The 144179-nt window shown below is 44.2% G+C and overlaps 2 protein-coding genes and 1 long non-coding RNA gene across 4 annotated transcripts; 2 read left to right on the top strand and 1 right to left on the bottom strand.

Moving 5' to 3' along the window:
• The first annotated feature begins 65082 nt into the window (after nucleotides 1-65082).
• Nucleotides 65083-117348, top strand: IL20RA (interleukin 20 receptor subunit alpha). Of its 2 annotated transcripts, none has more exons than XM_025178071.3 (7): nucleotides 65083-65626; nucleotides 93512-93641; nucleotides 95376-95554; nucleotides 98273-98448; nucleotides 102414-102558; nucleotides 103373-103512; nucleotides 106327-117348. In XM_025178071.3, exons 1-7 carry the CDS (start codon nucleotides 65542-65544, stop codon nucleotides 107284-107286), a joined length of 1815 nt encoding a protein of 604 aa, XP_025033856.2. In that variant the 5' UTR covers nucleotides 65083-65541; the 3' UTR covers nucleotides 107287-117348. The 2 variants fall into 2 exon arrangements, with proteins under 2 accessions (XP_025033856.2, XP_006112787.2); XM_006112725.5 differs by having other exon boundaries at nucleotides 65084-65626; nucleotides 93515-93641; nucleotides 106327-117345.
• On the top strand, nucleotides 72157-77306 carry LOC149524685 (uncharacterized). The gene is made up of 2 exons (XR_016349185.1): nucleotides 72157-72436; nucleotides 74386-77306. It is a non-coding gene; the product is annotated as an uncharacterized LOC149524685 (long non-coding RNA).
• A 21697-nt stretch (nucleotides 117349-139045) lies between the features above and the next one.
• On the bottom strand, nucleotides 139046-142870 carry SLC35D3 (solute carrier family 35 member D3). Its single transcript, XM_075924261.2, has 2 exons — nucleotides 142247-142870; nucleotides 139046-140743 (listed from the first exon to the last, which is right to left on the bottom strand). The coding sequence occupies exons 1-2, from the start codon at nucleotides 142680-142682 to the stop codon at nucleotides 139920-139922; spliced, it is 1260 nt and encodes a 419-aa protein (XP_075780376.2). The 5' UTR covers nucleotides 142683-142870; the 3' UTR covers nucleotides 139046-139919.
• Between the last annotated feature and the right edge of the window lie 1309 nt (nucleotides 142871-144179).

The following is a 144179-nucleotide window of genomic DNA, read 5'->3' as shown; positions in this document are numbered from 1 at the left end:
TACACTTTGAGACAGCATTGTTCCTTTCCGTTGAGGTTCCTTGCCAGAGTACAAGACCCTGTACAGCTGTAGTGCTTGATGATACTTTCTCAGATGAATAATAATTCTAAAATGTAATCTGGAGAACAGACTTGTTGATTTTAAGTCATACTCGCTGGTAGAAGCCTCTCTGCATGACTGCAATATAACTGATTGCTTATAAAACATAGCTAGATAGAGTGGTCACTCGAGAGAGAGGTCCCCAACCTGCATGAGTCTCCATACACTGATTCTGAGGTATCTAGGTGCGGAGTCTGTGATAGGATCATGCAATCAGGCTATCGGGAAAGCAGCCTATCTAATAGCAAATACCTATTTGAACCCTGCAGCAAGCAAAGATTATTTCATCCATCTCTCTCCCCCAGCTCCACCCCCCCAATACACCCCAGGCTGTTAAAAATAAGACAAGGCATTCTCCACATTCCCCTCACACACCAGAGCCTTGGGGGGGACCCAGGCTAGTAGATTTTGTGTGCTCCAGCCCTGCAGGAGGATGGAGCATCAGCACGAGCTCCCCAATGCTGGGGGGTTCACTGAGCCTCGGGGGGCTGCATCTAGCCCCAAGGCCTTAGAGCAGGAGTGGGGAACCAATCTCAAAGGAGGCCCACATCCTTTGGGATTGGACTTGAGGTTAAACATTCATTGACATTGAAATAGCACCAAAGACAGTGGGAACAGATCCCCATAGAACTCTAGGCCCCCATGCAAATATATGTTTGATATACAGGCAGTCCCCGGGTTACGTACAAAATAGGGACTGTAGGTTTGTTCTTAAGTTGAATCTGTATGTAAGTTGGAACTGGCATCCAGATTCAGCCGCTGCTGAAACTGATCAGTTTCAACAGTGGCTGAATCTGGACGCCAGTTCTGACTTACATACAGATTCAACTTAAGAACCCCAGGCATCCCCAAGTCAGCTGCTGCTGAAACTGATCAGCGGCTGATTCCAGGAAGCCCGGGGCAGGGGCTTCCTGTAGTCAGCCACTGGTCATTTTCAGCAGCTGCTGACTTGGGGACACCTGGGGCAGAGCAGCTGGGGTGCTGCTGGGTTGGTCCAGTGGCGCCCAGAGCGGCGCTACGGGACCAACCGGCAGCGCCCCAGCTGCTGTACCACAGGCGTCCGGAGCAAAGCCGCGGAGCACGGGGGCAGCGGGACAGCCCAGACGCGCTGTGGCTATCCTGCTGCCCTCGGGCTCCGCGGCTTTGCTCTGCTCTGCTCCCCGTCCCCCAGGTCTGCAGACCAGGGGGAGGGGGAGCGGAGCAGAGCAGAGCAGAGCGGCGGAATGTGCGGCCAGCTGACAGCCCAGACGCGTCTGGGCTGTCAGCTGGCCGCGTGCTCCGCTCTGCTCCCCCCCCCCCCCCGGTCTGCAGATCAGGGGGAGGGGGAGGGGGAGCAGAGCTGAGCACAGCAGAGCGGCGGAACGCGCGGCCAGCTGACAGCCCAGACGCCGCTCTGCTCTACTCTGCTTCTGGGCTGTCAGCTGGCTGCGCGTTCTGCCGCTTTGCTTCCTCTCCCTGGTCTGCTGGAGACCAGGGAGAGGAAGTGCCCCGTTCGTAACTGCGGATCCGACATAAGTCGGATCCGCGTAACTCGGGGACTGCCTGTATATGAAATGTCTGTCTGTTCAAGAACTCATAAACAGTAAATGCTAGAGCCACCACATTTGGTATGCAGCCTCCTCTTATCCTAACTTAAATCAAAGTCAGGGTTTGGTTGTGCCAGGAAAACCAGAAATGCCTAGCATGGGACTGTTTTCCCTAACATGGAAAGGGAGGGGGCAGAGAGAGGACGCACACTATACTGAGCGGCCACTGAGAGCAGCAAGTGCAAGAGACAGATATAGTGTAGAGTGACCACTGGAGCAGTTGCACCAGGCAGGCTGTGGCCAGATGGGGAGAGGGCTTATAGCAAGGTCAGGGATTGGTTGTTCAGGACAATGGGATGTGCCTGGAATGTGATTGTTTCTCATAAAGGAGAAAGGTAGGTCTCTGGTAGCAGGGGGCCATAGAAGGGAACCAGGACAGCTATAACCACTCGTCTCCAGCACCACCCCAGGGCAATGATTTAAATCAGTGTTTCCCAATTTAATCTGGCCACGGAACCCTTTTCATCTTAAAAGAATTTCAAGGAACGCCTAGGATTGCCAGGGTAATTTGGTCAAGCAAAGAAAAAAAACCTAAAGTTGCAAAATAGACTTTGTCTCTTTAAGAAGGGCACCAATTGGGAAACACTGATTTAAATGAAGAAAAACAAAAAATAATTAAGGAGCTGAGCTGTAACAATATAGTTTTTCTGTAGTTATATTGGAAGGCAGGTAGCCATATTGGAAGGCCTAAAACCTTCCTCTGCAGCCAGATTGAAGAGCAGCAGCTATTAGCTGTAAAGCTTGGAGGCACATACTCACATTCCATCTAAACTATATTACAATAGTATCATACCAGGGTTTTAAGGAAATTCCATCCTGATGGCACCAACTATCACCAAACAAAGAAACAGATCTCAAGATGGGCAAAGAAAACTTAGTTTAATAGCAGTTCATCTGGTAAAGGAGCCACTCACCATCTCTCTATTGTTTCTTTTATTATCTCTTCCTCTTATATAATTAATGTTGATGGGTGTAAACCAATGTTAGGACTGGTTAGTTTAAATTTTAGTAGAATGATTGGGTAAGATATACCTGAAAAGATTACTATATACATTGGGGGCAAACAGGAAGGGGGGAGTAACCAAATGAATAAAGGAAAGGGAAAAGGAAAAAAGAAAGGACAGACCTGAAAAGGAACCAACTTCATGACACAGCTCTGAGATCAGAACTGCCAGACCTCAACCCTGTGCCAATGACACTGTGCTGAAACAGGAGTCCCCTAGATGGACCTGAGCCTGACAAGTTCATCTGTTTCATTGGGAGTGGTGAGTACTGTATGCCTGGCTGTGTACATTCTGTTTTTGATAATTAATAAATAGAGATTAAGTAGGATATTACTGTGTAAGGCTCTTTCAGTGGTAAAAAAAATCCTGCAAATGTGCAAGAAGTTACACCTTGAGGCCTAGGAATTGGGTAAAGGTTTGTGTCCCTAAAGTGTGGGAGTGACAAGAAATCCATGGGGGGAACAGAGCAATGCCAGGTAAGAACATAAGAATGGCCATACTGGGTCAGACCAAAGGGCTATCCAGCCCAGTGTGCTGTCTGCCAACAATGGCCAATGCCAGATGCTCCAAGAGGTAGTGAACACAACAAGCAATGATCATGTGATCCCTCTTCTGTCATCCATTTCCAGAGAGACTAAGGACATCATTCCTACCCATCCTGGCTAGTAGCGAGTGATGGACCAGACCGCCATGAATTTATCTAGCTCTTTTTTTGAACCCAGTTAAACATCTTCTTTCACAAAATCCTCTGGCAAGGAGTTCCACAGGTTGACTGCACACTTCATGAAGAAAAACTTCCTTTTGTTTGTTTTAAACCTGCTACCTATTAATTTCATTTGGTGACCCCTAGCTTTTATGAGAATAACTTTTCCTTATTCACTTTTTCCATACCAGTCACGATTGTATAGGCCTCTATCATATATCCCCTCCCCCTGAGTATCCTCTTTTCTAAGATGAAAAGTCCAGTATAGCGATACACATACACCCATACATACACTCTTTGGAGAAAGGATGTGTATGTATGTGCGTATGCATGTGTAGTAGGCTATCTAGGGGGAAAAAATCAATTCCTAAAGTGTTCAGACCTGAGTAGAAAGGGAGTAAGGATTTTTGGATATGGTCCAAATAAGTTGGAAGTATCAGTTTGAAGGGAAAATTGTAGATTTTTTTTTAACATTAAAAATCACATTAGCAGACTAGAAATGAAGAAGTTTGGCCAGCAATAGCTACACTGTAGTATTTCCTAACCAAGATGCACTTCCTTAACTATAAATCAGGGTGGTTTACGGAAGTATGTAACTGGTCTGAGAGAGATGTTTTTATCGTTACCAATCTCGTAATGCCCAGCAAAAAAGGCCAAAACTTCTTCCATTTGTAATCCAAACTTCCTTCCAGTTCCACTCTAAAAAAAAACACCCCCACTTTTACTGGAAAAATGTTTGGCAAGATTGCTGGTGGCATATCCCTCCCCCTCACCTCCTGGCCAAACAACGATAATGATACAGTCCCACATGACACACCCTGTGGTATATGAGGTGGTAAGGCATGCTCAAGCAGGGATATGCACTGACTATGTAGTTCCTGGAACTAACTGAAAGAATTTTGCACACTGTTTTCAGAAGTCCCCCCCAGACATATTGGTAAAATGCTCATTTACTTAGTTCTTGATGTCCCTGCATCGTCTTTCTGCTTTTGCTCTTCAGGATGTTTCCCTCAGACTACGGTCTGGAAGTATAACTGCTGCTTCTTCTCAGCTAGTACTGTAAGTGCAACCCAAGGTTAACTGGCCTGTGTGCTACAGCTCCTTTCTCCTACACCTGGCCTGGGTGTAAAGAGAATGCCCACAACGTCTATGTTTGTGCGGATCCATCCACCCCTACTACTGGCATGCTTGCTGCTCCCCTCTCCACCTCACCCAGATTTTTTAACCTTTGGTATTTCTACAGCATGAATTTAGTTTCTCTCACTTGTTTAAATCTCTACCTCAGAGTGATTCTGAGGAGGGATTTATAAACATCGATAAAATGGCTCCTCATCGCCAAATATCTAAATGAGGTATGTGGGTGGAAGGATGAGATAGCATTACAAAAAATGTTTGGTGTTGCGCCATCCTTTCCTCCTACTGAGAAACCTTTTGGCACAGTTATTTGTATTTTATGGAATATTCATTTCAGACATCTGGGTTGACAAATTGTCCAAACCCCTCTAACTCAGCAATACAACTGAGCATTCTGGTTCTGTGAAATAAATATATTGGCTCTTATGAAGATCAATTTGTATATAATCCTAAGTACTCCTCTAATGTTAAGGACAAAGTCAAGATAGGAATTATAAAGGACACTCTCTATGATTATTATAGTAACACAGAAAGGGAGTTCAGTCACAGTGCAATTCCTCATTGTTTTCACTGCCAGCCAATGTTACGTTACTCAAACAGGGGACTTAAGAATAAGGCTCGGAAAAAAAAAAATCGGATAGTGATACAGCAACAGACCAGATGCTCCAGCTTAATAAATTAGGAGTTTATGCATAGCCAGCTGTACCAAATAAATGCTCTGTTTTTATACTCTGCCATGATCCTTAGTGTTTATCATATGATCTAGCATCTGGTCAGCTCTGTCCACACCTTCCATACATCTATTCTTATGAGACACAGACTTGGGGTTTATTTATGTTCAGAACTTTATCTCTGCTGGGTATTGTTCCTATGGCCTTATGTTATTTTGCATTACAGCTATCATTTCCTTAAAGGTGCATGTAATTATTCCACAGAACAGGAATTCCATAGCAGCGCTATTCATTGCAAATAGATACTTTTCGGGGGGAAGGGGGGAGCTCACGGTGGAACCACTATGCTTTGAACAAAGAAATGCAGCTGTCAACACTGCTTTTTAAAAGTAAGCGTCAGTTTTCCACAAAGAAAGCAGGATACAAGCCAATAATGTTTGTGAACAGTACCAAGAGCAGTACTGTTGTTAATCTCAGCAAAATTACACTGTGGGATGGATCTCAGAGATATTTTGCCTTTTGATTCCTCACAGAAGCAGTTTAATAACTTAATTCCATGAAGAACTGCAATGTCTGACAATTTTGTGAGATCATATTTGGTGGATCTCTTAAAGCCCACCTCCTGGAGACATCTGATTGTCAGAATCAATTATTTCATTAAAAAAATTCTAGCCCTCATGATAGCAGAGAAAAGCTGAAACTGATGACCCCCTGTAAATGCTCCAAAACAGGAGGAGAAAGATAGAGAATTAATATTAATTGTCTAAAAAAAGACAATTAAAATGTCTCATGACGTTTTTGGGACTTTTTTTTTTTTTTGAGCACCTGTGGTTGGCAGCACCACTGCAGAAAATGTGGAAAAGAGGATTTCATGGTATCCATTGCTTGACAACAAAGGGCTTCACCCATGCATATTTATTTTTAAAAATGTAGGAACAGTTCTGACTATAAAGGACAACTGTGTTTACTTCTGTTACCAGGAGGCCTTTTGCATCATGCCAACAATTTCCATGAGTCTACAGTTTACAAGCATTAAATGATTCATACTGCCACTAGATGGTACTGTTGCTTCGACAGTACAAAAGGGGATGTGAATGGGACAACTCTTGGATGTTTCTCCTTCCACTCAGTCTGGTAGTATTAATAAATATTTAACCCTCCGCACCTCACATAAGAGAGAGAGAGAGAGAGAGGTTGTAAGAGCTAAGCAGGGTCTTCCACAAATCTCCCTGTTAATTCTGCATTGTAGAACGGTGCTTCATCTAGAAATTCTTATAATAAAAGATGCCTCAGATTTAACAGGGACACATTATAACTGGTCAAAATAGGACTCAGCTAGCACACTTCAAGTTAGGGCCCTGTATCACACAAGTGATGAAACTATACCACCCTGGGATCACTTTGAAAGACTCCTAAAACCTTAACATAAAATGCACTTACATTGAGTCTAGCCCTGAAAGCTTAACATTCTCACATATCAAATTTAGTTTAGTAATGACATTATCAGGAGGTGCTATCACACAGTCCTCCAAGTTCATTTTCTTAATGTAAGAACAAGTTTTTATTTCTTGGAAGATATGACTGTATAACTGAACACTAAGACCAATACATTAATCTGGGTAGAAAGAGACCCGTGTGCAGCAGGACAATCTGCTCTCTTGCTTGGTCTCTCAGAGTCTATTCTTGAGACACAGATGGTCCCTGAGAACTAGGCACTGGTGTTGGGCTGAGATTCCTGCAAGAAGGAATTGCTGGTATCTGCACCAGGACTTCATGTACATATGTGTAAATAAAGCAAAGTACACTTAGAATGTACCATACTGTGTCACTGATTTCTTCACGGGGAAGCTAGCATGTAAGACCTCCACATAGGCTACTACTCAGTGATAGTGATTTTGGGAGCAGAAGCAACAATATACTTAAAAAATACAGTTTAAAACAAATGTGTTTATACACAATTTTATAGTCTACCAGTTTAATAATATGGGGAATTGGAAAATTAACCAAATAGAATCTCTCCTATATTACACCAGGATAAATATGAAGTTTGCAGTAGTACCTGATCTAAATGGAAGTGTTGAAATAAATTCAATGCTAATCACCTAAACATTAACAAAATGAAAAATAGAAGACAATTTAAACCTGATGTGGACACTTACAGACTATCAGGCAATTTAATTATGAAACAATTATACAAATAAATCAGCCAAAAAGAAGGGTCTTTTTTAAACCGGTCACAATTTGGAACCCGAGAGGTAAGCAAATGTGGTACCTCTCACTCTAATATTTTTGTAATTTCTAAAAACATTTTTATTTTCTTTAAGATGACATTATAAAAACTAGAAGTTAATACACATTAACCAAATCAAAAGGACATAACATGTGGGGCCTTATTTAGAGTACTTCTAGATTTCATCCCTTTTGTCAAAAAAGGAATGTAAATTAGACACTTTGAAATTGCAATGAAGCCGGGGTTTAAATTTCCCATGCTTCATTTTCATAATGGCGGTCACGTTTTTTTTTCAAAAAGGGGGCTTTTCAAAAGAAAAACAGCTGTTTAGACGGGGATCGTTCGAAAATAAAACCTTTTTTTGAAAGATCCCATACTCCTGAAAAAATGAGGAATACAGGATCTTTCGAAAAAGGGTTTTATTTTTGAACAATCCCCGTCTAAACAGCTGTTTTTCTTTCAAAAAGCCCCTTTTCGAAAAAAAACCCCACAGCCGCCATTATGCAAATGAAGCACGTGAAATTTAAATCCTGGGTTCATTTGCAATTTTGAAGTGTCTAATTTACATCCCTTTTTCAAGAAAGGGATGTAGTCTAGACACAGCCTTTTTCTCATAGGCTACGTCTAGACTGGCATGATTTTCCACAAATGCTTTTAACAGAAAAGTTTTTCCGTTAAAAGCATTTGCGGAAAAGAGCGTCTAGATTGGCACTGACGCTTTTCCGCAAAAGAACTTTTTGCGGAAAAGCGTCCGTGCCAATCTAGATGCGGTTTTGCGCAAGAAAGCCCTGATCACCATTTTCACCATCGGGGCTTTTTTGTGCAAAACAGTTTTTAGCTGTCTACACTTGCCCTCTTGCGCAAAAAATTTTTCGGAAAAGGGCTTTTGCCCGAACGGGAACGTCAAAGCGTTTGCGCAAGAAGCACGGATTTTGGACAGTAGAACGTCAGTGCTTTTGCGCAAAATCAAGCAGCCAGTGTAGACAGCTGGCAAGTTTTTGTGCAAAAGCAGCTGCTTTTGCAGAAAAACTTGCCAGTCTAGACGCAGCCATATGGTTTTACTGATTTCAGTAGTCTATACCCGAGATAAACCGCGGCCCTATTAAACCAAATCTGATTTTGTTGGTGTTATTTCAAATTTACAATGCATGAGACCAGAATAAGGTCCTATGTGTTGTCCCAATAATTTGTCACTCTAACTTGTTTATGATCAGTTTTAATGGTTAAATATTCAAAGTAATTTAAAAATTTTCTCTATAGGCTGCTCTATTCATTGCATTCTTGGAATCACTTTACTTCTTTTGTCTCTGAAATTGCTGCTCAGGTTGAATAGCTGTGGCTGGCTGGACAGGTAGGAGTCAGGCATGTGCACCTGAAAGCACAGCGGTATTGTGGCTGGGGGAAATGCTGGTTAACAAAGATTTCTGGTTAACAGAGTGCCAGATAACAACGCTTTCACTGTACTATCATCCCGTTTTGGGACCTGACCCAAAACTCACTGAATTCAGTGCAAAGACTCCCTTAAACTTCAGCAGATTTTGATCTAATCTTTTAATGCCTAAGGAAAAAAAACAGTTTGCTTAGATTCTGGTATAATTCTTCCTAGGTCTCTATACATTGATTATATCAGAATTTTTTTTTCAGTCCTGTCCCTAGGTATCTATCCTTAAGTCACTATATATGCAGGATAAAGAGCTTTAGTACAAAATAGTCTGTATTTGATTTACTTTAAGAAAATATACTATATACAGACAATGGTTCATATCCTGACCATTGACTATAGTGGTCCTAATCCAAATTTACAGCTGCAGGAAAAAAATATCAGCATCTGGCAGCTTGCTGGACAAGCCACATAACCTCTTTGTACCTCAGCTTAAATGTAATATGGGAATACTAAATTTACCTTTTTCATCCACAGAGGTTTCTGAGGTTTAATTCATTTATGTTTATAAGCAGCAGCAATCTTATAGAAAAGCCCAGTATTTATCATATTACTGTATATAGTGGTAATTGTACATAGTGTTCTATCCCTTTGTTGAAGCATTATTTCATAGAATGACATCCTGAGATTTTTAAGCGTCCTTTTCTAGATGTCAACACCATCTCACTGCCTATCTAAATAATGTATTCATTTAGTTCCAGATCCATTTCCCCCATTGAAATCTATCCGAATTTTCCCATTAACTATAAGAGGGAAAGGATCAGACCCTTAGTCGTAGGAGATGGCCATTTTTATTATATGCAGCCAAAGGTTCAACACTTTTGAAATTATATAAAATATCAGAGAATAATTGTAAAAAAGAATACTTGAAACTCCGCAAGAATCCTGGGTTTCTTGGACAAAGGGGGAAGAGACATTTCAGCCGACTTTTACGTTTACAGGTAGTCAGAAGTGGTGACTTCTTTGTCTAGAAATATTCCAAATGGGAAATTCTATTCCAGGAATCTGCAGATTATCCCACGACTATCCCTTAAATAGGACCTCAGTGGTTTATTTTGTTCAATACAAGATGTATGTTTGCTGAGCAAGTTTGTCAATGTAGCTCTAAATGCCATTGATGAAAGTAACAAATTGTCTTCCTCTGTGGAGCTTGTTTCCAAAATAAAGTAAAGGGAGAGAGACTGGGTCTGAATATTCCACATTTGACTTTCCATCTCTTCCTGCATGCATTGCCCTTGAGAGCAGTGAAAAATCAGTTTGTGCAATTAAACTAGTTGCTAAAATATAGTTAAAATGACAGCAAACAAGTTACCACTCAGCTGTACAAAGTGGGAAGTGGGCAATGTAGGGTAGCAGGCAGGTATCTGCAGCTTTTGTGAATGTTTGTGCAAGTTGCAGACTGCACCCACAGTGTCTCCTTGAACACAACTTACACTGCACAGAGCCCTGCCCACCCCTCCATTTTCCACTCAGTGAAGGATTGGCCCTCTGAGCTTTCTATGGGATGGAGCCCAAGGTGGTGTAGATTTCAGTTTGCTTCACTGGGGAGTTCAATTCCATCCCGTGGCAGGGCTGAACCCAAGTTCCTCGTTGCTTTTTCAGGGAATGCATATAGCGCCTAGATTCTTAATGGAAAGCAAGAACCTTTACCAAGAATAATGTTTCTTTCCAGTGTGCAGATATGGAAATCATAATGGCTAAAGAAAACTGACTGCAAGGGTATGATTGAGACTTCATGTGATCTGATACTGGAAACATCAGATCGCCTAGAACTGTGCTGTGTGAGGATGTGTGTGGAATCAACAAATCACTCAGCAGGAGGGGTGGAAAGCCATTGCTTCCATCAGCATCTTGATAGCAAGTGTTGGAGGTTTATTATGGAAAATAGGTCATGTCAGTCACATCTGATCTCATTCTTTCAGGCAGGGGCAACATGGGGAGAGGGCAGGAAGGGTCATGTGCTTTCTCCCCAATGACGGCGGGGGGGGGGGGGGGAGACCAAAGTCTCTTCTCTTCCGGCCACTCTCCCAAGCAACCTCTGGCCATGATGCCTGGGAGAGGAGATGCTTGTCAGGTTGCAGCAACAGAGGGATGGGGCAGCACTAGAGATATTAAGAAACAAGTAATCAACTAATCATGTAGTCCACAGAATTTCTACATTTGCGCGGCCCCTGCCTGCCCAGATGAGATGAGCCCTGCCTGGTCAGTGAGATGAGCCCGCATCTCCCCGAACCCAGACTGGGAATACCAAGCTTACCTAGCTGCTGCGCTCTGCCCACCCAGACTTTAGTCCTCGGATCCTGGTCCAGCTCCAGGCAGTCCCAGTCTCTTCCCTGCCTGCCACGCATGAGCAGAGCTCCTGGCAGAGTGGGGCCAGCCTGGCACATGGGATGGGAAGAGAGCGGAGCTGCGGCTGAGCCGCCCCCAGAACGGCTGGTTCATCCCAGGTCCTTGGGGGTGGGTGGGGTTGAGAATGCAAGTAGAGTAGTTGAGTACTCAGCTGACTACCTGTCACCCGACGGTCAGGGCAGTGAGTCCCTTAAGACCGGCTGAAGTTCTTTTAAATTGTGCTTGGTTCTGTTACAGCAACTGAAGGAGTCAGGTTAAAGCTTAAACAGTTACTATTTATTGTTACAGGGTAAACTTAGTTGTTAAATGCTACTACTGTGTTACAGATAACACAGACACTACAAAGGACAGGACAGAAATTACACTAATAAGTCACTTACAGGTACCATGAAACCTTTTTGGTTCTCTGAGCTCTTATTAAATGCATGCAAAATAGACACATAGCAGGTATATTCTCACCCCTGCGTTCCAGACTTGGCGTGGCCAGCGTCTTTCTCTCAATCCCTCGGGAAGAAGTAGGGCGAGGTTGGGCGTCCCACAGACCTCGGGAGACAATCAATACCTGCCAGCAGGTATAGATGATTGGAGCTCAAATTGGGTGGGCAACTCAACCCTCTTTATACCCCTTGGGTCACATGGGCTTCTTCCTGGTCTCAAGTGGCCAATTAGGAAAAATGGCTTTGAACGCCAAGTTTCCCACGAAGGGTGCAAAGCATAATTTACACCTGGGAAAATGCAGACAATGGGCACCTCTGGTATGTGATGGGCGAAGATTCCTCTCCTGGGACAGTGCAGGCGTGTCAATTACTGGTACTAGCCATCAGGGCGATGGGAGGCCCCGGGTCGTCAGCTAGCCCATTTACTGTCCGGTTTCTGTTTATGGTAGAGTCAGGGACAGGCAGCAAACCTGTGTTCCCAGGGCATCAAAGGCTGACTGCCTTTCTCTTGCTCTCTGGGGGGGGGGGGGGGAAACAAGATGGGGTTCGTGGAAAAACAAGATGGGGTTTTGTGTCTGGCTACATTCCACCCCCTTGACACGCCTCACTATGTCCCAGAACGCAAGATGGCGGTGATGCCAGCACCCTTTGCCCTCCTTGGAGGAAGCTAAAATCGCCCTATCAGCAGGGTCTGATCAGATAATTTGGATCAAGGGATTGATTAGGATCGCTTCCCAATGCCATATACCAGATTTGTGCAGCGGAGGTAGCAGTGTACACAAAACGCCTGACAATACATAGAAGCATGCAGCAAGCAATTACAACAAGTAAAATGGTTACTATAGTATTTACAATAGAGTGAAGGAAGGGAGTTAACGAAAGTCCTAGGTGTTGGGCTAGACAATCTAGCCATGAGGCTTTACATTTTTAGTTACAGCATGTCTTATCCCATACCGTTTGTTGCCACTTCCCTTGCCTCCCCCCTTGATCTCCCCCCAGAGTTATTTAGAGGATTGCGGTAGTCGCTGTCATCGAACCATACCGGTCCCCATCGGAAGATGTCACTTTGTTTCACCAGTCATTTGGGCTGAGAGGGACAAACTCGATTCCCAGTCCAGTAGAGGAGTCAAGTAAGGTGTTCTGGTACAGCAGTAGCAGTTGGGATGAGGAAGAAGACCATGGCGAGTTGGAGTACCATGTCTTATTTCAATAGTCTGTAACTAACAACAGTGGTTGCAAGCACAACAGCAAGCGGTATATATATACAAAAAGTTCATGGTGGTTTCCCGGATTCGCACCAGCACTGGGAGGGATCCATCCCACTGGAGCACTGTTCAGGGATATTGCCTCAGTTTCCTGTAATAAAACATAAGGTTTGCTGGTCTTGGATACAATCCAAGCCTCAGTAATGGTTATTGGTGTTAGCCCAGCATCTGCAGTTGTCCAGACTCCTTTTCCCTTATAGGAGTGCAGTACATGGGTTTGTGTTCCCAAACTGGGGTGTTGGGACCAGGGCTATTAAGTGGTTTAGTCCCATGATCGTAGACAACCCTGTTGTCCATCGGGTTGGGTAAGCAAAACCAATTCTTGAAACAATTTTTACTTCAGTTAAAACATACTCCCACCCTTGCTTACTGGTGGGCGGTGGACCAATATACTCTACTTGCCAGGTTGCCCATAGTATTTTTCTATCTTTTAGCCTGGCAAATCATTGCCTTTCTGTTATATGTTTTCTGAGTTCAGCACATAGGGTGCAAGCTTGTACCAGATCTCTGGCTTGTTTGTGGGTGATAGGCCACCCCCTGGCATGTGCCTGCCGCACCAGCTTATCGCTCTCTGTGTGTCCCAAGGTTTCATGTAGCCAAATGTACAGGCGTTCCCAATCCACCTGGGCAGCAAAAATTTGTACTGCTGCATCTGCTAGGTTATTTAGCTATGCAGTCAGGGTGTTATTCTTTTGGACACATGACTTATGCTTAAGGCATTTTGGGTTGCATACTGGTATATCCATTTCCAATATTCCAATCTCCAAACAGGCTTTCCTATTTCCCAGTTATTATTCTTCCAATTAGTTATCCACTGGGTGGCTCCAGCCCATACAGCATAGGAGTTAGTGTAGATGGTACTGGCCCCTGCCTCACAAGCTAATTGATTGCTGCCAGCTCTGCAAGCTGAGCTGTTCCTTCTATGTTTGTGGACAGGGGTGCAGTGGATGTGTCTGCTGAAACAGCAACAGCCTTCCCTGTCCACTTTCCTTTGAAATAACCAGGCAGCCTGTATTTACATATAATGTTGAATTTAAAAGCAAGCCAAAAGTGTTATTAACTCAGCCTTGAAAGAGACAGTTAAGTTTCAAAGCTTGAATTTCTAAACTAATAATTTGGATTCTAGAAAGTTAAATTTAACCTTAAAAGTTGAATGCCCAACAGAAGCACTAACAAATTTGTGCCTTGTCTGTTTGCAATTTTAAGCAAGAGGACATTATCCAAAACAAAATAAAACTATTTAATTTGAAATTCACAAAATAGAGTTACAATATATATAGCTCATTCCTTTATGCAGTTAACCAATTAAGTTTCAGTAGAATCCTTAATTTTCCTTTGCAGATTTAACAAAGGTGTCCATAGACAAAATGTTTACATTTGATTGTTTCTTTGCCTACATGATTTGCACAGTGCTTAATGAAGAGGCTGCAAAGAAACAAGGTATCATTTTTAAAACAAGATTTCCCTTCACATATTACTACCATTGCTTAATCCCTTCCACACTCCCATGGAGTCCACCTTTTATCTTCACATTCCCTCAAATCACTTGCTTTGTTCTTTCAAAGAAAATGTTTCTTATTCCTAGTAACTTTCTAATGTTTGCTTTACTTTCCTTATTCCTTCAACCATGCCCATATAGGGCTCCAAACTTTTTGCCTTCCCTTTTTTTCACATGCTAAATGACTTTTCCCAATGAGACAGGTTTGTCTACTATTAATTTGGTAAGGAGGGTGAGCTTGTTTACTAAGCCTTATACCTCCTGGTCCTTTTCTTAAACATATTCCTGAGGGAAGAAAAAAAATAAATAAATCTGAGAGGTGCTTTAACTCTCAGCACCCATCCTTAAGGGAATCTAGCTCTGTCTGGGTATTGAGGGACATGCATTTCTACCTCTCCACTTCTGCAGCAGAGGCTTTTACATTTTTCCAGTTCCATGTTTGCATTCTTATTCAGTCAGTTTTGAAGAACACCTCATTACAGGTTTTCCATAGAAGTTAAGCTGCAGCTGTTTCCCTCTTCATTGGAGCCAAGCGTTTACATATTTACAGGTAGTTAGCCACTTTGTCTTTTAGGTCTGAAATTGTATGGACAAGCAGTTAACACTTGATCAGACCAAGGGCTATGCCCGAACCTTTGCAAGATTTTGTTTAAAAGGGGTAACATCTTTACAAATGCCAATTTCTCAGTCTTCTCTCTGCCTTTTTAAAAGACTGCTTACATTTAAACTTTTCCTAGTATACCCAACCTCCTATTGGGACTAAAACAGCAATACCAATACCTCCTTTTTCTTTCTTTCTGGAGGGTTACAATTTGAACTTTCTGATCTCAGCTAGTTTGCTAATCAAACTTAGCTATTACCTGCAAAGCTTCTTTGTGCTGCCTGCTAGGGCATTTGCACCACAAAGGAAATCACAACCTGGTGTGGCTCCTGGAGCTTTCACAGCATTTTAGTCTGTTTGCAGTTTTTTTTTTTTTTTTTTTTTTTTTTTTACTCATTCTATAGTTTACAGGAAAATGTGCAATCTTTGTTTACAACACTACTTAGCCACATTAAACTTTGCATATAGTGTAACTCTTTCTTTATGCTTACAGTTTTCCTGTACTTTCATTAAACAACTTGGACTAAAAGTAAACCAAACCAATTTGTTTTAAACCTACAAACAAACAAGATTACTGGACCTTAAAACTTCATATTATTTACACTATATATATATATCTACACACAGATACACATACATTCTCTCTGAACCTTTCTTACACTATTTTTACATAGCTGTACAACAATTACATTCCCTTTTTATTCAATGGGGTAGTTCAGTTCCAATAGAACCCCCTCCCTTTAGAGTTCTTTTGACCGTCTCTCTCTAATCAAATGTTCAGATTTGAGTCAAATTTGCCTGGGTTATTTACAGACATTCCTTTGGAAAAAGGGCCCATTTTTCCTTCAGAATGACTGTAAAGAAACCACAATTTTCTATCTACACCATTTTAGCATTTGCACAACTGCTCAATTCTCTCCATTCTCTGCAGAGTTTAAATTCTCTGTGTTTTTCTTAAAACACTTTCTTATCTCTAAAATAAAAACTGGCCTTGTTTCAGATATTACTCTTGTATGTTTTAAGGGTTTAGATTCCCAGTACTTACTGCCTTTTTCTTAGTTCTATCACAAGGCTTTCAATCTTATCTGTTACCTGCCTGCTTGTTTGGGCCTGATCCTGTTTTCCATTTCTGCCTGCTTGTCTGGGCCTGATCCTGTTTTCCTTGCTAAATGGAAAGTGGCTCCTTTCCACAGACTCAGGCTTTGTCCCATTCTTTAGCTTGCAGGCAGTTCTATACTTACAGAACTGTACCCACAACTCCTTAGGATTTCCCCAATCCTTTTCTAACATTTCTCTATCCCATTTTGGGTTGCCCCAACCTTTCTGGGCAAACCCTTTCTTTATACCACTAAAATCCATGTCTATCATGACAGGCTTCATGTTGCTGTATGTGAACCAATAGCACAATCCTGCCGACTACGCCAATTCTGTCACCCGACGGTCAGGGCAGTGAGTCCCTTAAGACCGGCTGAAGTTCTTTTAAATTGTGCTTGGTTCTGTTACAGCAACTGAAGGAGTCAGGTTAAAGCTTAAACAGTTACTATTTATTGTTACAGGGTAAACTTAGTTGTTAAATGCTACTACTGTGTTACAGATAACACAGACACTACAAAGGACAGGACAGAAATTACACTAATAAGTCACTTACAGGCACCATGAAACCTTTTTGGTTCTCTGAGCTCTTATTAAATGCATGCAAAATAGACACATAGCAGGTATATTCTCACCCCTGCGTTCCAGACTTGGCGTGGCCAGCGTCTTTCTCTCAATCCCTCGGGAAGAAGTAGGGCGAGGTTGGGCGTCCCACAGACCTCGGGAGACAATCAATACCTGCCAGCAGGTATAGATGATTGGAGCTCAAATTGGGTGGGCAACTCAACCCTCTTTATACCCCTTGGGTCACATGGGCTTCTTCCTGGTCTCAAGTGGCCAATTAGGAAAAATGGCTTTGAACGCCAAGTTTCCCACGAAGGGTGCAAAGCATAATTTACACCTGGGAAAATGCAGACAATGGGCACCTCTGGTATGTGATGGGCGAAGATTCCTCTCCTGGGACAGTGCAGGCGTGTCAATTACTGGTACTAGCCATCAGGGCGATGGGAGGCCCCGGGTCGTCAGCTAGCCCATTTACTGTCCGGTTTCTGTTTATGGTAGAGTCAGGGACAGGCAGCAAACCTGTGTTCCCAGGGCATCAAAGGCTGACTGCCTTTCTCTTGCTCTCTGGGGGGGGGGGGGGGGGGAACAAGATGGGGTTCGTGGAAAAACAAGATGGGGTTTTGTGTCTGGCTACACTACCTGATAAACCTACACTTATCAGGTAGTCGAGTATTCGACTACTCTTACATCCCTAGGCAAGCACAGCAGAACTATCCAGAGTCCCAGACAGCCTCCAACCAATGTGATGTGGAATGGGTTAGTTAAAGTTTTGTGGGATCTGGGCTATGGGTGGCATGGGAAGGAGTCACATGGGGGTGGGAAGGTCACATGGATGTTGCCCAGGTCCACTGATGGATGGGGGGGCAAAAGGAGCAACTGACCCTGGGCCTGGAGAAGGGCCAGGGGTTCCCAGTTGCTCCTGCAACAGTGACTAGAACCCTGAGCCCTTTAAGGTGCTGCTAGAGCACTGTGCCACACACTCTGGGGAGTACTGAGGGCTGGGTCAGAGGTGAGAACGACGCAGTCTGGGTAGACTTGAGGGCTGGCTGACCTGTTTGGTGTCCATGTTTTAAAATGTATGTTGAAAAATTGGCAATGGAGCAGAAAAGTGCACAAAAAAGTGATTTGTGGGCTGGAGAAAATGGCTTACAGTGAGATCCTTGAAGAATTTAATCTGTTTAGCTTATTAATAAGATGATTTAGAGCTAGTTTGATTACAGTGCATAAATACCTTCAGAAGGAGAAAATATGGGTGACTAAAGGGCTCTTTAATTGAGCAAAGAAAGGAAAAAACTACAATCAATGGGTAAATGATGAAGCTAGGCACATTCAAATTAGAAATTAAGCACAATTTTTAACAGGGTTGTTAACCACCGGAACAAATTATCAAAACAAAGAGTAGGCCCTCCGTCTTAGACCAGGACACCTGTCTAGGAGATATGTATTAGCCAAAACACAAGTTATTGGGTTCACTACAAGCATAATTGGATGAAATTTAAGGACCTGTGCTATATAAGAGGCCACACTTGATCTGGGTTTAACCTATTATGCAGCTGTGAATTATTCCCAAAAGCCAAATTCTGCCCTCAGTTAAGAAGTGTGCTGCATAGTAGAATTTGCCTTTAAATTCTCTGCTCCCTGCAGAGCAGGCTGTGAAAGTCAAAATGTGTTTCAAATACCACAGGATACTTAAAAGCAATAGTAAATTGATTAATTTTTGGAAGGAAATCTCAAGCCTGCCAGTCTTTGTAAGATACAAATAAGATCTCTCCCTTTAACTCCACTGAAATAAATTGGATTAGGACATTGGGGGAGGGCAGAAGCAGAAAGTGATTAATATTTTGTTAAAAGTAGGGGTCCTTCTCAGTGAGGACATGCAGCAAAGACGTTCATATGAAATGCTGCTGATTCATCTAGTGGAACAGTGTGAACTAGCTGCCAGAGTTTTATACGTCCACTCAAAGTTGGGAAACATGCACGATTGCTAGATAACCACACTCCATAAACAATACTTGCAAATCAAGGACAAAGTTCAAATGACTGTGCAAAGTGCATCTTACATCCGGGTACATCAAGTCATGTGTCCTTCTGGAGACTCGAAAGCCCCATTGTCTCACTGTGCAGAGGGACACAGGCTGTGCCCAGGGAGCCCACATGGACGAGTCTGGTGCTGTGCTAGGGGCAGTGCCTAAGATTGGCTGGGATCTAAGATCTCAGGTCAATAGTGCACACAGAGTCCCCAGCCTAAGCACCATCTCTTCAACTCCCATTGGCTGGGAACCGTACCCCATGGGAGCAGCGAGAACGGTGCCTGTGGATGAGACCACATGCAGAGCCACCTGATTATGCCTCCACATTAAGCACTGCCCAGAGCCTGCACCTCTGAGCCCCTTCTGGGCCCCAACCCCCTTCTACAGCCCTGATCTCCTTCCCACAATCCAAACCCCTCCATCCTAGCCCAGAGCACTCTCCTGCTCCCAACCAGTCATCCTAGCCCTACCCCAGAGTATGCCCCCCAGCCACAGCCCTCACCTTCTTCTGCATCCCAACCTCTTCCACCTAGACCCCCCCCCCGCACCCTGAACTCATTTCTGACCCCAGCCCAGAGCCCGCACCCTCTCCTGTACCCCAGCCCCCAATTCTGTGAGCATTCAGAACACAATTTCCACACAATTTCCATACTGAGATGTAACCATCAGGCCAAACAATCTGCCCACTCTGATCTATGTTGAAGAGCTACAGTGGTGCAGCTGTGCTCTATAACATTTGAAGCTTAGACTTCAAAGAGGTTCAGTGCTAAGAAAGGTGTGACTTGCCTCATTCATCTCATTGAAGTGACTCAACTCTGGAGCCTGATGATAGCCATTCAAACCAAATGATATTTTCTTGATCATTTTAGCTGAAACAGACAGATGTTAAAAAAATATAAAGTATCAATACTCTTCACCACTAGCTAATCCCTGGTGAACTGGTGACTTAAAAAGGTGATGTAAATAGGTTTTGAATGGAGAGAGAGACACACACAGACAGACAGATCTGTAAGGGATAAAACTAGAATTAAAATAGAACGTAATTCAATTGAGGATTAAGAGACATTGATAGACTACGTGAAGAGCATTTAATGTTAGTGACAAAGCTGCTTTTTTAAAATTACAGCAATGATTGATCTACAGCGGTCCCCAACCCTTTGGGGCTGCCGGGCACCCGGGGGTGGAGCCACCCATGCGCCCAGGTCTAGCACCATACATGCACCGTGCGCCAGGGCAGGGGCCGCCCATGCACCGCATGCCCGGAGGCAAGGCCGTCCATGTGCAAGGCGTCCGGAGCCAGCACCGCGCATGTGCAGTGCACTCGGGGCAGGGCCGGCCCTGATCACATGGCGGGCACACATAAATGCCCCAGCGGGCACCATGTCGCTTCTGGGCACCGTGTTGGGGACCACTGATCTGTCAGAATTTGTGCTGCCTTCTAAGCTATACTCAAGATTCATAAACATTAACACTTACATGATGCACTCAGAGAAAACAATAGGATGAAGGAATCACTCAAAATTATGCATATGGGGAAAAATAGAATAATTTCTGCTGCATCTATGGTAGGAGTTGCCATGGTTTTTTTTAGATTCAAGAATACATAAAAAAGGCAAAATCCAATTTGGTGACATGTTCAGCCCCTAGCAGGAAGGATTTCCTACCCCATCCAATGACAGTCCTTCAGCCATGTAAGGAATGGCACTGATAGCACAGCATCTTAAAGAATATTAGTTAAATAATTCTAGATAAAGGGAAATAATAGCTGGGGGGTGACAGCAGTACTCATAGGTCTGAGAATGGCTCTACAAGTACTTCTAGCTTGTTAACCACTTTAATGCTGTATGATCCCGGTTCTGCTGAAATGCTGCACAGAGCCCAGAATCAGCTGGGGAGTTGCCAGCTGACCCCGGGCTCCAAGGCGCTGCCCCTTTGAAATGGGGCATTTCAAAGGGGCAGTGGCGCACAGCTGAGCCGGGGATCAGTGTGCAGCGGCTGCCCCTTTGAAACGACGTCTTGGGGTTTCAAAGCGGCAGTGCCACACAGCTAATCCCCGGCTCAGCTGTGCGAAACTCATGCTTTGAAGTAACTTTTCTCCCCCTCTTCTCTTCCCCCCTCACCTTTGCTGCCTCTATATAATAGGGGCAGCAAGGAGTGGGGGGGAAATCGACTAGTCAACTCACTATCTGATAAGCATTTGCTTAATATCCTGAGTCAACAAAGCAGTGGGAATGTGTCACCAACTAGGTAAACAGACTCAAACTAGTGCTCTAAAAATAGCATGGACACAGCAACATGGGCAGTCATGCAGGCTAGCTACGCAGGTATATACCTGTGGCTTGGGACAGTCAGTACTTAGACATGTAGCCCAAACCATTGCTCATGCTGCTGTGCCATGCTATTTTTAGCATGCTAGCTCAAGCAAAACAGACTCATTTATATATCTGTATAGGGAAGTACATTCTCAGCTTCTGTGTAGACATATTCTCAGTCATGCTGCCTCTCATCAAAAAGCAAGAAATAAAAAAAACAAAAACAAAGCAGTAAATTTAATTTTAGTCATTTTCAAAGCCTTGGAAGCTCATAAAATAGCTCGATGGAGCCAGAAAACCAATACAAACCTCCCTTTCCATTCTCTTATACTTGTGAGAAACATGGGGGCAGATGCAGAACAAACTTTCAGTGGTTTATCTCTATTATGATGTGTACCACTTTCAGTCAGGAAAGCCCTTCTAGTGGGAAGTGGTACTCAAAACAAAAAACAAATGCCTTTGTTATTGCTCGTAATACGCTTCCTCTTCTTCCCTCTCAGCTCTGTAGAAATAACTTCCTCTTGTATTTAACGTGGATCATGCAGATTATAGAAAACTTACATCTTTCATATATAAAATACACACACAGTCACTCTGCTAAGCATCATTTGGTTTTTGTTTTTTTGTTTTTCTGATGGTGAGCTCATCTTCAGGTCTCTGTAACTTAAAAAGCACCTCTCTTTCAACCACAGAAGTTGGCCCAATGTAAAATATTACTTTTCTGTGAAATACCAGGGTGCTCCCAAGGAACCGTAATGGGGCTGTCACCCCTGCCCTCCAATCTTTGGTGCCTTACTGCTTGTAATCTCCAACCTGGACTGCACACAGCTTCCGGTGTGCTTGGTGTGACTGGAGTCAGAACATGCATTTAGGCATCATCTGGGGGAAGTTTATAACTTTATGCATAAAACTGCTACATACATTTTACATTATATTGCTCATCTGCAAGTTATGAGTATTCAAATGATGACTTACAAGGCATACACTGGTACAATGATTACTACAACAGGGTATAGGGCAGGGGTGAGCAAGAGTGTCTCTGCAGGCCAGATCCAACCCACCACACTAGTGGATTTGGCCTGTGGCTGCCCTGCTACTCCCCAGCAAATCAAGACCTGGGGATGGAGGAACGCGCAAAGTCTCCTTCCCCCACTCAGGGGTACACTACACCAGGCAGGGCAGAGGGCAAAGACTTCACATGCTCTCCCCGCCTCCAGACCCTGACTGGCTTGGGGGCAGGAGGAGTGTGCAAAGTCTCCTCTGCAAAGGTGCCTCTAGAAGGAACTGCCAGCTGTTTTTAAAACAGCTGGCAATTCTCTCTAGGTACTGGAGGCGGGAGCAAAGACTTCACACGTTCCCCCACCCCTAAGCCAATCAGGGTTTGTGGTTGGGGGAGCACAAGTAGGGTTGCCAGATGGTTTCAACAAAAATACTGGACACACTTGACATTACATCACAATCCACATTACAGCTTATTTTGAAAATACCGGACATTTGTATTTTCTCATTTATATTTTCTCAATTTGTTTCCCGAACAGAAAGCTCAAATACTGGACTGTCCGGTTCAGAACCGGACACCTGGCAACCCTAAGCACCTGGCAACTCCTGGCCCTGCTCCTTCTGCTCCAAGGCTCCCACCCCTTCCAATTTGTGAAGTGGCCCCCTTTTAGAAATGATTGCCCAGCACTGGCATAGGGTGTGATACAGGGTATGACCATCTGGGTGCATCTCGCCATACTCATCTACCCTGTACCTCTAATATTCTGAGACAAAAAAAAACACATCTACAACTCTACTGCATTCCCAACTGTCCAGAGAGCATTGCAGCTGCAAGTACAGGCAGACTCTTCATTTCCTCTAATCCATGCTAGGGTCTGAACAAGCTACTACTAGCCCCTGGATAGATGCAGCACATTTCTTTTCCTTCACTCCATCTCTATACCAGTGCCAAGCCTAACACATTCCAGTCTTCACCCCATCCCATAGCTACTGACCTGTTTTGCTGTGCTCAACTTAGATTGTGATTTCTTACTGACATTTTTTGGGGGAGGAGGCGGGGGAAGAATCTTGTTGTCCTCAGTTTTCATGAACTAAAATTGAAAATGGATAGAAATTAGCAAGAGTGTGAAAACTGCAGGAAGATCAGATTGAGTACATGGTTTCTCCACTTACTATTTCACACATTCAAACCAGAATCTGAACCCAAACATAATGACATGCATAAGGTCTGATTCCACACATGCACACACTAATAATTTTTCCCCAATCTTTGTGAGTTCACATGTTGAGAATTCCTCATTGCAGTTGAATGACTAGTTTATAATTTTTGGTTCTGGACATCTAACACTCCAGTCATCTGAGGAAGTGAACTGTGACCACAAAAGCTCATGATACCCTCTACATGTTATTAGTCTTTAAAGTGCTACCAGACTATTTCTTGGTGTTTTAAGTTTATTTAGTTTATCACAATAATTTAGGGATATATTTCTGGACTCTGAATCTGTCATAGGATGTGATATATCCATGCACATACCAAGACTCTTAATGAATTTTTATTCCCACTCTTTATGTCTTTGAAGGGGGGGAGGGAATCACAAGAATTTGTTTCAGTGAAAAATTGTTAGACCTTTTTTTCCTGATCAGAAATTATTACACTATGTTTCTCTAGAGAGGTATGTTTTCACACAGTAGAACAGTATATTCTTCCACACATGGGAAAACAAGGCTGGAGACACTAGTCTGATCCAAACCAATAAATTAGAGGTCTGAACAAGCTATTTACTGTAACTAGCAAGAGAATAGCCCAGATGAGCAATATGTAGAATAAGAGTGACACACTGTGGTGAAACAGTAGTACTCCAAATTCTTACTAGTGTCTGTTGTGGAGCAAAAGTGTAGCATTTTATTGCTACTTTAATTATTTACTATCATTCATGTGTTACAAAATCTCAACCATGAATTTGTTTATCTGAAGGTTAGACTCACCAAGTTGGCCCAGATGAGATATTTTGGGGAGGAGGTGGGGATGTTTTGACTTTAGAATCTCTCTGGGATAAGGACAGAGAAGAGACCACAAACAGAAAGAGCTTGTCTTTGTTCCTTCCAGTTTTGAAGGCATTGAAATTGTTCATAATCCCCCTGAAGCAAAACAGCATAACTGATTACATCATTTGGAGCAGATACATGCCAACATCTCAAAACAACAAAAAGTCTGTATCAGTTTTAACCATTGAAAGGCAGAAGAAACTATTCTTCTGACTCTGAACCAGAAGCTGAAAAACTCCACATGCTTTGCTGCCAGTAAGCATGCCTGAGCGTTGCCAAACTCTGGTGTCTTGGTCTGCATCAGACACGAGCCAGAGCTGGGTGTTCTGCTTTTGGAAGAAATAGCTGAATACACTGCAAGGCCTGCCAGTGTGATGATGTATCTTTCCTGGATCTCCTACAGTTCTAGTGTGAAAGTCACATACATCACCCCCCCCACATCCCCCTTCTGTTCTGTAATGTGATTTGTCCTTTTCATGTGTGTTCATTTTTTAAAATTGTATCCTTTGGTATATATGGTTGTGACTGTTTTCTTCCATTATTTGATCTGAGGAAGTGGGTCTGGCCCACGAAAGCTCATCGTCTAATAAACCATCTTGTTAGTCTTTAAAGTGCTACATTGTCCTGCATTTTGCTTCATACATCACCCAGGCCAGAACAGAAAGTCCTTTTCAGAAAGATTCAGGAAAACACATCGGGTGCGTCTAGACTGGCAAGATTTTGCTTTTGCGCAAAAACTTGCCATCTGTCTACACTGGCCACTTGAATTTGCGCAAGAACACTGACTTTGTAATGTACAAAATCAGTGCTTCTTGAGCAAATACTTTCATGCTCCCGCTCGGGAAAAAGCCCTCTTGCGCAAGAATATTTGCACAAGAGGGCCAGTGTAGACAGGGAAGAACTGTTTTGCGCAAAAAAGCCCTGATGGCTAAAATGGCGATTGGAGCTTTCTTGTGCAAAATCGTGTCTAGACTGACCACGGCTGCTTTTTGCGCAAAAGCACTTTTTGCGCAAAAGCATCCATGCCAATCAAGACGCTCTTTTGTGGAAATACTTTTAACGGAAAAACTTTTCCGTTAAAAGTATTTCCGCAAAATCATGCCAGTCTAGACATAGCCATCCGGTTTGATTTTTGACAATTCCAGATCAGATACCAGTTAAGTTTTTTTTTTAAAAATTTTCTGAATTTTCAGCCTCAGCAGTAAGATCGCTAGAAAAAGTTATCAAGCTGATTATATTTCTCCAGTATCTGCAGCTATTGATTAGATTTCTAAGATTGGTTCAAAGCCCCTCTACCTTCAAAGCAAATTATCTTTAAGGCAAATGATAAAATATTCACATACATCCATAGATTTATACTGCTAATTTTCCCTCTAGTACAAGTTGAGAGAGCCTTTTAATTTCTTTCTCCTGACACATCTAAACTTACTGGAAATGGCAAGCAATTCATCCCACCCAGAAGAAACAGTTGGGGAACAAAAGATGACCTAATAATTATGTCTTTCTTTTCCAGCCCGATTTTATCACTAGAGTCATCACACAAACTTAAAGAGGACATTATTGCACAATGACTTGTGGCATTGCAAATATAATGACTTTTCCCATGTGGGTCAACAGGAGAGTTTGAACCCAGGACCTTCAGCATTTGACCAAAAACCTACATTGCTTAGGCCAAAGGAATAACATAAGTATTATCTGGCAGCAAAAGTAGTCTGTTATCTTCCATGTGAATCGATAACTAGAGGGGATGTCACATATCCTATCACTGTGTCAAACATGATCTCCCAAACCACCACCTTGTAAAGTAACATTCCAGAAACTAGTCTATATTTTATACTGTTTAAAGCCAAAGAGAAAGTAATCCCTATAATACAACACTCCCATTAATTTCAGTGGGAATTTTACACACAGAGTAACTGCAAAACTAGGGAAATTCAATCAATCTATATTTACAACGCAGATGAAATAATCAGACAATGAGACATAACAGAAAAGGGAAATGCACAGACTTGGCATACTGATATTATCTTGTTCCTCTAATGCCCTTTGTCTGTTACTAGAACCAGACAAACTGAGTTATTTTTCCCTTTCTGAATACACAAGTCCTGAAGAGCAAATACACAGGGTCTGTTCACTTACAGTAACTACTGATGGTCAAATTCCTCCTTCATTTTCATCCATGAACCTACACTGTCCAAATTTAGCTCTGGGCGTAACTGCAAGAGCCAGTGGACCCGATAACTGAGTTTGTCCTACTGATTTCACAGTTTTGCATGTTCTCAGGTACTTCACTATGTTCTTATCCCTGGAAATGTCTCTTCCAGCTCAGATTTAAGCCCCCATTGGGGAGGAAGGTTGTGCTGATGCTATTTATGCTATACTGCTTCTGTGGTGAAATGATGAATGACACTATCCTGGCTGCCAGATCAATACCTTTCACAAGAAATTCTCTCAGTCATGAAAAAGCCTGCAACAGCAGCAGCAAAATGTCAGCAAAAGTTATCCTTTCCCATTAAGAAAATACTAACATTTATATCATAGTTGATAGGCTTAATAGGGAAGGGTTGATGATTTCAAACTGAAAAGGAAGGTACTAAGAGCCCATATCTGCTAAACCAGCTGAGATAAAACCAGTCCAAGGCTAGGGGATGGGGCAAAATACCCAGATTTTTGCAACTCCCTAATCCTGGTGACAGCAGGCAATAGCCCCAAGGCAAACTAGAGCAGCCTTTAGACCATTCTACCTAACAATTACTTTCAACAACACCAAATCGCCATTTCATTTGAGTTCCAGGCACTTAGCCAGTCCTCCAAGGCAAAGAAATGGTAGTAGCAAAGAAACCACTATGCCAGCCCTTCTCCATCATACTAGGGAAATCCTTACCTAGCAGGTTATGCTGGATTTTAGTCTGTTTAGCATCTCCTGCCAGGAGATTTGGATTATGTGCTAGTGACTCAGCCATTGACTTACTGCATGACTCTGGACAAGGCCCCTAATCTTGGTTTTCCCATCTGTAAAATGGGGGTAATGATTCTTGCCCTATCTGTATAGAGCATGGACAAAAAGTACTACATAAGAGCTAAGTATGGCTGTGAGTTCGCTTGAAACACAGAAGTCCCTGGATGCAGGCACACCAATGGGAAGGGGGAAGAAGAAGGAAAATGGGACAGTTGCCCCAGGCCCCAGCAAGTCAAAAGGGCCCGCAGCTCCTGGCTGCAGGCGCTCCCTCAAGAACAGTGGAGGCCGGAGCCCTGGGCCCTTTACATTGCAGCCGGAGTGCTGCACCACGCACTGGGTAGCTCTGAGGGCTGTCAGGTGAAAGCACGCACTGGGTAGCTCTGAGGGCTGTCAGGTGAAAGCACGCTCTGGGTAGCACTGAGGTCTTGCTACTCCAGCTCTGCCCCTTCTGGGACCAAAAAGCCAGCACTCCCCCCACAAACACATACCCCTTGTCCAGGAGCCCAGCATGTCTGTCAGTCTTCTGCCTCAATGGACTGGCCAAGGCATACAGCAGTGTATTAAAACGGTTGTGCACTGCATACAAAGGAAAAAGGTTACATATTATATTATAAAAGACAAAGCAAAGCAAGCTTGTGAAAATCTCAGTGTCCTTCCAAACATCAGTCTAGAGGCTGAGCTACCTTTATGAATAGGTAATAAAACCAATCAACAAGCCACTCCTCTACACAAGGAGATGGCAGATGCTACGGTAGAGTGTGTTCATGCAACACCTATTTCTCTAATTACAAGTGCACCCACACAAACAGCAAGTACCTGACTGTCAGATTTAGTCATTCAGGAAAGTTGAACAAGGGTAGTTCAAAAGGAAGTATCTGTGCCTCTGGCATGTTGTGTTTTGAAGACTTGCCCAAATCTGCATCTCAGCAAAACCTATACCACACTGATCGCTCTTTATGCTCTGCACATGCATTTTAATGATACCCCACAGCTAGTTTCTCTGCTGCGTGGGGAAGATATTTAATTGGGGGGGGGGGCTGAAATAATTTGCATAGTGCAGGTGCTTAGAGCCATTGAACCCAACTGTTGTAAGTGATGAAAACCCCTTAAGACGTGGGTGTGGCTGCAGGAACATTTAGTAGGAACATACATTTTAGTTGAAAAAATACCCTGGCTTTTTGCTGACATAAGAATACTAATTTGTTTGTACTTCACCAGGCCAGCAAAAATAGGATTTTAACCAGCAGCATCAGTTTTGCACAAAAACTGCAGTTTTAAGCAGTTAAAGATGGGGATTTACATCAGGCTTCCCATACTAACTTCTGAGGGGGAAATGGTAGAGCTAAAATAGGCTCCACAAGGAATCCCGTATTATTTTAAATTTTCTCCAGCGGATGCTGACATTTCTTGTGCCTGGACTGTGGTTTGGGCCAAGAGCTGAAATCACTGGGGTTTTGTCCAAAGCCAAATACACCCCAAGCAGAAGGGAGCAGCAAGCAGGTAGCTTATGGAGAGAGGTGATGAGAGGCCAGCAGAGCAGTGGCAGCATGACAAGCGGCCAGCAGGAGAAATCAGTGAGCAGGCAGACGGTGAATGACCAGCAGAGTGAGTAAGATGCCTCTTCACTCCCCCAACTCGGGGTGGGAAGTAGACTCTGGGGATGCACTTCTGAAATCTGGGTCTGCCCTGACCAAGGGCAACAACTGTGAGTGGGGTACAGAGAAGGCTTGGGCATGTGACGGAGACATTTACACTGCTGGACTTAAGAACCTGAGAGGAAAAGGACATTGCTCAACCTTCTTGGGGTGGGACTTTTACTCATGATTTTGGTTATGAACTCCGTGGTATTTTCCCAAATTAATGCCAAATTACTTCCCTGCCTTTTATTAAAAGTTTCTTTTCTACACTCAGACTCTGTGCTTGAGAGTGAGGAAGCATTGCATCCCAGAGGCACCCAGAGGTGTTGTGAATTTCCCAGGTTACTGGGTGGGGACTCAAGCCAATTCCATATTGGTTGGATGGAGAGGAACCCCTATATATCGAACCTGACCCTGTCTGCTGCTGGCTCCACCTGACAGAAGGGTTACACCTAAAATATCTTTAAAAACCTGGCCCCTTATCACTTTAGCCTGGATAAACTCTGAATATTATTTGAGCTTATTTTGTTGTGTTCTCTTCTATGAGTTCCTTGAAACAACTGATAGTTTATTTAGTTTTATTATGATTTATGATTCAATAAAATTCAGATGTCAAAATAATGAAATGACGTACTCAGAGAAATGATAACTTAGTCCAGTGACTACATCTAACAGACAGCGCTATAATACTGTTACTTACTGGAAAACAAGCAATTTGCTACATTTTTCCGGAACATGATAGGACACTTTCACTCGGCCAGTACAACTCACCGCCAAACTCTCTTTCCTGCAGAAGGATTTAAGAGCATTCCTTTAACTTTGTAGTTCCCCCTTAAGGAAAGCCCACATATAAAATAATCCCATAAAGTTAACAAAAAAAGTTCAGGATTTTTAAAATCTTCATTAACGTGTGTATTTCCTTTAATCACATAAGTGCCATAAGAGCTGAGGTGATTTTTTTCAAAGGCATCTAAGTGACATAGGCACTATAGCCATAAGGGTAGGTCTATCCTACAATTGGATACCTGTGAGTGGCCTGTGCCAGCTGATTTGGACTTCCAGGTCCCTGGCTGAGAGGCAGTTTAACTGTGGTGAAAACTTCAGGGCTCAGGTGCAGACCAAGGTCTGGGACTCTCCTACTTCACAGGGTCCGGGAGCCCAGGCTCCAGCCCAAGGCCAGAGGTCTACACTACAATTAAAAAACCGTTTCCCACTGAGCCCCACAAGCCTGTGTGAGTCAGTGCAGGTGAGCCAGGGGTTTTTAATTTCAGGATAAACATATGCTAAGTTCCATTTTTTAAAGGATTAAGGACCCAGATCCTTAGAAATCAATGGGAGTTAGGTGTGTGTCTACCTTTAACAATCTAAGTCTTAGAAGCCTTAGTCTCACTGAATGTCAATAGGCTACTGAGTCACTCCAGACTTTTAAAGACGATTACCTCTGATCTACAAATTTCTGATCTTAAATATTCATAATTGTACCAAGCAGTATAAACTGAGGAGGCTTAGATGGCTTGGCTTCGTAATTTTATGATTCAATAACATCCAAATATCTCATTTTGCCATCAAAGCGTAATATATTTAAAAAACAAACTAGTTCACAAATACAAATGAATCCTTAGATGCAAGATGCATGTATTGATAAATGGGGAGGCAGAGGCAGATTTCACCTGTGCATGAAGCTCTAAAACATGAACCTAGTCTGATCTGTTCACAACATGGAAAATACAGTATAAAGAAGAGGTTGAGACTTGTAGCTTGAATGAGAGAGAAATACTAGGCAGTAAAAAAATCCAGTTTGGTATGGTATCCTAATCATTTTAAAAACAGAACTGTATCCTATAGTTTGTCTTGAACTCCTATAGGTATCTAAAAAGTGATTACAGCAGCTCTGCAAGCTTCCTTGTAACTGAATCCAGACCTACAGTAACCTTCAGCTTGTCTACATGGGAAAGTTGTACCAATATCACTATCACATGAACTTAAACTAATACAGTTATACTAGTGCAATTCTTATGGTGTGCACACTTATTTAGTGTAAAAGGACCTTTTTTTGATTTAGCTTAAATCACTTTGGAAGCAGTTTTAACTAAACGAACACAAACCATCCTTATTCTGGATTATCTTTACACGGGGAATTATGCCAGTATAATTAGTATACTGCAGGGCTCTCAAACTTCACTGCACTATGACCTCCTTCTGATAACAAAAATTACTACATAACCTCAGGAGTGAAGACCAAAGCCTGAGTCCCACCACTGTGGGCAGGGGAGCCAAAGTCAATGGCCAAAGACTTCAGCCCCAGGCAGGTGGGTTGTAACTAGGGATGTAATTGTGTAGTCAATTAACCAATTAGCAAAGTTTATAGGTTAATGCTAAAGACTACATGCATTTCCCCCACCCCACCCCACCCCACCAGTCATTTTTTTAGCAGGCTGGCCAGCAGCCCGGATTAGTCCTGGCCTGTGATGGGTCTGGGACCTACCCCTGCTGAGTCTCTGCATTTAAAGTCTATTAGGAGCCAAGCAGGCAAGCCACCGGGCTCAGTTCCTGCTTGCATTGGATCCGGGAGCTCAGACTGCCCCCCACTGGACAGGCGCAGGGGCTGATGCCACCCCAGTGTGAGGAAACAGGCAGCCAAAACTGGCTCCCCTCACAGACCATCTCCCACTTGGATACAGAGGCAGCAGCAGCATGGGTGACAGGGGGCTCCTCAGCAATGGGGCTGGAATGCACTGGCTGCCAGCCCCGCCCCCATGTACTACAGAATTGCTGAGTAACTGATAACAATTCATGAGGCTAATTGACTATTCAATTAACCAATATTTAACATCCCTAGTTGTAATGTAAGCCCTGCCATCCAGGGCTGAAGCCCTTGGGTCAGAGTTCATAGACACAGGGGTCAAGCTCTGGCTTCAGCTCTAGGCCCCAACCCAGAGTTTGAGAGCCAATAATATCTTGGTGTAACTGGCAAAACTCTCTCACGTAGCCAAGCTCTGAGCAAAAATCTTTTGTTTGCTTACACAGACATTCCCTGGATGCAGCAGCTATCGGGAAACCTTTTGAGGATGAGACCCATGAGACTATGGATACACTTTGCCTAGTAGGGAAGTGGTGGAAGCACTATTGTTTGGTGGTGACAAAGCCCTGAAGACTATTAAGTAGGGAACCAATAATGAAGTGGCAGGACTATAAGTTGGAAGGGAATGGGCCAATTTTTCTAAGTCAAAATTCAGGCCCATAAAATATTTCAAACATTTTTGTGCACATTCAAGTCAGGTGATTATATATCCAAATGATTGACTAGACACTTAACTAGTTCCTGTCACATGCAGACACCTGATTTGCACACACAATCATGATGGTAACACATGCAAATACATACAGTATGGTTCTGAAACACATTTTTTGCACATGAATCTCAAGTGTGAGTCCTTGAAAACCAGGCCCAATAACTCTTAAAAAAAATTAATGGAGATTGCCTATCTCCTAGAACTGGAAAGGACCTTGAAGGTCATCAAGTCCAGTCCCCTGCCTTCACAGCAGGACCAAGTACCATCCCTGACAATTTCTGCCCCAAATCCCTAAATGGCCTTTGCAAAGATTGAACTCACAACCCCAGTTTAGCAAGCCAATGCTCAAACCACTGAGCTATCCTTCCCCCTTTTTTTCAATCTCTAATTTCCATGGTTCCATAAAATCTGCATGGTGCCATGTTCTTGATAGGAAGTAGGATGAGTGAATATCATATTGGGACCTGTTCCTTCTTCTGTGGAACTCAACAACAGAACTCCCCTCACTGCTATCTGTTGGGCAACTGCTATTTATTGGTAGTGCATGACAAGAGGGGAAATACTCAATGCAATGAAACTGTGCAGAGGCCTGAACTAAGGCAGCTCAGACTGATAAATTATTTGGGCTGTTTGAAAAACCCTGTCAGCATCAACCAACCAGGTATTCTCATATTTCTTAGCCTGACTTGGGATTCTGACAATAGATTATAATGTGATTGTAATTTCTGTAGGTAGGCAGATGGTAAGACAACACACAAAGAATTACAATCATCAGTGTATGATGTCGCTAAGACATGAATTAATGTTTCCAAAGGCATAAAGTCTAGGATTTTATGGAGATGAATTACTTTATGGACCCACACTGCAAACATGTGCTCATCAGAGTTACCAGAACTGCATCAAGCACCTGGCTGATTTGTACCACCTGACCTTCTGGGCCTGACCTGATCAATTCACCAACCCAGCTCCCTCAACATTTATTTCAGCAAGAAATCCCTCAAAACTAATGCTTGCTAGTCCATGTTTTAAAGGGTTAAAAAAATCGTCTAAAAAAATCATATGGCTTGGGAGTTCTGTTTATTGTGCTGTCTCTAAGACTAGATGCAGTGAGGAAGAAAAGCGAATAGGGAGTAATAATTCAGTTCCTTCCAACCAGTCCTTCCATGCAGTTTAGGAGATAGAACAATGTCACCCTGGTGCAGGAAAAGTGGAGATAGGAAGTCAGGGGCAAGTCACAGAAAACTTATTATTATGCTCCAGCAACAAGCTTTTCTATGCACAAGATCAAAAGAATAGCTTTGTTAGAGACAGACAAGCTTTTGATCTTACACAGAAGTTGATCCAATAAAAAAAATTCCTCATCCACCTTCTCTCTGCAAGATGCAGACATTTCTTGCCTAAACAGCTTTACAATCCACACAAAGCAAACATTGGGGAGTGTTGAGGAGGAACTAAGTAAGGGAATGAGCACGATACAGGCAGTCCCCGGGTTACGTACAAGATAGGGACTACAGGTTTGTTCTTAAGTTGAATTTGTACGTAAGTCGGAACTGGCTCCAGATTCAGCCGCTGCTGCTGAAACTGACCAGGGGCTGACTACAGGAAGCCCGAGGCAGAGTTGCTCTGCCCCCAGCTTCCTGGAATCAGCCACTGATCAGTTTCAACAGCGGCTGAATCTGGAGCCTGGGACAGAACAGCTGGGGCGCTGCCGGGTAGGTCCCCCCAGGACCAACCCGGCAGCACCCCAGCTGCTCTACCCCAGGCATCCACAACAAAAGCCTGGTCTGCTGGGGGGGGGGCGCACTAGCTGCGCCCCCCCCCCCAGCAGACCAGGGAGACCCAGAGCAAAGCTGCGGGGGCGGCGGGGTCCCGCGCCTCTGTGGCTTTGCTCCGGGTGTCCCTGGTCCGCTGGGGGGGGGGGGGGGAGTCCCCAGCAGACCAGGGACACCCCAAGCAAAGCTGCAGAGGCGCGGGACTCCGCCACCTCCAAGGCTTTGCTCCGGGTGTCCCTGGTCTGCTCGGGGTGTCCCTGGTCTTCTGGGAGGGGTCCCCAGCAGACCAGAGACACCCTGAGCAAAGCCGCAGAGGCGGGGGTCCCGCACCTCCAAGGCTTTGCTCCGGGTGTCCCTGGTGTGCTCGGGGTGTTCCTGGTCTGCTGGGGACCCCCCCAGCAGACCAGGGACACCCGGAGCAGCTTTTCTCGCCCCGGAGGACGCGGTGGCGGGACCACTGCACGTCTGGGTGGTCCCGTCGCCCGCGAGTTCCGGGGCGAGAAAAGCCCCGTTCGTAATTGCGGAAAGTCGGATCCGCGTAACTTGGGGACTGCCTGTAATTGTATTAGTATTATTATGAGAATTCACATTATTAACAACATATTAGAAGAGCAATGTTACTCCCATAGTTGAGCAGCCTGGCCATGGGAGCATCGCCTGAAAAGCTGAGACACAGAGTAGACAATTGCTATAGCTGCGAGCTGCAAAAACAGAGTGAGGAAAAAAAAAATAGGAGAGATAGATGGATAAGGAGACTGGAAATGGGACATGGGACTTAATTTGAGATGCTGGCTCAAATTCAGGTCCATAATAAATAAAAATGGTCATTGAAATCTGGTGACAGTTTGGCCTATGCAAAGAAACAGGATCTCAGTCCAGCTCCAAATGAAGAGAGGTCCACAGCACAAAGCCACCTCACAGCCAGCACCCTTGGTAACCTTGTCAGCAATTTCAGCCCATGAGCTCCTGGGCTTAACTCACTTCTAACCAGAAGAAAACATCTGTCATGGCTCACTTCCCTATCCTGGCACTTTGAGTATAGATATGGGGCCAGCTAGCAGAATAAACTCTGTAAGAACCTGTCTCTGTAACTCCCAGAGACAAACTTGTCCTGTCTCAGTTTCCCTGAGGCACAAAAAGAAAGATGATTTGTCGCTGCCACCACCAAATGTAAATATAAAATAAACCCTTTTCCAAGGAAGGGATCACTTGGAACCTCCTCTGTGAGGCAAAGCTCTCCCCCCTGCCTCAATCTCTATTTTGCTTGGAGTTGGAAAACAAACAGAGATAATCCACAGAGAACAATGGGGCTCTACTCTCCCCGAGTAACTTAGGCACATAGGTTTAAGGACACAAAAACCAACCAATACCAGTGAACCAAAACAAAAAGAAAAACACTTTTATTATTAAAACAAGACTAGGGTTGCAAGCCTTGTAAATGGCTGGGTGTTAAAAGCCATTGAGTAAAATAGACTCAGGGAGCATCCATGGGCTCTAATTCCTTAGTTACAAAAGAGAAAAACAACTAACTAGCTCAGAAATGATTTCAAACCCTCAAACAAGGAAAACAATAAAACCTGACAGACTATCTAAACTTTTCTCCCCTTACACATTTTAATGAATTCAAGGAGTCTGTTCCTGGGAGAATCCGTCTCTCCTTTTACCTGGGGAAAAACTGCTCTGACCCAAAACAAAGGAAAAGGAAAAAAAACCTCTCAGTTTTAAATTCCTTATCAGCATTTCATTGGCTGAATGCCCAAAGCCCCCTCCCTCAGGTGCATCTCCAGAGTTGCTTAACCCTTTCCTCACTCTCCAGTCAAGTCAAACTCTCCTTTGCAGCTCCTTCAAGACAATATCTCTAGGTGATGAGGGCAGAGACACAGTGTAAGGATGGTGGGTCTCTTGTACATTTCAAAGGCTGAGGCACTGCAGGGAGGGAAGGGCCAGCAGGAGTTCCCTGCTGGTCCCACTCTCCCTGCAGAGCTTCCTTTTGAAATGTACAAGAGCCCGCCATTTTCGCGATCAGGGCTTTTTTGCGGAAAACAACTCTCTGCTGTCTACACTGGCCCTTTTGCACAAAAGTTTTTCGGAAAAAGACTTTTGCCTGAACAGGAGCAGCATAGTATTTCCGCAAAAGCACTGAATCTTACATGAGATCGTCAGTGCTTTTGCGGAAATTCAAGTGGCCAGTGTAGACAGCTAGCAAGTTTTTCTGCAAAAGCAGATGATTTTGCGGAAAAACTTGCCAGTCTAGACACAGCCTTACAGTACTAACTACACAATACAGCACACATGTTCTGAAGAGAAAATGCAAACTGAAAAGCCCTTGAGCTTTTCCCCCTCCATCCTATGCTGATTTCATGATGCAGGGTGTCTCCTCAGAGGCTAGTATACTTCACCTTATCTCCAGGCTACATAGCTATTTGTAGGCAGTCTTGGAAAATATGGCAAGGCATGATTCCCAAGGCAGTGAGATTGTTCAGCATCTCCTTTCATTTCTATGTCAGGGCTTAACACTACTTCCCACAGTCATTTGTGGTAACTTGTTAAGCTCTTCAGCATTGTGTGCACAAAACACAAGGGCTATGTCTACACTGGCGGGTTCTTGCGCCAGAAATATGCAAATGAGGCTAAGCATGGAATACTGCCAAGCCTCATTTGCATGCCTAATGAGCTGCCATTTTTGCAGAAGAGGCTCTTCGCCAGAAGGAGCTGTCTACACTACCCCTTCAGGACTTACCTTCATTTGAAAATCTGGCACCTTTAACCAAGGTTTGAACAAGGATATGAACTAGATGGGTCATTATACGCAACACCTTAATGACATCAAAAACCAAGTATCAGGCACTTACAGCCCACTATTATCCTCATTTAGCAAGAAGACTAATGGATAAGATTTTTTCCTTCTCTTTCCCTCCTGGTTCCCTCTTTTTCTGCTATTTATTTGTACCTCTAGACCCTTTGCTCCATTTATCTGAAGTGGGTTGTGCCCATGAAAGCTCATGACACTATCTACATGTTTTCTTAGTCACTGAAGTGCTGCAAGACCATTCATCTTTTTTTTTCAGTTACAGACTAACACGGCTACCCCTCTGAGACTATTCTTTGGTTAGTCTGTTTTTAACAGTCTCCATAAAAATAGTATTAAGCAATATTGAACACCTTGTATTTCAATGCTTAAGAACAGAACATGGATTTTACTAACTGCCAACTGCCACATCACATATTCATCCTGAATTGAAGATTTAATGCTTTCTATCTTGCTGCCTCACCGTGAAACAGATACATCTTGTCATGTGTTAGATTGTACAGAGCTGAGTGTATAATGTGAGCCTGTAATTTGAATGTAGCTAAGAATTCTGTTAAGTGAATCAGAATACAATCTTATTTACCCCGGCAGTGCAAATAGAAGTAAAATGTAGTGAACACTTTTATCCCTTACATAAGCAGGCTCCCAGTGTACATAAGATATAGAACTGCTGAGCAGGAAAGTGACATTTTTACAGTAACTTTTCATCACATAACTGCTTTTTCAGGTCTAGGTGATTTTAGTAACTCACACACATCCACATAAGTATTTTTTACAAGCTATGAAACAGACATACAAAAGACTCCAAACCACCACATCTGATTTTCTCTCTGCAGGAGTCACCTTTGACAGCAAGATAAATGGACTGGCAGCTGTGTACCTGCTCCAGAGCACCTGCTTGTTTCATTGCCTGATTAATGTTGAACACTATACTTAGTCTAATTTATCACTTGCATGCATTTATAGGTTGCTCAGAACCTAAAGGAAAGTTTATGTGCAGATGCACCCAGACAATAAAACAAATACCATATTGAAAATGACTATAGTTTAATTTCAAAGTGAGTCCCTATGAGACTCATTGCTTAGGGATGCAATGTCTCAGTTTACCATGGTTTTACATTCCCATTACACGTTCACTGGCAGCTGACAAGCAAGATATAACACTGCAGCAAAACAGCCACTGTGGTCCCCTGAGAGAATGACATCCAATTATTAGGTGAATTTCCTAGTTTGTTTGACTATTTTCAAGAGACATAATAAAGAACAGATCTAGGATGCTGATAGAGAGGTGGGAGTTTTGGCCCTAAAGTGTTCCTACCCCTATGAAGATAAAATAAGAGACAGTGGCCATGTAGTCACCCCAAATCTTCATAGTGAACAGTTCACTATTGCTTTCCCCAAACACACATTTCCCCAGGAAAGCAAATCTAACCCAGCTGGAAGTGGGCCCACAGGAGAAAATCAGGGCATCATAAGGCAGGGCTTCTTCCAGCATGCTAAGGACTTCTGCCACTCTCTCAAATTCTGTTAGGCAAGTATATTGTCCTAACTTAAAACAAACAAATGAACAAACCAGTTCCTCCAGTCACCCACCACCACAGACTCTCACTGCCTCGCCTCCCCCCCCAAGGAATTCTCTGGCAGCTCAGCTCTGTCTTAATTTGCCTTACTAAGTTTACAAACCCCACACACTACCAACTCTCCCTCTCGCTAACCCATTATAGCATCAGGTGCACTGTTTAAAAAACAAATTTAGGCCAGCTGACCAGCCACAGTGTACATTGGCCTCACATCCTCTTAAAGGGCCCAAGGGACACAACACTTAGGTTAACTTGTTTAAGAATGACAAAGAGGTGGAACATCTGGTGCTCAGGGCTGATGGGACATTTAAGGAGGTGGGAATTTAGGGATTCTCTTGGAAGCTGAGGCTCCACCCACCTGCAGGGATTGGTCTAACATAAACCCCTGCATGGAGATGCTGTGGAACCCAATCTGTGCACAGCTCGCATAAACTAACTACTCAAAGGTTTCCTATCACTATCCAAATCAGAACTGGGATACACTAAAGATTCTCTTCTGATGTCAAAATGCATGACAGCCATCCCATATTTCATTACTGAACAAATAGAAGATTGGGGTAGGAAGAGTGCCCACCACCATGTAATGATTGCAAGTTTGGCCAGAATTAGAGAAAGGTCCCAAAATCAGTTCATCTCCCCCTGCAGAGCAAGTGGTTTATTAGTCACAAATTAAAATGAAAAAGGATTCCCAAAAATATAACTATCAGAATAAAAATATGTTATTCTTCAGTTAGTCAACCAGTAAATGCTGGATATGTTAATTGCCTGCCTATGGCTCCTCCTAAGAATAATAATAGAAACCAATTTGAATAACAAGCCAGCGGTCTACATTCAGGCAATTCCTGGTTAATCATAATGCAAATATTGTCCCTAACTGGCACATCAGAACTAAGGCCTGCTATGGGATTCTAGAGAGCATACCACCAACTCACTGGCCAGCCATTAGTTTTGAGACTGACCTCCCTTAATGCCAGAATTTCTTCTTCAGTTATGGATTTGTTTGGATTTTATTTCAAAATATTATTTCAACCCAGTTCTTTGAGTGTGGATTTTCACTAATGCTACTTTTGAGTAAGGAAAATTTTACATATTCTTCTAATTGTGTGTGACAATTAAAATATTGAATTATAGGCATACACAAAGCATCAAATTCACCCTGGGACTAAGACTTTGTAGAGCAAATATAAATTAGCGATTTTTTTTTTACAACTAAGACTTAAAACCTTATAAATAATGCTAAGGCTGATAAATATAAGCTCTTAACCACAACACAAGTTATAGTTACAAAGCATAGCAAAAACATTGCATATAGTAGAATTTGCACTGATTGCCTGAACTGCTCACATGATAAAGTGCTCACATGTTATGAAGTGATATCAAGGGAGTCATACAGCCATGTAATTTCCTTTAATGTTGTATAGAATGGTAGTATTTTTAACAATTGTCTTCCTCAGAAAAGTTAAAAAAATAGGAGTCTGGGTAATAACAGATACTTGTACAATACCAACAAAATGTGCTGAGAGATAATATCTGGCTTTATATGCTATTATTTTTCAAGAACTACAATCAGTTCTCCATTAGCACAAAGTGGTTTGTAAAAGCTTGAGTTGAAGAAAAAAACTATCATACTGGAGTTAACCAAACAAGATATAATGTTGGGGTGTTTTGTTTAGCCAAATGCTGTGAGGATTTTTTTCACTCATGGACAACCAGAATAGATTAGAAATTTCTCTTTAGTTATTTTTAATTATACATTCAACTAATCCTTTACTGCTGTGGGAATTCTTTACCACAATGCACACACACAATTCATGTCCCCATGGATTTCTTTGCTCTCCTGTAGCAAAATTACTTTCTGACAGAGAAGTAAAGGGAACCTGAAAAAGCAGTCATGCACTGCTCCCCCAGCCTCTCAGGTGCATTGCTTCAGGCACTTAGAGCAGCTGGTAGAGAGGTAAATCTTTAGGGGTAGGCTGGGGACGATCATGGCCAGTAGCTCCTATCCTGCATTGGACTCAGTTTCTAATGGAGACCACACAAACAAATCCCAAAAGTAGCTAACTTCGTATGCTAAAAAGGGCAATCTGAGTTTTCAACTTTTTGGTTAGATATTAAATGCACTTATCATGACTCAGGGATGAAGGCTGATGAGAGGGGGGTTAAAAAGTGTATTAATGATACTTTAATTGCATATTAATATGGTGTATGTGATCTGTGCAATTTATTCCTAATCTGTAGGTTAAGGGAAAGTGGAGAGAAAAACTTTCTTTGGCTGATCAGAAGATGGGCATATATAACACTTTTTTGCAACAAGGATTTGCTCTAGCCTAGAGCCGGAGTAATTATACTTCCCTACTTAATGAGGCACTTAAGGTATGTTTGTTTTTTCAATTGTAATCAAATCTTAGGAAATTGCCATTTTATTTAAATAACTGCTAGTCCACTATATATTTAAAATATGCTTTAGTGGATGAGTTTAATAATATGTGTGTTCCCCTCTAGCACCAGTATTTCTAACAACACTACAGTTGTGTAAACTGTAATTCCATTATTCCATAAAGCAGCCAGAAGAGGGCACTCCAACAGAGAGAAAGGCAGCTGCTTTTGCTGAGACACAAAGCCTACTAACATTGCAGTGCTTTCCTCCCAAAGGGGTGAGGGAAATTTACGCTAACACATGAAAGCGGTGCTGCTAATTACCATGTTTGACAGCGTCTCTACACTTAAAACAATATTCAGTGCCGACACTACCTATTCCAGGAATGGGCAAAAGATGGCCCATGGGCCACATCTGACCCACCAAATCACTGGATCTGGCCTGCCACCACCCTGAAGCCCATCAGGAGCCTCAGGTAGGCTCCCTGCCTGCCGTGCCCATGAACGCTGCAGGGACCATGTGTGCCTGCCCCCATGATCTCAAAGGTCACATTGGCCCGTGGTGCAGGCAGCACGTGGAGGGCCTCCCCACCAAGGGGCATGGAGAGATGCACATAGCCCCACCGTTGGGCACTTTCAGCAGCATGTGACGCTGTGGCAAGTAGGGAACATGCTCCAGGGTCCGCCTAAGTAAGTGCCTCCCAGCCTGCACTTGACATCCCACCTTCTCCTGCACTCCACCTCCCTGCCCCAGTCACAACTCAAACCCTCTGCACCCAAACCCCCTCCCAGACCCTACACCCCTCGTGCACCCCAATCTCCTGCTTCAGATCACAACCCCTCCTGGACCCTGCACCATCTCTTACACCCCTCCTCCAGGTCAGAATCCTCTCCTTCGCCCTCTGCACCTGCACCCATTCCCCCTCCCAGACCCTGTATCCCCATGCCCTGCCCCAGGTCACAGTCTCCTTCTTTACCCAAATTCCCCCTCTAATAATATCATAGAAGAGTGTAGCCCTTGACCGTTTGAGACGTTATTGGATTCTGGTATGAACATGCAAAATCTTGTTGTGACCATTGTTATACGTTTGCACCAAATCTTGTGCAAAGTTGGCCAAGTAAGATGTCTATAGAAAGCTTATGATTCACTGATTCTGTTTATACTGCTCATGAGCATGTGTCATTTTGTATTTGAAGTTATGAGTGTTGGTGCTCTGCTTTTATTTCAAACGTTTGCTTCTGGGAGACTATCAAAAGGCTTCACCCACCTACTGTAAGAGAGTGGCTAGTTAAGTGACTCACAGTACTTCACTGACAATGGACCTTAAGTGATGCCAATCCACATCTGAGGAACCTGCAGAAGGTAAGCAACGGCTGCTAAGGACTGAGTTATGCATGGACAGTTGACTTACTCATGTGACAAACCTAATTTTGGGAGGTTCTTTCGCACAGTGAGAATAATAGGATTCCTTCCACGTGGGCAAGGTTATGAATAGGGCCTTTGAGGTTCCTCCATTTGTCTTCACTCCAGCTCATCACTGCAGAAGCATCTTTGCTCTAAACTGAGCCTGGAAAGGCTGATGACCCATCCTAATGAAGGATGTATTCCAGAGACTTATAAAACAGCAGATTATTTCATCTTTGTTACAAATCTGCACCCAGAACCTTGTAACTGGCATGTGTAATTAGTTTCCTTGAACAATTTTACTTTCAACCTTTTATTTCTTTATTAATAAACCTTTAGATTTTAGACTCTACAGGATTGGTCCAGCGTGCTCTTTTGGGTAAAATGTGAGATCTAAATTGACCTGGGAATTTGGCTGGTCCTTTGGGATCAGAAGAACCTGTTCAGATTTGGTTAACCTCTCATCTGTGTAAGTTACGGTACTGGTAATGGCACAGGAGAAGCTGGAGTGTCAAGGGGATTGCTTGTGTGACTTCTTGCTGGCTGATGTAGCAAACAGAAGTGCTCTTTGTGAGTGATTTGGTGTGCCTTATAGAGGAGGACTCCCGGTCTGTAAGTAGCCCTGCTTCTAAGACATTTGCCCTGATTTGACCTCTCAGCAGTGCCCCAGAACCTGTTATATTACACAACTTACCAAATTCTATGCTAACAGAAGGGGTTCTCCTATCCCGCATAGATACTTCACCTCTTCAAGAGGCAATAACTAAGGCTGTGTAGACTGTAGCTAAGGCTGTGTAGACAAAGTCTGAGCCACATAAACATGTAACTTCTAGGTTAGTCTGTTGAGTTTGTAAAGCATCTCTTAGACTGAGCCCATGCTGGTCAGACCTGTTTACGTTATTTATTATATTTAAATTTATTTCAGAAAGTGTCTATCCCACAGCTCTAGGGCATGTACAGTAACTAAGTAAACCACAAGGACAAAAACATCCACAAAGTAATGGGCTGATCAGCTGGCATAGCCCCTTTTCATAAAATTGCCCAACCAGAAATAATTGCTTCACCCAATCACTCTCTCCCTCCAACCACACACAACTCAGCCCCCAGTCACAGCCAGCAAAAAGAAATGCAACTTTCAATGCATCCTGGAAATGAATAAATTCAGGGCCTCCCAGACCAAGAATGGCGATGGGATTGTTGATTGCACAGATGTGCTGCTGCTTGTAGTGGTGTTTGGTTTTTGTCGGGGGATTGTTTTGCATTATTGTTTGGAGGGTTTGTTGTTGGTCTGGTTTCTGAGGACTGGGCAAATCGAATCCCATCAGGGATTGGTAGGTTTGCTCTCCTGAAAGAGGCACTGAGACCATTAGCAGTGCATCTTTATGTGCTTTAACAGTGAGAACCACATCACAGATGGGGACTTGAACATTTCCTGGGGCTTTTTGTGCCTCACTGAGTATGATGGGCCCAAGCTCAGTCATGGTTGGTGGCATGATCTATCTTTTCTCTGTCTGGTTGAAGGTTTTCTGTCTCAGTGAGTTCAGCTTGTATTTGGTGTGGTCAGTGGTTGGTTCAGATATATGTTCATGTAGCCTCGGTCGATAGTCACTACCATTTTCAATATAGCTCTGCAGCTGTGATTTTGCAGCTGGGGAGGATGAAGGTGTCATTTTCATTTCCTGTACTGTAGTGGTGTAGTCCTATGAGTGAGGGTGGCAGACAGATTCAAATGAAGTTTTACTACATCTGCCCACGCACAGTCAATTAGTGAATGATGATAGTCTGCTTCAGGGACACCAGAACGGGGGGGTGGAGAGGAGTGAGTGCAGGGCAGGGTCTTCTGGGAAGGAGTTCCAGAGCATCAGTGCCTCAGGGAAAGGGCCAGTGAGAGGGCAGGGTCAGAGTTCAGGCACCAGTGCCCCTTCTCCCCCCCCCCCCCCCCCCGCGCGCACACATTTAACAGGTGCTTCTGCCGATTCTGATTGGCTCAGTCAATGTACAGGGAACGGGCAACTTTGGGCAAAGGCGTTAAGAGCACTAATGACCAGGAACTGAGAGTGTTCCTCTAGCTCAACAGTACAATCCTTACATCAGGCCACTTATTTTTCTAGGGATTACAGGAAACTTGGTGGAGTCACTAGCTGTGCTGGTAGAAGAAAGGCCCAGACCTTCACCTAGATGAAGTGATAATCAAATGAGGAGAATGTGCTGACCACAATTTTCATGTGAGGTGGGTCACAACTAAGAATACTAGCTTCAAGATAAAATGCTGAGAAACAGGGCAGACACACTCCAAAACTGGTGGTTATTCCTCCTTAAGATGTACCAATTCTTACGCAGGAAGTAGTTTGGACCAGGGCAAAAGAAGGTCATTGCACTTGTCCTCTTACTGACTGGATGCCTGAGGGGGTATTTATACCTCATGCAGCCTGGAGGGGCCCTCTTTTTTCAGAATTGAGCTGGCATCAGCCATCTACTCATCCATGAACTTGGCAGCAGGGACAGGTTCCCTTCAGACCCTCTGTGAGCATTATGCAACTTACCGTTCCTTTTGGGGGGAAGGGCTAAAAAGGAAATTTTCTCTACCAATTAGATTGGTTGAGGCACAGTGGAATTTTCACCTTTCCTCAGGAGGTCTAGGATATGGTGCAGCAGAGTAGTTCCCTCTAATTTTTTCCATGTATGTGTGGAATAAATTTTGCTATGTGCACCAAGGCATGTGTGAATGTGCACCATTAATAGAAACACATGTTGCCAGTGCTCTGCTAATTACCTGGGTTGAATCTGTATTGGATGGCCACACAAGTGCTAAACTTATAGGGAACACTGTTAGCTCATATAATGTTGCAGATGCACAGAGCAGGTACGCGGTATGGAAGGGATATGGGTAAGGTAAAATGAATTGGGAAAGGATTTAAAGGAAAGCATCCCTTATGGAAGTGGAGAAAGTGGAACACCTACATCGTGTGCAGCAGGGAGCTAACTGCCTCTGCTTTACCTAGCCCCCCTCTAAGAGCATGTCTACACAGCAGCATTATTTCAGAATAACTGACATTATTTTGAAATAACATAGTGTGCATCTACACTATAAGCCTTTTATTTAGAAATAATAACAACATGGAGGACTTCTTTCTCCAACTCATGGTAACCTTCATTTCATGAGGAATAAGGGAGGTTGAAAGAAGAGTGTTCCTCCTTTGACTTCCTGCTGTGTTGACAGCACCAAAAGCTGAATTAAGCTATTTCAACTTAAGCTACAGAACTGATGCAGGTGAAGTTGCGTAGCTTAATTGGACTTTAGCCCTGCTGTTTAGATGTGCCCTAAAAGAGCTCAGGAAGGGGACTAGGGAGCTCTTAAATCTGGAAAAGCAAGACGTCTATTTATCCCTCCCCTTTATTCATTTCCTGCAAAGGAAAGGCAGTGAGGTCCCAACACATGTAGAAATGATTAAGGAAAGGATGATGTACAATTTGTTGCCATGTACTCCAACGTATTTTAAATGAATAAAGTTGCAGCCTAATTAAACCACAACCATTGCCTCCTATCTTTCTTCCAATGTGCTATGCTGGTATGGCTCTAATGTTCGCTCATTGACTGCACGTCAGTGCTGTTGCTGTACCCAGTTACATCTGTGTTGGCCTGAAGAGATTCCATATGGGTTGCTACACCAGCAAAGTGGCTGTACAAAGTCAGATTGTGAATTATACTTGGTTGGGGGCCAACCATGCAGTTACTAGAAAAAGCTTGAAGCTGCTGGGAGGAGAGGGGTTAGGGACCCTTCCCCCTTGGCAAACACAGAAGTGTTGACTTTCAGAGCATGGTACAAGGCCCAGCTGCTTACTCAGGCAGTGGTGTATTGATGAAAGTTTATTTCTCTTTATAGCTGAGTGTGAGGAAGAGGTTTTAGTTTCCATAGATACTAGTCTAATATATTAATTATTGTTGGAATTATTTATGTATTGTATTTATACATGTAGGTACACAGGCTAAGAGAAAATGCAGTGGAGAAATTTTAAAATATCTTAGAATAATTCAGCCATAGATGCTAGAAGTAAGATAGTGGGGGGCTGTTACATCCCTGGCTTTAAGTGGTTTCCATCATATACAGGGTTAATGGTTTTATTCAATGACTCTCAGCCCCCACACTATACAGATTGTCCCAGCTCCCCTGAATTCAGATATACTTTTCTTTAGACTACAATAAAAAAATAACCCTCCGTTCAGTCCATGGTAAACAACAGCAGGCTCTTTAAAGCTAGAGCAGGAAAATAAACCTGGTATATTCTATGAAATTCAGTGAAATTCTCTTTTAAGAGATCTGTTCCTGTGTTTTCTCTATTCTAGTCTGAGTTCATATACTCAGAAAAAAATTAACATCTAATCCACTTAGTCTGCTGTAACCGTAAGTAAACTCAGAATATATCTATATCCACATATCTGGAATTTTATGATTTCTAAGGTAGGTTTCCAACAGATGACAAAAGTTTCTTGGGTAAACAAGAGGACAAAGGAGCTGTTGTTAAACTGAATCTAACAGAATTTGAAGCACAAACTTTAACTCATATCTAGCACTACCTGAATCATCAATCACATTTCTTGGCCAAGATTGAGAACAATTTTGGTTTTGCCCTATTCAGCTTTCTTTCTGAAATTGCTGAAGGATCTATATTTCAAGAGCAGGTGGAGAAGCTTATTTAAAATCACTGGCATTTAAAATCACATTTTTCCAGGGTGAAGCCCATTGCTGGCTAGAGTCATGCTAGAATGTATTGTCTAAAAGGATGAATCAAACTTATATTCTTCCTCTGAATTTTCCTTAATGTATTTCCTTCTTTCCTCAATATGGTGCTATTGAACTAACTTAATTTTAGCATAAACACTGATGACAACAAAACTAACATATTCAAGCCATCTCTTTCAGAAGGGGACAGTAATAAATGAGCTTACTCTGATGGTGAAAAACGCCAGCATGTGGCAATAAATTCATATTCAAAGGAATATTCTGCTATAGTGAGGGTTAAGATGATCCATCCCATGTCCACTCCATCAAGATCCCTGTGCGTGCAGGGCTGGCTGGGAGGAAGGGCGGCGGGAAGCAGAGCTGGCAGGGGGGACGTGCAGCCACTGGCCGCAGCCAGAGTCCAACAGGCCGTGCCCCCAGCAGGCATTCCCTCTAGTTGCTAGTAGAAGCCAGGTGGGAGCGGGGGGAGTGGCTGGGAGCCGCTCCTCCCGCCTGGCTTCTGCACGCAACCAGAGGCTCCCAGCTGGGAGGCAGGGCCGCGACTGGCGCTGAGAGCCTCTGGTTGTGGGCAAAAGACAGGCGGGGGCAGTGGCTGGGAGTCCTGGCCACTGCCCCTGCCTCACTTGGTTTTTAAATGCGACCACAGGGCTCCCAACGCCAATCGTGGCCCCGCCTCCCAGTCGCTCCCCTGTACCTGCCAGGCTTTTGTCCGGCGCCCAGCTGGAAATTAGAAAATACTGCACCTTGTACATGTCTGGTATTTTCTGAATGTTTCTACCGGACAGAGGGCGCAAAAACTGGACTGTCCAGTAGAAAACCGGACACCTGGCAACCCTAGATATAAGCTACACAATTGACATAGCTTAATTGGCATATCTTATTTCGAGATAAGCCCTGCTATGTAGACGCACCCTTAGAAATTAAAGGAAAAGAGTAGCCCAATGGATATTGGAGTAGTATAGCATCTAGTTCCAAGACCAAAAGAGGCTGGATATCAGAGATGCCGAAGGGGGGCAATCTGTATTGCCCTTGAGGTCCCAACAGGGGCGGATATATGGCAGGGCGAACGGGGCGGCCGCCCCAGACCCCGCCCTTCAGAAAGCCCCGCGCATGCGCCGTGGCAAAGGGGGGCCCTGCGGAATTATGCTGCCCAGGGCCCCGCAAAACGGTCATCTGCCCCTGGGTCCCAATATGATTGGTTAGCAAGGTAATGCCAGACAGTCTTATAGGAGACTATGCTGATATTGAATCTGGGATATGTACGATATGCAGGATTTTTTCTGCTAAGCACAAAAACAAAAATTCTCCACGGTTCTAGTTCAAAAACATAAATCTGACATTCTCAAACGGATCTTTTTAAGCACAAATGAATAAAATGTTGCTGTCCTATCTGATTACTTTTAAAAAGCATAGATTTTGCTGCAGATTTTTTTCTGATTTACAGTATAGTACTGTATTGCCATTCCTGTGTATATTTTTTAAATTAGGCACTAAGATTGCTTTCATGTACTGTTAGGTAAATGTTTAAAAATATAATTAAGAGAGGAGTTTTGCAAAGTTGGCTTACATTTCTGGCATCAAGTTTTCCAGTTGCTTCCAGATTCCTGCATTGTTCTGATTTAAAACATCTGGCTATGTTTAATGCGATTTGAATTAATCTGACCATTTCATTTACATTTCTAATTTAAAGTGTTTCCAGCAGCATGCATAGGTTTTCATCTTCTGAATACATCTTTCCATTTAATGAATTTTATTTGGAAGAAAGTGTGTTATCAACTGTCTTGTAAATTTTTATCTTAATTGCCGGGCATACAAATATACAAAAACCATGGGGGAAGAGTATAGAAGAGGTCATGAAACAAATTCTATTGTGCTTTATTCACTTGGTTAGTTTGTCAACATAAACTTTATCTATAATAATCTCTATTGAGTCTTTATAGTTTATGCTTTTGTTCTTTTTTTTTTTAAGCGCATTCCCATAAAAAGTGACACAAATATTTTTTCACAATTCTGGTACAAACATAAGACCAGATGCTGCATACCTTACTGAGACAAAATTCCCCATAGTAATTTTGCCCAAGTCAAAAGTGCAGAATTACATCATATACACGCTCTAGATATACATAATGTACATACGCTGTTCAATTCGAAACAAAGGGTATAATTCACTTGCAAAAACCAACTTAAACACAGAATTAAGGTTGTTTGGTGGTATGTTGTTGACACGGGGAACTCCATGCTCTATGAAAATTCGCTTATGAATATGAACATGCATAACTCAAAGAAGTTTAGATGAAATTCCTCATGTAACATATCGATTTTAATGTTACTAGATGCAGAAAGTGCATGCTGTATTTTGGTGCTTGTATCATTCCTCTATGTGAAGTTTAGAAGTATGAAATGTGGATCTTTTTACAGTTCTAAATGTGCTAATGAGGGCCATTGCTGATGCTTCTGAAATGTAATGGCTCAGTAATCAAATCAATTATCTGTGAATAGTCTTGTATGTCCTGTAAGCCCAAACTGTGGTTGAGTCTACAAGGACATGTGGCCAGGCCACCTGATGCTGAAACACATTTTGGACCTGATACTTTTCCACTCAAGGTGATAAAAATTTGAACTGAGCACAAAGAATTCCCACTTTGGGCAAAAGAAATATAAGAGGAAGGAAAACAAACAAACAAACAAACAAAAAGGCAGTTGCCAGATGCCAGGATTTCCCCCTCCTCCCCACTTACCACCTAAAAAACATCTAAGACTGAACAGGGGGAAAGATCAGGTCTAAACTAAGAGACTGCTTAGCTTGTGAAAGAGGTGTTTAGATTAACTGTTTAGGGTAAGAATTCACATGTAACAAATCTCTTAGTATATTAGAATTATCTGCTGTTCTTTTGTTTATTTTAACTTAGTAACTTACTTTGATCCGACTGTTTTAACTTGCAACCATTTAAATCCTACTTTTTATACTTAATAAAAACACTTTTGTTTTTTATCAAGCCCCGAGTGCATAATTGTTACTGGGGGGGGGGAGGGGAGGGGGGCAACCACTGTGCATCTCTCTCTTTCATTGATAAAGAGTGTGAGCTTACCTGTTCTCTTTAGATTTAGTCAGATTTATTTGGGGTTTTGGTCCCATTTGGGTTGGTTTCCTGGGTGCTGAGCTCTTATAGGCTGAGCCCTCCCAAAGCTGAACTGGTTCAGAGTCTGTGTTGCTCTGCAAGGGGGGGGGGAGCAGTAACTGTGCTTTGGCTGGGGGACCAGAGGATCTAGCCCAGTAGGATAGGGCCGTGGGAAGCCCCAGAGAACAGAAAGGCACGTGTCTGTGGCATGATCAGCACACCAGTGACCAACCCCAAGGGGATTTCTATGATCCAACCCATCACAGTTGTCTCCTTGCAGAATTTTTAGCTGAATAAAACTCAAACTTCTAAAAACCAGGAAATGCAAATTTAACTCTGCCTCATTCAGCAATACCCCAATAACACACATACCTTTACTCTGACAACACACATACCTTTACTCTGACAACACAGTTCCTAGAATGAATAACATCTTCACCTCCTTGTACATCCCTCTCTCTCTCAGCCACAAGATTCTAGCTAACACTGTTCAAGGACCGAAAGAAAAAACCCACCATTTAGCACACTGACCCAACAGACCCCCACCCAACAACCCTCAGGTGCCTTTCCCTCCCCACACACATACATATCTGCATCCCACCAGACCTGCTTTGACATACCTCACCAGTCATACCCTGACTGCACTGTCTCCTCCAGTCTATGCCCCAATACCATAATTGTATCTAAGCCTCCACGACGTCTCCTTACAGTCTTCATTCCCTGGTATACCAATGTGTCTATTGCTGTTACCCCACCACATCCTCATAACCTGGCTCACGTACAGAGCCAGTGCCTGAAGTGAAAAACAATAAGGACTTCAGTGGAATAGCATTGGGGTGCAAAGTGGGGGTGCATTTGGTTGGATGCATTAGCAGAGATGTGGCATGCAGGCAAGTTGGGTTACATGGCAACTGGCATGCACCGGTGGAGCTGAAGGTACAGGAAAGTTGGGACGGTTGGGGTGCAGGGTGGTTGGGATGCACTGGTAAAGCTGGGGTGTACTGGCAGAGTTGTCAGTGCAGGATGCTGGTGTGCACTGAGCCCCACCTACTCCTATTCCTTCACTCCTTCCCTTCCATGCCTGATTTTTTCTCAAAAACAGACTGATTACATTCCCCCCAAAATAAAACTGTGACCCCAGTCACAAATTATAACAACTTCCAGCCAGGCAGTACAAAACTCTTTTTGTCTTAGGTGGGGGCTTGTTATTAATTTATCCTTAATTAGATCAATTGAAGAGTGAGTTCATCACTGTCAAGCTCAACAAGGTGTGTGATTCATCCAGTCATCAATTCCACTCAGTTTAAGAGTTCAAGAAAGCAAAAGACACCTAGATTGTGGGTGAGTAGGTGTGGTAATTTAGGAATGACTACAAAGTTGGGTCACTACCACTACTTTGTGTCCTCATGAGGCATACCCAATTTCAAAGCAATCTGACTAAGCATGTTGATTTTCCCTTAGGGCACTTAACATACTGCTTGGGTGCTGCCACTGTAGCACTTTAGTGAAGATGCTCCTATACTAATGGGAGAGAGCTCTCATGTAACAGTTAATCCACCTCTCTGAGAGGTAGTAACTATGACAATGGGAAAAACAGGTGAGATCATTGTGACTGACATCACACCTGAGTGCATTTTCACATCCTTGAGCGATCTAGTTATGCCAACACAAGTCTGCAGTGTAGACCTGACCTTAGAAAGGTTGATCTTGAAACAGACATTGTGATGCAACCTTAATCAGAGTGGCACTGCTGCATCACTATAGTTCTTGTACAAGCTGAGGAAGGGTACGGGAAGCTTGCTGCTCTCCCACATTCCTGTGCTCATTCATTAGCATAATCCCCTGATCAGAGTGGTACAGCCCCGGAAGTCATATATAGTAAACTTCCAATAATCCAGCACCTTTAGGACCCAGGGGGTGCCGGATTATCAGAAATTCCGGACTATCAGAAGGGGGGGCTATGACGGATCTGGGGTGGGGTGGGGGGATGCCACCCCAGACCCCTCATAGCCCCCCCTTCCGATAGTCCGGCTCTGCCCCAGGCGTCCCCGATTCAGCCGCTGCTGGTCAGTTTCATCAGCAGCTGAATCTGGATGCCTGGGGCAGAGCAGCTGGGTTGCTGCCAGATTGGTCCCGTAGCACCACCCCTCAGCGCTGCGGAACCAACCCGGCAGCACCCCAGCTGCTCTGCCCCAGGCGTCCCCAAGTCAGCCGCTGCTGAAACTGATCAGCACAGCCTACAGGGCTATTAGCCACTGTTAGCCATTATGGGCTGTGGTCTGGCCACTGTGGAACCTCAGAGGGAGAACAAAACTCTTTGTGTCCCAAGTGAAGAGCTGGGACCAGAAAGGCCATGAGAGGGTGAAGACATTGCTTCCAGGAAGAAGCCCTGGGGTGGAGCAAGCTAAGCAAGACATTATAAAGAGCACTCAGAGAGGCCCCTCTTGGATTTATACCCCTGAAAGGGGTTTTGCTTTGCTTTTATCTGACTGTGTATGGCTTTGGCCAGAGGGCCGAGTCAGCGAAGACCCACCATAGTCAGACAGAGAGAGAATGGCTCTGCCCCGGGCTTCCTGGAATCAGCCACTGGTCAGTTTCAGCAGCAGCTGAATCAGGAAAGCCGGGCGCAGAGCAGCTCCAATTGTCTGGCTGCCCGGAGCACTTCTGGGTTCCCGATGGTGCCGGACCATCAGGAGTTTTACTGTACTCTTTAACACCTGCAGACCGAACTCACTGGGGAGCAGGCTGCATGGTCTGTGGCAGTCTGGCTCTGCACACCCCTTTAGTTAAAGATCTCTGGCTAGCCCTTTACCAAGAGGTAGAAAATTAATGTTTTGTTTCTTCAGCCACCCATACTGACTGCATATCATGAAAGAGTATAACTGCTTTCCCACAGCTATTTAATGAAAGCAAAGGGGTACTTGATAGGCCAGAGGTGGGTAATAAGAAACCTGTGGACTGGACGTGGTTCACCAGGATTAGTCCCTGGCAGGCTACCAGACAGCTTATTTACCTAGGGTTGCCAGATGGTTTCCCAAAAAATACCAAACACACGTGCTAAAAATTTGTAGAGCAAAAAAATAAAATAAAAAAAAACCCTCCTCCCCCTGCACGAGTATGCTTAACACTGAATGCGGACTTTACTATAAACAATCAACAGTCTACATCATATATTGTGACTACATAAACCTCCCAGCATGCAACTAGCTGAGGGCTCCCACCTGGCAACCCTATTGCCAGGCTGAGCTAGCCTCTCAGAGCCTTTATTCAGTTGTGGAGGGGGATTCAAGCCTGGCCCATATTCTGGCCATGACAAGAAGTGGATTATGTGCCTGAAAATCTATGACCAGAAAGTGGAAGGAGCCATACTCTGCCCCCACTCCCAGGCCAGAATGTCTGGCTGGGCTCTGAGCAGAGGGCAGACTGTGATGAAAAGGGTGTTAACAGATTTGCCGAATACTCTGGGGTATGCTCATGTATTATTACTCTTATGGGACTGGAGTGTGGTTAACAATTCTATCAGGCTACATCTAGACTGGCAAGATTAGCGCAAATTCTCTAAACGCAAGAGTATTTGAGTAAGATTGTGTGTATACTGGCGTGTGCCTTGTGCAAAAGCATCCGTGCCAGTGTAGATGCTCTCTTGCGCAAGAAAGCTCCAATGGCCATTTTAGCCATCGGGCTTTCTTGCGCAAGAAATTGATGTTACCTTGCGCAAGAGGACTTATCCCTGAGCGGGAGCGTCAGAGTATTTGCGCAAGAAGCACTGATTTCATACAGTAGAATGTCAGTGTTCTTGCTCAACTACTCGTGGCCATTGTAGACAGGCGGCAAGATTTTGTGCAAAAGCAGCCGCTTTTGCACTAAATCTTGCCAATGTAGACACAGCCTGGCTACGTCTACACTGGCATGATTTTCCGAAAATGCTTTTAACGGAAAAGTTTTCCGTTAAAAGCATTTTCAGAAAAGCGCGTCTAGATTGGCAGGATGCTTTTCCGCAAAAGCACTTTTTGCAGAAAAGCATCCGTGGCCAATCTAGACGCGGTTTTCCACAAAAAAGCCCCGATCGCCATTTTCGCTATCGGGGCTTTTTTGCAGAAAACAGCACTGTGCTGTCTACACTGGCCCTTTTGCGCAAAAGTCTTTTGGAAAAAGACTTTTGCCCGAACGGGAGCAGCATAGTATTTCCGGAAAAGCACTGATGATCTTACATGAGATCGTCAGTGCTTTTCCAGAAATTCAAGTGGCCAGTGTAGACAGCTGGCAAGTTTTTCCGCAAAAGCAGATGATTTTGCGGAAAAACTTGCCAATCTAGACACAGCCCCTCAGTGTGCTGTTTGTGCTTACTTTTGCTCTCATATGGAGCTGAATTCTCCCTGCTGCCAGTTCCCCCTCCCATGGGAGCTCTCCTTCAGACACTAGGTTCCTCAGGATGGGGTTCTTTCCACCTTAGTAACACACACAGACACTCACATCCACTAACAGAGCATGCCTGAAAGGACTGGGTAATCAGCACTCACTAGCTGACCCCTCATATGTCTCTGGATTCAGCAGGCTGGGTTTAACAGCAATGCCACACTGCATCCTCATAACCTTTGGACTCAGTGGGCTGGATTAAACAGCACTTTAAGCGGCCATCCTCATAAGCCCCCAGGTTCAGCACCCCCTATCCGCACTTTCACACCACAATCATTCACTGGTAAACCACACAATGAGCAAACCCCACAGGATTTTGGGCACCACAGGGATCTTTAGCTTGGGTACAAGAAGCGGTGTTGCAGAGCGAATGGGGAAGCCAACACAACACCCCTTGAGGAAGAGTGAGTGAAAGAGAAAGAAAGAGAGAGAAGCAACCAGCTTAACAATAAAAGTTATTTATTTCTGGGTAGTGACAGGAAGCAAAACACACAAAACAGTTACAATATTAAATCTAAATTGAAACTGATTACAAATGTTAGGGCTAGCTAACCATATAACAGATTACATAAGGCAGAGTCAGGTGACTTGGGGAGAGAGAGAGAGCGCGAGCGAGAGACCTCACCACTCCATGGAGCTTGCACTGATTGGAATTCCCAGATGATGATGGTAGCCAGAGGTCTAGAGGGCAGGAGACAAGCAGAGCAGAGTCCCCAGCATGATCAGACAGGAAATGAAGACTCAATGGAACTGATGCAGTTTAAATCCAGGAATCATAACAGTTTTTCTTGGGCAAGGGTAGGAGTTTTTATAGGGATAGAATAGTTCAAAGAGAACACTGGATTTGTTTATGGGTAACAATAGAGACTGATCACACCTGGTTATGGGTGATGTTCCTTGAAGGAGCTCACAAAGCAATTAGGCAGTTTCAGTATTTTGGATGTCAATAGGGTCTATTACTAGAATTGGTCTCATAATGACTAATTTGGGTGTGAGCAGGGCTGGGTTCATTAGCATCTGGAGCAGAGATTTCCCATCAGTCAGTGCATCTTTGCTTTTGGTATCCCATAGTTCAGTGCGGTTCCTGCTTTGGAAGAACTGGTCTCCATTCTGTATACTAATGGAGATGACTCTCTGTTCTATCTTCCATGCAGATCAGGCTAGGGTATTTCCTTAATTGTATCACCCTTGTCTGAAGCAGTGTAGGCGGGTCTTCCCCGGCCTTTTCATTGCTTTGTCTTTGATTCTAGCAGAGGCCTGGGGGAGGGGGATGGTTTTCCATGAGTGTCACTCCCTGACTCCACAAGAGCACAGGGCTGGTAGGTAATAAGTGGTGAAGTAATTTACACTTCCCAAAGAGGACGGGGCTGCAGAGGAGGAAATTAATTACCTGCTCCCATGGGAGCCCTCATAAAAACATAAGAACAGCCGTACTGGGTCAGACCAAAGGTCCATCTAGCCCAGTAGCCTGTCTGCCGACAGTGGCCAGCACCAGGGGCCCCAGAGGGGGTGGACCGAAGACAATGATCAACCAATTTGTCTCCTGCCCTCCTTCTCCAGCCTCTGACAAACAGAGGCCAGGGAAACCATTTCTATCCCCTGGCTAATAGCCTTTTATGGACCTAACCTCCATGAAATTATCTAGCTTCTCTTTAAACTCTGTTATAGTCCTAACCTTCACAGCCTCCTCTGGCAAAGAGTTCCACAGGTTGACTATACGCTGTGTGAAGAAGAACTTTCTTTTATTAGTTTTACACCTGCTGCCCTCAGCTGATTACATGTGGAAGCCTGGCGGGGGCAAGGGGTGTGGCTGGGGAGGCAGAGCAGCCATCAGTGCAAGGAGCCTCCCCGGCCTTCCCCCACCCCCATCCCCATCCCCATCCCCTCCAGGCTTCTGCATGCAACCAGCTCAGCTGAGGGCTCCCAGCGCCGATCACGACCCCGCCTCCAAAGCCACTCCCCCAGCCCTTGCCAGGCTTCCGTCGGATGCCCAGTCAGAAAAACAGAAAATACCAGACATTGCACGTGTCCGGTATTTTCTGAATTTTTTTACTGGACAGAGCGTGCAAAAATCGGACTGTCCGGTTGAATACCAGACACCTGGCAACCCTATATTTACCTGAGCATCCACTGTTCCAGGCCAATGGGAACTGCAGGAAGCACTGGCTCCAGCTGAAACACTTCCCATAGCTCCAATTGGCCAATGGCAGCTTCCAAGCCAACAGGAGCCGCGAGCGGCCATACTTGTGGACGCTCAGGTAAATAATGCATCTGTCAGCTGCCTGGCAAACCTTGCCCAGCCCATGGGCCACTTACTACTCACCCCTGTGATAGATAAATCTTACAAACACAACAGTATTTGTTGTGGAAATAGTAAACAACAAATCTAAGGCTGGTAGCTACTGCAAAACAATCTGGTATCCCAAACTGTGATTTAATTTCTTTCAGTGTATGAATAACTCCTTCATATTTGTAACCACTCTCCTGAGAGCACAAGAGAGTAATTCAGCCAATTCAGTGTCAGCCAATTCAATTCATCTTTGCACAGCAGCAACCACAGTTATTGGGCTGGTTATGACCTCAGCTCTCTGTTGCTCAATTAGGAGAAAGGCTGCAGAAGTCAGTGGAATTATTTCAGATTTATATTGATGTAAATGAGAAAGGAATCATGACCACAATACTTCAATACAGTCGTGGGCAACCAGCAGTCCAAGGGTTGCATGCAGCCCATCAAGGTTCTATGTGTGGCCCAGGAGACATTTTGTTTACCACTGCCCACACACAGGGTTGTCGGAGTCTCCTATTTTTCATCTGCATATTTTTTCCCTATCAGTATTACAAAGTGACATGTACTTAAAGCAAGGACACATGAAGCGAGGTGCATGCTGATTGCACACAACACTGACTGTAAGAGCCGTGTGTTCCCTCTCCCTTCAATCAAAGTGCTGTTCAATCAGCACATCCTGCAAATTCTACATACACAAGTGCAGTTAGCTAAACTTCCCTATCCCAGGAGACCATCTTGGTTACACAATCTTGAAGCCCCACTGACATGAAGGCGGACCACTCATTTAGCAAGTGTGTGTATATGTGTATGTGCGTAAAGAAGACCGAGGAGGGAACAGACAACAGCCTTCAAATATGTTAACAGCTGTTATAAAGAGGATGGTAATCAATTGCTCTCCATGTCCACAAAAGGCAGGACAAAAACAAAAGACTAAATCTGCAGCAAGAGAGATTTAGGTTAGATATGAGTAAAACTTCTTTGGAATAGGGTTCCAAGGGAGATTGTGGAATCCCCATCATTTGAGGATTTAAGAATAGGTTAGATGGTCTAAATTTACTTGGTCCAACCTCAGTTCATGTGACTGGACTAGATGACTTCTTGATATTCCTTCTAGCTCTACATTTTTTATTAATCTGTGATGGTGAGTAGGTCAAAGTGTCAATTTTTAGTTCAGGGAGGGATTTAAATAAATAGGTAAGCGGAACTAAAACACCCCATGTAAAATCTTGACTCAACTGAAGTAAACGGGATCAGAATTTTACTCCTCATTCCTACAGAATTGCCAGCAACTCCTTCTCCAGCACACAAAGCTTACACACATTCCACTGATATCCCTGCCAGGATGGGCATAACTGTGAAAATATTCTTCAGCATTTCTTTGTCCATCACAAATCTTATCATTATATTCAATTAACTGAAAATACAAATAAATACATAATGGCTAAAATTTGTGTCCGACAGGGCTTGTAATATGCTACAAAGTCCCCCATTTAGTCATCCTGCAATTCTATGCTCCCTATAATTTCCATTCAAATCTCTGGAGAAGATAGTGTTTCTTACAGCCAGAGTCAATGTCTTTTTTGTTACTAAATAAAAAATGTCAAAGGAAAGTACCATGATTTAAAGAAGTCTATTTTATAGAGCTCATGTTGTCCCCGCAGTTATTAAAACAATTCTATTTTATGGTTGCTGCTAGTCTTGATGGTGTAATTCTGCCCAAAATTAATGTATTCATAAATAACTGCCCAAGAGCAATATGCTCCTATGCAACTGTCCTTAACGTCACATGAAAAACCTGGTGAGGGTGGTAGCTTGTCATAGATGTATTTGTAAGTATTTAATATTTTAAGCCATCTTCCAAGAAAAACCTTCCTAACACCTAAGCAAAATCTGAATAAAGGCAAATTAACAATTCTAAAAAAATAAGACAAGCGCCTATCAACTGAAACAAAATAGCTGTAATAATGAAAAAAACAACTTAAGAAAACAAGCACTCACCAAACAGCAATTAATTACAGCATAATAATGTAAAACTTACTAATCCCCATAAAGAAAAACTGCTAGAAAAAGGTGCTGCTTTGCTTCAATTTCTGGGTTCCATCTTGCCAAGATTCTGAAGGCTGGTCTCCAATAGAGCCACACTCTTCCCTAACAGTAATCAATCTGGTTGGCCACCAGAAAGATCCAAACCATCCACTGGTAAATATAATATTGATTGGTGGGGAAGGGGGAGACAGGGGGAGAGAGAGAGAGAGTCTATGTAAGCATATGGTAGCTGCTTTATTATTGCATTCTTAATAAACACAGCATATTGCCTTTTCCCCTTAAAAAAAAAACCCCCGTGTGCTTCTTACAAGCATAACATCTGCAGTGGCAGGAAGCCATTTCCATCCTGTTTGTAACCTGACCCTGCAGGCTCCAAAGCAGTCCCCCCAGGCAAGGGCATAGCACCCTCTTCACACACTGACTTCATCCTAGGACCGGTCCTGCCTACAGGCCCTATGGGGCTGCTCTGTCTTCTAGGCACCCTTCCCTGCTGAGCCACCCCTCTGGCCAAGCTGGCTGAAGCCCCTGGAAACAGATTCTCTGAGCCCTGGAGCAAAATTCATCCTTAGAGCTTAACCCCTTCCTACCTAGAGGAGGTAGTTGGGTTATGGGTGGCCAGCAGCTGCCTTTCTACACTGTGCAGGCATGAAGAGACAAGCTGCTTCCAATCACAGGGGAGCGGGACGTGGGTGAGGGGAAGAGATCGACCTCTCAAATACACGGACATCCCTATCCCCACCCCAGTCTCCTTGCATCTGGAAGCAGCTCCCATCCCTTCCCTCCTGAAAAGTGCTGAAAGGCTGGTCATGATGTTGGTCATGCTCTGGAGTGAAATGCAACAGAAATCTGTGATATGTTGCCTTGACAAGACATGGTATCAGGTACCAGGAGAGGCAGGTCCATCCAAGGGACTCAGCCAGGCATGGAGGGTGGAGAGCACTGGGCAGGGAAGGTTGGGTCAGATTGGTCAGTCACCACCATCCCCATAGGACAGAAGTGTATGAGAGTGTGTGTCACCTTTCTCCACACAAACCTTCAAGGTAAGAAACTAAACAAAATGACTCAAGCTATGCAGTAGATCTTTTTAACAGGGGCTCAATCAACCTGATGTTAATTTGAACATTTGTACTGCATAGTTCTGATTGGTTGCCACTGAACTTGCTTGAGTACAAGTAATTATATCAGCTGTCCCATTTTTAGCATAGGGAAATATGATCACCCTAGCTGAGTTACTACAGAGAATTCTTTCCCAGGTGCTTGGCTGGTGGGTTTTGCCAAAACAGTCATGGTCTGACCTACCCCATATTTGGGTTTGGGAAGGAATTTTCAATGATCAGATTTGCAGAGACCTTGGGGGTTGGGAAAGTAAAGTTGCCTTCTTCTGCAGCAAGGGGAGGCCTGGGTCAAGTGTTAGTTCCAACTAGTGTAAATGGTGGATTCTCAGTAACTTGACACCTTTAAATCATGATTTGAGAACTTCAATTACTCAGTCCTAGACTGTAGGGTCTATTACAGGAGAGGATGGATGAGGCTCTGTGGCTGGCAACGTGCAGGAGGTCAGACCACATAATCATGATGATCCCTTCTGCCTCTAAAGTCTGAGTCGACGAGACCTGCCTTTGGGCTTGCTCTTGGATTCCTCACCCCAGCTCTGACACAGGTCTTCAACACCATTTCTTTGAGTATGCTGGGAGACTCCAACCCAAGCATTGGCCAGGCAGGGCCCTCTCTAGTCCTTCCCACCCCTGCTCCCCACTGCATCACTTCCCCAAAGTCGCCTCCCCCAAAGCGACACAACCCAGGGAATCACTGAGAGGCCTGGCATGGGATGGTAGCAAGGATTGGACCCCACACTTACTTTGGTGGCACAAGCCGGAACAATTTAGCAATCTACTGCACTCCATTCCCCTAATCCCACATCACTCCGGCGAGTGGAGGCAGTCGGGGCCAGGTCACTCTACTTCCCACTGCTGCAGTAAAGCGGAGCGACCCTGCTGGGAGATGGCAGTGGAGTGAAGCAGACTGCTGCATGTGTCTCTTTGCCTCCTGTGTCTTCCGCCACTGCAGTGAGTGCACAGGCGCCCAATCCCTGCTACCGCCTCAGGCCCCACTTCCAGGTAATTCCCAGGATCACGCTAGTCCCTGTTGGCTTACCTCTGTAAGGGGGACCATCATGTCCATAGGACAATTGGGGCAGCCATTATGGGGCCTCCCAAAGCACAGGGCCCGGAGCAGGTGCCCTGAACTGTCCTACAGATGAGACAGCTCTGCTACTGGGACTTGCATGCTTGAACATATTCACTACAGGTTGAACCTCTCTAGTCCGGCACTCTCAGGTCCTGACCACTGTCAAACCAGAGAACTTGCTGAATCACAGGAGGTCAATATATCTAGCAGCATTACCAACACTTCCAAAGTCTCTTAGAAGACATTTAGGGATAAATTAGAGCCAAACAACAGCACAGGACACTGAGAACCAGAACTTGTAGCTGTAAATAAACTTTATGATACAGAGGGAAACTTGGTACACATGACAAGAAGACATCCAAATAACTGAAATCATGCAGGACCACAGATGTTGCAAAACCTGAGACTGCCGGACTAGAGAGGTTCAACCTGTAACAATCAAGAAATGGAGAACAAGGAAATGGCACAGTTTGCACTAGAGAAGTTAAATTTCATTTAATCAGCTAATTGAGTAATCAATGGAATTTCTATTAAGTACTCAATTAGTCAATAAGGGAGGAGGCGCAACCCAGCCAGTTCCCCTCAGCACCATCTCCACTGTGTGTGGGGAAGAAGGGGCAGGAGAGTCAGAGGCGCAGTGGTCCAGGACTCAGCACAAGCTAGGGCTTAGCAGTCCTGGCTCGCACCAGTTCCCGGACTGCTGTGCCTCTGCATTTTAAATGTAATAAGAACTGGGCAGCTCTTATTACATTTAAAAAGCCACCCGGTTCTTGCTACATTTAAAATGCAGTTCCACAGCGGTAGTAGGTCCCAGACAGAATGCACACACATGCCACTTGTCCATAGGACAGGTAATCATACATGCTACACTGGTGCAAAATAGTGGATAGCCCCCACTCTGCTGCTGGGCTTCTGCCAGCATTCTCTTTTTATTCCTAGAGCTAATTAGTTTTTTATAGGTTTTTTCTTTTAATCAAGTGGGTTTGGTTTTTAGTTTAAACAAGTTCAAAAAATGCCAATAGTCCCCTTCCAACTCCCGCTTTAAATTCCCTTGTGAAACTCCCCTATTAGCTGCTCCTGTTTGCTAGCTCCTCAAGAGGGACGAGGGGAGAAGTCCAAGGGAGAAGGGGTTTGGGTGCAAGAGGCGGTCTGAGACTTTGGGGGGGAATATAGGGGCAGGTAAGGATCTGGGGTGCAGATTCTGGGAGGGAATGTGAGTGCAGGACTGCCATTACACATTAAATGGATATTTTCTGCGAACTATCCACAATGACTCCAAGATCTCTCTCTTGAGTGGTAACAGCTGATTTAGAGCCCCTCATTGAACCCTGACTATCTTGGCTAGCAGCCACTGTTGGACCTATCCTCTATATGAATCAGCAGCCAACACAACTGAAGAAAAATTAAAGGAATGTCAAGTGAAATGGGGAAACCTGCTTTAATGTCCTGAAAAGATACCTTAATATCTTCTGCATCCTGGAAGTAATTGCAAAAAGTGTCTCATGTGGCACTTCTTACGGGAAGTATTGGGTTCTTCCCTTTCTGGAAGGACATTTTTCCATTCTGGTAGGGCAGTTTGTATATTCTTACACTAAACTGGTAGTCAATGAGTGCACATAGTTTAACACGTCTCCATTTGATTGTGTGTATACATGCCACACTATATAAAAAGGAGAGAATCAATGAAAGTTCACAAATGAAATTACTTTTTGACTGTGTTTTTATCACAATTGTCTTTACATTGAGGGTGATACAATCAGAGAAGTAATTTGTCAGCAGTGGAACTGGCAGCATTTGAGAAGACACACATAGTAAGAACACTTAGAGCTAGAAAGAGGAGAGACTATTATGCTTTCACTCACGTGGCCAGCTGTATGATTTATAGGTGCACCAAGATGGAGACAGCTGGATGGGGGATTCTCAAATGACATTGATTTTCCTCACACTCCAAATATTCTCCTTGAGGAAGGATTAGAGATTGAGCCTTAAAGAGTACAAGTCCCCAGTGTGAGCTTGTGCCACTTGTAGCTAAACCCAGGTTCCACATTAATCCTATTATAGGTAGCACAGCCTATTAACAACGCCCCATTAAAAGTTCCTGTTTTCATGTCTTTGTAACTTAGCCAACATTAACCGTTTGAGCTGAATTTTTCCTTGCTGGGTGACTGCTTTAAGCTGAACTTCTGTTGGATTCTAGCCAGAATGGCTCAGGCAGTTCCAAGAATGAAACAGGGAAAAATAAAGCATTTTAGCCTTTAAAAAAAATTCTAGCAGCCTTTTCTGTGAATTGCTGTAGTGCTCTCATGCTTTGATGAATGGACTTAAATTGTGGCAGGTGGGTATCTTTTTGCCGTCCATGTGAAAATCTGGCCAAGTTTTCAGCCCTGAGAAACTTTAGTTTGCACATGCTTAGTAGACTTCTTAGATTTTAACAAATAAATTCCATGAAGAGTCCATCTACTCTGGCCACGTTCCAGCCTGGGGCTCAGCAAAATTCCCCATACAGTTGCAGTTCTGGGTTGCATGAGCCATACCAACTCTTGGTCCAGGCACCTGAATTGAGCACAGAGACACCCCTACACCACTCACACACACTGGGCCCAGAAAGCGTGGAGGAGGAAGTTGCCTGAGTGACATGCAAAGAAGATAAGAACCAGATCTTTGAAGGGGAGAAAAACAGATTGAGACATGAAAAAGCCTGGAGGTGAAAAAGACAAGGGACTAGAGGTGGGGGAAGAGGGAAACAGACTAGGCATTGGGGTGGGAGTCTGGAACTGGCAAGTAGATAAGAAGAAAGAGCCAGCAGTTGGAAAATCCAATTAAACAGAAAATGGAGGAGAAAGATTGAGATTGAGAGCCCCCGGGGAATGTGGATATGGGAGCAACTGGATGTTCAGTTTGGGGAAAGAGGTAGATTGGAGGAGACAGGGGCAGTCGGAAACTTCAGTATGACTGGGCCTGAAAGTGGGGGTGGAAAATCCAAAGGATTAAACTAGGATTTGCCAAACAAGGAGACTGGGACTGTGATGCAAAATCTCAGCAATGGAGTTTAGCAACTGGCTAGGTGAGGAAAACGTGTTTGGAATGAATAGCGAGGGATGGGGAAGAGAAAGGTTATGGATTTGGAGGGAATTGGCAGAAGAGTCTGTGCCCACACAAGTACACTCCCTCCAGAGTAAGGATGTTCAGAGTTTAATCATTTAACCAGTAAACTAATAATTACCAGTTAGTGATTAAACTCACCCTTTGGGAGCCCACCAGTGACCAAAAGCAAGACCCCACCAGCACCCAGGAGTCTACAGCAGCAGGGACAGCTGCAGCAGTGGGGCTGGTGGCCAGGACCCCACAGCAGGAGGGCCAGCAGCCGAGACTCCACCAGCATGTGGGAGACCGGGGCAGCAGGGTTGACTGTGATGGCAAGACTGGCAGCCAAGATTCTGGGAGGGAAGGCAGAACCCACAGAGGGGGTGGTGACCTTTCCCTCCCTACCACTACACCCCCTAAAATGTTGGTTACACAGTTAATGTTTTTCTATATTTTTACATCCCTACTCTAGAGCCTAGATTAGAACCAACATTCTTGGCTCTCACTGCACCTCACTCTCAGCAAGTATGTACAAAACCATGCGCTGCCCTTGCCCACAGGCATCTGCAACTCCCAGGGTATGTCTAGACTACATTGGGTTTTTTTTTTAAATGCCCTTTTTTCAAAAAACTTCACCTGCGTCCACACTGCAATCGAGTTCTTTTGAAATTAAATCGACACTGGTAAACCTCAGATTAGAAGGAAGAACGCCTTTTTTGAAAGAGCTCTTTTGAAAAAAGGCATGTGCGGATGCAAAACAGGAACGTTTTTCGAAAGAGGCAATCAGAACAAGCACAGGTGCTCTGGTGGCCATTCTGTGAATACCAATCAGGGCTTTCTTTTGAGAGAGCATCCATGCGGTCTGGACGCTCTCTTTCGAAAAAGCAGATCCCTTTTTCGATCGGTTTTGAGGTGTGGATGCTCCCTTTCGAAAGAAGCCTGCAGTCAACGCATATCCTGAGCTGCAACTGTGGTGGGGTGAGCATGCAGCGATGCCCTGCCTCCCACCTCCCCCCACATGCTGCAGGGCCCACAACGCCAGCCGTTTCCAGGATCACACCAAACAGGGAGCCTCTCTCAGCTCCACTGTGCACCCAGACGTTGGCTCCAGTAGCCTCCAGCTCAACCCTAGTCCTAATTGCGATTACACATACACAGGCAACCTTCCTTCCTCGACCGCCGAACTTTCCAGGGCTTGATTTTGCAACCCTCCCATTGTTCCTTCCAAGCAGGGCTGGGCGGGTACCTTTTCTTGGGCTTATTCAAGAGCAACCCCGCTCACCGCGCGCTACCCTCTGACAGGCAGCCCGCCAGGGAGCTGACGCCATGTCCTCAACAGCGCGTTGGGGTCCCGACTTGCACGGTCTTTAGGAGACAGCCGCAGCGTGGCAACTTCCTCACTCGCTGCAGCCCCACCTCGTGCAGGTCCAAATTCCAGCGCCCTTCGCCGCCTCTCCCGCCTGTAGCGCCCCGCCCCCAGCGGCCGCAGGTTTCCTTCTGCTGGCCTCTGCCGCGGCCGGAGGGGGGTGTCAGGCTCCGGGCCGTGGCTGGGGGAGCGGGGCAAGACTGAAGCGCGCAGGAGGCTGCCTCGCCGGAGCACTAGCTGCCGCGGCCCCGCCCCCGCGGCCGGGTGTTTACTCCGGCTTCTCTCGCAGCAGCGGGGCGGGAAGGACCCAGCTCTTGCCGGGGAGCCGCGGAGGGGCCGCCCGGGAGTCCTGGCTGCGGACAGAGCCCCCCTGCGGAGATGTGAGACCTTCCCTCCCGCCCCATGTGCGTCCCCCGGTCCTGGAGGCGGGCGGGAGCACCCTGGCTTCTCATGCTGCAGCTGCTCCTGCCTTCCCCAGGGGCGCCAGGTAGGCTGCGGCCGCTCTGGCCGGATCCCGGGGCGCGCAGGCTGGGGCGCCTCGCTGTGCCCGGCTCCCTCTCTCCAGGGGTGGGGACCAGCTGCCCTAGAACCGGCTTTTTATGTTTTGTCGCGTGGGGTCCAGTGGCTGCCAGGCGCGCTGCGGCTGGAGTGGCTCTCCAAAGTCCACGTAATTAGTGAGCCCGCGAGACAGTCCCGATTATTATATTAATTAGAAGTGCGGCCAGCGCAACTCTCCAGTTCCCAGCGCTTGATCCTGGAAATGCTTTCGGGTTGAGCAACTTCGCTCGCAGGAAGGACTTGAGCCAAACGGGACAGCTCCCAAAAGTTAACTTACGCGCAGAGGTGTTCTGAGGAGTAGTCCTGGTGGTCCCAATTCTGCAGCTGGATCTGTGCAGCAGCAGACAAGGTCTGTCCATTTGGATTCAGCCTCAGCCTCTGGGCCTGCATTTGCAAGATGTAGCTTATTTGCTGTAATGGGCATCATTGGATCACCAAATCTCAACATCCCGAACTCTGGGTAATGCTGGGGATTCAACCCGGGAGCCTGAGAGTGTATGGAATGGTGGTTTGGTGCTGCCAATTATACCTATGTGACCTTCCTTTGTGAAGTTCATATCCAGGCTTTTATTTCAGACCTTGTCTGACAATAACGAAGGGGGGGGGGGGGGCAGGTAATAAAAGTGCAGATAGATAACTCATTTAAGCCTTTATTACCTAAAAATAGTATTTGGCATAAAGCATAATTTACTTTTTTAGTTTTACAAAAAATTGAAAGTGCCACTAAATCAACAGATAAAGTGACACTGACAATTTTAAAATCTTATGTAAACCAATTTCCTTATTAGTGATACTCATAACACCATAGACTAAAAATTAAACAAGAAGTCCCGTGGCACCTTAGAGACAAACAGATTTATTAAGGCATAAACTTTACTAGGTAAAACCCATTTTATCAGATGAATTGGAGTGGAAATTACAGAGGTAGGGGTATTGTGTTAGTGAGGCTAATCAAATCGGGATGAAAGTAGTCAGAGCATTTGGTGTGGAGATGTGAATATCAAAAGAGGGGACATTGCCTTTGTAATGTAACCAGTTAAGATCTTTATTAAATCCTAAATTGGTTGTATTGAATTTGCAAATGAATTCCTATTTGGCTGTCTCTCTTTGTCATTAGGTTTTGAAATTCTTTTGTAGAAGGATGACTACTTTCAAATCCATTACTGAACGTCCAGGGAGGTTAATGTGTTCTCCTACAGGTTTATGTGTTATACCATTCATGATGTCTGATTTGCGTCCATGTTTCCTTTGGCATAGAGGCTAAGTGTAAATATTTATATAAGATAACATCCCCAGATCATTTCTTTGAGCTCTTTGTTTACCTTTATCATACCTTTTGTAGAAGACAATAAGATACTTGTCTCTTTTCTCACTGTCAGGTTCTCCAACCTAATTTCATATGCTACAGGGGATAGTAGCATTTTAAAACAACTGTTTTCATTGGACTTTTACAGTTTACTTGTTTCAGGTTTGATAAAATGTATGTTTAGTAAACATACACTTTTTGAGTCAAAATTAAGTTCATAGAACTCTTTTGAAATATAATTTAGATTGGATGGTGCCCAAAGTAGTCAGGTACTTACCAATGACAGAGGAAGACAGCCCCAAAGAGCATTCAGACTGAATGTGCAAGAGAGATATGGAGGGAAGGGAGAGAACATAAACACAAAGGCTACGTCTACACTGGCCCCTTTTCCGGAAGGGGCATGTAAATTTCACTAGTCGTCGTAGGGAAATCCGCGGGGGATTTAAATATCCCCCGCGGCATTTAAATAAAAATGTCCGCCGCTTTTTTCCGGCTTTTAAAAAAGCCGGAAAAGAGCGTCTACACTGGCCCCGATCCTCCGGAAAAAGTGCCCTTTGAAGTAGGAATAAGAGTGTACTTTGAAGTAGGAATAAGACCCTCCGGAAAAGGGCACTTTTTCCGGAGGATCGGGGCCAGTGTAGACGCTCTTTTCCGGCTTTTTTAAAAGCCGAAAAAAAAGCGGCGGACATTTTTATTTAAATGCCGCGGGGGATATTTAAATCCCCCGCGGATTTCCCTACGACGACTAGTGAAATTTACATGCCCCTTCCGGAAAAGGGGCCAGTGTAGACGTAGCCAAACTGGTCAGGTCAGTGGTAGCTACGTATTGAATTAGTTGCCTGGTTTGTTTAAATAAAAACTATTCCCAATCTCTTCTTCCTGAAACCTTTCCTGGTTCTTGACTCACCTCTCAACTACAAATCACTATTGAGTTGTTATAGAAAACAAACAGTAAACCCCTGGCTAATCTATGCCAGTCTCGCTCAGATACTCCCTCAACATAGCAAACCCAGAAGGGTCAGGTGGATTTGGACTTGGGCAACCAGTCTGAGCTGCCATCAGCGTAGCAATGTCCATACTATTTTTAGTGTCCTAGCTCAAGCAGGACTAATGTGAGTGTCTGGCCACAATGGGAATCCCAGCTGTGAAGTACTGTGCAGACGTTCCCTTATGCCATAGCCTGTAGTGTATGCCCAGTCCTTATTCAGCCTGAGGTCAGAGGGGCCTGTGTAAGGGAAGCAGGATCGGGCCCTTACACTGCATCGTGCTCAGGGTCTAAGAGAGCCTGATTCTTGTCTCACCCTGGTATACATCAGAAGTAATTCCAGTGAAATCAGTGAGGTAAATGCAGTGAGAGGAAAATTGGGCTAATGTTACATCAATCTTTTTGCACTTCCAAGATAAAGTATTTTTGTGAATTCTAGATGCTAGAATAGGAAGTGACCAGTGATCCCTGTAAACTGAGCACTTGGGCGGTTACCCAGGAGAGATTTAGGTGCTGGCCAGATGTTTAGTACAGCATCCAGAGCCAGCAGCATGTGTTTCTAATGGTGGTGCACATCTGCACTTGCCTTGGTGCACACAACATATTTTATTCCGCACATAGGTGGACAAAATTAGAGGGAACATTGGAAACCTAGTTCTTCTTGCTTCAGTTAATTCTTATCAGTCTCCTCAATGCTCCTACAGATGCTCCAAGGTATTTAGACAACTAATTCTCACTGATTTCCTTGGAAGTTATGCCTAAGGAAGTTATCCTTTGAGGATATGCCTAAACCCATAAAGGCTTGCGTCTACTCCCATGCCAATCCATTGCCAAACTTCTGTTAGTAGTGTGTTTATCTTGGATGCTTTTGAATACCTGTAGTGATAGTTTTAGAGGGGTAGCTGAATTAGTCTGTAACTTTAAGGTGCTACTAGACTTCGTTGTTTTTTAAATTGGCTTTTTTTAGCGAGTGTTTATCTGTTTTCACAATCTATTCTGTCCTGCCATCTATAGTTTTGAAATTCTCTGTTAATAGGAATTCACAGTGTGTTCACTGTCTTCGACATAGTTCATTTTCTTTTAGACAATTAATTGTCTGTACTTCATCAACTTTAATCCATTAATCCTGACATTTCAGTAAATGAAATGCAGGGTCCTCACCAATTTAAATGCATAGGCTCTATTTATCTTCTAGAGATAAACAGAGAGCCCTGGTTTGATTTGTCTCTTCTTAATTGTGGCCTTAATTACCAGGGGTTGTTTTGAGGGGGTTATGGCAGCAGGGCTAATTTCCAGTTATTCATGAGATTAGGGGAGTGATGCTGTCAATCTGAATCAATCAAAAATCCCTAGTTTTCTGGCGGGTTGTGAATTCACACCAGAAATATTGCTCCTGGTCAAAACTAGGCCAAATATCCTGGAACAGTTCTTTTATAAAGAGGGCATAGAATTGCTTTTTGGTTGATAGATTTTTTTTCTTTTTATTGTTTGTTTTTATTGAGTAAGGTTTTTTTTAAAAAGTGGAAAGAGTTTTGTGAGTTGTGAAGAATGTCTCCTGTTTCCCTCATCAGCAGTACAGGACATGAGAACAGCCACTGGCTGAGAACTTGTTGTCCCAAAGTCTTACTCTTATTTACTTTCTGCATTCCCTCAAATATCCCATGTTTAGTCAATCACATGAAGGCATAACAGAGGAGTTGTGTATTTTGTTGTGGGGCGTAGCTCCATACTCTGTCTTCTCCTGTGCTCTTGCAGCACAAGACAACTGAAAAGCTATTTTAATTGGCTTCTCTCAACATTATACTTCTGTAACGGAATCCCCATATGGTGCAGAGCTAGATGAACCCTCCTTCTAACTCTCAGGGGTTGTCTCCACTATGCCTAGGATCCGCCATTAATTTATTGTGTCTCCTTAGATGCGATAATCCAATCTCCAAGTGCTCTTCTGTTGACGCCGGTACTCCACCAGGACGAAAAAGGCGTCAACAGGAGAGTAACCCCCTCTGACCTTAACTGTGCACAAGATACCACAGTAAGTACGTCAACTCCAGCTATGCAATTTGGGTAGCTGAAGTGACGTTGATTAGTTCGACAGCAGAAGTTAGTGTAGACTAGCCCACTGCATAGGCGTTGTGGCCAGAGCATGTTTCTTGCTATAGAGAGCCTCAGCTGCCAGATCTGGACTAATAGGCATAATACATACCTAAAGCTACTTGAATTGTCCTGAAGGCCTACTCTGGAACTGGAACAGGCCAGGATTGTTGTAAAAGGCATAAAGGTACTTGAAAAAACAACTAAGTTACACGCACTCAATTCTGGCATTGTTCAAGAGCTGTCCTATAATCCCCTATTTTGGATTTTCTGTTGTTTGGCAATCTTTTGTACAACAGTGGGGCAGGCACATTCAATCTTAATCTGGATTTTAACATTCACATTCACTGATAACTCCCCTCCCCCAAATATTAGGTTTTGTTGGTTGGTTGGTTGGTTTGTTTTAGTGCATGGTTCATATAGTAGTGGATTGTGCTGTAGTATTTAAATGTCTCTGAAATGTTAGGCGTTCTAAAGTCTCATTATGTAATATTCTGGCCACGATCTGACCATTTGTGTGTTAAGGAGAGAAATCCCATGTACAGTACATCTTAAAGGTGTATTAATGAGGGCTTTTTAACAGAAGGTGGGAAGAGATATTGTAAATCAATCTTCAGTCTTGTGTTAAAAATCTGTCCTCTGGAAAGAGCGATGAATTTAGAACATTTCCTCCCACTCACTGATTTCACTGTTGAATCAGAAAAAAAGTCAAAGGACTTTAGTAAATTTTTCTTGACTGTGTCAGAACACTCAGCTCTTCCTGAACAGCTCTGTAAATCCTCGCTACTAACTTCTTTTCCCTCCTGTTCTAGAAAACCCCCCACCCATAATCTCTTTGTTAGAGGAAGCAAAAATTAGAACAGTTGTATTTTCAAAGAGCAAGTGCTGTGTTATATTTATTAGTGTGTAAACAGCACTATAATTTTGGCTTGAGGATGAGACCTTGAAAAGTGCCTTCTCAAAATTCCTTCTGGTGTTTTGTTTGTAATTAAAGCTCAGAAAGATATGTGAGCTGCCAAACCCAATTTTATTTTCTTTGTGGTTAATCTGCTGCTTTGCTTACTTTTCAAATCATGGAAAGTGTATCTGGATAGCAACAAAGTCCTTGAGTGCCAAGATGCAACCCTAGCCATCCTATTAAATAAACGTGAGGATATGATTTCTTTTTACACTCACTGGAGCATTGAAATAAACAAAGTAGCCCTTTGTAATAACAAGCTGTTGTTTGGGAAATAGAAAAGAGCAAGAAGATAAAGGATCAGAATATTAGGGATGTTAAAATGCATTTAATTTTGTAAACATTTACCTGCTGCAAATTTCAGCGGTTACATGTTTACATATGGAGGAACAGGTGGAAGCTGGTGCTCCTGCCTGGCCATCCCCCGCACTGCTGTGTGTAACTGTTAGGATTAACCAATGAGTCCAGTCTCATTGGTTAATCGCGTAAATGGCTACACATTCACATCCCTCATATTTATTAGCTAACCTAATATAATGTCAGGGTTCATCTAGACTGCTTTCCTCTCCCAAAAGAGGAAATGAAATGAAGCGATGATTAGCATATTCTCACACTTCATTTGCATATTTTCTTCCAACCGTTTTTACGGAAGAGGTTTTTTCGCCAGAAATGCAGTCTAGACGCAGCTGTTTTGCAAAAAAAAAAAAACCTTTTTCAAAAAAACCTGTGCTTGTACATTTCAAAGGAGGAATATGGAGGTACCTATCAACTAATGGAATAGTCAATGGAAAGTCAGTTAACCACAATTTAACATCCCTAATCTCCACAGCAGGAGATTGATGAGAGCAAACACTCCTGTCAACTTCCCTTACTCCTTGCAAATTGAGTGCCGTGATCTGAGGAAGTGGGTCTGGCCCACGAAAGCTCATCATCTAATAAACCATCTTGTTAGTCTTTAAAGTGCTACATAGACCTGTATTTTGTTTCAGCTACACCAGACTAACACGGCTACATTTCTACCACGCATCAACCAGTGTGCGCCCTCAGTCTTTGATTTAGCAGGTTCTTCCTGTACCTGCTAAATCCAATGCCAGAAGATTGATTTTCAGTGTGGTAAGTATTAGACATGGCTCTGCCTTCCACTCTATATATTTATTGTAGGAAACTGTTTCAGATCATGGTGTGATTGATGCTTTGGACTCTGATTTCCAGAACCGAACACACAAACTACTCTGTTAATTTTAAAGAGAAGTAGCTGAGCATAGAAGGCATAGAAATAGCTGAGCATAGAAGGCATAGAAACATAAAATAGCATTGAGGGTTGGAATAAAACAGACAGCTGGATTTTCATTAGCGATGTAGGTGACTAATCGCATAGTCAACTACTTGATAAACCTAGGTGCATTGGGTATTTGAGTCACTACTCGCTTCCCCTTCCCTTGTTGCCTCTGATACAGAGGCAGGAAGGGGGGAGCAGGAGCCGGTGCTGGGGGGAGCCATCTTAAAAGCTGGTTTCCCCCCAGCACCGTCTCCGTGGGGTGGGGGTGGGGGGGGGCAGAGGAAGTAGAGGCACAATGGGGAATCGGCCAAGCAGCTATTACTACATTTAAAAAGCAGAGGTAAAGAGGTCCCCCACTGCACCTGTGCCTGCCTCCCTCTCCCCTGCCTTGGAGACAGTGCTGTGGAGAACCAGCTTTTAAACCGGCTCCCTTCCCCTTGCTGCCTCTGATAGAGAGACAACAAGTGGGGGGAAGTGAGTAGTCAAGTAGTGATAAGCCTAGGCTTATCGGGTAGTCAACTACTCGGGTAGTCACTTACATCCCTAATACAAATCCAGCTGTCTGTTTTATTCCAACCCCTAATGGTATTTTATGTTTCTATTCCTTCTGTGCTCAGCTACTTTTGCTGCTCAGTCCCAGATTTGCGCAACTCCCTGGAGCTACCCCCGCTGCGGCTCTGCAGTTTAAATATAGTAGGAGCTGGGCTGCCTGCACCCCAAACTCTTACTATATTTATACTGAAGAGCCTCAGTGGGGGTAGTGAGCATCCCTCCCCCCTATTGTAGTCAGTGAAAATTCCATCAACTGTTTGATTAGCTAATTAAATGTTACAAATTAGGGATGTTAAGTATTAAGTATTGCAATTTCATGTGTCAACATTCAATCCCAATTGCTATCTTTACTCTGCCTGGTATATTGTTCTCCTGTGTGATTGCTTTTCTTAATTCCAAGACAAGCAAGATCATGTGGTACTCCTCAAATAGTATTTCTTTTGTGAATGTTTTTCAGTTATGTTCAGTTTTATGGCTATGACGTGTGTGGAACTTCATTTTTATTGTTCTTCTGCAAGAGCCTATTGAAGACTTACAAACTATGTTGTTGGGGATTTTGATACTTTTGGGGAACTTCTTCCAGTAATACATGGCCAATGATTGAGAGAGAGAGAAAAATGCCTGTCCTAAGTAAATATGGGAATCTGAAACAAAACTCCAGACCATATTGAAGACACTCAGATTTGTATCTGGGTTTTACTCATTAGTGTACACATCTCTAGATTTAAATAGGTCTTTGTTTAAAGACTCTTGTTTAGAATAGGTTAGATTCTGTGTTGAACTGGCTGCTCCAGCAATGGAGAGGGCAGTGGTGGGCAACCTGCAGCCCGAGGGCTACATGTAGCCCCTTGGGGTTCTGTGTGTGGTCCCCAAGACATTTGTTTGCCATAGCCCACGCCAGATTCTGCTGGTTTTTCTCCATGTAGGTTTTCTCCTATGGATATTAAAAAAGTGATACACACTTAAAGCAAGGGCAGCTGAGGTGAGGTGCGTGCTGATTTGACATTAGGGATGTTAGTTATTGTGAAATTGAATAGTCGTGTAACTGCATGAAATCTTAGTGGTTACATGACTATTCTATAGTCTCCAGAGACAGGGCTGGCAGCCAGTGCACTCCAGTTCCACTCCTGGGGAGCCCCCTGTCATCCCATGCTGTATCAGAGGCAGCAGCATGGGGTGGCAGGCGGAAGCTGGTCCAAACCCATGCAGACCGGATGCCTGCTGCCCCACACTGCTGCCTCTGACACAGAGGAAGCAGCATGGGGTGGCAGTAGACCCTGTCCACAGAGGGTCTGAACTCCCCATGGACAGAGGTTGGTCTGTGGCAGCAGCCCTTTCTGCGGGGGTCCGAGCTATAGGAGGCAGCAGGGGGCAGGGAGGCAGGTCTGCAGAGCCAGTACACACAGGGAGCCTGCTTGAAAGCCGGCACCAGCCTGCCCCCCTCACCTTCCATGCTGCTGTCTCTCTATCCAAGCCAGCTCCTCATGGGCACCAGCTCCCGATTCCCTGCCCCCTAGCTGCCTCTCATACAGAGGCAGCAAGCGGAGAGGGAGTGCGTGTAGTTGGCAAGATTAACCAACAAGATTAAGCCCAGGCTTATTGCTTAATTGTGTAGTCATCCACATGTTGACCTCCCTATTGCACACAACACTGTGAAAGCCAGGAACTCCTTCTCCATCTAATGAAAACACCACTATGGCTCAGTCGGCGCACCCTGCAAATTCTAGGTATGCAAGAGCAATTAGCAGAACTACCTTATCCCGGGAGACCCTTTCGCTTATGACAATCTTGCGGCCCACTGAGATGAAGGAGGGACACTCGTGCAGCCCACTAATTAGCCTAAGTTGCCCCACACTTAGTAAAGAGGCTCACCCAGTCTGCCTGGCCTGCACAAAGGAGTTCTCAGCTGGTAGAATAGTTCTATCCTAACCATCCTCCCAGTCCTTAGCATTGAGGTCATGGCCAGAGCACACTGGACTCCTATTATTCTCTGCCATCCATAGCTCCTGAGGTTATTGTGACCAGTAGCTACAGGCAAGCCCTGAGACAAGTCTGCACAGAGATGGCATAAAGCCCTCTTTGCCCTCTCTGGCTTCCACCTCTGTTCCCAAACTAGACATAGGAGTGGCTTAAGAGAGATCACACTGGGAGAATGTTTCTTTACTGGGTGTATAGAACCTTGAATCTGTTCATAGCAATTTCTGCATTTGAACTGGAGCATACTGTAAAAACACAGACATCAGGGAATGGATATTGGGGTGTTTAAATGAAAAGAGATAATTTTTTCTGTTAGATTCTCAGGGGATTGCCAGAACTTTTAGATGCTGTGGCGGTAGTAAGTGTTCTTACCTGTGGTTTGCACAAGACTTAACTCTTCTTAACTTGTCTTTCGCTAGCTTTTTTTTCTCAAAGTGCTGCAATATCCTGTTTTTGTAGTGTGTAATGTTTGAACTGATAGAGTACAGGATGTAGCTCAGAAACATTTAAAAGTAGCTACACACTAGGAAGTCGGAGGCTCATGTCACGGAGGTTTAAATTTAAAAAGGTGGCAGGAGGGATGAAGCTCTCCAACAGGTCAAATTTCATTCAACCTTGGATAGCTTTGTAGATGGGACTTGTCGGTATTTCAGGTTTCATCATCGAAGAATCTTATCCTTTATACTTGTTATGATCAGTAAGTAGTTAGAGTTCTGTCTGGAAGGCCATTGAATATGTGTACGCTGCCCTCAGACCGTCCCGGCTCAGTCCAAAACATTGTCTCTGTGGTTCTGCTGTATATATTAATTTTATTAAAGGTGTGTTGGCATTCATTACTCTATATCTATATGTGACAGAGGCAGATGGTTAGGCTAGCTCCTTCCTTATTTATGATTCCATGTTCAACATCAGTCTCTCAAGTTTATCTTAGTGGGATAAAACAGCAGCAGGTGTATGAAATCATGATGGGTAGCTTTTCCAGAAGTAAAGCACTTTTAATAAAAATGCTTCCACTGTAAATAAGCGGGTGGTTAGTGGTCTGCATCTAAAATTGCACACAGTGTCTGAGATTATGCTGGACTTTTCCCTGCAGCAGAATGAAATGAATGTTTTCCTGTGTGTTATCAGAGAGCAGTTGCTCAACCTAAGACTCCAGTACTTCTTTCCTTGAGGCTTATGTGGCAGCCCCAGATTGTTCTCACACAACTCCCTTTCTCCTCTTTGCAGAACAGGGCTAGTTCAGACACATCGGAAAAACTTGAAGCATCTGAGGGGCCATGGATTTGGGAGTGATGGGGCCAGGTTTGCCAGAGGTGATTGTGTCACATGCTCCATGAGTTTGGGAGCTGAAATGTTAGGCACTAGGAAGAGAAAGAAGTTGTCTGTACACACCAAACAGTGAAAAGCACCTGAAGGATTATATTAAATGAAGGATGATGCTTTCAGGTCTATGGGGATACTCTCTGCTGGCCCCCAAATCCATAGAAGAGATCACATCATAGCAGAGTTGTTGCACTCACCCTGTGAGAATACACTATAATGCTTTTCTGGGGTAAGCAGGAAGGTAGTCCCAACATCTTAATTATTTGGATTTGAAATTATGTAGGGCAAGGGTTCCTCTTGCTCTGCCTGCTATTTGGCTGCTGGATTTGGGGGAATTGATGGATGTTTAGCTCAGATATGTTCCCTAAAGACACTGAATTGGGAGTGCTCTCCTCTGCTGGATCAGAGGGACAGAGTTGCTGTCTCCAGTGTAGTCTCCTGTCATTTGCAAGTCTGGATATAGGCAGGAGATAGATGTTCAAAGAGATTGCTTTGCTGTCTTTGAAGCTGCCATATCAGACTGACCTGAAGTGTTAATAAGGCTTTGGGGCCACTTTTGTCTCATTTTGGGACTCTAAGATAGTGAGAAGTATTGAGCTAACACCTTGAAGGAGCAATGAGCCCTGGAAAATGGGAGGCCTGGACTTAACCACCATCTGGAAGCTTCATCCTAGGTCTAGGAAATAGTAGAGATTCAGGCATAGGAGTTTAACTTGATCAATTAACTCTTAAATTCACAGGAGCAAAAACTCTAGTCTGGACTAAGGATGTTAAGGAGCGGGTAATTGGCTAATCGTGTAGTCGACACAATTTGTATCAACTACACAATTAGTTGATAAGAGGAGGTGCTCTGCAGGGCTGCAGTGGGGGTAGCTCTCTGAGCCGCATGAACCGGGACTGAGCAGTCCCAGTTCATGCTGGGTCCAGGCTGCTGCAAACAGGGGTTGCTGCTGGAGCAGCCTCTGCCCACAGCCAGCCTGTGCCACTGTGAACAGGTGCTGCTTCGTGGCAGCCTTACCTCCTCCCTCTCCCGCCTCTGATAGAGGCAGCAATGGCACTGCGGAGATGGTGCTGGGGGAAACCGACTTTTAAGCTGGCTCCCCCCCAGCACTGGCTCCTGTCCCCCCCCCCCCCCCCCGCTACCTCTGATACAGAGGCAGTGAGGGGGGGAGGGAGGGAGTAGTTGATTACTCAACTCAACTACTTGCTTACATTCCTAGTCCAGACAAAGGTTTGTTAATAAGTCAGACAGTAAAATCAGAAACACCCTTCAGGCAATAAATACAAAATTATCAATTTTAATTGAACTATTGTTACTTAATGGATGATAGCACTCCGTAGCATGAGCATCATAACTAGAGATATTAGTGAGTAGTCAACTACCCACTAAGCAAAAGCAGCAGGGGAAGGGGGAGACAGAAGCCGGTGTTGGGGGACCCGGCTTAAAAATTGTATTGACTATATGATTAGTTAGGTAACTGCAATTTAACTTCCCTATCCATAAACAACCTCAGCAAAGGATATGTGAAAAGAGAGGCTCATTCTGATGCCCCACCTGTATAATTTAGGAACTGTTCCAGAACATTCCACACACCTTGGTTCCAGCCTTAAGTATTTTGAAAAATATTATTGGGAGTTCAGACAACCTCATACAAAAATTTTATTTTTCATGGCTGAATCTGGCTTTTTGGTAACAGATAGTGATGTTCTGTCCTGGGGCACTGCATATGCTGATATTTGTGGATGTTGCTAGTGCTGATAAAGTGGAAGTCTATGTGCATTTGAGAGAGGTGTGGAAAATATTCATACATTGTTACAAATGCAAAAGAAACCTATTTCTGAAAAACTTCTGGCTTATGAGATTTTTTTTAAAGGAATGGACCATTTTTATTTATCTTTAGTCAAGAATAGTTTTGCTTTTAAAACTTACCGAACATCAGTTTTAACTGTTTCCATTGCAAAAATAGTCATTTTTATGAACATTTTATGTGAAAGGGCTCAAATCTGCAAAGAGTCTGTACGGATTTATCACATAACCACACTGCAATAACTAGTCTGAGGTCAATACTGACTTTCCATCACTTGAATTCAAAAGAAAGCCATAGAAACTGACCATGACAACTTGCCTCTTAATGACTGAGTTACCTCAAGCAAATGACTTTGCAAGCAGCCTGAGGTTTTGTTGAACCAGCCCTGCCAGTGAGCTGGTGCAAACATGACAAGTGCAGTGACAGACACTCAGCTTGTTTCACCCTGTCAGCAAAATTAGCCAAAAAGAATAGTCATGCCTAGATTCCAAGATGTCTGCCTCCACCACAGCCTCCCCAGCAGCCTCTAGCAACCCTCTACTCTGGTCTGTGGATTGTCCGCACATTATCCTGGAGTCTCTCAGGGGCCCCTCAACTGATGCTTCCTTTCCCCAGCATGCATCTCCATATCTTGGAGTCCTGATGAAGCAAGGAACGTTGATCCCTCATCTGCCTTCTTTCACTTTCACATCACAAATCCTGTGCTTGTCTTCCCCCTTCTAGGCCTTCTGCCCCCTCACACCTTTCCCTTCTCTCTCTCTCTCTCTCTCTCTCTCTCTCTCTTTCTCATGCCCAACATCTCCTGTCTCCTTTTACACCAACTCTATTGCCTTTTCCTGCTATTGCTTCAGTGCCTCCTCCCGCTGCTATCTGTCTCTCAACTATCCCTATCTTCACTTCAGTCCTCTTTCCTCCTCCCCTCTGGCGATTGTCAGTGTCAGCCCAAGCCAATCCTTCATTCCTGCACTATACTCCTCTCTCACATGGTCACACCCATCTCCCAGGCAGGATTTCTGCCAGTCTTTTTTCCCCATCCCCACGCACCTCCTTCCTTTCATCTGCTGTCCCTGGAATTCATGTTGCTTTTCTAAAGAATTCCTCAAGCTCCAGGCCCTTTTAATCGCTCATTCCCCCACCCTGACTGTGGCTCTCCCTGATGACTACTGCTGTTGCTGCCTCTTTCACCTCCTTTCTCTCTCAGTGCTTGTCTTCACGTACAGCGCTATCGCAATGGTGCTGCAGCAGCACTTTAGTTAAGAAGAATGATATCCAGGACAAATTTTCTTTGCTCACATGGAAACAAATGTCTTCTAAATGCCAGCTCTTCAACCTCAGCCAAGCTAGTTTTCTCCTGGCTCTCACATTAGCAATAATAAATAATCTGTCACTGGAATTTAGCTATCAATCCTCTTGATGAGGCATGTGCTCAGATAGAATTCCATATGCTCTTGTAGCAAGCTGTCTTTGTTTTGCAGCACTCACAGAAATAAAAGGCATTGAACCATTGCTATTTTTCGCTAATATAAAATGGCATGACTTTAACTCAGCACAAGGATCTGATCAGTTGAACAAGTGACATTTTACCTGATCCCTGTTCTAAACATAACCACATAATTTTTCTTTCCAATTGTAAAAAGATTCTAGCACTGTGCAGAAATGGTGGTGACCTGTAATTAAAGCTAACCGGCTTTCTAGACCATCCAAACTGTGATGTAAAAAAAGATGACTTCAAATTATATTCCTGCTTTGCAAATCGTTGCTCGTGGAAGTAGTCTCATTGACGTCAGTGGGTTTGTTTGAGTAAGGACTGCTCACCTAAGAGAGTTTCAGGTTTAGTCTCTCAATTTTAAATAATTCTTCGTTAGTTTACTCAGAGGCTTGACTGTCTTTAAGTATAGTTAAATTATTATTCTGTATTTGTTCTTTCTTTCTAAGACAGTTCTGCCTTAGAGTCATAAAAAGTAACATGTTGTTAAGACATATTTATTAGGGATGTTAAAAAGCATTTAATTAAGTAACCATGTAACTCCCGAAATTTTCAGTCGTTATGCACGGGGAGAGGGGAGCCTGCATGTAATCGTGAAGGCCAGCCAAAGAGCCTAGACTCATCAGGTAACCATGTACATGGTTACACTTTCACATCCGTAATATTTATATTAGTATATTATCGCGTGCTCACAGTCAGGATCAGGGACTGTTGCATTAGATCAGAGGTGGGCAAAATATGGCCTGTAGGCAGATCCGGCCCACCAAACCTTCAGATCTGGCCCACCACAATCCTCTAGTCCAGCAACATCCTGTGGCCCCAACAGCACCCTCGGTAGACTCCCTGCCTGGCAAGCTTCTCATAGCAGCCAGCAGCGAGAGCCAATGTGTGTGTGTGCACCATGTACCCCAAGTGGGAGAGGTCTCCACACACTGTCCCTGCCCCCAGCGCAATCTCTCAGTTCCCATTGGCCAGAAGCCAGCCAGTGAGAGCTACCTAGGCCATGCTTACAGGCGCATGCATCACACAAAGCCTGCCTCCCCAAGAGGCTCTGGCAGCCAGCTGTTTTGAGTGGCATGTGGGGGCATGACGGGTAGGGAGCCTGACCCAGAGTCCTGCTGAGCTGCTAGCTGGGAGTCATCTACGACGAGCGCCTCCTGGCTAAAGCCTGCACCTGGCACCACACTCCTCCCTCAAGTCAGGATCCACTCCAGCACCTAGACCACCTCCCAGATCCTGCACCCCCTCCTATATCCCAATCTCCTGCCCCAGGCCACAACCCCCTCCTCCACCCAAACTCCCTCCCAGATCCAAAAACCCCTCCTGCACCTCAATCCCCTACCTTGAGTTTCTGCAACCAACCTCTATTGCAGACCCCGCACCTCCTTCATTAACAGAAGTGTGGCCTTTGACCATTTACCAAATGTAGTAGACCTCCCACCCAAAATTATTGCCCACCACTGTGCTAGATGCTGTGCAAATACAGAGGTACACCCAGTCTCCTCTGCATAGTAGTAGAGGCTCCACATTTCTTAAATTATAGGAGAAATATAGAAAGAGGCTTCATTATAATGGAAGTGATAATGGTCATTTCAAGCATTTCCTATGAAATAGAACGTTTTTATGCATCTATTGAATCTGGCAAAATGGAGAACACAACCAATTTCTGATCTCAGTTATTCAGGCAACCCCATTGAAAGCCAAGGATTTAGTCCTGATTCTCTGCAGTGTAATTGAGCTTAAAATGTGTCTATAAGCCGTTACATATTATCATAAACTTCATCAGAAATCTTGGCATATAATTTTAAATTACCTTACTATAGGCTTTTTTGTGGTACTGTTGTATTAATTTAGATGACAGATATGAACAGGACCAAGAACAAGAGTGGAAACAGGATTTCCTGAGTCCCAATCCAGAGCATTACCTGAGCATGTACATTAATCTTTCCATCTTCTAAATCAGTTGACTTCAAGGGGAGCAGGAGTGTGACTTTCTTTAAAGAAAATCCCTTCTCTTGCAAGTTCTGTGGGTTTTGCTCACTAGATTGCCTAACCCATTGCAGGCAAGATCTCTGTCTTGAGTACTCCTTGCTTCACAGAAACAACACTGCACAGAGGAGGGAAGCAAAGCATGAAATGAAAACCCCACTTTGACACTTAGGCTTCGTCTACACTACATGTTTCTTGAGCAAGAAGCCTTTTGCACAAGATTTTTTGCGCAAAAACTTCTTGCACAAGAGCATATCCACACCTCAATGCACATCACAAAAGCAATGTGCTTTTTGTGCAAGAGAGTGTCCACACTTCATGGCAAAATGGCCATTAGAGCACTCATGCTTTTTCCCATAGGGGTTTCTTGCGCAAGAAAGCATCCACACTTGCCTTTTTGCACAAGAACTCTTGCGCAAAAAGGAGTTATGCCTCATAAAAGGAGGTTTACCTATGGCAGAAAAAGCCCTCTGTTCCGCCGTTTTACTCTTGATTTCCTTGAGGAAAAAGTGCATTTGAGGTGTGGACGCTTCAGCTGTTTTCTGCGCAAAAACGTGTGTTTTTGTGCAAAAACCTTGCAGTGTAGATGTAGCTTTAGTGTATTTTTAAAGATATTTTAGTGTAATAAACATATACATGACTTAGGTCTGCTGTATAAATATGCTGGGAAAATGTAAATACTTTCATGTAATGATGGATGAACTTCAAAAGGTTCAGGGAGTGAACAAGTAAAATTCAGACTCTTGACTTCCATAAGTGTTGGTATCCACTGTGTCTGCAACAAGAGCTGATTCCTTCCATTTAGTGCAATTCAGTGAGACTATTAGCATGACAAGTATGCAGGTGTTTCCAAACTATGCTTTTTGAAAGCTAGCTGACCCGCTAGGATGTGTCAAACTTGTTTACAACCCTCCTAGGGTAGGTCTTAACACCATGTTTGAAGTTTGGTTGCTGGTGTCTGTCTGTCAGCAGCATCCATTCATGATCTGCATGATTTACAGTCTGATGCCATGTCTACCGTCTTCCTCCTAGAGTCGTGCACAGTTTTGCAGTATAGCTTTTCATGAGAAATCTCTTTATGACTCTTTGTACTTTGAGAAATTCCCTTGTTTGTGCTTCCCCATATTTTGAGCATTGAAATGAAAAGTACTTCTGTCTTTCAATTTGTCCTTTGTTACATAGGTTGCACCATTGTTCTCTTGTAAGATTGCTTCCCAATTTTCACCTCTAGTTTGTAGTCACTGGTTCTGCTTTTGCTGAGAGTTTACCTTAGCTTTATACATTTCACTGCAGTGAAGTAATCTGCTTGTGTCATGGTTGTGGACACATCTTTTGTAGCAAGGTTCCTCTAAGTCAGGAGTGGGGAACCTAAGGCCCAGGGACTGGATGCAGCCCCTGACTTGCCTGGACCCAGCTCCCGAGGCTTGGGGCTACCCCCTTCCAACATTGGGTAGCCCGCACTGGCGTACCAATCCCCCACCCCCAGCAGGGCTGGTGCATACAAAATCCACTTGCCTGGGCACCCCCTTGGCTCTGGTGTGTATACGAAATGTGGGGAGTTGTAATATATCAGGCTGGTCTAGGGGCACCGCTGAGAGGGTCAAATCAGTGCAAATTGCTTAAAACCAGGGCTACTTACAGCCCAAGACTGGGGTCCTCCATATAATGCACCAAACACATCTCACAGAGAACTTCAGCTGCCACTCTGGCCAGCAAGAAGCCTCACAAGCAAATCCCCTTAGACACCCCAGCGTTTATTGTGTCACAACCAGCACCCACCTTATACAGGCCAGCGGTTATGAAACCAGTCTCACCAATTCCAAACAGGTTCTCTCAGTCCCAAAGGACCAGCCACAGTTCCCGGTCAATTTATACCTCAGATCTTACCGAAAAGAGCACGCTGGGCCAATCTTTTAGAATCTAAAATCTAAAGGTTTATTAATAACAAGAAAGAAAAGGTTGATAGTAGAATTGTTAAAGAAAATCCATTGTATACATCAATCACCATGTTCTTGATGCAGGCTCTTAGCAGAAATGTAATAAACTACTAGCTTAAAGGTCTCTGCAGTACATCCTATGTTAGTTAGGACAGGTCATCAGATCCTTCGCAGCCCTCTGCCCTTAGCAGGGCTGTTTCTGAAGTCAAGAGCAGATTGAAGTCAAAGATGGAGGCATCTCCAGGATATGTTTATAATCTTGCCCATGCAGAGGGAAATCCATTGTTCTTCTGGGTGATGGTATCTTCCAAACTGGAGCTGATCACATGATCAAATGACCTCTCTGTATCCCCTTGGGCAAGCTGCCATGGTGTACCTGCTGGTCTGCAGGTTCCCAGCCGCATTCCTTCGGTGTTTATTGGCAAACTTGAGAGCTGAATAATCACTGGATAATCATTCCATATTAATAACTTTACATATAAAATCATACAAGTATATGAGTAGCGTATATAGAATCAGCATAGCATAAGCTTTCATTACACACCTCACTTTGGCCCCTTTTTGCGCATAATTTTGGGGCATACACACAACAGGGGTGCAACAATGATATTTTTCTCATTCGGGGCCACATCAGGAAATGTCTTTCTCTTCATTCGGAGGCCATCTTAGTGAAGGTTTTGGGGGTTTTTTTTGCTTCTCGCTTGTGTGGCCCCCAACTGATTTTTCTGCGTATCAGTGGCCGATGACCCCAAAAAGGTTCCCAATCCCTGCTCTAAGCTGTAGAGTAGCACAGCCATGCAGCTGCTTAATGAGCCCTGCCCAGCTAGGGGCTCCACGCATGGAGCTCCCTGGCTGGGGAAGGGGCACTTCTCCCTCAGCTACAGCAAGCAGCTCCCTCCTGAGGACAGAGCAGCGAGTCTCTCCCAGCTGGTGTTGCACGGGGGGAGGGGGAGGGCAGAATTTTTCACCTTGAGTGACATAATTTTGCCCATGTAAGTTTATAGTGCAGACATGGCCTGCAACATTACCATGCCTGATGAGATCCACTGTGATCTTAAAAGGCAAAAAGACTCTCGGCATTTTGGGGTTGAGCCCCACACAGTGGGGAGAAACTTTAAATGAGCATAAGGCACCTCAGGATCTTCAGAAATCTACCAGGGTATGTCTACACTACAGCACTAATTCGAACTAACTTAATTCGAATTAGTTAATTCGAACTAAGATAATTTGAACTAGTGCATCTAGACCTAAAAACTAGTTCAAATTAGCATTTTGCTAATTCGAACTAGCATGTCCACATTGAGTGGACCCTGAACCGAGGTTAAGGCTGGCCGGAAGCAGTCCTGGCTTGGAGTGCCCTGAGTGCCCACACTTGGCACATCACAGTACTCGGCCATCAGCCCGGCTGCACTTGCCGCAGGCTGCCATCCAGGGAGGGGGGTCAATCGGGGGGCTCCAAGAGAGCTTCCACCCCGAGGAGCCCGCAGAGCCACCCCAGTCCTCCCCATCAGGGGCTCGTACCCCATTCCTCCCTCAACTCCTTCCACTTACCCCTCCCTAGCCCCTCTTCCTGATGTACAAAATAAAGGACACGTGTGTTCAAAAATAGAAACACTCTTTATTGAACAAAACTGGGGGGGGGGGGGGAATAAAACTGTGGGGAGACAGGGGAAAGGGCAGGAGAGAGTGTGGGAGAGGGGAGGGGGAAAACTGGGAGGAGGGAGCTGGAAGGGGGAAGCAAGGGGAAGGAGGGGGAGGGGAAACTCAGGAATTCGGGTGGGGGTCTCGCCGGGCCCACCACCTCCGAGCACAGCGAGGGAGGGTGCCTCGGCGTCCCTGGGGGGATGGGGTGGAGGGTGCGGAGGTTGAGGTGGGGGGTGTGGACATTGAGGAAGAGGGTGTGGGGGTTGAGGAGGAAGAAGTGGGAGGAGGGACAGTAGTTGGGGGGGGGCAGCAGGCGCAGGACCGGCACAGGGCACCATGCTCTGCAGCAGGGCCTGCAGGTTTGAGTTCAGCGCTCGGTCCTCAACCAGCTCCTCCTGGCGGAGCTGCAGGTCTGCCCGCATCCAGGCCTCCACTGTGCGGTGCAGGGCTCGCAAAGACCCCAGGTGCTGGTCCCAGTACTCCTGCTCCATGCTGGCGGTCCGGAGCAGGCTGCGGGTGCGGTAGCATGTCCTGGGCGGGATGCTGCGCCCGGCACGAGCAGCTGGTGCAGCTGTAGAGAAAGAAGAGAAGTGGTCAGTTCTCCCTGGGGACACAGTAGATGATGCCCAGCCCCCTCTTCCCCCCCCCGCCCCCACCCCCACGACGTGAGGGTGACCATGCCCTGCACTGTCAGAGCCGTTGTGCTTGTACAGAGGCCATGGTCAGGATGTCTGGCTCACCCCGGGACTGGGAGCTGCCCCAAGACCGCACCCATGTCCCTGTGCTGTGTATAGTGTGGCCGGGGTGGGGGGGGGGGGGGGGAGATGTCCCCTGCCTCCGTGTAGAGGGGACATGTGAAGGGACAGCATCCTGCTGGGTCCCGCCCCGGGGTTGGGAGCATGTCAGGTCTCTTCACACATGCATGTGCCTATTCGGCCACGGCCCCTGGGTGTCACGCAGCTGGAGCCACCTGCCCAAGGGTGGTATGGCATGTGCTCGCACATGCACAGGTGTCTGCGTGATCCGTGGAAGGCATGGCCCAGGTGCGCGGTCTCTGGTCTCACCCCCGCCTTCCCTCCTTCCCCCCCCGAACTACTTAATTCGAACTACTTACCCGGTACGGTCTCCCTGGATGACCCTGCCAACTCCAGTGCTGGAACATCTTGTGGTGGCTCCTCCGATGTGCCTGGGTCAGGGCCCTCCGGTCCCGGCTCGCTGCCTCCCGGGCTGGCATGGACCGACCTGCCCCCCAAGAGTCGGTCGAGGGCGGGGAAGTAGGGGCAGGTGGCAGCCCCTGCTGCGGCGCTGCCCCTGGTGGCCCTGGAGTACGCCTGCCGCAGCTGTTTTACTTTCAGGCGCACCTGCTCCTGGGCGTGCCTGTGTCCCTTTCGGGCCATGGCAGCCGCTATGCGGCCATAGACAGCCGCCTTCCTCCACCTAGTGCGGAGATCATGGAGGTTGGGGACCTGCCCCCAAACCTCAGTGAGGTCCATGACCTCCGCACTAGACCAGGAGGGTGCGCGCCATCTACGGCCCCTGGATGGCCCTTGGCTGCTGGGGGACTGGGCAGGGGACGGCTCGCTGGCACTGGCTCCCTGGCTCATCGTGGGGCCACTGGCTCGGGGCAGAGACTGCTGGCAGGGCTGGCTCTGGCAAGTGCCGTCTGGCCAGAGCTACCCCTTTAAGGGCCCGGGGCTGGGGGAGAGGAGTTTTCCTGGTTGTGCCCAGAGTGGCCACCAGGGGGAACCTGGGAAGGACTAGCCTCCCACTAGTTCAAATTAAGTGGCTACACAGCCCTTAATTCGAACTAGTTAATTCGAACAAGGCGTTAGTCCTCGTGGAATGAGGTTTACCTAGTTCAAATTAAGCGCTCCGCTAGTTCAAATTATGTTCGAACTAGCGGTTTGCTAGTGTAGCGCCTATCAAAGTTAATTCGAACTAACGTCCGTTAGTTCGAATTAACTTTGTAGTGTAGACATACCCCCAGTGATTAATTATTTTGTCCAAGTCACTGCATCCCTAATTGGCCTTATTACACTGGGAGGTGTTAATGGCAGCCACCAAACAGCTCACAGAGCTGCTTCATGCAAGTGCGTGTCCTAAGCAGGCTAAATGGAAGGAGCAATTAAATCATTGGAAACACTAGAAGCCACCACACAAAATAGTGCACTGCTGGGCAAGGCCTAAGCAAAACCCTAGAAAATAAAAAGGGGTTTCTATGGAAGTGGTGGCCTAATAATCCTGAAGCTAAAATCTATCTCAGGACCATATGCAGGAATTTCTGTAGAGGATGCTTTTTTTGGTAAATGTGGCCTGTAAGGGTATGCATGCACCCCCATATCGTCCCCCAAGTAAGCGGGGAAATCAGCCCCAGCCCTCCCCTAGCCTGCCAGAGCATGAGGGAGGGAGGTTCGAGCAGTGTGCCGCTCCTATCTTCCCCTGGTAGGAGCTTACTTGGGGGATTAAGGGTGTGCTTTTGCACCCCACCTGTGTACAGGCCTGTATAAACTGTGTGAGAGGCAGAAAAGCAAAGAAAAAGCCAGCAGAAAGCCAGCTAAGCAGTCATGAATGTAGCTTAGGGCTGCCAACTTTCTAATTGATGGCAATGGCTCCCTGCTGTGCTTCTTCCCCTTGAAGCCCCAGTCCTGCCCCACTTCTTTCCCTGAAGTCCTTACCCCTGCTCACTTGCCTCCCTTCCCCCACACTCCTTCCTGCTCTTCCTTCCTCATAGTTGGATCCTCTCCATCGCCCTCTTCCCCACCCTGTTAGGCAACCTCTGCTCCAGAGCTGCAGCCCGATTCAGAACCCACCTGCCTGCCCACGAGATGCAGGAAGGAGGCCTGGGCTGTTGCAGGTTGATGACTCAGCACCTGCCGTCCGCAATAACTGGACTTTAGGTAAAATGTAGGATAATGTAGCACTTTAAAGACTAACAAGATGGTTTATTAGATGATGAGCTTTCGTGGGCCAGACCCACTTCCTCAGATCAAATAGTGGAAGAAAATAGTCACAACCATATATACCAAAGGATACAATTACAAAAAATGAACACATATGAAAAGGACAAATCACATTTTAGAACAGGAGGGGGATGTAGAGGGGGGGAGGAAAGGAAGGAAGGTAAGTGTCTGTGAATTGATGATATTAGAGGTGGGGAGAGTGGGATGTTTGTGAGCTAATGGTATTAGAGGTGATAATTGGGGAAGCTATCTTGGTAATGGGTAAGATAGTCTGAGTGTTTGTTCATTCCTTCTCGGAGAGTGCCGAATTTTAACATGAATGACAGTTCAGAGGATTCCCTTTCAAGTGCAGATGTAAAAGGTCTTGGTAGCAGAATGCAGGTGATTAAGTCATTGAGAGAGTGTCCTTTCCGGTTAAAATGGCAAGAAACTGTTTTTTCTTTGTGATCGTGTCTGATATCTGTTTTGTGGGCATTAATCCTTTGGCGAAGTGTCTGAGATGTTTGTCCAATGTACATAGCAGACGGACACTTTCGGCACATGATAGCATAAATTATATTTCTGGATGCGCAGGAATATGTGTTCTTGATCTTATAACTCACTTGGTTAGGTCCAATAATGGTATCAGCAGAATGAATATGTGGACAAAGCTGGCAACGGGGTTTGTTGCAAGGGAAGGTACCAGGGTTGGTATTATTGTGGTATGTCCTGTGGTTGTTGGTAAGAATCATCTTGAGGTTAGGTGGTTGTCTATAGGAGACTATGGGTCTGTCTCCCAGAGCCTCTTGGAGTATGGTATCCTGTTCCAGTATAGGCTGTAGTTTATTGATAATGTGTTGGACAGGTTTAAGTTGGGGGTTGTAGGTGATGACAAGTGGTGTTCTATTGTTGGTTTTCTTGGGTCTGTCTTGAAGTAGATGGTTTCTAGGTATTCGTCTGGCTCTTTCTATTTGCTTTTTTATTTCTCCGGGTGGGTAGTTGAGGTTTATAAATGCTTGGTAGAGATCCTGAAGCTTCTGGTCTCTGTCAGTGGGATTAGAGCAGATGCGGTTGTATCGAAGGGCTTGGCTATAGACGATGGATCGTGTGGTGTGTTCTGGATGGGAGCTGGAAGCATGTAGGTAACTGTATGAGTTACCTACTGTATGGACTTTAGGTGTCGTCAGAACATCCAACCAGACCACTGCCACATCCGCTTTTTTATCAGACTTTCTGGGGGGAAACTAGGCACCTGGTGTCCCTAGTGTGGCCTTGAGAGGGAGCAGAGAGGCAGACTTTTGTGGGCACAAATCATTAGAGAGGCAGACTTGGAAATAGAGAGCAAGAAAGCTGCCTGCTATTGGTTTGTTTCTACTGCGTTAAGGGTATTTGGCTTCTGCATCCATTCTTTGTAAATACAAAGGATTGCACCAAAGAAATAGCTAACTCATATCATTCATGTCTCTTCTTGTTTCTAACTAGGGCCCATATTATACCAAAATGAAATTCCTTTTTTAACTGCAACAGTCTTGCAAGATCCTGAATATTATCTTACCCTTCAGGCCTAAAGGAGCAGCATTAATCAAGAGATTTGTGGAGGAAATTTAGAAGGTGAAGTTAAAAATTCGGAGTTAAGATTCTATTTCTATCCTAAACCTACTGGAAGTGGCAACCTTAACTCTGCCCCAGTAGAACTGCAACAGTGTAATATTCTCAGATTGATTTTGAGAAAGTATTTCCTACTTTTTGTCTTTGGAGTTTGGCCTAAGGACATCCTAAGGTGATAGAAGTCAGTTAAGAGAGCAGCGATGACGTTCATTCGATTTATAGATCAGTATTACAAGTGTAATCAAATGTTAACATCTGGAGAACAAATATTTAAATGATACTGAAATAAACTTCAGAAAATTCTTTCAGTTCATTTTAGGCAGTAACAAGGTCATGTTTCACCACAAGGACTCACCAGTCTGTTAGGTTCCTATTGTTCATTACATTGTAATGTTTACTTCCTCATTTCTCTAGTTCTTTATTCAGCTAAAGAAGAACTACAACTACATCCCTAAAGGATGGGTTTATGGGTCCTTGAAAAGTCCAGCGTGACCACAGATTCCGTTTTTAATTCCTACTTCTGGTCTCGTAGCCTTGTACTCTTGACAAGAGATAATGCAAAGAAGGCTGTTGTGCTGTTGTTGTACAACTTCAGAGATTTCAGGTTTGATCCTAAGTGTTGCTTAGTGAATGCCTTCAGCTTCCAGAGATGTTAAACAGTACTCCTGGTAGGAGGCACATGGGATTGAATTGTAAGTAAAGTTTGCAGGGTTTGGCCACTACTTGTGATATCCTCATTAAGGCCCCAATTCCGCTAGGACTGTAAGCATATGAGCTTTCCCATTGACTTGGAAATGTGCTGTAAGTTAAGCACCTAAGTGCTTTGCTAAACTGGGGCACGTATTGGACCAAAACTAAATTCCTTATTTGAGCCAGTTTGTGAAATAAAGGATTAATGAGTAGTAATTTAGTTGGCTAACACAGGGTCAGGGTCCTGTGGCTAACACAGGGTCAGATTGTGATCTCATGTATGTCTGGGTGAATACAGACTGTGATATCAAATACAGTAATACAGATTTACTCCTGTGCAAATAAGATCAGAATCTGGACTGTCACCTCAGCAAGTAACGTTAATGTAATCACGTCCCATTTTAAACAGTAATGTAACAAAATTACTGTTGCAGCAACTGTACACAAGAAACCTACTACAGGTTGACTGTCTCTAATCCAGCACCCTTGGGGCCTTATGGGTGCCGAACCAGAGAATTTGCTAAGCCACAGAAGGTCAATAGGGAGTGGGCCTCTTTATTTTTATTTCGCTAAGACCAATAAATGGAACAGTGCTTGCAGTGGTGCTTAATAATGTTCTACCGTACACCCAGTAGAAGCCTGTGCCTAGCCAAGGCCTATCAGCTTTCTTCATAACAAAGTGTTAGTGTCGTTACACAAATTTCCTGTATTGGTACAAGGAAATAAGTAGATAAAGCATAAAAATCATGCTTATGCCTAGTGACATTACCACTGCTTGCTGGGCTCTTAGAAAATATTTAGGGATAAATTAGAACTCAATAACAACACTGAACACTGAGAGCCAGGACTAGTGGATGTCAACAAACTTTATGGGACCACAAGAAATGTGGCTACATCCAGCTAACTAAAATCATGCTGGACCATGGGTGTTGCCAGACCAGAGAGCGCCAGACTAAAGAGATTCAACCAGTATTCAGGAAGATTCTTATCTCAGTAATAATAATAATAAATCATAGTCTATCACAGTATTATAATAAGAGTATGCAGCATCACTCAAAACAATGTTCTTTTAACTAAGAAAGTCTGCTGTTACATAGGAACCATCCACAAAGGCTTAATGTAGAATAGTTTTGTTTCACAAAAGCAAACAATTAGAGACAGAAGGTAGATGAGATATTATTTTTTATTGGACCAGCCTCTGTTGATGAGTCAAGCTTCTGAGTTACATAGAGCTCTTAAAAATACACACAGTATTGTTCTGGGAAAAGGTGAATGTAAATAAAACCTCTAACCTGAATTTTTCAATGAGCAAGAATAAGTTGGAACCCTTATGTTTAAAAAGGCTCCAGGGGGTTTAAAATGGTCCCAGAGGATTAAAGAACAGTCAGCTGTCCTGGCCAGTAGGTTGAAATAGTTGCTTTGGGGTTTAAGCCACTTCTAACTATCAGAGTTCAGAATGATACCTAATATGTGGGGTGGGTTATCCTACATCTGCATATTGTGTGGTTCTTTCACTTTCCTCTGAATATTTGATGCTGTCCATTATCAGACCAGATACTGAATTAGATGGGTCTCTTGTGTGTTCCAGTAGGGCAACATTAGAAAATAATCCAGGTTTCGTGACTAAAACAGCTCTGCTTTCCTGGGAGGGAGGAAAAAAGTGTTGCATGGTTTAGGGTTTCTTTAAAACATTGTTTCTCAGATCGGTCCATGGAGCCACTCAGAGAGCTCTACCGGGCAGCTCTGGTTTGTTTACTTACTGGCTCTGCAGCCACAGAGACTCGCTGCTCCCATTGGCTGCAGTTTGCTGCCAAGGGGAGCTGCGGGAAGCAGTGGCCTGGATCACACTGCTTCCCGCAGCTCCCCATGGCTGAAAACAGCAAACGGCAGCCAATGGGAACAGCATGGCTCTGTGGCTGCAGAGCCGGTAAGTAAACAAATGGAGAGGCTCAGTAGCAGCTTCCTCACAGTGGGTCCATAGACCACTTGGAGAAAAGTAATATAGATGTAGCCATGTTAGTCTAGTCTAGCTGAAACAAAAGACAGGACTATGCAGCACTTTAAAGAGTAACAAGATGGTTTATTAGGTGATGAGCTTTCGTGGGCCAGACCCACTTCCTCAGATCAAATTGTGGAAGAAAATTGGCATGACCATATATACCAAAAGGATACAAACAAAAAAAGTGAACACACATAAAATAGACAAATCAGATTTTAGAACAGAGGGGGGATGAGGTGGGAGGTTAATGTCACACAATAAGGCAGTCACACAATTACAAAATTAATCACACAGCTTTAAATCACAATCAGTTTTTATCAAAGAAATAGAAAACCATTTATTTAAATATTGTTTTCTACATTTTCAAATATTTTTATTTCAGTTACCTTATAGAATACTTTGCAAACTTTATATTTATTTTGGCTACAAATATTTGCATTGTACAAAACAAGAGAAATAATATTTTTTCAATTCCCCTCTAACAAGTACTGTAGTGCAATCTCTTTGTCATAAATTGAATTAATATGCTTTTAGTGAGCGTTGTCAGCATGGAAGTTTGTCCCTTGGAATGGACAGGAAGCAGGAAGAGACATAGGAATTAGCCTAACTGGCACGTAAAGTACCTGGGAATGCCAGCTTCAAAAGTGTTATGTGAATGTCTGTTTGCAATTTCAGGTGACGTAAATAAGAAGCAGGCAGCATTATCTCCTGCAAATGGAAACAAACTTATTTGTCTGAGCATGTCACTGAACAAGAAGTAGGACTGAGTGGACTTATACGCTCTAAATCTTTACATTGTTTCATTTTTAATGCAGTTATATAACCAAAAAAAACCCCTCAACACTTGTAAGTTGCACTTTCCTAAGGAAGCGATTGCACTGCAGTACTTGTATAAGATAAAGGAAAAATACTGTGTCCTTTATAATTTCTACAGTGAAGTATTTGTAATAAAAATAACATATTGTATGGTTTGCATTCTGTGTTATAATTGGCATCAGCATATTTGAAAATGTAGAAAAACATTCAAAATATGTAATACATTATAATTGGTATTGATAAAAGTGTAATTAAAACTGTGATTAGTTGTGATTTATTTTTTAATCACGATTCATTTTAAGTTAATCACATAAGTTAACTGTGATTAATAGACAGCCCTAAAGTATAAATAAATAAATTTTGATTTAAGAATCACAAAACATATTTGCTTCAATGTGTATTGTTCCTTTTAAATTTTCTGTTCCAGCAGAGCTGAACTGTTCTTTGCCCAGTCCTAGGAATGTCCATTTTGAATCAAAAAACCTGAAGAATCTTCTGCACTGGTCACCACCAGAAGGACTGGGAGAGGGAGTACTCTATAATGTAAAGTATTTGATGTAAGTTTGCCTATTGTCTCTGTTTCCATTCTAGTAGAATAACTAAAGGCATTTTTATGCAAAGGCACAGATAGAAAACTTAATTTTGTGAATGAATCTGGCTTCAAGATTTAAAGGATAATAAACCATTTAAACTGTTTATTTTGATTGTTACATCAATGAAAGGCGTGGACTGGGACACTACTTCCTGCAGCTCCTGTTGGTTGGGAATGGGGATCCATGGCCAATGGGAGCTGCATCCAGCCGTACCTGCGGACATGCAGGTAAATAAAGTGCCAGGGACTAATCCCGGCAGACGATCTCTGACTTATTGCTCACCCCTGACCTAGAGTCTCTAAGGGTGTGTCTACACTACCACCCTAGTTCGAACTAGGGTGGTTAATGTAGGCAACCGGAGTTGCAAATGAAGCCCGGGATTTGAATTTCCCAGGCTTCATTTGCATATTGCTGGGCGCCGTCATTTTTAAATGTCCACTAGTTCGGACTCCGTGCCCGCGGCTACACGCGGCACGAACTAGGTAGTTCGGATTAGGCTTCCTATTCCGAACTACCGGTACACCTCGTTCCACGAGGAGTAACAGTAGTTCAGAATAGGAAGCCTAATCCGAACTACCTAGTTCGTGCCGCGTGTAGCCGCGGGCACGGAGTCCGAACTAGCGGACATTTAAAAATGGCGGCGCCCAGTAATATGCAAATGAAGCCCGGGAAATTCAAATCCCGGGCTTCATTTGCAACTCCGGTTGCCTACATTAACTACCCTAGTTCGAACTAGGGTGGTAGTGTAGACATACCCTAAGGTATTTAGGTGTGGCAATGCTCATCAGGCTACAGTCATTTTTTCATCCAATGGCTCTTTAAGATTGACTCCAAAGTGGAAGAGTTACAACAGGAGAGACTGACAGAGCACCCTACCAGAATATGCCAGAGCTCAGTGGATAGAGAGATGGGGAGATCAAATTCAAATCCTTTCTCCCTGCTTCCCTTTTGCCTTAGGGCAGAGAATTGAACCTGAGTCTCCCGTATCCCAGCTGGGTGTACTAACCCCTCACCTAAAAGTTACAAGCCATGTGCCAATGATCTCTTCCATTAGCCAGATATATGAATGGGATCCAATCTGATAAGCAGCCTCTCAAATGCACATCTGGATGTCTAGAGAGCAATGTGGCTGTGTGTGCTCAGAGGCAGAAACAGTCACACAGGGAACTTTTACCATGAAAATTGAGGTGTTGAGTCAGTTTAGGCACCTGCAAAGTCTCGTGGGGATTTAGGCAGCTAAACACCTTTTTGAGTCTGGGCCTTTCTAGCTTCAGGATTCCCTTAGTGTAGTGAGATCCTCAAGTAGTTGACAATGTGGGTTTTAGGAACAAAATGGCCCAACCAGACTGGCAAAAAGGACCCAAGTAATAGAACTTGGTAGTCATAGGAACAGATCTTTCAGTTGTTTTGCATCCAGATAATAGTCCCTCAAAATAGAGTTTTTGTCAGGGAGCACTGGGGACAGACCACTATATTACATTACGAGTATAGTAGATGAGTAATTCTATTGTACTGATTTATAAAGAAGATGTATATCCGGAGATATTACAACCAGCTAATGGGAAATCTCCACCAGTACAAATGGTGGGTGCTTGAGGTTTGGAATTCTGTTCTTCCTGTGTGCCGTTTCCCAGATGACTACTATGTTTGTGCCCAGGCTTCTTGTTCAGCTGTCTCTTCTCTCTCTCTCTCATGCAGATATGGCATAGGTAAATGGATTAAAAAGTCAGAATGCAAGAACATCAGCAGAACATGGTGTGACCTCTCCAGTGAAACACATAATCATGAAGACCAATACTATGCAAAAGTAAAAGTCTTCTCCGGTGGCAACTGTTCCAACTGGACAGAAACTGCACGGTTCAATCCTCTCACAGATAGTAAGGAAAGACAATAACAAAGTCGGGTTCATACCTCTGATTAATTAATGAAATGTTTATTAACATTGTGTGCTTGCTCTTGCGGGAAATGGAAGGAACTCTTATTTCATTGCATGTCAAAATTAGGGATGCTAGATATCAGGCAATTGAATAGTCAGTCGTATAACCACATTAATTCTTATCAGTTGCATGACTATTCAATAGTCCCTGGAGGCAGGGCCGGGGCCAACAGCATCCCCTGTCCCTGGGGGTCCAGCTCCCCATGGACAGAGGTTGGTCCATGAACATGAGCTGCTGCCAGACCTGCCTCCATCTGCAGCAGGCCCAGGCTCACCGCAGAGAGAGGCTGCTGTGTGGGAGGTGATGCAGCCTCTGTCCACAGTGAGCTTTGGCCTACCATGGCCAGAGGCTGCTTCACGGCAGCCTCCTCTTCTCCCCCACCCCTGCGCTGCTGTAGGGCAGCAGCACAGGGGGCGGGGTAGGTAGCACCATGGAACCGGTGTTGGGGGGAACCGGTTTTTAAGCCGGCTCCCCTCAGCACCAGCTCCTGCTTCCCCTCCCCCACCTTGCTGCCTCTGATACAGGGGGGGGGAAATGCCTGTAGTCGACAAGATTAACCCATAGGCCTATAGTTGACTACACGATGACACTATTAATCCTATAGTTGACTACACGATGACATCCCTAGTCAAAGCTGGTTTTTGCTGTTGACAGAACTAGTTGGAGTGTATCAGATAAGATTTTGAGTTTCTATGACAATTACATATTAAGTGTGTTTTGAAATATATGCATTGCACGTTGAATAATAGGCAGATATTATTTGAAAGTATAGTAATGCTTCATTCTACTTGAAAAGCTGGCTACCATGCATGCATAGCTTGGAGAACACATATTAAGGAAAAAAATGTTCTGCCGTCCATAATCAGTAACCTCTGATTGCCATGTCTCTCATCTCTGCCAGATAGTCTGCTCTCTAGAAATTCCCAATAACTTAGCTCATTTTAGTAAACTGAAATCTCATGCACGTTGCTATAAATCAAGTCAGGTACATTTCAAGGGTTTTTTGTCTGCTAGGCACAAGAATTCCTAACCCAAACTCCCAATGCAATAGCATCCACACTGTTGATTGTAAGACTTAGTTGCTTATCCTGAGAATACATTTGAAACAATACAAATTATTCTAAGTTACAGTTAAGTTCCAAAAACCTATAATGAAACTTAATATAATCAACTGTGTAGGAAATTTTTAATATAATTAATGTTACACTAAAAAATTCCCACTGGAGACCTCCCAGGGTTACACTAGTATGGATTTATTATTCGAAGAATTAACACTCCATTATATGCACTACAAGGCTAAACTAAAGAGGACAGAGCTGCTATTAAAGTTTTAACTAAATGGGAACCAGCCATATTTCACTCACACAGAGAGATTGCAGAAGGAGCCAAGGCATGTAGATTCTGGAGGGTCTGTCTGCTGATCATGGCTGGGAAGCTGGTCAGGAAAGAAACTGGTTGTTTCTTCTTAGCAAGAGAGAGAGAGAGAGAGAGGGTTTCTGCCACTGCTCTCTCCTTTTATTGCCTTTGTGCAACCCCCGTGACTCATCCACACTAGTCACCAGGGAGCATGCCCAGACTTCCCTTGATCCAACAGAGCAGCAATCTCCTTAAGTGGTCTGATGACTCATCACCCAGCTCCAGGTGCTCAGCCTTGCATTTTCTAGTCCCAAACACTCAATAGTCCCCCCCACGCCCTCCAAGGGAAACCCCGCTTGTGCCTGCCCCGGGGCTGAAACACCCCCCGCAGCGCAGGAAAACCCCGTGTGTGCCTGCCACGGGGCCGACTCACCCCTCCTGCACCGGTGCAGGGAAGTCGCCGTGCTCCTCCTCCGGGCCCCACGCCCCCTCCCACAGCATGCCCGGCAGAGCAGCCAGCACACTTCTGGAATTCCCGGAAGTGGCGCTAAGCTGTGGGACTTCCGTCCACCCACAGGAAGCCGACACTACTTCCATTTTCGCTGGAGGTAGGAAGTGGGGCTTCTCGGAGGCAGGGGGGGAAATGGGAGTGGGGCCAGATGCCTTGCGATCAGCTAGTTGAGGCCTCGCGATCTATCAGTCAATCGCGCGATTGACCTGGTGGTGACCACGGCTCTAGTCTCTCTCTCTCTCTCTCTCTCTCACTCACACACACACACACACACACACACACACACACACACACACACGTTCCTATCTCGGGAAAATGCAGTTTAGAGCAAGTTACAAGCAGAGTGGCTGAGAGTTACAAAGATTACAAAGTTACAAGGCTCAATCACCAAGCTTACAGTAAGTTTCTGAACTTATAAAGCAAAGTTGCTGAGAGGTACAAAGTTTTACAAAGATTACAGAGTTGCAAGGTTTAAGATCACAAGGAGTTGCAGAGTTTAAAAAGCAATGCAGTTGAAACAATTACAGAAAGCTTCAGAGAATCATTTACAAATCATCAGTAATGAAGAGACTTAGAAGACAGCTGTCCCCTTTCCCCCCTCCAATGCAGTCAGCAGGAGATTTTTGTCAGTCTAAGTTTTGTGTTGGCAGAACCTTACAGTTTAGAGTATTTCTAGAAAATCCATATGTAATAGCTCGGGCAGAGGCTTTTATGCAACAATACTTGTCATATCAAATGTATCTTTGCTGTGTGAAATTGCTTTATTTAAGTGTATGCACTTCTCTTTCCAGCTAAAATTGATCCACCAATGGTTACTGTGTCTTCCACTGAAAGGTCTATATCAATAGTTCTCACTGCTCCTGAGAAATGGAAAAGAACCCTTGAAGAGAGATCTGTATCTTTGCACCAAGTCTACTCTGGCCTGCAATATAATGTGTCTGTATTCAACAAAAAAACTAAGAAAAGAGTAAGCTTAAAAAGTCTATAGAACAGTACATATTAAATCTTTTGACATGTTTATGGCACTTGCCCTGTAAGTAGTAGCATGACTAGTGTACTTCATTTATTTAAATATAATTCTGCACCTGCCGGAAACAACCTGGTACCCACCTCTTGCTAGTGCCCCCTTTTGCCTGGGTGAAGCTACATTTTTTAATCAGCCCAGTACTGGTATAAGGCCATACCTTAGGGCTTCCTTATCAGATACAATGGTTTTGCCCTGGTCTGTTCTGGACTCCGCTTTCCCGATGTCTCTTGTGAGAGTTCAGCCTCCTTCTGAGGGTTTATAGCTGTCGAATTGTAGGCCCTTTGCCAGTGGCTTACGGGGAGAGAAGGACCCAGGCCTATCTCTACTCCATTCCCCAGCCTAGGGACCCTAGAATAACAGCTGTGCATAGGGTTGCCAGATGGTTGAAACAAAAATACCAAACACCCCTCTCCCCCCCCAAAAAAACACTGGGAAAAAATTCTGTTGAAGGGAAAAAAAATGGGGGGGGCAAAGTTGTTGAGCAAAAAAAGGGGGGGCTCCAAGGACTTAAGCCAAAAAAAATAAGATAAAACAGCATGTCCCCTTTAAGAGTGAGTGCAGGGATAGGAACAGGGGAGCAGTTGAGCACTAAGACCCAGGCAGCCTTGGGGAACCATATAAGCATGGGAGCTGGGGTTGGCGGCCTTTGGGGGTTGGGGGCCGGGGAGGGGTGGGAGGAGGTCAGGTGCTGAGTGTTTGTATGGTTGCCAGGTGCCCAGCATTTTCACCTCCTAGCTGGGGAAAAATTCAGAGAATACCAGACATCTCAGGTGTCTGGTATTCTCTGAATTTTTTACCAGACAGGAAGCAAAAATACCAGACTGTCTGGGTGAATACTGGGCATCTGGCAACCCTAGCTGTGCACTGCCATGTCCCCTTAGCAAAACTACCTTCAGTTCGTGGGTCCACTTTCCTGCTGCTCCACCTTTCAGTAATGCCTTACCCTTAGCTCAGGCTCTTCCAATCTTAAGCCCAATAGACAGCCAGGAACATTTCCTCACTCCTCCAGTCTATATTGAGTTGTCTGTTGTTCTGCAGTTCCCTTGGACCTGGCAGGAGCACTATCTACACTCCTCTAGCTCGAGCAAGTAACTGTCTATGCTGCTGCAGCAACTTTTTATAGGGCCTTCCTAGGCCTTGATTAGTTTCTGCTGCTGCAGCCACTCTAGCCTGCTTTGGAACCTCTTCTCTGTTCTTCTCCTGGGATGAGTGCATGGCAGGACCCTGAGGCCTTCTTCTGGGCTTCATCCACCCCATCACAATGCCACATATCTAGTTACAATACTTGTGTGATAAGTTTTTTGACCACAACATCTAAATATTGCCCACCAGTCCATCTCACCTGATTGAATATAACATTCCAAATCTTGGAGCAGATTTCTATCACCTTGTCTCTCTTTCCCCCTCCTCCTCTTCCAAATTACAACGCTGTGAAGTGCAAGATGAGCACATTTAGTTACTAGGCAGGTCCAATTTCTCACAGATCTGCAGAAATAGAATGGGTGCATTATACCATTGGAAAGGGGAGATTTCCAACTTTCAAAAGGGACATTTCTAGGTGCAAGCAGTGCAAAGTGCCAAGATATTAGCTAGTGCTGCTACAACAATTTTAAATATAGGAAGGTTATTTTTAGATCTCTTTCTGAGATCTAAAATGTTTATTAAATGTAGGTATTAAATATTAAATGTAATCTCTATTTTTAATTTGCCTTCAAGAGAAGACACCTAACTAACAAGAAGAGTTTAACAAACTATTGTTCTAATTTTTTTTAAATTGCAAAACTGGAACCTGTTTCTTAAGCAGTCTTGAGAGAATAAATTGTATAGTGTGAAGGTTCTATTAATGCTCATTTGAGCTGTCCTGCATAATTCACTTGTGGATTCTCCATTCATGACTACTATTACCAAACCAGGACATTTATGCTACCCTATCAACTGCTCCATATTAATATTATGCTGTTTCTTTCAAATGCTTAAAGGATGTGAGTATTCCACAGACAATTTATGGAGAGACATTCTTAGCAACCTTTTTTCATCTGACATTACAGCTTTATTTTTTCACTTATTAGGACTCCATCTCAATAATGGTTCAGCTTCACAAGCCGCTAAGAAATGAAAGGGCTTAATTCTGTTCCTATTTAAGTCAAAGTTAAAACCCTCATAAGCTCTGGGGGTATGTCTACACTACCCCGCTAGTTCGAACTAGCAGGGTAATGTAGGCATACCGCACTTGCAAATGAAGCCCGGGATTTGAATTTCCTGGGCTTCATTTGCATAAACTGGGCGCCGCCATTTTTAAATCCCTGCTCATTCGAACCCTGTGCCACGCGGCATGAACTAGGTAGTTCGGACTAGGCGTCCTAGTCCAAACTACCGTTACTCCTCATTCCACGAGGAGTAACGGTAGTTCGGACTAGGACGCCTAGTCCGAACTACCTAGTTCGTGCCGCGTGTAGCCGCGCGGCACGGGGTTCGAACAAGCAGGGATTTAAAAATGGCGGCGCCCAGTTTATGCAAATGAAGCCCGGGAAATTCAACTCCCGGGCTTCATTTGCAAGTGCGGTATGCCTACATTACCCTCCTAGTTCGAACTAGGAGGGTAGTGTAGACATACCCTGGGAGAAGGAGGATCAGCCTCAATGAGTTTACCTAAAATGGAAACTAAATGTAACTTTGTTGGACCTTTTTTGGATGTCCTACAGAAAGACCAGAGAGATGTTTCTTGAATAGCATAATATCTGTCAGAGTGCACACTAGCAGTGTTCCATTTTCTCTCCTTTCTATAAAGAGGGAATTGGTCATCTGGGTTACAGAACAACATACAGTCAACCTGTGAAACTCCTTGCCAGAGGATTTTGTGAAGGCCAAGATTATAACAGGGTTTAAAAAAAAAGAAACTAGATAGGTTCATCAATGGCTATTAGCCAGAATGGACAGGAATGGTGTCCCTAACCTCTGTTTGTCAAAACCGGGATACGGGTTACAGGCGATGGATCACTTGATGATTAACTTTAAAAACAACAAACAGTCCCGTGGCACCTTAGAGACTCACAAATACATTAGATCATGAGGCTTTGTGGTTAAAGCCCACTTCTTTATACAAATTGGAGTGGAAATTACAGAATCCAGGAAAGATATAAAAGCAATTGACAGGTAACTGCTTTAGCTGTTACATATACCCTAGATTCTGTAATTATCACTCCAGCTCATCTAATGAAGTAGGTTTTACCCATGAAAGGTCGTGATCTAATGTATTTGTTAGTCTCTAAGGTGCCACAGGACTGCTAGTTGTTTTTAAAGTTACATACTAACACAGCGACTCCTCTGGGACTTGATGATTACTGTTCTGTTCATTCCCTTTGAGGCATCTGGCACTGGCTACTGTTGGGCAACAAGGCGTTGCCACGCTATTCGTTGGTTCTGCACTAACGTCGTTGACACTTGTAGGAACTGTTGTGTTATAAGTCCTCCTATTCCCCGCTTTTACATCATGCAAATAAAAAGACCAATTCATGAAAACAGAAGTCAGCTGCAGGAAAAAAATTCCCCTCTTTGTCATTTTTCATTATATGTCCAATTTTTGGAATGTATTTTGGATGTATAGCAGGAATGCCCTTTACTGGGCTAAATGGACCTTTGGTCTGATGTAGTATGGCCATTCTTACGTTCTTATGTAGACTATTACATTAAACAGAAGGTAAAATTCTCAGATGAGACAATGTAATAACTGATTCTGTTTTATTAGTGTTCAGAAAAAATGAAATAATTTAGAATTACGGATCTAGCTCAGGTTAATGGTCAGAATGTTGCTCTTTCCAGGTTTTGTTGGTTTGTTTTTAATAAAATCCATCTTCTTTGTTTTAGGGTAGGATTTAAAATAAAAGTTGCCATCTTCTTTTTTCTAGTGGGTGTTCTCCATTAAAAACAATACACTGGTTGTGCCCCGGTTGGAATCCAATATAGTTTACTGTGTCAGCGTACAGACATACGTTACAACACCACTTTTGCTTAGTGAATTTTCTGAAGAACACTGCATTGCTACTCTGAAAGGTATGTACAAATCCTGCAACTTGCCAAGAGAATGAAACTTAGATCAGAGTTGGAAAGAATTATGTGTTGTATAACAATTCTAGGAAAAGGCATAGATTAGAACTGCTTAGATAGCCAAGTGAAAGGGCCAGTTCTGATTTTGGAAAGTTTCCCCTTATCTTTTCCTCCACCAAATTGTACTGTTGAGGAATCTCCCAAATGTTTTCCATGGCTGCGACAGACATGCCATCCTCCTAACTGGAGCTCACATATAATGACTTCCTCTGTGAACAGGGTGTTCCTCAGGAATAAATCTCATCACCTTCCATTCTCTTTCCCCCAGTAGCTCGATGGTCTTTGTTGGAATTTTCTTAATGGATTCTGGAATCTGTGGGTGTCTGCACACTTTTTTTTTCTCTCCCTCTCCCTCTTCACCCATCCATCCAGTCTTCAAATCCAGTCTGAATACACCAATAGCAGCAGTCGATGGCTATTCAACTCTGTTGCATGAAGCTGGGGCCTTTGGGTGAACTAATATTTTTTCAGAAGAGAAGAGATTCTGTATCCAAGAGAAATCAGGATGAAACTGTTCTTTTATTAAGCATTTTTTCTGACAGCGAAGGTGCATCAGGTTAGCTAGTTCCACCTGCAAAGGCAAGTAGAATTATCAAAATTGGTCTCTGGATCAAATGTCACCATTTTCAGCCCCTACAGATGCTAGAAATCCCCAAATGCAGCAAAATTGGTTCCTCCATCCAGGCAGCAGCGTGATAAGTGCTTGTGACAGTATTGGGAAGTAAACTACATAATGCAATAACTTCTGTTTTATTAACAGACCCAACTGTAGAACAGACTGTAACAATTGTATTTGGATACATTCTGCCCATCATTTTAACAGCCTTCATTGTCTCAATGGCAGGCTATTGTGTGCATAGATATATTCATGTCAGCAAACAAAAGCATCCACCTAACCTGGTAAGTGCTCCTCATTATTTACTCAAGCCTCAGTCCAGCCATTTACCCTGCACCTGTGAAGAGCCCCCTTGGGTTCCCTAAGCTTCCATGTGGGTGTTACAGCACCTGCCTGCATGCCACATATTGCAGGATCAGTACCTTAAGTTGCACTCAAATCAAGAAAAGAACATAATGCACTGGTTGTTAATTTTACTCCTCCGCCTACACATTCTATATTAACAGCTGTGCCTGTGAGGTATGACTGCCTGGCAGGCTTTCCTAAAAAGAAACCCAAAGTTACTGAGCATCAAAATGGAACTGTTCTTGGAAAGGGGCATTGCTATAAGCAAGGATTAAGGCGCGCTGAGGCAAATGCAATTAGTAAGCTCCTGGCACAATTTCTATATTTACCCACAGAGTTCTCTGGAGAGGCTTCAATGAGCAAAAATTATTAATTGGATTAATTCATCACTAAATAAGAGAGACCAAATGAAATATTGATGTTCTCTTGGACTATTACTAGTGATTACTCTAGTTCACTCTTTGTTTATGTTTCTGGAGGATTTAGTATATCTGAACTAGGCAGATGACTTAATTTTCAATTTAGTATATTTTCTAATACAGTACGGTTAAGTCTGCTTTTCTGTAGTAATCTACTAACATGTCAGTGTACTACAGGTTTGCCTGTCTGGTCCGACACCTTCAAGACCTGACTTGTCTTGAACCAGGGAATTTGCCGGAACAGCGAAGATTCCTCCCCTACTAGCTTGTGCTGCTCTGCTACCCCAAATGGGCTGCTCCAACCTGGCCCTGCTGCTGCTGGCTCAGCTGCTGTCAGAGGCAGAATTCCACAGCTGGAGTGGGAGCTGGAGCTCCCTGGCTGAGGAGCTCTGGCCCCAGCAACCAGGGTGCTCCAGCTCCGACCACAGCCACAGAGCTTGGTTGGCTGCACCTGGGCTGGAGCTGGCCACTGGGGCCAGAACTCCCCACAACACCCACCCCCTATGACACAGGACTCCTGTCTGAGTCAACAACTCCCCGACCATGCTCCTGCCCTACCACCAGACCTACCCATTCCTCGGCTCTGTGGTCCAGGAACATTAGGACCACAGATATTGCTGAACCAGAAAGTCCCAGTTTAGGGAGGTTCAACCTGTACTAATTAGATCACCCACAGATATTTCTGTGTACAAATATTTATAAGTTTGTCCCTTTCATTGTATTATAACAATTTTTAAAGAAAAGATCTTTAAAAGAACGGGGGAGGGGGAAGTGTTTCATTTTTAATCCCTAAAAGCAGGGCTTTATCTCCTAGATATTGCACAGCAAGCTGTCAAACATTGAGGCACCATTATAAAACAATGCACTATTAAGGGTATGTCTTAACTAGAAATGCCATGGCAGCCCAACTGCTGTAGCACTGGAGTGCAGACCTGTATTATAGTGACAGGGGTTCTTCCATCGCTATAGTAAATCCACCTCTTCGAAAGAATTCTGCTGTTGATTAGCAGTGTCTTCACCAGGCCTTAAGTTGCCTTAACTATGTCTCACAGGACAGGACATTTTTCAAAGGCCTGAGCAAGGTAGATAAGTCAGCTTACCTTTGTAGTGTACGCCAGCCCTCAACTGTGATGTTAACTCACTGTCCATGACAGAGGATAGTATGGAGGGTTTGAAGGAGGTAAAGAGACTGATGGGATTAAATCAGAAGGAAGCCAGCCCGTGGTGGGGTTGGTGCAGGAGGTGCAGCATCTCTCCCTTTTATATGGAGCCAGATTTTCTGGGGAGACTAGAACTGGTAATGTCACTACTGTAGAGCAGCCTTTGCTGCTGTGACTGAACCCCAGGAAGGTTCATCTTCTACAACCCCCACCTCTTGACTTCTGGGTTAAAATCCTTAATTCAGTAACAAGTGGAAATTAGTCTATATACCAGCCATCATTTCACTACTTCTACAAACTATTTCCCCTGATTGGCCATCTGCACCCAGTGGTAGATGGAGTAGCCAAGCAGTTTCAGGTCAGGGATGAAGAGCTTTAGGAGAACTTTCTGGAACAACTTTTGTGCTTTGCTACATGTATTAATCTCTCATTTTATTGAGTATAAAACATCACACATTTACAGTAAAAAAGGCAGCTTTGGGTTTCCTGGTTCTGGGGTTCTTTTTTCCCCTTGGCATATTTTATTTACAGTGGTTGCACTTACTGTGTTTGAAAGGACCTGTTGATTGGAGAGACGTTTTTTTGTACTTGAAACAAGGATTGCTGGTAGACACCAGTAATAGGTTTCTTCCAGTTTGAGAGAGAAGTACAACTATTATATAACAAGTACTTTGAAACCCTGTAACACTTTCTACCTGAAACTCTTGGATCACCATACAAACACTAACGAGCAAGTTAAGACATGCATAGCTTCTGTGAGAAGTAGGTAACTTAGTGACATCCCAGTTCTCTAGATGGAGAGATGGAGGTGCATAGAGGGTGATGTAACTAGCCCCCAGGGCCACAAATGCACTCTGTGACATAGCCAGAAGTAGAACACAAATCTCTGGACTCTTGGTCCTTTGTCTCAATCCACCACTTCCAATGTAAAGTTAAGCCTGATTATTGAATCCGCTTTGCCTTAAGGTGGAAGCTTTCTAATGAGCTTATCAATGGACTTACGGCTTCTCTTGTCACTGCTTATAGAGAATGGGCCAGATTTTGCATTTCATTTCCTCCTTACCCCTGACCAGATGGGACCTAATTGTACATTTTAAAAGTAGATTCCAAATAAACTGCTGTGAGAGAGTCTTATATTTCTTTTTTTTTTTTTCACATTGCCTTTCCGTTCCAGGTATTGCAGTACACCAATAAATTTGATGAAACGGTTTTTATGCCTTCTGAAAAAATAGTGGTTAACTTCATCACTCTTAATATAGTGGATGAGTACAAGACTTCCCAAGAAACCACAAATTTAATACATAGGACCAGCCACAACTGCAGTTCCATTCATGACGAAAGCAGTGTTGATGAGCCTCTGACAAGAGCCTTAGAAGTGAACTGTTTGGCTGATACTTCCGAAGATGTTAAAATTTTACCTGACTCTGTGAGATATCGGAACTGCTCACCACGATGCCAGCATGGATTCCGCTATGCTTTGGGTCAGAAGAATGAAGGGGCTGTAGAGTATGCACTTGATGTGAGGCCTGCAGAACTTTTTCCTGTGCAAAAGGTACAAGAATGTGGTTCAACAGAGAAGTCTTCTGAACCAAGAGAACTGCTAGATGAGCCACAAATAACTCTGAGGGACTTGGCTGACAGTAAAATAGGACACTCGTACTGTCCCCAGCTTGATGTGCAAGTTACAGATGTGTGTTTGGTGCAGGAACTAAAAGAACTAAATTGGATGGAGAAGGCTGCTACACCAGAGGTACTGCTGGGTGAGCCACAGAGTGATTTGGTGAATGTGGATACTGAAAAGATAGAGCAGTCTTACCATCCCCAGTTAAGAACAATAACACAGAGCCCCCAGGAGCAAACTGGGACAATGGGGGTGGAAGAAGAGGATGAACAGACAATATTAGTAGACTGGGATCCTCATACTGGAAAACTTTTTATACCTACATTGTCCAGTTTTGAGCATGATACACATGAAGAAGTACTTGAGCATGAAGCATGTGATCAGCCTGCTGACGAGGGACTTTTGTCCAAACTCTATGAGAGGCAGGTGTCTGTTGAGCCATCAGAAGACCAAGAACCATATCTCCTGCAGTTCAAGGAACAGTGGGGTTTGCATGTAAAAATGGAAGACTGAACGGTCTTCCCTCAATATTTTAAAATGTTAAATGTAAATTATTGTTTATACCATCAAGTAATGGCTAGATTTGACCAGGGCTGGATTTGCACTGAAATAATCTAATCTCTATATTGGGTTTTTTTTAAATTTTTTTAAGACTTATATTGTAAAAAAAGATTCTCTGTAAGGATTGTTCTGGAGTTTTCCTCATGCTATCTTCATTAAATCAAATTATTTGTACTTGAAAACAATCATTTTTAGAGAATATTAGGAAGCTTTTCTCACAATGCGCTTAATAAGTGATTAAAAAAAATAGGAAGGAAGCAGAGGAAAAACCCTAAGTTTCTTCAGCCCTAAGGATTCTCAGAGCTATCACAGATTTCCATGGGGAAGTTCTTTCATATATTTTGGTTAAAATGAAGTAGATTTATTTAAAGGCCCAGTCCAGCCCCCACTTAAGCTGCTGGAGAGACTGCTGTAGGCTTCCTTGGGAATTGGATTGAGCTTTAATAAATGTATTACAGTCTCTACCGTTAATCTTTGATGAGAGGTTGGGAGAAAAGGCTAAATTTTGTAGGAATTAACAGCTTCTACTATACATTGTTTTGTTTTGTGTTTTAGTTATTGATATTATAGAAGCTCTAAGACGATTTGGACTCCATTATATTGGATATTTTACAGATACTTAAGAAAAATAGTTTACAAGCTAAACAAAGGTGAAAAAACAGAAATATTGCTATTGCCTGACCACCCACACCCCAGTTGCTACACCAATCTCTGTCAGTGAATAGCAGTAAATTATTGGTGACACTTAGATGCACTTTTTCTTGAGGATATTCAGTTATTCTTAAACATTCTAATTACCCTACGTCAATCTTATTAACTAGTCAGGGTAGGTACTTTTATCAAAGCAAATAGTCAGCAGCAAAAGAAACACTTTCACATGAAAGCACAATTACAGCTACTGGGGATCACTGGAGTTAACTGACTGAATAAGAGCTCCTTCTGCAATGCTGTAGATTTTAAAAAAATCAATTAATTCCTTAGACAAAGAAACAAGGAGTGTTAAGTAAGAGCAAGCAGGTGCTGTTGCTGCTTTATTCAGTATTGTTGAGACCATTTATGGGAATAGTGTCGAATTCTGGCATTCATATTTTAAAATGGATATGGAAAAATCAGGGTTAAAAAACAGGTACAAGAATGATTTCAAGGTCTGAAAATACATCTTACAATAAAAGATCAAGTCCCCTATCTGGGAATATATATGCTTAAATTCCTTCCTATTCAGGATAGCACTGAAGTACATGCTGAAGTCCCACTGAATTCAAGGTAAGCCTCACAGTTAAGCCTCTGCTTATGTACTGTACTGAAAGAGATGTCCTGAATAAGGCCTTGGCTTTATTAAAGAGGTTAAGATCTGGCTTGATCCTGGTCCATAAGTACCGACACCCAGAAAATATATGATTATAATTGAGGAACAGATGAAAGCTTAACAGAGACTCAGGGCATGTCTCCGCCACAGGTACTTTGGTGGCACAGATATGGTACTGCTGTTATGACACTATAGTTCCATAGCGTAGACACTTCCTGCATTGACTGAAGAGGTTTTCCCATCACTGTTGTAGGTAATCAACATCATCAAGCATCTGTAGCTAGGTTGACAGAAGAATTCTTCTGTTGGACTAGCTTTGTCTACACCGGGGACTGACTCAGCTGAACTACTGCTCTCGGGGATGTGAATTTCTCATGATTCTGAGTGACCTAGCTAAGTTGATATACATTTTAAGTATAATCCAGGGTCAAGTGACTGGAAGTTGAAGCTAGAAATATTACAACTAGAATTAGAATGTATTTTTTAACAGCAAGTGTAATTAACAATTGGAACTTCTTGCCAATGGCTATGTAAGAACCTCCCTCACTCAAAGACTTGAAGTTCTGGTGGCATAAATGTGATCTGGGCAGGCTGTCAATTATTCCATTGTGAAAGTTACAGCCACTCATTCATCAAGGTCAAAGATACTACTGATCCTGCAGTCCAATGGCAGCTTGAGAAAGAAATAGTTCACTAGCATGACTTTCACAGTGCCAGAATCAATTCTCATTTACAAGAGTGATTTGTGCAGGAGTTATCCTTATCAGTGGCAGCACCTGACACGAACAGGCATTAGTAGCATTGATTTACAATAAATGCCTCAAATGGCATTAAGAAATGTTGTTTGCCAGTTGATCAAAAGCAGGCCCTCACGGTGGCGTTAGCCTGGCATAAGAACAATGGTGAAAATTAGGTGGGGTTTCTTTATTTCCCATGGCAAATTGTAAGCCATATCATGTCCTTTTTTTAAAAGCACATTTCCTTAGGGCAGCGGTTCTCAAACTTTTTGGGCTCCAGAGCCCTTTACATGTGTAAAAATTTATGTGGAGCCCCAGTGGTCCACTGATTGTATGTGTTGTACCTATTGATGTTTCCAGTTTGTCAACCTCACGGAGCCCCTGGAGATGTCTCGCAGAACCCAGGGGCTCCGCGGAGCACAGTTTGAGAAACACTTCTGTATAAATATAAACACATGCTAGGAAACTTAGTCTTTATTCCCTCTCTCAGTTTAATAAACTTTGGTTATTCTGAGTTTTGATCTTTAAATGCAGTATTTGTATATTATGGATTTTAATGCTTTCTCCTTCTATAGTATCTTCTATTGGAGGAGCACCAAACTCTTTACAAACACTAAATAAAGTATCATCATAATCTCACTGTAAGGAAGGTGTTATTACCCTGATATTACAGACAGGAAAGCAGAAGGCAGGAGAAGGTTAGTGACTTTTAAGCTATAGAGTCAGAAATCAACCACAGATAGCCTCAAAACTGTGTTTGAACTACTGTTATCTTTCTCCTTGCCATTCTGTTTAATAAGAATTAAAGATTACTTTTAACATGTAGATGGTAATGCTTCTGTTTTGGGATGTTAAATAGTGGTTAGGAAACTAATTGAGTAGTTGATGGAATTTCCATTGACTATTCAATTAGTAGATAAGGGGTTCACTGCCCCTCTGCTTTTTAAATGTAGTAAGAGCCACCAGGCTTTTACTACATTTAAAAAGCAGAGGCACAACAGGCTTTTATTACATTTAAAAACCAGAGGTGCAGCATGAGGGACCCAGCGTGAGCCAGGACAGCTGAGCCACTACATTTAAAAAGCAGAGCCACAGCATCTGGGACCTGGTGTGAGCTGGGACTCCTCAGTCCTGGCTTGGGCCATTTCCCCTGTTGCACCTCTGCTTCTCCTGCCCCTTCCCCCCCACAGAAATGGGGTTGGGGGGGAATTGGCTGTTAAGCCGGCTCCCCGCAGCACTGTCTCCACTCCCCCTGGGGAGTGACTAGTCGAGTAGTGACTTGACTACCTGATAAGCCTAGGCATATCAGGTAGTAGACTAGTTGCTTACATCCCTGTTTCTATTTAGTGTATGATAAATTGGGGAATCATTTCTCTTGCCAAGAGCTCTTTATTCACCTTTAAATTCCAAATACAGACATCTGAATTTACATTATAATCTTATGTATAAATATATATAAAATTGTGCCTCTAAACATGTTGTAATTAAAAGTGATGCTCTTCACTGGCAAGCTGTCCCAGCCCAAAAAGCAGAGGGAAATCCCAGCTATTTTGCATAGTGAAACTGAGTGGTGCTTTAGCTGAGTGGCACTTTAGTTGTTACAGCCTGGCTTTTCATTTACATTGCTTTACAGACATGAATCCAGACTTTTGACTGAAGTCCATGTCTGTTGGGGGAAAAAATCCTCACTTTTTAAAATGCAGGACATACCGCAAAAGTAAAAGACAAATCTTGGTCTCCAAGGCCCTGATCCTGCAAAGGGAGCCATAGGATGCATCCTTCTGACCAGTTCTTCTGGCTGATAACTTTCTTATTGCAAGAGGTGTTTTGCTCTGTTGCTTAAGGCAACACTCTCAAGTCCAGCTGTGTGGCTTAAGCGCTGAATAGCAAAGTTAGCTTCCTTTTGTTAAATTTTAAGGGAGACTTTAGCATGATCTTTCGCTTCTTGCCTTAGCCCCAATGCATCCTATCGATGGCCCATCAGGGAACAGAGGAGTAGATGGTAATAGAATACATGTCTCACCCTGAATTTCCACCAAAAAAGGCTTCAGCTGTAGCCTCCCTTAACTGTAGAAAGTGTAAAAATTGATCAGAAGCAAAGACAACATCTGACGCCCTCTGGTTGGTGGAGAGGATTATTAGGGCACTCCCTGTGGTGTTTTGTGAAGTGTTAGGCAGATTGGTGGAGTATTTCTATGTAAAACAAAGGTCTACCTCTGAAAAAAGTAATGAAGGAATTGGGGACTCAGAAAATTTAAAGAATATGAGCAGAATGGTTTCCACGGGTTTCTAAGGGGGCCTCATAATGATCCGGTATGTTTCTTAGTGGTGTCCTCCAGAACCTGCTGCCCCTTCAAATTACATGTTTGAAGAAAAAGTTACCTATGTACCAGCTGCCAATTGAAAGGCGATGGGACAATGTTACTACTTGTTATTTTAGAAGATTGGCATCTTAAGTGTCAGAGATTTTTGGCTGTGTCTACACTACAAAGAAAAGTCAGAAAAAGATAAATTGCGAACCGCAATTTGCGTATCTTTTTCCATTTTTCTTTCGGAAGAGGTTTTTCTGAAATTTGGCACATCTACACTGCACCAAATTTCGGAAAAGCCTCCTCTTTCAACACGTCACTTCTTCCTTGTAGAACGAGATTTATAGGAATGGCGAAAGAATGCATCCGCTTTTCTGAAATGTATCCTTGGACACAGCATAGCTTTTCCGGGATACCTCTGGTATTCCAGAAAAGAGCTGCAGTGTAGATGTAGCCTAAGTTAATACATTCATCTCCCAGGGCAATGGACCATGAAGGCTTGTTTCTGATGTGACAGCTACATTTCTGATCAAAAGCCAAATATTCCGGTAAATGGAAAACCATGGTAATCAAAATCAATTAACTGGATGGTATCATGTTTTTACTTGCTTTTTACTGTTTATGGTTTTCATCAATAAAATGACAGACCTGTTTCTCATAATTTGATTAACATCTATCTCCAGGCTTTTTGCTGCAGCACTGACATCAGAGTTCCCAAGAAATTTATTTAAAAAACCAAACATGCAACCTCTGTGAGACTTGTTTTGTAAATGTACTGTATTCTCTAACTTCTGATCCCTAAGACACACAGCAGATGGTTCTGTTTCATCGATTGCTGCTTATTTCTGCATGCTTTTCTATCTGAGCTGTAGAACTGCTGATTTGCCAAAAAGTACCAAGAATCTCTTTCAGCTACCAGAGCTACGGTACAATCAAAAGCCACTGTGACTGGGCTAAGTCGCTTTGCTGTGAAAAATGACATCAGTTCAACTTGGATTTTTCATATTTTATTTTACACAGTGTTGTACTAGAGTGGGCTTTGCTCCTCAAGTGATCAAATAATTAATCTACTGGCTTGATGGCTGTCAGGCTGCAGAAGTGTGACCGCCTTACTCTCTGAAAGCTAACTCAGATTTACTTCGGCTAACTCAGATTTACTTGGGCAAATTAATCTTTTTGATAAGCATGAGAATTCCTATTGTGATTTCCATCCCCACTCCTTTCCATCGGCGTCCTACCTGTATCCAGGATGAAGGAAATCCTTTCCCATCTGATAGCTGTTCAGTGACTTATGAATTGGTGGCATTAGACAGTTACTTGCATGGACAGGACTCCACATCCCCAAAATGGTTGTATTCCTTCCTCATACATGGAAAACATGGTTGAGACATTAATTTCTTAGAGACCAAAGTAATGAGTGTGGTATAAATGTCAAGACAAATGGGCAGATTAGGTTAAGGATGGATGGCTTTGAAATTACCCACTGGGACTGGGACTCCAGAGATCTAAGTTCAGTTCCTAACTCTGCCACTGATTTCCTAATTCTTGAGCAAGTTGCCTAACCTCTCTTCTGCCTCAGTTTCTGTTTAGTATTTGGTCTGAATTGGTGTGCAAAAACAGAGTATTCAGAAGCTTACCTTACTATTTATGATACGGTAGTGTCTAAAAGCCTGAAGATTGACTCCACTGTACTTAACCTCACACAAACATAGTGAGAGATGTTCCTTATCGAAACATCCCCTGCACTGGCAAGACAAATGAAGGGTGGAAAAGGTTTAACTGGCAGAGAGAAGAAATATAATTTGTCTAGTGTCACAAAGCAAATCAGTGGCTGAGTCAGGATTAGAATTCAGGTCTCCTAGCTCCCAAATGAGGGCCCTATGTAATAGACAGAACAGTTTCAATTATTTTATAAGGAAGGTGGAGGAATAACAGCTTGAAGACTGAAAATACCATTATAGAGGTCCTTGACAGCATTACAAATGTTGACACCTGGAGAAATAGATACCTAAAGAAAATGTCTCATTTGAAGATAGTCTTTTATATGTGGTTGTATCTATTGCCCAATATGGTTGCATTCTAGGCTTTTCATGTTTTTAATGGATTGGAGAAAGAGTAAGTTGAAAACGGGAATCGCATGAAGCAAGGTATTGATGAGAAGAGAGAAACAAAATCTCTTGCTTATACTCTTCCTATTTTCTCTGTGATTTTCTGGAGCTTGGCATTGCAGCTAGTGTCTTTATTTGGGTCACTAATGAAAATCTGATGGGCTCTTCAATGCTCTTGCTGAATCAAATGGTCCTTATTTCTGTAGGCTTCCACAGCATAGTCACTGCCACTAGTGAGTAGCACAACAGGTAGTTATGGCCTGCCAACATTAATTATCAGATTAAACAAGAACTGTTTCAAATCTTTTTAGAACCTGTTGTTTTAGTTTTTTTAATCAGGGAATGTTTTATTTTAGACACAATTTATGGCTCAACCCTTTTCCCCCACTACTGTCATCTTAATAAACATTTATGTTCAATGATCTCTGGATTGTTGGCAGACTCAAGAATGATTGATGGCTGTAACTATTACATTTCAGCTATGAATACACAAATGAGATGGGCCAGGTAAGAGGCCCTTTTTCACTGTGCCAGGCAGATATCTGCCTGCCCAGGGGTTCAACTCCTTACACGGTTAGATGCTGACTGTAAAGCTGAGCCATTAACATCAGGCAAGGGCTGTCCTTGACATTACATCCATATTGGAATGCTTTAACTCCTTACTTGCCTCTTAGAAATGCAGCGTGCAAGCTAGTAAAAAACACCCATTAGACTGCAGGGTATGTCGGGTACACCCTAATATTGGCTTCCTTTCACTACAATGTCAGAGCAGCAGCCCAGCAGGGACTGTAGTGCACTAGCAGCAAAGCCAATATGTAAATCAAGGAGACAATGGAGGTTTCTGCTGCTAAGATGCAAGATGTTGTTCTTCTAAATAACAGAAGCAGCCATGGGGATGGCCCTTAATTAATTCTCTAAGCCAAGCCACAGTTGTTTGGCTGCAGTGTGGGCTGAGTTAAACAAGGGCTGGGCAAAGTATAAGAGGACTAGCAGACTTACCCAGCATTCCCTGGTGATGAGTCAGGAGCTTGGTGATATGGGGAGGAGGGAGGTATGTGACAGTGAGGGTTAGGGGGTGAGGAGGGACTCGGGGTGGGGGATCCCATCGGACAGGGGCCTTTTTTCTTCCCTGAAATCCTTCCCCCAGTTTACCAGGGGTGTTTCCTCTCCCCTAGCCTCCCTGCCTCCAGGGGTATTTTCTCTCCCCCCACCGCTTCCTCCTGGCCACCAGAGGCATTTGTAAAAGGCAAATGTATTTTTCAGACAATGCAAGTGTATGTCTGAGACCTATAAGCAAATGATTTCTTCTTGAATAGTATTAGCCACCCCTTTGCAAGAAAGAAGGCTACAAAAAGGGGAAGAGCAAATATGTGTGGTAATTGTTCTTTCAATGCACTGTTATGTGTATATTATTTATTACAGGGCCAGGTCTGACCACTAAGCTCTTTGGGTCCTAAAACTGTGTGTTCAGAGCTCACAGCTGCTGCGCTCTTCCTGCATTGTAACCCTTCTCTTTTGCAGTGTGGCCCGAGGTATAAGGAAAATGTACCTGGAGTTCCAAGCGTTGGTTTTAAAGACAAGATTCTAAACCCACGGTTTTGATATAATTAGCAACAGACTTTCGGCTTGAGAAACATTTGAAAAATGTTATCAGTGGTGATCTTGGGTGAGTCAATGTTTAGGAGTCCAGGGGGGTGTGAGTTTCAAAAAGGGTTGAACACCTGCCTTTAGATGATCAGACTCCTTAAAACTATCTCTAGTTGGGCAACCTAAAAGCAAGGCAACCAGAAGGGTCAGGCACCATCTCTGGCACTCAGCAAGGGAGTGGAGGGCTCTCCAGCAGCAGCCTGAGAAACCCCACAGAGTTTAAAGAATGCTATTTGCTGGGAGCTGACATAGGTGTGTATAACTTCCCCATGCACCTAACCAGCATGGAGAGTAGCTTAAAACCATCATCTCACCCTGTCGGACCTCACATTCTAACTTTTATCACATGTCTTTTTTCTACTTAAGGAGATACTTCACTTGATATCTAATTTCTTTTACTCAAGCACAACTGTTGATGGTGTGTGGGACAGCACAGGGGAGTAATCATGTGAAACTGAGCCTTTCCTCTCTAGACCAACAGACATCAGCAGTGACTGAAAACTCTTTCCAGTAATGACTTAATTTTTTGAAAAAGAGGAACTTGTGATTCTTCTCCGTTCCCTTTTAAGTTTTCTGGTCAATACTTTTTGCTCTGTAAAACCTGTAGACACAAGCAGAGGTGTCTTCAGGAGCTACTGTGAGGGGGCAGGAGTGAGTTCAGAGACCCATGAGTGAGCCCAAATCTCCCGTCAATTCCAGAGTTCCAGTCTTCCAAAATCCAGAGGGGAGTCTATTGATACCAAGGCCCAAATTTCCCAGAAAGAACCATCATGACCATCTAGTCCTGATGGCAAACACCAGAGATACTCACCCAGTCATTCTTGCAACAAACTCCAAATCTTGTGATTGAACTATAGGTTGAATCTCTCTGGTCTGGCAACATCCGTGGTTCAGCGTGATTTTAGGTGGCTGGATTTCCACCTAGCATGGGTGTGGCCAAATTTCCCTTTGTCTCATAAAATATGTCTACAGATGCCAGTCCTGGCTCTCAGTGTTCTGTGCTGTTATTTAGCTCTAATTTACCTCTAAATGTCTTCTAAGAGCCCAGGAAGCAGTAGAAGTGTTGGTAATACCACTAGACAATATTGACCTCCTATGGTGCAGCAAATTCTCTGTTTCGGCACCTGTCAGGTCTTGAGGGTGCCCAGCTAGAGAGGTTCAACTTGTACTAGAGCTTTTCTTTTTGAGAAATGTGGATGCTGGCCCAAGTGTTTGTTCTACAAGGAAGCAAATCCAGCTTCCACAATGGAACATACAATAAGACATTTGGGCTGTGGTGGGTCGCTACCCTGTTTTTCTCCCTAACATGTTGACATTCCTGTGGAAGTGGGGGACTGGTCTGAACCAGAGACGGAAGAAACCCTTCCCGCTCCAGTATCTGACTTAATCCTGTGGAGAACTCTCCCACTTCTCCTGCTCCCTAAGCAGATGACTACCAAGCTGTCTTCCTTTTCTATGTCATTAAAGAAAAAATATTTTTTTCATGTAAATCATAGATTACTAGAACTGGAAGGGTCCTCAAGAGATCATCATGTCCAGTCCCCTGAAGCACAGTCTATATCATCCCTGATAAATGTCTAGCTAACCTGCTTTTAAATATCTCCAGTGATGGAGATTCCACAACCTCCCTAGGCAATTTATTCAGGAAGTTTTTCCTAATGTCCAACCTAAACCTCCCTTGCTGCGATTTAAGCCCGTTGCTTTTTGTCCTGTCCTCAGAGGCCAAGGAGAACAATTTTTCTCCCTCCTCCTTGTAACACTCTTTTAGGTGCTTGAAAACTGCTATCATGTCCCCTTTTAGTCTTCTCTTTTCTAAACTAAATGAGCCCTATTCTTTCAGTCTTCCCTCATAGCTCATGTTCTCTAGAACTTTAATAATTCTTGTTGCTCTTCTCTGGACCTTCTCCACATCTTTCTTGAAATGTGGTGTCCAGAACTGGACACAGTACTCCTATTGAGGCCTAATCAGCACAGAGTAGAGCAGAAGAATCACTACTCCTGTCTTGCTCACAATATTCCCGTTAATGTATCCCAGAATCATATTTGCTTTTTTTGCAAGTGTCACACTGTTGACTCATATTTAGCTTGTGGTCCACTATGACCCCTAGATCCCTTTCTGCAGTACTCCATCCTAGATAATCACTTCACATTCTGTATGTGTGAAACTGGTTGTTCCTTCCTAAGTGGAGTACTTTGCATTTGTCCTTATTAAACTTTTCCCTATTTACCTTAGACCATTTCTCCAGTTTGTCCAGATCATTTTGAATTAGAACCCTATCCTCCAAAGCAGTTACAACCACTCCCAGCTTGGCATCATCTGCAAGATATTGAACAGAACTGACTCCAAAACATACCCGAGCAACCCCACTTGTTATGCCCTTCCAGTATGACTATGAACTGTTAATAACTATTCTCTGAGAACAGTTATCCAGCCAGTTATGCACCCACCTTATAGTAGTCCCATCTAAGTTGTATTTGCCTAGTTTATTGATAAGAAGGTCATGAGAGACAGTATCAAATGCCTTACTAAAGTCTAGGTATACCAGGTCCACCTCTTCTCCCTTATCAACAAGACTTATCCTATCAAAGAAAGCTATCGGATTGGTGTGAAATCAGAGACGAGGGAAGAAATGTGACACCCACCACTATTATGAATACAAGAAAACTGATTCTCCACCTAAGTAACATTTAAGATTCACTTTATAGGCAGAGGAGCCAGACTGTAAGGGTACAAAATCTATGCTGGGAGCTTTCTGAAGTCAAGAAGACGATGCTGCCACCTTGTGGATGTAGATAACTGCGTTGAAGGAAGAATCTAAAATGAACACAGGTGAAAACAGAAGCAAGGAAAGCTTCAGAACAGATATCACATTAGAGCCCTGTGCAGATACAAAATTGGTATCTGCATCCACATCTGCAGAAATGATTCACAGAGATCCACATTCATATCCATGATGTAAATACTCGCAAATGCAAAACAACTGTCTGTGGATTTGCAGGATTCTCTGTCTCATGACTTTTGTCCATTGGGAATATTATGCTTATGCAAACAAATCATTTTGTAACAGTAGCACTTTTATCCCAGAGCCAATTTATTGAAGTCAGCTGAGGGAGCTCTACATACATTATGACAGCCTAAAATAAGAGATGTTCACTGGCCTTTAGCTAGTCTAACTTTTGATAACCTATAGCCAAAAAGCAGGAAGAAGCGGGAAGATAACTGCCAATTGGACTACCCTAGCTACTCTTAGAGCATGTCTATGCCATGTGGAAGATCAATGCTGCCATGGTCAGTCTTCTTGTAGTTCGATCTAGCAGCTGTAGTATAGACCTGCTAGATCAAATTCAAAGGCTACCCCCGTCGACACCGGTACTCCTGCTCTTCACGAAGAGTAAGGGAAGCCAACGGGAGCATTTGCTCCCGTTGATCTCCCACTGTGCAGATGGTGCAGAAATGTGATGTAAAATACATCAACTCCAGCTACGTAATTTACATAGCTGGAGTTGAGCATCTTCAACCTTGCCATGTAGTGTAGACCAGGCCTTTATTGCCTAAGCCCAAATTTTTACTAGATTACAAACAAATCTGGAAAGTTCTTGAGAGGGACCATAAAGGACACCTTCTGAGGCTCACCAACTTCCCACTGCTCCCAGACTTTTATAGACTCATTAACAGCCCAACCCACCACAACCACAACCCTTATCACACCTTACCTCAGCATCCACACCCTTCCTCCCCGACACTCACCTCAATCTCTTTCTTCTCTGTTCTTTATAGTCTTGTTGGAGTGTATTAAAACTTTTTCCTATGCCCTTGGAAACCTTACTGAGCTTGGCAGAGGCTGAGGGGCCTCAATGAGAAAGGCAGAAGTAGCTACCTTGGCCACCTTGCCTGGGAATGTCCATAGCTTTGCAATGGTGGTTTCCTGTACCTTTATTCTTCATTCCGAATTTTCTGGATTTCTTATGTTAATTTACTGTGTGGATTTTTTTTTTAATGGTAACATTCCTGAAAGGTAAATCACTCCCAGATCACTCACTGAGATGTACCTGCAACTTTAATGGTATGTGTGTGTGTGGCTGAGTCTGAGGGAGAGGATAACAATACATTTATATGATACTTGCCCTCCAACAATCCCAAATTGCTTTACAGTCATTAAAGGCTTCAACGGGCTCATTTCAGATGCCACTGAAATGCAGCCACCTCAGGGATAAAATCCAGCAGTTACTCACGCACTAATATTTTGTGAGCAAAGGTATCTAATTGAAACTACAAAGGAATTTAAGCAGGCAGGTTCTAAGAAACAGCTCACGTGTAACTGGGCAAGGATGCCAAAATTAACACGCCATCCCTTGCCCAGGAAGGTCTATAAAGTCCATGCGAGGTTAGTACTTCATTTTTATTTTATTCCAAAAAAACTCACTCAGCCAGGCCCACCCACTCCTCCTTCTCAATTGCTTCAGAATTAATTTTTTTTTGGGAGGGGGAGGAGAGGAGAAACAAGTAACTGAGTATGCAGAAAGGTCTGAGGTATCTCTGATGAGTGTCACCTAAATGAAATATAAGTTGTACTTTAGTTGGCAGCTATTCAGCTATAGCAAACTCGCTTGTGTAAAAAAAATTGTCCATTTTTCCTATAGGAAAGTTTTCAGGCTGCCTGCTATGAAAAGAAATCTGTGAAATGAAAGCTGATTAAACGTTGACCATTTAATGATCACTGTCCCCACCCTAATTTGTCTCCATAGACTTGTGAGTTCTTTTGCCTATAGATTCCTGCTCCTAGCCCACTACCTTCTCCAAATTCTTCCCTCGGGAAAGAACAATCCTTTGGCCTCCTCCCTTCAGTTTCTCTGTGGTTTGGTGTCCTTGATATCTTCTTGACATAGGTTAGGAAGGCAGCATGCTAGTCCCTCGTATCAAAACAATTGAGAAACACTCCTCTAGACTAGCAAAGCATATGTCTAATTTAAAAATAGATCTGTTGGGTTTCTGAAGCATAAAAGGTTTCAATTTCCCCCCTCCGTTGTCTCATCTCATCAGCTGAAGATGTGACTTTATGTGCAAAGGAGAAAACTGAGAGAGAAGCAGAAGGCATCTGTTCTGTGGCGAAGGGAATAACAAAGGTGCAGTTGCTGCCTAAAAAAATATATCATTGGAGAGGTTCTAGGACAGCAGAATCCTTGTGATTTATATGGCTACATCTAGACCGCAGGCTTTTTGCACAAAAAGCTTTTGTCAGAAAATATCTTCCACAAAAACTACTTGTGCAAGAATGTGTCCACACTGCAAAAGCGCATCGAGAAAGCAATGCGGTTTTACAAAAGAGAGCATCCAGACTGCATGGATGCTCTTTCGAAAGTAAGCATTGGTATGCACAGAATGGCCACCAGGGCACCTGTGCATTTTCCTCTTTCTGTGCTAAACCCCCTTTCTTCCCCATCCACACATGCCTTTTTGCGAAAGAACTCTTTCAAAAAAAGGCTTCTTCCTCATAGAAAGAGGATTACCTCATAGAAAGAGGATTACCCCTCTGTTCTTTCGATTCTCTTGCACCAAAACGCACTTGAGGTGCGGACACTCCATGAGCTTTTTGCGGAAAAACGGCTGTAGATATAGTGTAGATATAGCCTATGAAACTGGCCCCTTAAAGAGCCATAAACCTTAGACATAGGCCACAGTTTTATGGGCTGACATGGCACAATTAACTACTGCTTTTTATACAATATATATACACAAACACATTATATTATTACTGAACATTAAGGACAAGAAAGGGAAATAATATGTTTGCTAAGTGCATCATGATTTTTGAACTTTTGCCACAGTCATTTTATTCCTTTTCCCCAAGGACCACCAGCCCTTTTCAAAATAACTGTTTTTTACTGTAACCCTGACTCCTTATGTGGTTGAGATAATTCCTTGTCCAATGTTTTTCCAGGTTTTCCTATGGAACAGGCATTCATTTGCATTTAATCAACAGAGATAATTTTTGGACACGCTTGTTGGCCGGTCCTGCCCAGGAAGCACTTGGGAGAAAGATTATTTTTGTCTTCTCGTAGGACCTGGCACTGGTACTAGGATGCCATGGCTTTATTTCACAGTTAGATTAGTGATGGCACGAGAACTAAACACTGCGGGCCAAATTCTTCCTCCAGTTATAGATGTGTATGCCCATTGACATGTAGCTATGGCGATGGAATGTCATTTTCCCAGCACTGGCTACTCAGCTAATAGCTTTGATACAAGCCAATGTCAACTCATTACTTTCTTCATGATCAGGTATTAGTTCCTTCAGGTCCCCATGAGTTGGCCTATCTAATTGCCATTGCATGGGAAAATGTACCCTTGCTACAGGTCCCCAGTGCCTGTCCTTATGTCTCTCTAGCAGGACACAGGGTCCAGTAACAAATCTGGCAAGCGGATGGCATAGGGGCTGGCCAATAAAGTGGCATGACGATAAATGCAGCTTCTATTATTGGGCGAGTGCCAAAGGTTCCTTTTCTAAGTGGAATATCTTTTTGTCATTTCTGCTCCTGCTGTGCCACCAAAAAGCAAACCAGAGCATGCAAAGGAAAGAAGTATCTGCCTTCACAATGCACTAGCACTTGACCACTTAGCTGCGAACCAGTCCTTATGGCAAGTTTGCCAATGGACCAGGTAAAGTGGTAAACCAATCTATGGTGTCTGTACCTGTCTGCATTCAATGAGAATAGTAGGAAAGGAAGGTTCTGGGACAGAAGGACCGGTTACAAACAAAGTCATTCAAGATCATGCACATTTTTCAGTTTCACTGGGAAAATTTCATGAAGCTATAAGGAGCCTGCTCTTGCCTACTTCTAGTCTAGTCAGCAGCTCTAAGATCATGATCTTTCATAAGATGTAAATGCCACAATTAGGGCCAGACTATGAATGTATCTAGATGGCAGCCTTGGGAAGCGAAGAATACAAGCTCTAATTGTTTTACTTTGTTGTACTATGGTAATGTGACTAGATAGAATTTACATGGTTAGTCCTGTAGAATCTCTATTTTAAATGCCTGTGTGAGCCACCATTTCCTTAACCATCACCCAGTATGCAGCACACAGCCCAGTCTCATCCACTGACTGCTGGCCTGATCGTTAGACAGGCTGACCAGCCATAATCCTACTGAAACCAATGGGAGAAACAAGTGCTCAGTACCTTTCAAATCGGGCCATGGGATTCCAGGGGAACACCACAATACCAGTGCCACAGCCTTACAGCAATGTAGGGTTGGAAGCATGGGTGGTGGGTATAACAGGCCAGAGGGGGTGGCTGCTGGACCCCCCGATAGCAAAGTTTTTGCTTTTTTATGTCCCATGGAGGTTCTGAGGCAGCCACAGAGCCAGTATCTGCTCTGGGTTTCCTGGGTTCATCAGTAATCTCCCTAAATTCCAGAGAGATTACCGATGAACCCCCTGAACTGAATAGCAAATACCAACCTCTCAGCTGCCCCAGAACCTGCACGGGGTACAGCAAAAGCATTGGGAAGGGATGCTTTTCCCTAGAGTGACTTGGGCCTGCGGAGGGGAGGAAAGAGGAAGCATGGCTGTGGCTGGCCCAGGCTTCTTCCAGGCAGAGGAGTGGGGTGGGGCTCCGGCCAGCTCAGGGCTCCTCTAGCGGAGCAAGGGGATGCTTGGGGCTTCTCCAGCTGGGGAGGGCTTGTGGCTCTGTCCACGAGGGGGAAGGCCACAGATGGAAGGGGTGGAACTGGGGACTAGCCTCCTCGAAGGAGGGCTCCACCTGCTGTCCATGGTTGGAAGAGACCTCAAAGGGTCATCTAGTCCAGCCTCCCCATGCTGAGACAGGATTAAACCCATATATAATCCATCAGCAGTGTTAAGGAATATACAGGACATAGAGATGGGGTGTCTTTACCTACCTGAATGCCACCCCCTTGTCTCAGTCGCAGAGGAACCTAATTGTTCAGGACACAGCCCAGACAGTCTCTATCCATTATTTTATTGTATTAAAAGTTCTTGTGTGCTTTTATGTCCATGCAAATACCTTCAAGGAGCAGGAAATCAACTCCAATCATTTGTTGCTAATGCAATGTGAAGAGTCTAGTCTTGAGAGAACAATTGTACATAGAAGGGACCATAAATCAAAAGCGCGTCACCACTTGCAATTACCTTTTTTCAAAGGGAAGAAATGCTTTGGTAAAATAAATACTAAATAATAATGCTGCTCTAGATATGCCATATTGCCTCACCGTATGCAGCATTCAGCTAGGGACTACGCTGTCAGCTTTATAATTTGCATTAGTGTTCAGAAAGAAGCTGGAGTTTTAGACAATTTTCCTACTGATCACACTTTCAAGTATAACATCAAAATGCAATCAGTGCATCAGTCCTTTCCATCCTCTTTTTAATTGAAAGTACTTTTATTTTATTTTTATTTTTAGAGCATGGCGCCTCTTGATTCACCGGGAGCTATTATGTTCATAGGCTCATTGTTCCAGAAGGCAGACGAGCTCTATGGGTTCCAATAAACGCCAAGTGCATTTCAGCAAGAAGCAGAATGTGAAAGAATGAAGGCTTATAGAAAAGCAAAAACTTGGAGCAGAGTGCTGTGTGCTTGCCACAATGAAATACATTACAGCAAGTGTCGGGTACATTGAAAAAATGACTTGCTGTATTACATTTTTCTGGGGCTTTGCCATGTTCATTGCTTTGGGGTGGGCGGGATGGAGGAGTACAGTTTCCCTATAACAAGGAGGTGGTGAAATGAGGATGTAGGTGGTTAGAAAGGAATTTGCTTTCTCACCGTATTCATTAATACATATGACTGAAACAAAATCAATGAGCCATTTCCAAAGGTGTGGGGGGGGGGGGGAGGGAGGAACCCTTCCCTCCCTTAAACAAGGGTCCTACCCCAAAACCATGGTTCCAAACACCCTGGGAGAGAGTTCAGATTCAAATTCAAGCCTAGTTCTGGTTCTCTTATCATAGATACATAGGTGCTGGAGCAATTTGTATAATGCTGGTGCTGATGATGGAAACCAGGTATCTGGTGTTTGTTATTACAGACAGTAAGGGGAGCCACCACACCCCCAGCATTCCTACTTCCAGCACCATTGTGTGGGCAGCCTCAAACAGAAGGCATTGGAGATGAACATGGAGGAGATAGGCATTTTTCCATTCTACAACCACCACAGTTTGAAAAATCTCTCCCCAACCTCTACTTCAGGAGAGAAAAAGAAGAGCAGGTGGGGCAATGGTCCACATAAGGCCGTGGCCTACAAGAGCCAGGCTTGCAACAAATGTGAATGCCTTGATGAAACAAGGAACCACTGCAAAGCTGTCATTTTTCCCCCCACTGACTGCAAAGTCACTTTAAGGGCATGTGATTTTTTTTTTTATTGAGGAAAGAGTATTGTTGAAGTTAATAAGATGGTTTTCCCTCAGATACAAATCAATGTGGTTTGTGCTCCTGGACATTAAGATCCCAAGCAATTGCTAGTGTGAGCATTTCACTGTAAACAATGGAAAACAGGCTTGAAGAGACTTTGCTTAAAGATTTAAAGAGCTTCTGAGTTGTTATATTATGGGACAGATAGCTGCTTTATCTCATTTCTACAGCTGTTTAGTGTTGCCATTAGCTCACCTCTCTATCAGATATGAAATTATTAATTTAATGAATATTGCACAGTGTATTTAATGGGAGAGACATTAGCAATACCCCAAACCATTTCAGATTTGGGAGTGATTTTTACGTTCAGGTCAAAGGCACTGAGATGGGTACCTGCATTGCCCCACAGTACACTAGGGCTACGTCTAGACTGGCATGATTTTCCAGAAATGCTTTTAATGGAAAAGTTTTCCGTTAAAAGCATTTTCGGAACAGAGCGTCTAGATTGGCATGGACGTTTTTCCGCAAAAGCACTTTTTGCGGAAAAGCGTCTGTGCCAATCTAGACGCGCTTTTGCGCAAAAAGGCCCCGATCGCCATTTTCGCGATCGGGGCTTTTTTGCGCAAAATAAATCTCAGCTGTCTACACTGGTCCTTTTGTGCAAAAGAGACTTTTGCCCGAACGGGAGCAGCATAGTATTTCCACAAAAAGCACTGATTTCTTACAGTAGGAAGTCGGTGCTTTTGCAGAAATTCAAGCGGCCAGTGTAGACAGCTGGCAAGTTTTTTCCGGAAAAGTGGCTGATTTTCCGGAAAAACTGGCCAGTCTAGACACAGCCCAACATTTTTGTGTCTGACTTAGAACAACGCTTCCTCAGCTCCCATTCCCAAGTGCCCCTCCTCTACTTACAATACATCAATGACATCTTCATCATCTGGACCCACAAGAAGGAGGCCATTGAAGAATTCCATGGGGATTTCAACAATTTCCACCCCACCAGTCCACACAGGTGATCCACTTCCTGGACATTACAATACAAATAACTGATGGTCACATAAATACCACTCTATACTGGAAACCTACTGACCACTATACTTACCTACATGCCTCCAATTTTTATCCAAAACACATGACACAGACCCTAAGATACAACAGCATTTGCTCCAGTCCCTCAGACAGGGACAAACACCTACAGGATCTCTATCAAGCATTCTTAAAACTATAGTACCCACCTAGAGAAGTGAAGAAACAGATTGACAAAGCCAGTCTGATACCCAGAAGGCATGTACTGCAGGACAGACCCGACAAAGAAAGCAACAGAACACCACTAGCCATTACCTACAGGCCCCAGCTAAAACCTCTCCTACACATCATCGAAGAACTACAGCCTATCGCAGATGATGATCCTTTGCTCTCACAGAACTTGGGAGGCAGGCCAGTCCTCATTACAGAGCCCACCAACATGAGACAAATACCACCAACTACGTACCCCACAACAGTAACACTAACCCAGGAATCTATCCCTGCAACAAACCCTGGTGCCAACTCCATCCACACATCTACACTAGTGATAACATCACAGGAGCTAACCATATCAGCTATACCATCAAAGGCTCATTCAGGTGTACATCTACTTATGTAATATAAGTCATCATGTGCCAACAATGTCCCTCTGACATGTACATCAGACTGTCTCTACACAAAAGAATAAATGCACACAAATCAGACATTAAGAATGGTAACATCCAAAAGCCAGTAAGAGAGCACTTGAACCTGCCTGGGCAAACAATTTCAGACTTGCAAGTTGCCATTCTCAAAGGGTACGTCTACATTACAGCATTAATTCTAGTTAACTTAATTCGAAATAGTTAATTCAAACTAAGCTAATTCGAATTAACACATCTATACACAAAACCTATTTCAAAATAGTGTTTTGCTAGTTCGAAATAGTATGTCTACACTGAGTGGACCTGAACTGAAGTTAAGGCTGGCCAGAACCAGTGCCGGCAGGGCATCAGGTTGGGACTTAGTGTATGGGGCTGCTGCCTGAGGCTAACTGAGCTCCGTGCTTAAAGGGACCCAGACAGACAGGGTTCCTTGCTTGCTTGTCTATCTCGATGAGGGACAGCAAAGCAGTCCTGTCTTGGAGTGCCCGCACTTGGGAAAACACAGCACTTGGCCACATGGAGCCAGAGCTGCCCCTGGGCATGCTGGTGCATCTCATGGGGTCGTTGCCATCAGCCCAGCTGCACTTGCTGCAGGCTGCCATCTGGGAGGCCTATCGGGGGGCTGTCAGGATCCAGGAGGCCCTGTGGGAAAGCGTCCACCCTGAGGAGCCTCAGAGCCACCCGGGTCCTCCCCACCCGGGTCCTCGTGCCCCATTCATGTCCTTCCACTTACCCCTCACTAGCCCTCCTTCCTGATGTCAAACAAAAGACATATATGTTCAAAAATAGAAACTGGGTTTATTGAACAAAACTGGGGGGCGGGAGGATGAACCTCGGGGGAGACTGGGAAAAGGAGGTGGGAGAGGGGAGGGGGAAACCTGGGAGGAGGGCTCCTGGGGAGCAGTAGAGGGCTGGCTGCCAGTGGCTTGCTGGCTCATGTTTTGGGGCCACTGGGTCAGGGGCCCCGGTGGCCACTGCTGGCTCTGAGCTGGCAGGCTTGGAGCTGGCACAGGCACTGTGGCCAGCGTCTATCCCTTTAATGGCTCCGGGGCTGGGGGAGAGGAGAGTAAGTTTTCCTGGTTGTGCCCAGAGTGGCCACCAGGGTTTCCTGGGAAGGGCTGGAGGCCCCCTATTTCGAATTAAGTGTCTACACAGCACTTAATTTGAAATAGCTATTTTGAATTTGGCGTTACTCCTCATAGAATGAGGTTTACCAAATTCGAATTAAGCACTCTGCTATTTCGAATTAATTTTGAAATAGCGGTTTCCATGTATAGACACTATTAAAGTTAATTTGAAATAACGGCTGTTATTTCCAATTAACTTTGCAGTGTAGACATACCCAGACAGAAAAACTTCAAAAATAGACTGCAGAGAGAAACTGCTGAGCTGGATTCATATGCAGATTTGACACCCTGAACCAAGGTCTAAATAAACACATGGGCTGTGTCTACATTGGCATGATTTTGCACAAATACTCTTTAATGCAAGAGTTTTTGTGTTAGAGTATTTGAGTAAGAGAGCGTCTACCCTGGCATGTACCTATGCGCAAAAGATGTGCTTTTGCGCAAAAGCATTCGTGCCAGTGTAGACGCTCTCTTGCGCAAGAAAGCTCCGATGGCCATTTTAGCCATCGGACTTTCTTGCGCAAGAAATTCATGTTGCCTGTCTACACTGGCCTCTTGCGCAAGAACAGTTGCGCAAGAGGGCTTTTTCCTGAGCGGGAGCATCATAGTTCTTGTGCAAGAAGCACTGATTTCCCACATTAGAACGTCAGTGTTCTTGCGCAAGAACTCCCTGCCAGTGTAGACAGGCAGCATGTTTTTGCACAAAAGTAGCTGCTTTTGCACAAAATCATGCCAATGTAGACACAGCCACGGAGTCATTCTCAAATTACAATAGGTAATCTCCCATTCAGGTTCTCTGACCTTCTCACCACTGTTGGAGATGATCCACATCCATTCTGATTTAATTAGCACTGTTGTCACACTCTCATCTCTGTATCGTTCTTTCTTTCTTTCAGTCTTCAGCATCTGAGGAAGTGAATTGTAGCTTACAAACGCTTCGGCTCTAATACCCTAATAAATTTGTTAGTGAAGTACACCAGAGTCCTTGTTGTTTTTGCTGAAACAGAGCAACATGTCTCTCTCTCAGAAACACAAATTAGATGAAGCAATACAATTTGCTCTTACAGGTTTCTGTGCTTCAATTATTTTGATTATGCAATTGGCTTCAGTTTAATTTTTCTAGTCTCAATTACAATCTTTCTCATCTCCGTGCCAGAATTAAAGTAATATCAGCAACAATAATCGAACTCCAGTACACAGATGATTGTGCCATAGTTGCACAGTCAAAGGAGGATTAGCATCCTTAATTGTTTCTCTAAAGGTTACAAAAGCCTAGGGCTGACTCTGAACACTAGCAAAATAAAAGTCCTCCCCTGGCCAATCACTGATTAATCATCAGATCCAGAAAGAAAGAGATGCTGACAGAGAAGAACTGGACAATGTAGAACACTTTGTCTACTTTGGCAGCCATCTCTCACCAAGGGCAGACACAGATGTTGAGATTTAGCACAGAATCTGTCAGGCCAGCCTTGCCTTTGGCAGATTTTCTCACCAGCTGTTAAACAATCACAACATTAGATCATACACTAGACTTTTAGTTTATAAAGTGACGGTAATCCCAACTCTCCTGTATGGCTATGAGAGGTGGGTGGCCTATAAAAACACCTACAAAGCCTGGAATGCCAGTACCAGCATTTTCTTCAGAAGCTCCTCAACATAAAGTGGGAGGATCAGTACCTTCACGAGGCCCAACATCTTCATTGTTGAGTGCCAGCTAAGATGGAGCAGGCACTGTGTGCATATGCCTGATACATGCATGGCCAACTTACCAAAGGACAGAGGAAATAGGGAGGCCAAAAGAAATGCCTTAAAGACACCCTCAAAGTAAACATCAAGAGTTGTGGCATAGACACCACACCCTGGGAGACAGCAGCCCAGCATAGGATAAACGGTGACAGCTTGTCAGAGAGGGAACATCCACTTCTAAGGAAATCACCTTGCCCTATCCACAGAAAAACACCAGAAAAGAAAGACAACTGTCACGTAGCAATCATGCTCCAACCCTGTGTTCCAACACCCCCTGTGATATTTGCCAACAAGCCCAAGGCTCAAGGATTGGACTTCTCAGTCATCGAAGGACCCATAAAAAATAAAACCTGTGAAGGAGATCATTCTTGACTTCACAGGTTTGCTGATGACAATTGCAGGGATTACTCAATCTATAATTTAGATTATAAATTCTTTGGGCTAGAGACTATCTCCTGTGCTGTGTGTGTACAGTGCCTAGCACAGTGCAGGGGACTATGTTTGGTTGTGATCACTGGATACTACTGGAATACAAATAATAAATATTAACAATGCACCTCAACTCTGTTTTTTCCTACAATCTTTACAGAATGAATCCTTTGTTGCCAGCATTTATTGCAAAGAGTCAAGGAAAGAAATGTGGTCCTACTGACAAAGCTAAATGCATCAGCAAAGAACCAATACTAACAAGCTTTAAAGTGTTTCGAAAGCACCTAAGTGAATTAGGAGCCTAAGTATGATTGAAAAATTGATTAAATTTAGGGGCCTAACATCCAGATCCTCAAAGGCACATCAACAGGAGTTACATACCTTTGAGGATCTGGACCTAAGTGCCTAAGTCACTTCTAAAAATTGGACAAAAGAGCCTTAGTCACTTAGGGGCTTTTGAAAATTGTATCCTAATAGTCTTGTAATTGGAAGAGAAGTAGCATACAAACTAAGATGACTCACTGTTTGTCTATAGACATGGATCCTTTACCTGTATAACAACATATTGCAAAACGTTATTGAATCAGGTATTTAATTTCAGCTTGTGTTTCATTTTTCACATAGAAATATTAAACATTTAGACAATTTAAAAAACACACAACTACACTTCAATACTGTGCTCTGCTAGGGATCAGTTCAAAAAAATCTGCTTGTGCTTGACTGCTGTCACACAGCTGTCTGAAGCATGGACTCTAATCAGAGCCCAAAGTGGAGAACAAACACTCCTGCTGTTCATACAGCAGCCTTTAACCAGTACTTCCTGTACACCGAACCACCAGCCATTACAAAACCACAGCATGTTTCCCCCAGTTTGAACATTTGCTTGCAAGCTAAAGAAGGAAGAAATAAAGTTGAGAAGACCCATGTAGCAAGGCCACTAGGTGAAACCTGCTATAACAATACAATGACTTATTCAACTGAACTAACCCCCAGCTCCCAAAATATAAGCCAACAAGAATCCATCATCTAAATACACTAATACCCTCAATATACTCAGTCAGAAAAGACCAGGAAAATAGATTAGCCTCTAAACCAGGGCTGGGGAACCAACCCACAAAACAAAACCTCACTGACTGAGGAGAAAGACACTCCCCTTGTCCTCACACACCAGAGCCTAGAGGAGCCCAAGTTACTACATTTCATGTGTTCCAACCCCGTGATGGGGATGGTAGGGAAGCGGGCCTGGAGCACCAATGGTGGGAGTCCTGAGCCCAGTGGACTGGATCCAGGCAAGCTGGGGGCTACATCCTGAGGTTCCCCAGCCCTGCCCTAAACTGTTGTCCTAACTGTCAACAACTCCAAGCGTGTCACAGCAAGGGGATATCTGAGCTCCAGAACCAAAGAAGCCTCCTAGAAGACTGCCTGCTACCAGCTTCATAGCTTCAAGTCAGAAGGCTATCAGCTTTCATGTTACCATTGGCCATAACTGCTGTGGTGTCACTCAGGGAAAGAGGCATTTCTTAGGTATGCAAATCTCAAGCCATCCGGGACTTTACAAGTCAAACCAACACCTTTCTATCCAGCCAGAAACTTAGCAGTAGCTACTATGTAGATCATCAATCATTCGAATTATCTGCTTTAAGGTACTTTATACAACTTACTCTGCTCTGGCAAGATGGAAATGTTGCTTCTCTACATGCAAGGATGCCATTTAGTGGAGCTTCTCTCCTCTCCCCAGAGTTTCAGCACACATTCTAGCCCCCGATGGAGCTCTTAGCTGCAGCTCATCCTGAATATGGAATATGAGTTCTGCAGAGGAGAGGTACTGTTTCCAGTTTGTGCCCCAGGGGCAAGGAGTTTACAAAGATTAAGATTTTAAAAAAGAGCTGATAATTAAATTAAAGGTCTGAAAATCAATAAATGAACCTGTAAAACAGGACTATCAGGAGCAGGGAGTGTTAGAACATGAAATCATACAGGAAGGTCAACTTTGGTCTTTGAGGGCTAGCTCTCTATCCATCTGAAAGATGAGAGCAAAACTAAAAGGGTCAGTTCTCTGAGATTCCAGTAAATGGGCCCAGGCAGTTGGGAAACATGTCATAGCTGAAAGCCTACAAAGAGCACAGAGGTCTGGAAGGATGAAGAAAGAGAGAAAATGAGTGATCACTTAACCCCCAAAGAGTGACAGGTTCTGCTTCATGCTGGAGTGTAGCCCAATGGCTGCTGTGTTATTATCTCTCACAGCAGACTGCACCAATATAGCATACACATCACTGTCTTCCAGGTACTGGGTCGGAGCTGGTTATTCCTTATCTAGCTGGAGATTAAACTTTTGACATTTTATAATATTCCAGGGCTGCACTGTAAGAATGTCAGATTCATTTGTCAAGTCAGCTTAAAAGTGAGGCTAAATCTCTGGCATTCCAAAGGAGGTTTAAGGTTAGCTGTAGTAAAGCAACTTCATGGAGCTCATTCTCTATGTTCTTTAGCTTTGTACGTCAACCTTCACAACCACTTCAGAAACACTGGAAATAAAGAGGCAGCCAACCTAATCCATACCATACATCAGATTCTTTTGCAAGCACTATAACGTTTGTGGGAAGTGGATTTTAATTTTACTTTTAATTTTACTTCTTAATGAAATCATTCTAAAAAATATTAATGGAATAATTCCCTTCCCCCCCCACCCCACACACACACTAGAGAGAAGAGCTGTGATTTTTTTAAATGCCTATTCTCAGCACATGTCTTTTATTGAGTCAGAACAATGGTCCATTTAGTCCAATATCCTGTCTCCAGCAGTGGCCAATACTAGCACTTCAGGGGAAGTGTACAGAACAGAGCAATTGGAATGATCTATCCCAGTCTTCTTCTCCCAGCTTCTTGCACAGCAGTGAAAGGAGCAGAACATGGAACCACCATTCCCAGGAGCTAGCACCCCACACCAGCAGTTCCTCCAACATGGCTGCACCGCCATCAGCCCCACCTATGGGGGTGGACTCATAAGCATGCCTCTGGGTAGGAAATGCAGACAGCTGTGTGAAAGGGGCAGGGGGCAAGACTGAGAGGAAGACTGAAAGTGGTTCAGCTCTGCAGTTTCATGGATACCAATTTACACCCGTGGATATCCACATTCATGGATATAAATGTGTAGCCATCTTGGGCTCTACTGGGGGGAACCCGCTGTATATCTCCCTCCATTGTGAAAACTGACAATTTTTTTCTACTCTTTGTTTCCTACCTTTAAACAAGGGATATCAATGTGTAGTTGACTACACGATTAACCACTAAGCCTAAGCTTATCAGTTAATCTTGTCAACTACACACACTCTCCCTCCCTTGCTACCTCTGTATCAGAGGCAGCAATGGCGGGAGGGGGTGGAGAGGGGAGCAGGAGCCAGTGCTCTTGAGGAGCTGGCTTTAAGCAGGCTCCGAAGGGTGCCATTTATGAGGGGCTAGGAGCAGTAGTCTCCCTCCCGAATTTGAACACCTGGATTTCATAGTTGAGGTCTGCTTAAAGCTATGCCGACCATATGGCCCAGATTTTCCAGGAGAGTCCCAATTTGAAGTAATCTGTCCTACTGTCCCCATAAACATCGAAATGTCCCAGAAATTCCAATATTTTGGCAAATATTTGGGTGGGGGAAGAGAGGCTTGCAGGGGAAGAAATGCAGCTAGAAGTGGCTGCACATGCTGCCATTTCCCCTTCTTTCCCCCGGCGGGAGGGAACAGCGGTGCAGGGACACCCTTCCTGGACGCTTTTCTCACTGCTCTGGAATCCAACCAATAGGAGTAGCAGGAAGCAATGCCTGTGGCACAGTGTTGAAAGCCACACAAAAGCAAGTAAGTGGCCCCCTTTCCTCTCATGTCCAGACCCTGCACCCCCAGCCTACTCACTCACTACCCTGCCGAGACCCCACATTCCCAGCCTGCTCACTCGCCATCCTGTGATTTAATATTTATATTTTGTAAGACTTTTCATATAAATAAATTCACAAATAAGAAAAAAAACCTGTGTCAGATCACATGTCCTGATTTTTGCTTTGGAAAGCATGGTCACTATACTTAAAGCCCATGTCCTGACTCCATAGGCAGTTTTTAAATGCAACAGAGTTTGAGCCATTTGCAGCTTTTCCTTTGGGGCAGGGAGTTTGTTATAAAAAGAGGGAGGCAAGGTGATTAAGAATCAAAAGGCTGGGCATTCCAGCAATTGAAGAATTGCTAGATCATCGTGAAAATATTGCCAGGTACGCCACTTAAAAGATTGGATGAGTGGCGAGGGGGGGGAGGAGTAGGAATGAGTGTTGTGCTGCAGGGATCTGCATTTGGACCACTGCTGTTAAACTTCTCATAAATGTTCTTGAAAAAGGGACAGACTGTGACTAATCCAAAGCTGACTGCAAAGAGTTACAAAGGGATCTCATAAAACTGGGAGACTGAGCAACACAAAGGCAGATGGAATTCAGTGTTGATAAGTGTAAAGTAATACACATGGAAAAATATAATCCTAACTATAGATACAAAAATGATGGGGTCCAACATAACTGTTATCACTCAAGAAAGAGCTCATCAAGTCCTTTTGGATAGTTCCCTGAAAACATCTGCTTAATGTGCAGTGGCAATCTAAAAACTAAAAAGCTAACTGACGAGGGAAGGACGGCTGAATCACACCTTGACATTGACATGGGAATCTGATTAATTTTTCTTTGTCTCTGCCACTCCCTTAGCTAAGAGCAATGGGAGCTTGTGCCATAGCTTGAAGTTGCTGGGAATCCTGAAATGTTAATCTAAAGCTGAATTTCTGTTTTTCTGCTCTAATGTGTTCATCTGATTATGCTCTCATGCTCCCAAATCCTGCCCACCCTGTTTTGTCTACTTGTTGCATGCCTGAGAGTGCAAACTCCCTGCAGCAGAGTGAGAGGTCTTTGTTACTTGTCTGTATAACCTAGCACAATGAGTCTGACCTTCAACTTGGTTTCCAAGGTGCTACCACAATATCAGGCATAATGTCTTACCTAGCCAGTTCTTGAATAACTATAGTGCTGGTTTTCAAACACCTTCCTTTTCATTTTTACTGGTACATTGCTCTTACTACAAAGAATTTTCCCCCACATTGACAACTATGATACATATCTATACAATACAAAATAGATTGTAAATAGATTGCCCAAAAGTGAAGAGGGGGGCAACTACGGCAGTGTAAACAAGGTTCTTGCTGCTGAGAGGCTGGCAGAACTGAATCTTTCTTATATGACTTTATTTTCCCAATAGCCGAGCTCCATGGGGAATCCATGCACAAGGGTGGGGACAGAGGATCTGCTGTTAAAAGGTTCCTTTAGTCCTTCCCTTCCCACCCTCCACCAGAGTACCAGTGAAGTCCCTTTCATACCTGTGTCCTTTGTAGTGCCACAAAGGTATCAATGGGGTAGGTCCTCTCTGCCATTCCCCTAACTTGAGGTGATGTTGATTTCTCCTGTGGGGTATCCCCAGCTCTCAACAGAGATACTTAGTCTGGGCACTGGCAGCTACATTTGCCCCAGAGTGAATTAGAAGAGAGGGGAAGTGAGAAGAGAAAATGACAACAACATGCCCATCAATGACAGAAACAAGCATGCTGTAGGTGAACAGCTTCCCAGTGACCTCCAGCAAACTACTGAAGCATGAATATTGCAGCTAATTGATGGGCACAGTTGATTGCCTGCTCTGCAGTTGTAGAGGCTTCAGATAAAAACCAGACAACATGGGGAAACATCAACGCAGTATGGGAGAAATATATTTGATAGGGGAAAGGGGAGTGTGACTGACTGAATGACAGAAATTCCCCCTTGGAGTTGTCTCTGGGTGTGCTGATTATGATAGTGCTGATCATGCTTATCATGCCTTCTTCCTGCTCTCTGAGGCTCCCAGCCACCCTGTCCTGGTAGGCCAGATTCTCTAGTCTTTCCCAAACAAGTCAGAGTTAGAGTTACTGCACTCTAGCAGTAACTAGGATTTAAGAGGTTGCAAGTGAAAACAGACAGATCTAAGCTGAAGTGAACAAAACGTGCTAGCTAATTCTAATCCAATAAGAAGCTTGATGCATGAAAATTCTTACCCTTAACAGCTGTTCTTATCTCAGGTAAAAAACTTCAACTCAGAGCTGATCTTTACTCTGGCCTGGTCTACAGTTTCTTCAAAGTTCTTTGCATCCTCTTAGGATGGCTAGGCAGTTCCAAAGGTCAGCTGAAGGCAAAGGAGTGATGGCTTCCCCTTGCTTAGACTTTCCCCCATAGCAGAAACCCTTTGTTCAGCATCTCCCATCCCCATAGAAAAATACCAGGTTCAAGATGGATTCCAGTACAGGATGCATGGTCACATGTCTCTCTAGGACCAATCACAATTTGGGCTTACAGGACAAACACAGCCATTTACAAGTTGTTGGTTTGAATCCTGAATCCTTATGTTTCAGGAACATCAGTAATAGTCTTCATTAACACACTTAGAATTATAAAGAGAGACACACTCCAGGCTTCTAAACTTCACATATAAGAATGATAAATGCACAAATATATGATATGCAGATTTGGCAAATTATAACTGTAAAATGGATATGTTACATTATCTGTTTTGCATACAGCATCTTTGAGTTATGCACATACATAGCCATAAGCCAATTTTCATAAAGCATGGGGGGGGGGAGGGAGCATGAGAAGAAGGATAGAATCTTTGGTTTTAGATTTTCATTACCAAAACTTGAAGTTGCTAACAGTTAATTTAAAGGTCAGAGCTGAAAAAAAATTGTAGGTACTTAAACCTTTGCCTGCAGCAGTTAACTAAATGTTTGGTTAATGGAGGCTATTAAACAATATCAATAGACAGATCATGAACATCTATAGTAATTTATGAATAAGTGAGTACGTGTTTAAAGTAGATCTTCTTTCAACCTCACCTGTTTATTTACAGGCACTAGCACATTACTTTTGGCAATAAAGGCAAGCCAAGATCAAGTTTACTAAAGCCAATAAATTAATAAAACAATTTGTCATTTCCACATTTAACTGGCATTGTTTTTATTTCTTTTAGAAGCAAATAAAATAAAGATGCCAGTCTGGCTTTCCTTGCCTAGTTTCCATTAATTCCCTTCTTTGTAATGCTACAGCAGGTGTTGTTCAGTGGCGTATTGACATAAAAATTAATGTTTATTTTTAAATAAGTCATTATGCACCATAATCATAACTGTGGCACAAGAAGAGTATCTATCTTTCCAGCTTTCCAAATGCACATTTCTGCAACACAGAAAGTAAACAATCAACACCTTAATATAATCAATCCATTAGTTATACTGCAAGAGTCTGATATTCATGTATTTACTATGCTAAGCCATTCATATCCTTGGACTAATATTAAGTGGAAATAATACTTGATTCATCTCACAGGGATGTTATGAGAAAGAAATAATATATTTTAAATGCTTTAAAATGAAAACTATATTCTGGGCTATTATGTAACTAACTACTATATTAATAATAAACAGGATCTTGTTTCAGCAATTTTTAATTCTAACTGGATAGCAGATTGACAGTTGTGCTACCAAATCAGCCAGAGATTTGGTCAAAGAAATTACTGCCTCTAGAGCAATAGATTCTTAAAGCTCCACAGCTTAGCAGCATCTTGGGAATCCTTGTATTCCGCTGCATACCCCTAATTCTTGTACTAGTGATGACTGACAATGCTTATACTGGTGGTGTAACATGTTGAAGGAAGTTATGAGCGATTCAGGTGCAGGAATTATGAAAGTGAAATAAAAATGAGCATGCTGGAACATCTGAAATAAGAAAACCGGGAGGCTTCCGTAAAGCAATGCATTTTATTTCCATGTGTCATTCTCCAGATTAATTGAAGTCTTCCATTAATGCAATTAACATGCCTCAGCATGAGGCAATATTTTTATTTTGCAACAGTCTTCTTCATTGGAAAACTTAGTTTTATTTACCAAATCCCCATTTTTAATTTAGGGAATTCTTAAATATTTAAGATTAGTTATATACAAGCTACAGTGTAACCATTTTTGCCATATATGCAAAGGTGCAAAATTGTAACAGCAGCTTTTAACAGTTAAATACTGTTAGAATTTCCATGTTTCTACTACCATATTTTAACAATAAGCAGCAAACCATTACATTTCCATCTGGCATGAGGAAAAGATGTTACTATATGATTGCAGGCATATAGCTTTCTACAGTTTTCAAATGTAACAAACAGGTAACAATGTTATATGCCAGGAAATCTAAAGCTGTAATGCAGTCAGTATTTGACCTCCTTTATAGAGATAAAATACTGAACACAGGGAGAAACAGATTGGCAATAAATGTGGTGGTCAGTGCTCTGCATGGATTACAAAGAAATTGACTATTCTAGTGATTTTAATATTAGACCAACTACCAGTAAGAAAAAACAAATTTATTATTCTAGAATGCATTTTTTAAATGATTTTATAAACAATAAATAGAGTATTTTTTTAAAAAATACATTAAGAAGATTGAACAGAAGGTAAACATGATATTTCAGATCACAGTAAATTACCCTCATTACTTCAGTGCAGTTGTACAGTAAGTACAGCATACAGCTCTTTGTGCCTCTTCCTCAACAGATCAGCAATGTTAGGCTCTGTTATATCACATCTTTTCTTTATCTGTGAACACCATCTTTTCCAAAAATATATTTAAAATGTTGTATTTCCAGATTCTACTTTAAAAACATTATTGCATACAGATATGTATTTATATATATATATACACACACACACACGGACATAATCTAAAACAAATGAACTGCTCTAGAAACTGATTCTGAAAATATTTACTACTGATCTTAAGTATTTCCAATGACTTCTTGGAAGGATGCTCCATTGGTCTAATCCAAACCCCATTTCATTCCCAATGGCTGTGTCTACATTGGCATCCCCTTCCGGAAAAGGGATGCTAATGAGACACTTCGGAATTGCAAATCCGCGGGGGATTTAAATATCCTGCGCGGCATTTGCATTTACATGGCTGCCGCTTTTTTCTGGCTCGGGGTTTTTGCCGGAGAAAAGCGCCAGTGTAGATGCGATTTTCCAGAAAATAAGCCCTTTTCCAGAAGATCCCTCATTCCTACTTTCAAGGGCTTATTTTCCGGAAAATCGTGTCTACACTGGCGCTTTTCTCCGGCAAAAACCCCGAGCCGGAAAAAAGCGGCAGCCATGTAAATGCAAATGCTGCGCAGGATATTTAAATCCCCTGCGGATTTGCAATTCCGAAGTGTCTCATTAGCATCCCTTTTCCGGAAAGGGATGCCAATGGAGACACAGCCAATGACTTCAGTGAGAGGTTGGGTTACTCACAAAATAGTGAATATTTGTAGGATGAGATCCTTATTTTTCTGATCGGAGGTTCTCAACAATTCAGGCCTGATTCTGATCTCACACATTGTAGATCAGGAGCAATTCCATTGAAGACAATGGAATTACATGTAGTGTAAAACAACTTTAAGGCCTGCTGTACACACAGGTTGAGTACCAAATTAACTGTTTCAGCTAGGGTTGTGATTTTATACTAGTATAGTTAGTGTGGTACAGCTCTTAGCATGTATGCTGTTACAACAGCATAAAGGATAATAGCAAAAAGGTGCTTAAAATATACATCCTGGCTGCATCTAGATTGGCATGATTTTCTGGAAATGCTTTTAATGGAAAAGTTTTCCGTTAAAAGCATTTTCGGAACAGAGCATCTAGATTGGCAGGGACGCTTTTCCGCAAAAGCACTTTTTGCAGAAAAGTGTCTGTGCCAATCTAGACGCGCTTTTCCGCAAAAAAAGCCTTGATCACCATTTTCACAATCAGGGCATTTTTGTGGAAAAAATATCTCAGCTGTCTACACTGGCCCTTTTGCACAAAAGCTTTGCGCAAAAGGGACTTTTGCCTGAACGGGAGCAGCATAGTATTTCCACAAGAAGCACTGATTTCTTACAGTAGGAAGTCAGTGCTTTTGCAGAAATTCAAGCGGCCAGTGTAGACAGCTGGCAAGTTTTTCCGGAAAAGCAGCTGATTTTCCGGAAAAACTGGCCAGTCTAGACACAGCCATTATGTTCCCTCCCTACACAAGAAATCAAAATTCTGCTTTTCAGGGACTTGCTAACTCCTCCTTTTCTATTAAATAATCTTTTTTTATATAATTAGTCCCCCTAACCAGCCTCCATACTCCAAGATAGGCCTCCTTTAATGAGCTCTTAACTTCTTCCGTACTAGCTTCTTTGTGCACAATGGGCACCTTTGCAGTCTCCACAGAGCTGCCCTTCTGTTCCTCTAGACACTGACCATCCTCAGTTGCTGACTCTTTTACAGCTATCTTCTCAGTCCCTTTCTCTTTGAACATCTCCTCCATTACAAATGGTGGTTGACCTCCAGAATGTCCCTTCTCCTCTTCCTCTTCAGCTTCTTTCTCCAGGTCTTCATAGTTGCTTTGCCTTCTGGTCTCAATGTATTTGGCCACACAGTAAATGACTGAGCCCAAGGTGTTGACCACTACACCGGCTATAAACAGTTTTGTGGGTGCCACATCACTGAATGCCACCATCCCCACTGTGATGGTTGCTATGCTTTTCACCACCCCAACAAAGCTCGTGGTCACAGCTGAGTTAATGTAGGTGCAGTGAAGGGTGGTAAAGTTCATGGCACAGCCAAAGAAGATGCAAGCAATAAAGGTGCATGTCATGACAGGGTCCTTCCAGCCTGGAAAAGACCAAACATTGATGGAATCCATGGTGGCAAAGGAGCAGATAATGAGAAAAGGAGTAGCAGAGACAGCAATGGCATATTGGGCTGTCAGAGGTCCATAGTCACTATCCGCACTTGTCTTCTGAATGAGCACCAAATAGGCAGCATGTACCAACACAGCCAGAACTCCTGTCACATACCCTATGGGGTCACCAGCCAGATCACCAGCCCCTGCCAGAAAAGACAGAAAGAAAAATGCATTTACGAGAGAGAGAGAGAGAGAGAGAGAGAGAGAGAGAGAGAAAAGAAGGGCTATGTTCTTTATTTGTGACATCATTTAACACCAGAGAGACAAATATCCATTTAAATAAATGTAACTGAGTCTCTGATTTCAGATTACTTTAAATTATATTACCTTCTGACAAATAGGTAGATAAAGAGTTGCAACTGTATTCAAAATCTGTTTCACTCCCTCCTACTTCAAAGACACCCCTTTAACATATTACTCTCCATATTCGACCCAGCCAGGGAGTTTTTTTCTCAGACCCCAAATTAGTTTCCATCCACTCTCTTAGAAGGAAGGAAGGAAAGAAGGGAGAAAGGAAACAGTTGATATATAATCATAAGAGGAAAAATATTTGTGTACTACTGTCTCTGCCTCAAACTATCCCCGGAGACGAGTGCCAGTAGCTTTCAGTGTTCCCTCTCCTGATCCTGCCTTCCCACCTCCCTCCAATAAAGCGCCCAAGGCTTGATTTCTGTGCAAATTGAACCGTCTGTTTTTCATTACGGTTCCAGGGATCGCTCACAAACCCGTGCGCCGCCATGTCCCTAGCAGAGCCAGATTCTGCCTCCTTCACAATCCAGCTCACACGTGGATGTCACCCTTGCAGTCAATGACAGTAAAACGTGAGGATCCCAGGGCAGAGTTTGGCTTTCCCTCTTCATGCCCGGTTGGAGCTTCCAGCTGCCGCCTCCTTTCCAAATCCCCGGTTTCCCCGCTGGAGCCTCTGAGCTACCCCAGCCCACAGCCTCTCAGGAGGAGCCAGGCAGCTCCCCAGGGCGCAGAACTCGTGGGTGGGAGAAGGGGACAAGGGCGATCGCTCCTATTTCTAGCCCGCTAGTGTAATCCGCACACCTCGCTGATCCCTGTGCCCCAGGTAAAGGGAAGACCTCGAAGCCGCCCCGTTGCCCAGCGCTGCCCTGCACTAAGGGATCGCTGCTCCAAGCCACGGAGAATTGGCGCGCACGGAGCCATCCCACCCGCGGGAAGGGAACTCGGAAGGAGCAGGGGGAAAGGAGCTCGGGGTGCTGCGCGGGGGACGCAGGGATGAGGGAGCGGAGTGGGGCCAGGGCGCAGGGAGGGGTGGGACTAGGGGGTGACAAGGCTGAGGGGGGCTAAGGCGGGAAGGGGATGAGAACAGTGTAGGGACGGGAGGGGGTACAGCTGTGTGGTGGGGGGAAAAGGAGGGAGGGGGGGACCAGAGGGGTGGAGCAGGGACGGGACAGAAGCTGATGGCGGTGCTGGGGAGGGGGAGAAGGGCTGCCGAAGGGGCAGATAACGGGAATGGGGCGATGGGGGTGGCGGTGCAGGCGGCGGGACGCGGGGCTGAGGGCCCGGGGTAGCTGTGCGGGGGGAAGCGAGGGGGTGGCCGTGCAGGCGACGGGTGGGAAGGGACGGGGGTAGCAGTGGGTGGGTAGGGGCGACGGGGAGCGAGGCGGGGCCGGGCTCACCTGCCAGCGCGGCCCCGCAGGTGGTGAGGAGCACGGCGCCCAGCACGCCGGCCGAGGGGGCGCCGTTTTTGAGCAGCAGGGCGCCCAGCAGCAGCGTGGCCAGGGGCAGGCAGCGCTTGAAGACCACGTACATGGGCAGGCTGAGCCCGCGCAGCGCCCACAGCGTGAGGCTGGACTGCAGCGTGGAGAGCACGGTCACGGCCGCGAAGGGGCGCGCCAGGCCCAGGCCGAAGGGGGGCACCGCCACCAGCCCCAGGCGCCGCAGCAGCGCCAGGCTGAGGGCGGCGGCCGCGCTGCTCAGACACTGCAGCAGCGTGAGGAAGGCGAAGTGGTAGCGGCTGAGGAGGAACTTGAGCAGGATGTTGAGGGAGCCCGAGAAGAGCCCGTGCGCCACCGCCACCCCGATGCCCAGCGCCCGGCCCTTGCCCAGCCGCATGGCGAGGGGGGAGAGGGGACAAGGCTGCGCCCGGCTGCCGCCGCTGGGTTTCCCGCCAGTGCCGCGTGGGGAGCAGCAGCAGCCGCAGCTCCGCTCTGTGGCCGCCCGCCCGGGCAAGTGACACCGCTGCCAGCGCCGCTCGCTCCTAGCAAAGGGACGGCAGGGAGGGAGGAGGGGAGAGGCTGAGCTATAGGGCGGGCGCGGGGGGGGGGGGAGGAGGGGGGGTGTCCCAACTCCCATGGAAATCTCTCTGCAGCCTTTGGAAAGCCCTGGCCCTGGAGAGCCCGCGTTCCTGCTGACGCGTGCGGGGCTGGGTGCCCGCGCCGCACTTCCCATCACTTTAATTAGAGCCGGATCGCTTGCTTGCCTTTGCCGGGTCCCCTTCCTGGCCGCTCACAGCCCGATGAGGCACTGCCGGGTTTTAACAACCAACCAACTCCTGAGCTGGAAGGGGAGGGGGTAGCACTGGGCCGAGGGAGTGGGCACATCAGCGCAGCCCCCCCCCATCTAGAGCGGGCAAGCTATTGAGGCGCTAACACCCCCCTTTCAGCTGGGGGGCGGGATCTGCGGATCGCCCTGTTCGCTCACCCGCACTCTCTTTGCCCCCCAAATCCCGACTCACGGAATTAATTTACACCAACAGGGACCCCTCCCTCCTTAGCGCCTGGCCCGAGGGGGATGTGGGAGGCTTATGGCGAGGGGCTCCGAAGGAGATGCCAGTCTCGCTTCTGCCTCGCCTAAAGCGCCTGGGGTTTCTAGCGCCAGGTACTCGGCGCGCAACCGGCGCACAAACGCCGGGCAAGCCAAGCGCTCTCCGAAGTCCTGGCTGCGGTTGACACAAAGTTTTAAGCAGCCACCGCCGGCTTGTCTTCGCCCGGCCTTGAACTGCGGCGAGTCCAAACGAAGTCACAGCGCGATCCAGCTTCTGCACTAGCCTGGCGAGAAAAGTCCAACCCGGAGACCGGAAAGCAAAGTGGGAACCGCTACACCCAAGGCCGCCGGCAGAGGGGCAAAAGGAGCAATTGTCCCGCTCTCCCCTTTAAAAAGCACCTGCGCGGGCCACAGGCATGGGCGGAACCCGCCTTAGGGGAGAGCTGCCCCCGGCTCCAATCCTTGCACCCGCAGCCTCCCTCCTGGCTAGAGCCTGCCCAGCCCCCCTAGTTCCGAGCCTGGGCCGGCTGCAGCCGCGCCTCCCTTCTCTTCCTTAGACCCAACCTGCTCCCGTAAAAAACCTCTCTCCAAAGAGGCATTTGATCTGCCCTGTCCATGGAAGGTGGGGGAGAGGGAGACGCTGAGCAGCAAATGGTGATGGGCGTTTGTGAAATGCGGACAAGTTTTTAAAGAGAGACACCAGACCTGTTCCTAAATCAACTGTGCGAACTCCCCATGAGCCATGTGTCGGGCTTCTCTGGGGTCCACTGGAGCTGGAGGCCAGGCGCCGCCCTAGGCATTCCGAGCCCCAGGACAGCACAATCAATGGGCCCGGGCTCCTCTCTC

The sequence above is a fragment of the Pelodiscus sinensis genome, chromosome 3 (genome assembly GCF_052426305.1).
Source record: "Pelodiscus sinensis isolate ZL-2025 chromosome 3, ASM5242630v1, whole genome shotgun sequence".
Classification (NCBI taxonomy): domain Eukaryota; kingdom Metazoa; phylum Chordata; order Testudines; family Trionychidae; genus Pelodiscus; species Pelodiscus sinensis.
This window is presented reverse-complemented; position numbering and strand designations above follow the sequence as displayed.

Coding starts and splice junctions, on each gene's coding strand:
- IL20RA (XM_025178071.3), top strand. CDS start 65,542: ATGTGCGTCCCCCGGTCCTGGAGGCGGGCGGGAGCACCCTGGCTTCTC. Junction 65,627..93,511: donor GCCTTCCCCAGGGGCGCCAG/GTAGGCTGCGGC, acceptor TTTCTGTTCCAG/CAGAGCTGAACTGTTCTTTG. Junction 98,449..102,413: donor ACAAAAAAACTAAGAAAAGA/GTAAGCTTAAAA, acceptor TCTTTTTTCTAG/TGGGTGTTCTCCATTAAAAA.
- SLC35D3 (XM_075924261.2), bottom strand. CDS start 142,682: ATGCGGCTGGGCAAGGGCCGGGCGCTGGGCATCGGGGTGGCGGTGGCG. Junction 140,744..142,246: donor CTGCGGGGCCGCGCTGGCAG/GTGAGCCCGGCC, acceptor CTTTTCTGGCAG/GGGCTGGTGATCTGGCTGGT.